This window comes from Sceloporus occidentalis, unplaced genomic scaffold (genome assembly GCF_023333645.1).
Source record: "Sceloporus occidentalis isolate IW3139 unplaced genomic scaffold, rSceOcc1.0.p SCAF_1, whole genome shotgun sequence".
In the NCBI taxonomy this organism is placed as follows: Eukaryota; Metazoa; Chordata; class Lepidosauria; order Squamata; family Phrynosomatidae; genus Sceloporus; species Sceloporus occidentalis.
In genome coordinates, this window is record NW_028316981.1 from 16710414 (window position 1) to 16854592 (window position 144179).

Consider the following 144179-nt stretch of genomic DNA (forward strand, 5'->3'; position numbering starts at 1 on the left):
TTCCTTTGGGCCTAAGGGGAACCTGCCTTTTCAACTTTCGTGCCACCCCCCATGGACCATTCTCTCACGCCTTTTGCAAAGACCTCCCAGAAATATCTGTTGTGAATCCCTCACATCCCTACATGCAAGGCCATGGGTCAAATCTTTCAGGATGGCTGAGCAAGACAGGGCAAGCTGGGGATGAGCTGTGTTTGAGTCACATTGGCTGCTGTGGGGAGAGGAAAGAGGATAAACAGAATTAGAGGGGACTGCCTCTTCTGGCCCCAAAATGTAGCATTTGCATCAGGCAAAAATGTTCAAAATCATATAGCAGAAAGAAAAATAATATGACCACAGGCCTATATTTTATCAAGTTGTTGCAATTGTCAGTTAAAATAGTATTCTATTCTCAAGTAAAGCCAATTGTGTGATACACAGAGATCACAAAGAAGCAGTAGTATATAATAAAATTTTGTTCGCTTGCATGCTTTTAAGCATGTTAAACACGTTGTGTTGTATTGTGGGTTACCATGTATATGGTATAAATTATAATAAAGATACTTTGTTTAATAAGTGAAAAGGGGATCAAAGTGCTATAACTGTTCAGTGAGGATATACTCATTAAGGTTGCTAGGAGCAGGGCTTCCATCCATTTAATGGCTGTGTAAAAAGGAATTTCAGCAGCTGTTGGTTATTGCCTGGTTGTGCATTTTATTTCACCTGGCAACCCTTACACTCATAGAAATCACATCCAGGTGTTGCTGTTTTGGCCATGTAGCAAAGCATAATAACACCCCAAAGCCACGAATCAGTGATACCTTTATTGGACCAACCAAAATGTACATTATATAAGGGTCTTTAAAAACCTTACGGGGGAAGGGTGACAATGTTAGTCACAGGCTGACATTTTGTCTAGAGTTGTGTTGTTGTCAGTTCAGAAGGTATTCTGTTAGCAACACAAAAAAGTATATCAAAAATATATATTTTTGTGTTACTAATGGAATGGTGCTTCCTTGCCTTCCCTTCCCGCATGGAGTGGATAAATGGTTTTTACCTACACATCAAGTTTGCCACTCAGTTTAGTAATTGAAAAATTCCATTTTTGGGTATCATGGTTTGTTAATGGTCAACATTTGTAGATCAGAACTTATCACAAGCTCACAGACAAGCTCAAGATTATTGGATACCAAACTAACTAAAAGGGGATATCCCAGACAAATGATCACACAGTCTTTTAGTTTTCATAGAGCCCTTTTAAGATCCAGGAGTGGTTTATTCATTCCATTTAACAACAATAATAAGGAAATAATAATTTGGCGCCTTATACAATACATTGAATTAGGAAGATTATTTTGAAATACTGGCATATTTTGAGTGGGATACCAGGATGTTTGCAACTTCTGGTTACAGCTCAGCATAGGACCTCTAGCTTAAAAGAACTTTTGTTGTTATGTGCCGTCAAGTCTTTTCTGACTTATGGCGACCCTATCCTGGGGTTGAGAAAGTGTGACTTGCCCATGGTCACCCAGTGGGTTTACATGTCCAAAGTGGGATTTGGCCCCTGGTCTCCAGAGTCTTAGTCCAGCACTCAAACTGCTATGCCATATTGGCTCCTGAAAGATCTTTTAGTACACAGCAATTTCAACATATTACAAAATTGGTTCCTACTCTTAGTGGCCACTTCTGCTATGGCAGGTATAAATGTTGTGCTCAGTCACTTACAATAAAGACATTTCAACATTCAACTTTGAATAAGTCTATTAAACTAAGAAATTACTCAAGCTGTCAGATGGCCAATGTGATTTATGTAACTATATGCCCTTGTCATCTACTGTATGTGGGCCAAAATTGGAGAGAGGTATCGGTAAGAACTAGTGAACACAAGAGTAGAATCCGAAATAAAACTTTGAATTCAACTTTAGGGGAACATTGCATCACCTTGGGTACTATCAGATTATCTTTGTGTGTGTGTGCGTGCGCATGTGTGTCAGACGTAGTGCCACAACACACACAGAGATAATCATTTATGCCTGCTTCATCATGAGGCCTTTTGGATCTGTTTTAAAAAACAACTATGGTTTGAATACAAATGTCCAGTATCAGCATTTCCTATAGAAAAGTCAGTGAGGGGAGTCATTTCACTTTAAGGAGGACTAGCTTTAAAATCTGAAGTATGATTGCCTACATGTGCCTAGAGCCTGAACCCTGATTAGCAATTAGGACAGGAATATAAAACCTTCCTAGTTTTTGTAATGTTACCTGAACTATCTGCAAGTGTTCTACAAGGGAGAAAAACATCAGAGCAATAGCACCTTATTGGTAAGCAAATGGAATTACAGATGTTGATTTGGTCATAGGTATTAGCATGATTTCTTATGATTGTGTGGTGTTATTGTTTAAACAGAATGTTGAATGCTTTTGCCATGAGCTGCGGAAGTCATCCATGAGAATGAAACAGTTCAATAACTACCTTGGGAAGAACTACTTCACCAATGATTTACTACTGTACTCCATTAAGAGAACCAGCATAGCATAGTGGTTTAAGTGTTGGACTGTGACTCTGGAGACCAGGATTCGATTTCTTGCTCAGCCACGAAACAACAACCACAAACATCTACTTGACTAACTGCAATGTTCCACTAGCAAGCTGCTCACCTTGCTGCTTTTGGATGCTTCAGCGTACTGTTTTGGTTTATGTGCTACTTGAAAGACTTTTACAATAGGAGGATTTATTGATTTCCGCTTGATCCATTGTACCACTCCTTGAGTCATTTACCTCTGTGGATGCTTTAACCAATGATTATTGGTTAAAAGACTGTTTACAAGACTTCCACAAACATAGTCACTGATGGAAGGATGGTGCTATAGTTATATACAGACATTGGCACAAGCATTATAGATATAAAAGACATTATGGTTGTCATTCAGTTATAAGGTTGGTTTTTTTTTTGTTTTTTTTTTGCTGTAGTGATAATGTTACACTTATAATGTTAAAAATGTTAGTTGTATTTATATTGTTAAAATGTTATTGTGGGTCATAGGCACACACACATAATAATTGGTCACAAAAATATTTAATGTTCCAATGTAATATTATTTGATTGCTATTCCTGTTACTGAGATTTGCAGTCCCAACAACTTTGCTCATTCCTGGCTTAGAACAGCAGATAACAGTTCTAAGGCTATGAATGGGCCACTGTCTGTTGAGGAATACTGCCTGGTAAAAGCAGGTTCCTTCACTTCGGAGGTAAGAATGAGGCGCCCAGTAATGGTGACATGCTGGGTCCTTCATTCTGTCCTCACAATGAGCAACCAGCAGATATGTTGGGTGGCCTGGTAGGACATACATGCACAAAGCCATCATGGCATGGGAACAGCAGAAAATCAGTTGTAAACTTGCTTTATTCTAGTTCTGGTGCAGCATAGGCCATATGCTATATAGGCAGCTTGCACCAGAATCAAGGGTTTTGGACATGCATCATCCAAACAGGTTGATGCCAGAACTAGTGGAGGGGATGGGTCTTTTGGCCTGTGCAAAGCCCTAGTGAAGGCTAGAGAGGATATATAAAAAAACAGGATTGGGTAGAAATGTTATTTGTTATAGGAATTGAGCTACCCTCTGAAATGGGAGAAAGGACAACAGGCATGCTTTCTGCTTTACAAGGCCTGCTCTTTTTGCACTTGGCCAAATTATCCATTCAATGTTTTATTTAGTATTTGGGGTTAAGAAAAGAGTAGGCAGAACAGTACGTTCTACCCCACTTCGCTACATCCCAGATCCCTGCCTCAGGAGTACATTTATTGGCATCATTGGCACCCTTTCTCCTTACTGACTGCCTGGCTAGCCCCACAGACCAGTCTCCTTCACCTCCCACATGCACATCCCAAATGCGTGACGGTTGTAAATCGCTCACGTCCTAACACATATGGCAATGTGTCAAATCTGTCAGGGTGATTAGGCAGATCTTGAATGTCCTCTCCGGCATAGGCACCCTTAAGGTCATCGGACAGGACAAGGTGGGGATTCGCAGTGTTCGGATCCAGAGTTAATAATAATAATAAATAAAATTTTTATTTATATACCGCCCTTCCAACAGATCAGGGCGGTTTACAGCAGGTTAAAAACAGTACAATAATCAATAAACAATAAAACCATACAGCAATTCCATAAAAAAACAAAGACAAAAAGCCCCGGGTTAGCCGATCCCGTTGCCAGTGCAGAGGAAGGAGGCCTAAAGGACTTTAGTCAGGGAATGCAATCCCAAACAGGAAGGTCTTTAGATCCCGTCTAAATTGGGCCAGGGAGGTAGCTGAGCGGAGCTCTATGGGCAGCGTGTTCCAAAGGGCCGGAGCGGCGATGGAAAATGTCCTCCTAGTAGTGGAGACAAACCTCGCCCCGGGAACCCTAAGTAATTGCTGCCCAGATGTTCTGAGGGTGCGGGGCGGAATGTATGGGGAGAGGCGGTCCTTCAGGTATCCTGGGCCCAAGCCAGAGTTATGTTGGCTGTATTAGTATTTGGGCTTGGTGCTGCCACCAAGCCCTACTTTGGATATTTAATGCTCCTCGGGTTTCGGAGGGTGTCAGACCTCAACATCCTCCCCCTCTCTCTCATGTCTATTGGGAATACAGTACAAACATTTGTTGGGTTCCTGGTAGTCCTGGCCATAGAGGCATGTGACCAGAGCTTCCCTTTCACTCTCCCTTAAGAAATCAATCAGGCAATTAAGAAAAGTGAATGCTTTAATAAATAAATAAATAGGGAAATTACATGGTAAAAAACTGTAATATATAACAAGTCCAATAGTTTAAAAAACAGATTTTTCAATTATCCCCCTCCCCCGGTTGCTAAAAAGGTAAATAAGTAAATAAATAACCACAGGTAAAGCGTTTCTATATATATTTTAAAAATGTCCAACTCCTCCTGTTGCCAACAGTGTCGTCCATTCCCTTTTCCAAAGACTTAGGAACCTAACCCATTAACCTACCTGTCTTCCTATTATCCTTCTCAGGACTTTTCCCTTGCTCAGTCCTAAGCAATTAGTACCTGCTTACACTACAGGTCTTTCTCTCCTAACCCCCACAGAAGCTTCTCTTGGCTCACAGAACCAAATGGGAGTTTCGTCTTTCCATTTCCATACCTCCCACTGGCCAGCATGAACCATCTTCCCTGTGTTAACTCTTCCTAGAACCTAGACTGAGAGCCCTTGCAGGGTCATTACAGGGGTGCTCCCCTTTACAGGGTACCCCAAAACTTGTAGCCAAGCCATAATGATCAAATCTGGCCTCCATTAAATTAATGGAAGGGCAATTGCAGGGGGCATGCCAGGGCATGTGGCAAACCTACACGTGACAGCCTTAAGGACAGACTGCCACGTGGGCTTTTTCTGCCAATGAAAAGTAAGGGAGAAGGGTGTCCTCAGAGAATGGGACTGCTGAATATGCACAGAGGAGGGTTCCTGTGTCAGCATCATGGAAAGTTAGCTGCTCCCCAGTGCAGTTCAGGCACACCCGGATCCTCTTCAGCACTGCACCCCGAGGCAGAGGGTTAAGAAAAGAGTAGGCAGAACAGTACGTTCTACCCCACTTCCCTACATCCCAGATTCCTGCCTCAGGAGTGCATCCATTGGCATCATTGGCACCCTTTCGCCTTACTGATTGCCTGGCTAGCCCCACAGACCAGTCTCCTTCACCTCCCACATGCACATCCCAGAAATGCCTGCCGGTTGTAAATCTCTCACGTCCTAACACATATGGCAATATGTCAAATCTGTCAGGGTGATTAGGCAGATCTTGAATGGCCTCTCCGGCATAGGCACCCTTAAGGTCTTCGGACAGGACGAGCTGGGGATTTGCAGTGTTCGGATCCAGAGTGATGGTGGCTGTTGAGTCAAGAAAGGGAAAAAAAGAAGAATCAGGTGGGGCATTCAGTTTCTCATGTTCACCTTTCTCCAGACCTAAATGCAGCAGAAGATTCATATTCCTTCTAAAACCAGCAGATCTCTCATGGACTCCTTTGGTGATTAGAGGACTACTTGCTAGTTTTCTGATTTTACTACACATTCTTCAACAAAAATAACATTAGAAGCCCCATCCTGAGCTTGTAAAACATTAGGGGGAAAGATGTTGAGGACCTTTAATAGTCACACCAAGTCATTGTACCATTTTGAGCAGAAGTCAAGACAAGATTATATTTTGAAGACAATAATGGAATATATCTCTCTCTCATTGTGTACTATGTTTATTTTTATTTAGTTACTTCGTTAATTGTACTTATATTCTACCTTTCTCTCAAAATGGGATACTTATTTTACAATTAATACCTAAATATTAAATTTTCCTTTTCTCATGATTACTACTTTTTTCAAATTTCTGTATATTTGAAATAGATTGTATAATTCATGCTTTATAAATCTAAATTGATTAAGGAGTAGAGTGTTATGATAGATGGGATGGGGACTAATTTATTTTTGAAAGTTTCATAAAATGTTGCTGGGGGGGGGGGAGCAGAGACTTTTCATAAAAATACCATGCTTTTATTTATTATAAAATGTACATTCTACATTTCAAAGAGCATTAGACGATGCAAAGCCAAAAAGATACCAATAAATCAGTCATTAGGCTGTGTTACATGAGAAAGTAAGGAGGGAAGAAGCTGAGAGGTGATTTTTAAATTGTGAAATCAGATGATTAATTTTAATTGTGGACTGTTTAAAATATGTATGCCTTATTTGCCCTTTTAAACTGTTGCATGTTTTAATTTGTTTTAATTTATGTTCATTGTTGATTTGTTGTTATCTGCCTCAACCGATGGGGAGAGGTGGGTAAGAATTATTTTTAGTATTATTATTATTAAAAGTATTGTTAAAAAACTCATTGTTAAAACAGTTAAATAAAACCCATGGTTAAAACAGTTGAATAAAGTGTTTAAAACATAATTAGTAACAAAAGATAAGAAATACAGCACAGCAAACCATTTCATACACAACTGCTACACAACCGGAATGACAACCTTATTTAACAAGGTAACAAGGAGAAACTTATTCAAAATGGTAAAAAAGTTGATTGAAACAGTGAAGTTTTCTCCATACCTTGGATCAGCCATTGATCAAAACAGGGATTGCAGTCAAGAAATCAGAAGAAGACTAGGAATGGGAAGTGCAGCGATGAAAGAACTGTGACAAGCGCAATGATATTAAACTGAATACCAAAGTGAGAATCACCCAAGCCATGATATTTTCCACCAGCGTGTATGGATATGACAAAGGTACCATGAAGAAAGCAGATAGAAAGAAAATTACACTCTTCCCTCCACATTTGCAGCTTTGATTATTCATGGATTTTATTAATATCTTCTCTCTAGGAATACATTGGTCAATTTACCCAAAAATCACACTGAAGCACCTAGAGATTCCTAGAGATAACACTTCTCTAGACATTTGTAGCTCCTCCAGCACAATTCTATGGTGAATGTCTGGCAGATGTTGACCGCAGAGTTGCACTGGAGGACCTAGAGATTCCCATAAAAACAGTGTTTTTGTTATTTGCAGTTTTTCCACATTCATGGTATCCCTTCACCCCTAACCCCAGCGAATGTGGAAGGATGTGTGTAATTAACTTGAAATATGGTGCTGGAGAAGAGTGCTAAAGATACCATGGATGACCAAAAAGATAGACAAATAGTTCCTAGAGTATATCAAGCTTGAAACCTCCTTGGAAGCCAAGCTGACTAAATTGAGGCCGTCATATTTTGGCCACATCATGAAAAAAGATGACTCATGAGAAAAGACAAGCATGCTAGGAAAGGTGGAGGGCAGTAGAAAGAGAAGGACCGCATACCAGAAGGATAAACTCAGTCAAGGAGGCCACAGGATCTGAGCAGAGCGGTGGAGGATAGCAGGGTTGACATGAGTTGAGGCAGACTCAAGGGCAAGTTAAGAACAAGAAGAAATGTACAGGTGGAGAAAGACAGACATGCTATTTTATACATACAGAGTTTATACACAGATACACATATCTTGTACTCACATTTAAACAAAATACTTCTATTTTATACACACACATAGACATTTTTATATATATAAATATAAATATAAAAGTCATCTTGTAAGCCAAAAATATGGTATTTTATATATTTATCTTTATATTATATATAAATATCTATATCTATATAAAACATATTTTTATAAGTATACTTAGCACTCTGAGGTCATGAGGGAAGAAAGTAGACAAATACTTGATCCAACATTTGACTTCCAAAAATATGTATGTGTTAAGTAAGCTGTCAAATCTACCCCTGAATACCAGTTGCTAGGGAATTTGAATGGGCAGATGTTAGTGGCCACATGTCCTGCTTGTAGATTTCAACTGGTTGGCCAATATGGAAACATAATGTTGGACTACTGGAGACTTTGGTCCAATGCACCAAAGTCTCTTGTTGTGTTCTCAGATGGATTACATCACACATGCCTGTTTTGATTACTATGAAGAATTATACATCTGTCTTCATCCCAAAATGTTCAGCTTAGGCTTACATGTCTAGAGGAGGAAAGGCAGCAGGCAAGATGTAGTTCCCCTCCCAAACTCCCACCATCAGAAGCATTTTCTGCTACTAGGGATCCTGTTGTTACATACCAGGCTTGCAGTGAAGTCAGCAATCACAGGGATGAAGGACTGGGACTGTAGGATTAGCCAAAACGATCAGATAAATCGCTTTCCTTCCCACTCAAACTCCCCTGTTCCCTCTGAGCTTACCTGCAATTCTGGAAGGGAAAAGGATTTTCCCAGCCACATACTATGATGTGTGTGTGTCTGTGTGTATACATGTATATAGATGTGGATCGACACAACTACTTGCATTTTTGTCTCTCCTTGGAGTGAGGGCTTGCACATCAAAATGTTGCCACTGCACTACAGGTGCATGATCATACTATGTTATATGCATAAGCCATAGCAAACTTTGGAGTCACACTTATCCTGCAAAAAACAAACATGTCATTTTCTGACCAAATCTCCCCCCCCCCATCCTACTCCCACCCTTCCTTCAAATTTGGTCTTTTTCATGAGATCCTGCATTTTACCTTTCTTCAGATGGAGTCCAGATATTAGAGTGTCTGAGGAAGAGAAGGGAAAACAGGTAAGAATGTGCCAACATAACAAGTCCTGTTATGAAACAAAGCAATACATCAATGGAAGAGAAGGGGATAATCTTACTGGGTTCATAATGGAACCAGGAAAATGACAGAAAGTGACGATTTATGCTTATTAACTGCCTTCCAATGCCCACATATAGAAAAAACAAATGGAATTTGCAGCTATTTCTCATTACCTTTGAATTTAGTTGTGACGTTTTCCAGAAAGGGAACGAAATCAAATAAGTCCCAGTTCCTCCACTTCAGCTCCACAGGAAAAGTCAAGGGATCTGTAGCAACCTCAGTGTTTTCACACCTGATGGAGAGAAACCAATGTTAATCCTTCAACAATTTTGGGGGAAATCCTCTTCTTCTCCATAGTATATTAAATCAAATAGACACATCTTTTTTAAACATGGTAGGTGCGCTCCAGTTGATTGCTAGTAAATGAATGCTATAGCCTTTGCAGAGAGAAATATTTGGGATGCTATTATTATTATTATTATTATTATTATTATTCACATTTATTTATAGAGTGCTGTAAAGTTTGCACAGCGCTTTACACACTAAGGGTCAAATCAGGGCCAAGCAGCATACAATCTAAGACAACATTACATGATTAAAAGTAATTAAAATGATAGCCATTAGGGCTGAAGGGCGGGATATAAATACCTAAATAAATAAATAAATAAATAAAAATATCTAGATTATATTATTATTATTATTATATCTAAAATAATATTAACTAGTATACAATAAAGACAAAGTAAGCAGCAGATTAGATGGTAGACTCATAACAAGTGAGAATAGTATAAAATAAGGATGGTAAGAATAAGGGATTTTGAAAATAAATGACACAAGAGATGACATTTTGGGGTTGAATCTAATGTCAGGCCTATCTAAAGTAGATCTATTGAAATTATTGGGACATGTTAGTCACAGAGCCAACTTAAATCCCTTTGAGTTCAGTAGTTTCACTCTATTAAGGACTAACATTGGATTCACTTCTTTATTTTTTCAGATTATTCTATTGGGAATGAGAAAATAATTGGTGAAATTAGTTGCGAAAAAAATGTAATGATTACCAATAATTAATTCCATGTATTTCAAGGACTAAAGAACAATGACATTACTTTACAACTGCATCTTAATGGCAGATAATGTCACTGCTTTTGTGGTACAGTTGTAATGTTTAAGTTAATTTTATAGTGATGGAGATGGGGCCACACTAAATGGTGGAGGAAGGATATTACTGTATATAGTTAAAGTGCTAGCTTGTGCTATTTTGTGAGTGTAGATACAAAAATGGGCTAGACAGAAGAATGCCTTTTGCACTATTGGCTAGTATATTCAAATGTCTAGATTAGTTACTTTTATAAAACAAGAAATAAAAGAGTTTCTGTTTTAAAGTTTTAACTATAATTTGGGCCTGTAAACTGCAACCAGCTTTTAAAAAGTAACTTTCTGAGAAGAAAATTCAAGTACATAGTGGGACAAATCCCAATTAGAGATTCGATTGGCACCATTGTTGGTTTCATGAAGGCACCAAGCAAATACTGTACACAGCTATTTATTAAAGCCTTTGCTGTCCATAGGGTTTTAAAACTTGTTTTAATATCTTTCAACTCATTAATATGTTTTTAGTCTACTTAAATTATTTTTATTGTTTAAAATTGTTTTCACCTGTTGGTATTGGTTCAATTTCTATGCCACCCTAAGATCTTTTGATAGAGGGCAAGCTATAAATATTGTAATAAAATTTAAATAATAATATATTTGAGAGCCAGCATGGTGTGCTGATTTGAGTGTTGGACTATGACTGGAGACCAGGGTTCAATTCCCAGCTTGGCCATCAAACCCACCTTGGGCAAGTCACATGCTCTCAGCCTCAAGGAAGGCAATGGCAAATCTCCTCTGAACAAATCTTGCCACAAAAAAACATGATAAGTTTGCCTTAGGGTTGTCGTAAATTGGAGACAACTTGAAGGCACACAACAACAAGAACAAATAATAAATAAGTATCCAAATATTTAGCAGTGAATGATGGGACTCCAGCATAACAGACACTTCCAGACTTTCTCTAAGCATCGTAAAGGAAAAAGTAACCAGGATCCACTTACCTCTGTAAAAGAGTTCCAACATCCTAGGGAGAGGGACAAGAGAGAGGAAAGGAAATTGAGTGCTTGCTACAGTGATCAGAAAATCTTTTTGATGCAATGACAATAGTATGCCAGTTGAGCCACTTTAATGCAACAAAGGACTGAGCAACATCCTTGTGTGCATACCTGACTTCAGAGTCAATGAACCAAAGAACAGAGATTGGAAACATTACACTTTTGGGCAACACCTCCCATAATGCTCTGGCCAGCATGATGAGTGCATGTGGGATTCTCATCCAAAGAAGGAGAGTTTGCAACCACTGCAAAGTAACTCAAAATATTTATTGGGGGGGGGTTTGGTGAGGGGGGTTCCAGCTGAATCAACAGCTGAGGAATCAAATCGCTTTTGCCAGGGAAGGCTGGGGACAGAGTTTGGGAAGCACCCTACAGAGCAAAGGGTCCCCAGTCCATGGCATCGAGTTCTCCAGGTAACCCATAAAATTAATCCCATAGTTCTACAGATATAATGTATTGGAAGAAGTGATTAGTCCGAGGGTAGGGTAAATCTATAGTATTGGGGGAAAGCTAAATTCATCTTATGGGGAAACAAGGGAAGGGGCTGGGAGCATCTTCTGTAAGAATATATATATTCTATATATATGAGAAGCTAATAGAAATATAATTAAGTGTTTCACCTTTAGAAGGACCTCTAATTTAAAAAGACAGAAGTGGTTTTTAAAATACACACCACACATGCACACATCCTGTAAAATACGTTTTTGGACCTCAGGGCTCAGAGCCCCACTGGAAAAGAGGATGAATAGTTAATGAGACTTTGGGATGAAATCACAGTTCACGCTTTGGTTAGTTGCATAGATTTCACTTTTGCTAAAAATCAAGCCAAAGGCATATCCTAAGAAGAGATCTGTAAATATGGTGAGGGGATTTGGAATTTGAGTAGGTGGGAGGTGTAAACGGGGGTGGAGATAATTTATTCATTTTAGGCATTCATAATCTGTTGTATATTTTGATGACTTCAGCCAATAAAGTCACAGGGGTGGAAAAATGCCAACAGAAGTTTGGGTGTGCCTACTTGCCTAGCACACACTTTCTTGTAAGACTGTAATTAAAAAATTGGATGTTGTTGCTTCACTTGTTTTGTCCTGATTAAATTTGATTTGGTACTTTGGTACTTAAGAAACTATATCTCACATTATTCAGCTGTTGAATCTCTTCTGGCAGATCATTCCACAGGCTATGGACTGGAGTAAATGTCTGCCGGGGACTTGAACATACATGGCGGATTCCATGGGTGGTGATCCTGTAGGTAACCTGGACCCAAACCATGATGTAGGGCTTTGGGATAATTGTCCTCCAGAGGACCCGAGCGTCCAGGAAGATTATATTGGAGGAGGCAATCCTACAGGTATGATGTAGTGAGAAGAATCAAGCCTTGATACCCTGGCTTCCACCACAAGCTGAGACCTTTCCCTTTGCTTACATACACAAAAAGTTACATCCAACCTTGGCCCAGAGAGGAGACTGGGCTGCTTTTGCCACACTCTTACTTGCACAAGTTTGCTCTCTGTTTGTTGACTCTTCTTTGCCAGTTCTGAGATGGTGCTGTTGAGAGAGGCACGTTCCTCAGAGAGTTTGCCCAGTTTCGCATCCCTTCTGGTTACAATCTCTTTCTCCACTTCTGCCGCCTGGTCTTGTAGCTGTCTCTCAAGTTTTCGTAGAAAATGGCGTAGATTCTTTAACTGGTCTGCTGTCCTTTGCTTTGCCGTTTTTGTTTGCTGCTACAGTAAGGGAATAGAAAGAGGATTACATCGATCCATGGATTAGATTACCTAGGTTTTTGGGGTCAGGTTTTTTACTAAACTTTCTGCACTTATACATGAATATATACAGTATTCTTCAAACTGGCCTTTGCACCAGAGCATTAGAATATAACAGATATAACCCAGGGTTTTTCAAATTTGATCTGTAACAAGGAAATTTGCAGGCTTTAGCTTGTTCCATGTGCAAAACTAGCATGGTGTAGTGCTCTGGGTATTGGATTAGGATTGTACAGACCAGGGTTTGAATCTTCAACTTGGGCACGTTTCACTCTCTCAGCCTCTGAGGAACCCTGTCTGAACAAATACTGCCAATGCCAGATAGTGTCACCTTAGGGGCAGCCAAAATTTGTAACATAGGGTTGACAATCAGTAAGTGTGACAACCACTATGTTTGTATTTACCAAAATAAACATATTGATTTCAGTTAATTTAGCCAGGTATTCTGTAAAATTAATATATACACTCGTCCCTCCACATTTGCGGCTTTGGCTTTTGCAGATTTGATTAGTCATGATTTTATTCATATGTTCTTTTTACAAATATCTAGATCCTCCAGCACAACTCTATGGTCAACCTTAACCAAAGGTCGCACTGAAGGACCTAGAGATTCCTAGAGGGAACACTCCACTAGGTATTTTTGTAGCTCCTCCAGCGCAATTCTATGGTCAAGTGTTGACCACAGAGTTGCACTGGAGGACCTAGAGATTCCTAGACAGGTGTTCTCTCAGGTAAAAACACAGTGTTTTTGTTATTTGTGCTTTTCCCACATTCATTGGGGTCCTGTGCCCCTAACCCCAGGGAATATGGAGGGAGAGGTGTATTCACAAATTACCAGGATACCCATATTTTTGTTTTTATGGAGGGCTGATATCCAAAATTCAACCTATATGAAAGGAAAAGCTCTCCATCCTTTAGATAGGAGACATGCCTTACACTGAAGGACACCTGTCAGGCCTGTAAGGGACAAGTTTTCTGACTTTAAAATAAAGAACATCCCTTATAATAAGGGGCATCTGGCAATACTACCATTATCACACATGGATTCCACTTTAAGTGCAATGACTGGCTGGATCCTATGAAACCCCATGCTTTGTAGTTTGGAGAGATGCTAGAGACTAAAAAAAATCTAAATGCCCATCCCTAAACTGCAAATCTCAGGATTCCACAGGTTATTGTCATAGCAATTAAAGTGGAATCATAGGATCATAGATTCCGAGAGTTGGAAGGAAGCATAATGACCATTTAATCCAACCCCTTGCCATATAGGAAGACATACAACTAAAGTACATCCAACTTCAATTTAAAGTCCTCCCAAGAAAGAAAATCCACTACCTTTTGAAGCTGTCTGTTCCACAATTAAATAGCAATTGCAGTCAAACAAAACAAAACAGCTCATGATTCAGTGGACCCTCTTTTCCTGTAATTTGAATCCACTGGATCGGGTTCTCTTCTCTGAAGCAGCGAAAAATAAATTTCTCCATCTTCTATATGACATTCCTTCCAAAATTTAAAGGTAACGGCCTATCTTTGAACACTATACTATTTTACCTACCCCTGTTCTATGACTGTACTGCAAATGTGCCACTTCCAAGGGTGACCAGATGCCCTCATTCCCCAGGACATGTCCTACATTTCAACCTTCTATCTAAGAGGAATTCCAAAATCTCTTCCATTTTGAACATGATTAAGAAGCATGAATTTTTATTAATGTTTTTATCTTTTGTTTTGTCCTACATTTTTCTTTAATATCTTATATTTTACAGTTAGGATATCTAGTCACCTTGCATTTCCACCCACCTATATTTATTTTTATACCTCCTGTAATTGAGCACTATTAATTAGCTTATTTAATGTGCTCCCCCCAAAAAACAACTGACAATAAACAGCAAGCTTGTCAAAATATGTGTTCATGTTCTGGAAAAGTAGCACTTACAAGCAACTGTTCGCTCTCATTTAGTGTGCATATTTCAAGTGTCGAGATTTTCTCCCTCTTCTTCATAAGCTCCTCCATGCAGCAAAAGATCTTCTCCTGTAGAAAACACAGAAGTTCACTTGGTGGCACTTTGGGAAGTTTAATGAATATTAGATTAGAATCACTAAGAGGGCAACATGCAGACCATTTGAACAGTACAAATAGTGGAAATTGTAGAACTTTTGGGAGAACAGGAGTGAGTGGGAAGCGAGACAGACCTTTCATTTTGGAGTGTGATAGTCACACACTCTCAGCCTCAGGTGAAGGCAATGGGAAACCCCCTCTGAATAAATTCTGCCAAAGAAACCCTGTGATAGGTTGGTCATAGGGTTGCCATAAATCTGGTACAGTTTGAAGGCACACAACACCATACAAGCAGACTAAACAGATTATTAAATTCTCCTGTACTTGTTATGTTGTGCCAAGGGTTGTTTTTTTTTTTTTTGGGGGGGGGGTTGAAGTATTTGCCCTACTAAGAATCTTGTCTCCCCATTAAATTTCTAGACACTGGCCTGTTATAGACTGCCAAAATAAAGCTACTTCAGGTCTCTTTGGAGGTATGCTGTTTAAATGATGCATGCATCCTAAGAATCCAGAAGCTGCACCAAAGCCGCACTCCAGTGCTTAGGAATCGAGTGTGGCTTTGGCGCGACCTCCGGACTCTTAGGACCCATGCATTATTTAAATAGCATACCTCCAAAGAGACCCGAAGCAGCTTTATTTTGGCAGTCTGTAACAGGCCACTGAAAATAATTCACACCCACAACTTTTTTATTGTGTTTGCATTCCCTTGATAACTTTGCCTGCCCTTTTTCTTCAGATGCCTAAACTATTTCTAGATTTAAATTACTGCAATCCTAGAAATTTGGGGAATGAAGGAAAATTTTAACTGGGGGATGGCGGGTTGCCATAATTGTCCACTAAAACCTGGGACAAAATGTAGGACAAAATCTAGACCAAACTGTAGGACAACTGCAGGACAAATTCAGCCCAAAATGTAGGACATTTAAGAAAATCTTAAACGTCCTACATTTTGGGCTGAGTTTTGTCCTGCAATTGTCCTACAGTTTGGTCTAGATTTTGTCCTACATTTTGTCCCGGGTTTTAGTTGACAATTAAGGCAACCCTTGTCAATTTGCACCTTCCCTTTGAATGGCTCTCTCCCTATTCCATCCGTGTCCTAACAATAATTAAACCTCAGGGCTTCTAGAGAAGGATCAGCCATAAGAAGAGGCCTATGGAAAACTGCCCTATCTTCAGTGCCTAAAGTATTTTAACCTAAAACTACATTATGACCATGGTGTAGTGGTTTGAGCTTTGGACTACTGACTCTGAAGACCAGGATTCGAATTCTGATTTGGTCATGGAAACCCACTGGGTGACCCTGGGAAGTCACACTCTCTCAGCCTCAGAGGATGGCAATGGCAAACACCCTTTTAAGAAACATGCCAAGAAAACCCAGTGATGTTGGTCATGGTAAGTTGAAAAAGACTTGAAGGCACACAACAACAAAACTACATTAAAGAGGCAGCATGGCATAGTGGTTTGAGTGTTGGATTACTCTGGAGACTAGGGTTCGATTCCTTGCTCAGCCATGAAACCCACTGGGTGACCTTGGACAAATCAGCCCCAGAAAAACCCCATGTTAGGTTTGCCTTAGGTTTACCATAAGTTAAGACTTATGACCTGAAGGCACACAACCAGAAAACTACATTTGGTCAACAAGAATTGATACTGCAGGTATACTGGATAACAGCATTTGACTGTATTTCTGCTAAATTAGGGATTTGCACAATTGTGGAAGGCCAGTGGATGACACTGGAAGATCGCACACCCCTATCTCCTCTCTCAAAAATAACAATTTCACATCTCTTTAACTGCTATGGCTCCTTTCTCCAGAACTGTGCATTTTGTAGCTTACCATCCCTCTAGGGCTGAGAAGGCAAGGGGCCTTGTAAAACTACAAATCCCACAGTTCATAAAATGGAAATGCAGCACTTAAAGTAGTGCCAAATTGCCTTATTAATAATGCAGTTTGATGCCACTTTGACTGCCACGGCTCCATCCTATAGAATCTTAGGATTTGTAGCTTTGTGAGGCACCAGCATTCCTTGACAGAGAAGGCTAACATTGTAAAAGTACAAATCCCAGGAGTCATAGGATGGAGCTGCAGCACTTAAAAGAGGTGCCATACTGCCTTACTTATTCCTGTAGATGGCAGAATAATAACACAGTTTGATGCCACTTTAATTAACATGGATCTTGTCCTGGGGTGCATAGCTTTGTGAGACACCAACCCACTTGGGCAGATAAGGCTAAGGGCCTTGTAAAAACTACAGATCCCAGGGTTTCATAGGATGGAGCTACAGCACTTAAGGCCAAGCTGCCTTATTCCTACAGTGTAGATGAACAATAATGCACTTTCACACCACTATCAGCCATGGCTCCATCCTACACAATCCTGGATCTGCAGCTTTGTGGAGGAACAGCAGTTAAAGCAGTGTTAAACTGCCTTATTCCTACAATGTAGATGCATAATATAATAATTATTATTTATTATTTCTTACATGCCTCTCCCCATAGACCCAGATGGGGAACAAAAACAATTATAAAGACATCAGGTAAAACACACATGAATTTAAAAGGACAAAAGATATACACAACCATATTTAAAATTCACAATTTAAGAATCATGTGGACAAGCCTGCTGGAAGAGACTGGCCTTTAATGCTCTTTAAGTTCAGACTGTGTATTCTGCTGTTGAATCTCTTCTGGAAGGTCATTCTACAGTTTAGGGGTGGCTAAAGAAAAAGTCCTCTGGTTAACAGTTCCCAACTTAGTCTTGGCTGACTGGAGAAAATGCCCGCAAGAGGACCTGAATGTATGGGGCAGATTACATGGGAGGAGGAGATCCTATATGTAACCTGGACTCAAACCATGTAGGGCTTTAAAAGTAATAACCAACAATTTGCACCTTACCCAGAAATGCAGTTTGCAATTAGACACCACTTTCACCCCAGGCGTATGAAACACACTGCAGAAATAATCCAGTTTGTGGGCTGCTTAAGTTACCCTAACTCAGTGCTAGGGAATCCTGGGAATTGTAGTTCTGACAGAGGGCTAAATGTCTCCCAAAACTACAATTGCCAAAATTCCCTAGCATTGAGCCAGGGCAGTTAAAGCAGTGTCAAACTGGATTATTTCTGCAGTGTGTTTGGGACCCTTGTGCCCATCCTCCAGAATCCTGGGATGTGTAACTTTGTGGGGCACCAGCACTCCTTGGCAGAGATGGCTAAGGAGCCTCACCTTGGCTTCCTGGGCAGCCTCCTGGAGGGGGATGATCTCATGGCCCCGATGGGCCCTGAGGCAGGCCAGGCAGAGTGGGACTTGGTCCTCTTGGCAGAAGATCTCGAGCAGGGGTTCCCCAGGGTGACTTTGGCACATGGCAGCACTTTCTTCTCCTCCACGCTTCTCCACTGTGGAAGCCTCTTTGGCCAGCCCGGCCAAGTTGCCCAGTTGCCAGTTGGGCTTCTGGTGCCTTCGCCAGACCGTCTGGCGGCACTGTGGGCAGGTGGTGGGTTTCTCTGTGGTGCCAGGGACCCCCCAACACTGTTCCAGGCAGCCCTGGCAGAGGTTGTGCCCACAGTCCAGGGTGACTGGGGCGGTGAAATAGTCCAGGCAGACCGAGCAAGTGGTCTCCCCTTTCAGCTTCTTCTGGGACAACAGGACGAAAGCCATGGGGGACACCTCAAAGCCAAAGGGCAGGAAAAGGTAATAAGAATTAAAAAGAGAGAGAAAGAAGGAAGCAAGAAAGGGGTCAATATTCTCTGGCTCTTTCCCTTTAGCTTTCAGGGAAAGGATTGGCCTCTCAAGAGTATTATGAAGGCCCAAAAAGGACAAGAAGGAAAGGCCCACTGTCTTCTCTAGAGAGAGAGAGAGAAAAAAATAAGTCTGCAAAAGTCTTCAAAAGCTGAGAAATGTCTTGCTCCTCAGATAGGCTCCAAAAGGCTACAGAACTCCTTTATATAGTCTTTATTCCCCTCCTCCCCAAAAATGTATCTAATGGGAGCAATGATAAAGGCCATTGTTAGGCTTAAAAGGTGTAGCAAGATGGGAGTATGATTTATCTTGATCCATAAAAAGGAGAAGTATCCCTTTTTAGACTATGGGGTTCTCTTCCTCTGGGCCTGCATGGTCAATTGGGATGAAGGGATTATCTTCTAGGTTGCTCTAGGCTCCTGTGTCTTCCTCTGAATTGGATTTCAATCCCGACAATAGGAAAAGAGGAAATGTCTTTTCCCCTCTGGAATCACAATAGATATTATTGTGCAAAGGAATATTGTAGCAGCTTTGAGACTAACTGGGGGAAAGAAATGTTTTGCAGAGTTGGTCTGCTTCCTCAGATGCATCTAAGGAAATATTTTAGGAAGTTTCTTGCATCTGAGGAAATATTTATTTATTCTTTATTTATTATATTAATTTGTATCCCACTGTTCTCCCAGAATTGGGACCCAAAGCTGCTTACAGTCTAAAAACAGAGTACAATTAAAAACTGAACAAAAGTGACAATTCAAATGGAATTAAACTATTGCAATATTAAAATTGATAATCTGTTTAAAATAGAATACAATTTAAAAAGATACAAGCATTTAAAAGCATACATATTTAAACCACCCCAGGACGTTCTTTTAAAACTTTCTGTTTTAAACGCCTGTCTAAACAAAAAGACCAAGTATTGGAAAGCGTATGCTACAATTTATTTCTCACAGTCTCAAAGCTGCTGCAATATCTTTTTGCACAACAATATATATTATTATTATTGAGGGAGAAAAGACATTTCCCTTCTTGGCAAGATTTGTTGAGAGGGGTTTTTGCCATTTGCCATCCTCTTGAGGCTGAGAGAGTGTGACTTCCCCAAGATCACCCAGTGGGTTTCCTAGATGAGATTTGAACCCTGGTCTCCAGAGTCATAGTCCAGCACTCAAACCACTATCCCACACTAGCTCACAACATCATACTTCTAGCAGGATATAGACTTGGAAGAAATATTTAAGAAATTCAAGGAAAAGTGCAAGGGCAGGTTTATAGCTGAGTGCTAAGAAAACAAAAGTAATTACCATAGTTGGAAGATTTACATAACTTTAAAGTAGACAATGAAGACATTGAAATAATTAAAGATTTTCCATACTTTGACTAGTTATTAATGAAAATGGGACTTCAGTGAAGAAATCAGAAGAATAGGATGGGGAACTATGAAGGAATTAGACAAGATCCTGAAATGTAAAGCTATATAATTGAATACAGTTAGATCTCCACATTTGTGGTTTTGACTTTTGCAGATTTGATTATTTATGAGTTTGATCAATATATTCTTTCTATGAATCTCTAGGTCCTCCAGCAAAACTCTGCCAGACGTTAACCATAGAGTTGTACCGGAGAACCTAGAAGTGCCTAGAGAAAACACTTGCCCAGGCATTTGTAGGCCCTCCAGCATGATTCTATGATCAATGTCTGGCAGATGTTGACCATAGAATTGCACTGGAGAACCTCAAGATTCCTAGAGAAGGGTTCTCTCAGGCAAAAAGAATAGTGTTTATTTTAATGTGCGCTTTTTCCACACGCACGGGAGTCCTTTGCGTCTAAGACTAGCAAATGTGGAGGGACTACTGTATTAAAGTTTGGATTGTCCGTGCCATCATATTTTTTGGATTGTCCATGCCATCATAAAGCTGGACAATTAATAAAGCTGATGGGAAGAAAAACAATTCATTTAAAATGTGTTGCTGGACAAGAGTACTAAGGATACCATGGACTGCTAAAAAGGCCAATAAATGGTTGCTAGAGCAAAATCAAGCCTGATCCCTCCTTAGAAGCCAAGATGAGACTGTCATATTTAGGCCATATCATTAGAATGCATGATTCACTATAAAAGACAACAATGCTTGGTAAGGTAGAAGGCAGTAGGAAAAGAGGAAGACTATATTGCAGATTGATAGATTCAATCAAGGAAGCCAGGGCCCTGAATCTGCAACACCTCAGCAGAGTTATTGATAACCCTGAGTGACTTGGAAGTGTTGCAATAAGTGAAAGTTGTTTTAACAGTAGATAACAAAACTCAAGGCCCTCAGTACATAGGTTTTGAGTAGGCATTTTTGTTTCCAGAAAGGAATTTTTACATTCTATCACATAACACTGCCTAAGTTTATTTCATGTATATCCTTGATTTACTATTTATTTTAATTTATGCTGTGATCTGAAATCTCCAAGTGGACCATCAGGACAGCTGTCTTCAGAGAAAATAACTTATCCCATTCATTGTCTGTCAGTCAGTCAGTCAGCCAGCCTTGACTATGAACACTCCTAATATGCACAAAGTACCTTCCATATGGTTAGTGTTCCTTACTCCCAAGTAAGTGTGCACAGGATAGATTGCATGCAGCCTTAGCAATCTACAATCATAGAATCATAGAGTTGGAAGAGACCGCAAGGGCCATCCAGTCCAACCCCCTGCCATGCAGGAACCTTCCATCAAAACATACCAACAGATGGCCAACCAGCCTCTGTTTAAAAGATGTCCAAAAAAGGAGACTCCACCACACTCCGAGGAATTGTGTTCTACTGTCGAACAGCCCTTACTGTCAGGAAGTTTCTCCTAATGTTGAGGTGGAATCTCTTGGTCTGTAGCTTCCATCCATTGCTCTGTGTCCTGTTCTCCGGAGCAGCAGAAAACAAGTTTGCTCCCTCCTCAATATGACATCCCTTCAAATATTTAAGGGTTATCATATCACCTCTTAACCTTCTTTTCTCCAGGCTAAACATCCCCAGCTCCCTAAGTCGTTCCTCATAGGGCATGGTTTCCAGACCCTTCGCCATTTTAGTCGCCCTCCTTTGGACATGTTCCAGTTTCACAATGTCTTTTTTGAATTGTGGTGCCCAGAACTGGACACAATATTCTAGGTGGGGGCTTACCAAAGCAGAACAGAGTGGTACTATCACTTCCCTTGATCTAGAGCTTTCTTACTGTAGACTACAGCACTATGTTTTTATTTATCTGCTATGATTCCATCCTAGGAAATAGTAGGATTTAGAGAGGGATACCTAGAATTCTCAAACAGTGAATTCTAATTCTTCCCCAAACTACAAATCCTAGGATTCCATAGTATGCAGCCACAGCAGTTAAAATGGAACCATAGTGCGGTAACTGTGTGGTGTGAATTGCCCCTCCTTGGAGGCTTCAATATGTTGATGTTGTTTTGTGCCCTCAAGTAGGAGACCCTATCAAGGGGTTTTCTTGGCAAGATTTCTTCAGAGGAGGTTTGCCATTTATTTCCCCTGAGGCTGAGAACATGTGATTTGCCCAGGGATTTCATGAACAAGCTTTTGTTGCTAACAACCTGTATGGCTGCATCTGCACTACATAATGCTTTATCAGTCATTTATTTATTTATTTATTTATTTCAAACCCAAGGCTGTTCTCAGATAAAAACATTTTAAAATCTTTCCTAGCTCCATCCTATGGAATACTTTGAATTCTGTTGTAGCACCAGAGCTCTCTGACAGAGAAGGTTAAATAATATAATATATATTTTTTACTCGCTTGTCCCCAAAGTTTGAGGCATGGTATAGCACAGATTAAAAGGCCAAAGACCATATAAATACATCTAGTTAAAACACATAAACATAGGGCACTTTAAAATAAGCCAACATAACATTTAAAATATTCCAGTTTAAAATTCATAGTTTAAAACTGGCAGGGTAAGCTCGCTAGAAGAGATAGGACTTTAATACTGCTTTAAATTCAGACAGTATATTTAGCTGTACAAGCAGCAGGTTGTTCCACAGTCTGGGGGCGGCCGACAAAAATGTCCTCTGGTGACTGTTGCCATTCTAGTCTTGGTTGGCTGAAGTAAATCAGTGGGCCCCAAACTTTGGTCCTCCACATATTCTCAAACTATGGGGGAGATTAACTTCAGTAGTTTCCAAGGTTTGGTCCTCCTGATGTTTTGGATTTCAGATCCCAGAATTCCAGACTGTTCATCAAGCTGGCTGGGGCTTTTGGGAGCTGAACGTCCAAAACATCTGGAGGACCAAACCTTGGAAACTACTGAAGTTAATGTCCCCCAGAGAACCTGAGTGTACACTGTGGATTATATGGGAGGAGGTGATCCTGTAGGTAACCTGGACACAAACTAAGTAGGGTTTTAAAGGTAATAACCAACACTTTGCATTTTGCCCAGAAACTAACTGGCAGCCATTTGTGTGATTTTAATATTGGTGTGATACATGCATGCCTAGATGTACCAGCAATCAACCTGGCTGCCATATTTTAAACTATCTCACAAATTACAACCCCCAGAATTTCATAGCCTTGAGTCACAACAGTTAAAGTGGTGTACAAAAAACAAAACAAAACAAAACTGCAATAATTCTGCAATGCAGTTGCAGCCTATATGGAGTTTATCTCTTCTTTGCTGTTGTTGTATGACTTTTGTGGGGGTTTTGGGCTATGTGGCCATGTTCTGGAAGAGTTTATTCCTGACGTTTCTTCCAGAACATGGCCACATAGCCCCAAAATCCCACAAAAAAAAACAACTATGGAGTGCAGCCGTTAAAGCCTTCAACTTCACATTGCCTTCAGGTCATGACCCTATGTTGAGCCTATCATGGGGTTTTCTTGGCAACTTTCTTCAGAAGGGGTTTACCATTGCTGTCCTCTGAGGATGAGAGAGTATGACTTAACCATGGTCACCCAGTGGGCTTAGAAGGCTGAGCTGGTATTTGAACCCTGGTCTCCAGAGTCCTAGTTCACTGCTCAAACCACTACACCATGCTGGCTCCCTTATCTCTCCTAATGCTTAAGAAATATATGCATGATTTGTATTGGCCCTGTTCTCTGGACTACAGAGAACATACCATTCACATATGCAAAAGGTTATTTACAGTGGCCCCTCCACTGGGATTAGGCTTGAAGGACCCCTGTGAATGTGGAAAAACTACAAATGAAAAAGCGCTATTCTGTTTACCTGAGAGAAAACCACTCTAGGAATTTCTAGGTTCTAAAGTGCAACTCTATAGTCATCATCTGCCAGAAACTGACCATAGGATCATGTTGGAGGACCTGCAAATGCCTAGAGAAGTGTTTTATCTAGAAACCTCTAGGTTCTCCAGCACAAATGGTCAACTTCCAGCAGAGTTGCACTAGAGGATTTAGAGATTCCTAGAGTAAACATATTAAGCAAAACCACAAATAATCAAATATGCTAAAATCAAAGCAGCAAATGTGGAGGGACAACTGTATTTTCCCTTAAGGAACATGGAAGCACACAAGAAGTCAAAAAGAAAGAACCTTGTGGCACTCTAAGGGAAAACAGGAACATCTGAGCTTTAGCAGTCAAGGTCCACAGCCCCACATCATTTGAACTGATTTGCAGCCTACACTTTTTGGGCGTAGCTGTTAATCCCATCTGGAGCAGGCCAGCTGAATTAATAAGATTTACATATGTGGAGAGATCTTATAGCACCTTTGAGACTCATTGAAAGAAAGAAGTTGGCAGCATGAGCTTTCATAGACTATAGTCTACTTCCTCACATGCATTTAGATTTACATATGTTTGATTTACAATTTAACAGGTCTATTCTTCTTTTACTAACACCTGGATTTAGATAGCATAAAGGAATCATGAATGCAGTTGTTGTTGTTGTTGTTGTTAACTGCCCTCCAGACATCACTGACCCATGGCAACCCTATGAATAAGACATCTCCAGGACTCCCTGTCCTCTAATGCCTTTTGTTGTTGTCCAAGTGATTTCCAATTTATGACAATCCTAAGGCTTGCCATAAGCCTTCATGGTATTGCCATGAGCAATCATGGAATCTCCTCCTGGACAGAAGGTTGAAATGGAGGATAGGTCCTGGAAAAGGTTCAACCTGTTCTCTTCGCCTTCCCCTGAGGCTGAGAGAGTGTGATTTGCCCAGTGGGATTCCCAAGTTAGGGCAACCCTAAGGTATCATGGGGTTTTCTTGGGCCAGATTTCTTCAGAGAGGGGTTTGCCATTGCCATCCTCTGAGGCTGAAAGAGTGTGACTTGCCCAAGGTCACCCAGTGGATTTCCATGGCTGAGTTGGGATTTGAACCCTGGTCTCCAGGGTCATAGTCCAACACTCAAACCACTACATCATGCTGGCTCTCTCACACTATCACACTACTAAATCCTTGCATTTTCATAAAGGAATAATGGGAGAAGCCACTGTCAGGACAGATCCAGTGGGTTTCCATGGTTGAGCTGGGATTCGAACCCTGGTCTCCAGGGTCATAGTCCAAGGCTCAAACCACTGGCTGCAAATGCCTATATTCACACAAATAAGACTGACTCAACTTTTCAAATTAATTCATTCATTCATCTTTCAATTGAAAATAGGTACAAGGACAAGGGTGTCCTTTTCCTATATTGCTTTTTGCCATTTAATTAGAGCCTCTCCAGAGACAATAGGTAGGTCAAGGGAACATATTCAATACATTACTACTAATCATACAGACATTGTAATCCATTTATACAGTGGGCTCTTGGTATCTGCTGGGGTTTGGTTCCAGGACCATCCCTGGTTACCATAATCCATGGATGCTCAAGTCCTGTTACATACAATGGTAGAGTAAAATGGTGTCCCTTATATAAAATGGAAAACAAGGTTTGCTATTTGAAATTGATGTATTTTTGAAATATTTTCAAGTCGTGGATAGTTGAATCCGCGGATAAAGAATCTGTGGAGGTGGAGGGCCAACTGTATGCACTTGATACACTTTTGGGCCTGAATAGACAGGCCAAAATAAAGCTGCTTTGGGTCACTTAGGCGGGTTACAAACCGCCATTAGGGACGTCCTGAGGATGTCCCAGTTTGAAAAAGGGGCGTCTCTTCTAGATGCCCCTTACCCTATCATGGACTCAGTCCATACAAAATGGCAGCACCCTGTTCATATGGGCGCCGCCATTTTGACGTAGCGGACACTCTGCATCCGCACATGGCGCACTGGAAGTGATGCCGCGAGTGCGCCCTTTGGCACTCGCGGCGCCTCTTCCCGGGCCTGAGAAGGAGCGCGATTTCCGCGCTCCTTCTCTGCAGCATCTGGGAGCCACGCCGTTTAAAGGCTGTGGTTCCCGGACGCTGCAAGCGGAGGCAGAGCCAGACCGCTGCTTCTCAGCGGTCTGTAACGCGCCCTTGAAGGTATGCTGTTTTAATGACACACACATCTTAAGACCACAGAAGCTGTGCCAAAGCTGCGCTCCAGTCCTTAGGACTGGACTGTGGCTTTGGCACGGCTTTCAGCCTCTTTGGACACATGCGGCATTTAAACAGCACACTTCCAAAGTGGCCCAAAGCAGCTTTATTTTGGCCTGTCTCTTCGGGCCCTTTTATTTCTTAAGAACCCTTTTGAAACTTACATGTGTGTTACGTCCCTTCAAGCTGCCTGCTAACTTGTGGTAAACCCACAAATTTCATAGGGTTTTCTTAGGCAAGGAATACCCAAGAGGTGGTTCTGAAACTTACCAATTCTTAAATCAGTTTTTGAACAACATGGCAATTATTCCAGCATAAAAATGTTTTGTCAAGAATCTTTCATTTGAACACCCCTCTTAGAACAGAATTCAAAATCAAGGATATAATTTTGATATCCCCTCACTGGTTTTAAGTATTGAAAAAGATCTTGGCCAAATCTTGCGAACAACACTCCATGATAAGGTTGCCTTTGGGTTACCATAAATTGGAAACAATTTGAAGGCACACAGCAACAACAAAAACAAAGGCAATTTTATTTTCTTGCTCCAGAATGGCAAGGCTGACTTCTAATATAGGTGTTAGGTGGGGATAAAAAGCCTTTTCTTAATATGTGGAGGGGGGATTAGCAGAGGGCCCCTAAGCATGTACAGAATGCCTCCCATAGAATCATATTCCCCATTAACACTCTTTTTAAAACTTGCAACAAATGACAAGGATTTTGCTCTTCTTAAAACAAACAAACCTTTTAACACTGTAGCTAGTTTCCCAAAAACTCATTGCCCCCAATAGTTTTGTTTTAAATTGTAATCTCAATACAAAGCTTTTAAACAATACTCAAGTTTGCTGGGGATGGTAAATGTGAGGCCCTCTAGATGTTGTTGCATTGCACCTCCCAGCAGCCTTTGCTATTATAGCCAGGGCTAAGGGATGCTGGGAGCTGCAGTTCATCCACATCTGGTGGGCCTCACAGTCCCCACTCATGCTGCAGATTGAATGTGTTGGCCCTGCTTTCTGGACCATTGGAAACACTACCCCACACAGATATAAGATGTTCATTTGGTGAATGATGGGTGAGTGTAGGAAAGAGCCCTATGATGGCAATCTGTTGTTGATGTATGCCTTCAAGTCATTTCCAATTTATGGCAATCCTAACAAAACTTTTCTTGTTGTGTGCCTTCAAGTCATTTCCAACTGTTTCCAGCTTCCAACTATGGCAACCCAAAGGCAACCTATCATGGGGTTTTCTTGGCAAGTCTTTTCAGAGGGGGGGGGGGTGCCACTTCCATCCTCTGAGGCTGAGAGAGTGTGACATGCTCAAGGTTGCCCAGTGGGTTTCCACGGCCGAGACAGTATTTGAATTCTAGTCTCCAGAGTCACAGTCCAATGCTCAAACCACTACACCATGCTGGCTGCAAACCTATTATGAGGTTTTCTTGGCAAGTTTTTTCAAACAGGGTTTGCCATTGCCATCCTCTGAGACTGAGAGGTTGTGACTTGCCCAAGGTCATCCGGTGGGTTTATGTGGATGTATTTCAGAGGAAGGAACTGGCAAAACCACTTTGGGCAAGTCACACTCTCTCAGCTTCAGAGGGTGGCACTGGCAAATCCCCTCTGGAGAAACATAATAGGTTCACCTTAGGGTCACCATAAGTCAAAAATGACTTGGAGGCACACAAAAAACCAGACAGGGTGGTTGAGAACATAGGGTTGCCATATGTGGCAGGTAATAACAAATCCCTATTTTCATGTATGAAATGCTGGAAGGCATGAAGCTGTGTTGATATTGACAAACCAGTTCTGGAAACCAGTTCTAGCAGTTTTCTCTTCCACCAAGAACATGTTTTTCAAATAATGCTAATGGATCCTAACTGACCATTTAAGAACAAGCCTCCTCTAAACACTCTGCATTACAGGCATGTCTCATTTTAAAAAAGCTTCTGAGGAGCCTTTTTACAAGGTCTTCTTAAGCCCAACCAGCCCTCTTTTTTCCTCCTCAGTCTCTGGCGGGGTACAAACCGCCGCTTTGCGGCGGTCTCCCGCCGCCGCCGGTAGGTCCATTGGGGAGCCGGAGCCTTCAGACGGCGCAGCTCCCGCGCAGACCAAAAAAGAAGCTCCAAAATGGAGCTTCTTTTTTCAGTCGCGTTTGTCACGTAGCGAGGCGCCAGGGGCGCACTCACTACGTCATAAAGGCTGAGACACGTCCGGACGCTCAGCGTCCGATACGTAAAGATGGCGGCGCCCATGTGGAAGGGGCACCGCCATCTTGTACGTATAGGATACGTACTAGGGTTAGGGGGGTGCGGAAGCACCGCCCCTTCCTAACCCTAGTACGTATCCTATACGTACTATATGGCGGTTTATATCCCGCCTCTGTCTAGCTGGATGTTTTATTTTCACAGCCTCACCCTTAGAAAGAGGGCAACACAGATTTTTACTGTCAGGTTATAGCAGTCTTAGAGGTGTGTCTATACTGTAGAAATAATACAGTTTGATATCACTTGCCATTGCTCTATCCCACACTGTCACTACTTTAAATGCTGTAGTTCTATCCTATTGATTCCAGAGATTTGTAGTTTTGTGGGGCACCAGCATCCTTTGGTAGAGAAGGCTAAAGACCTTCCAAAACTACAAATACCAAGATTTCATGGGATGAAGCTACAGCACTTAAAATGATGTCAAAGTGCATTATTTCTACAGTGTAGATGCACCCTGAGAACTCTAAATGCCCACCATCACCGCCAAATACAAACCCTAGGATTCCGTAGGATGGAGCTACAGCGCTTAAAGTGGTGCCAAACTGCATTATTTCTACAGTGCAGATGCACCCTCAGGAAAGGTCCACATGCTCTACCTTGGACATTTTTTAGGGGACTTCCATGTCTCTGACAGAAAGCAGTGTCAACCCCCCTCCCCATATTCCTTTTGCTAAAAGGGAAGAAGAGCATCCTGGTTGCAAGGGAGAGCAAGAGCAGGAAAAGTTAGAAGAGGAAAACAAACCCAAGGAACATATTTGCACCAGTCCCCACCTTAGAGCCATGTCAGCCAAGAGAGAAACCAACAAAGCTCTCTGACAGAGAAGGCAAATGCAAACCCAAATTAGGAAGAGAAGCTAATACCCCAGAGGACAGGATCAGAATTCAAAATGAATAGACTAGAAAGCTGAATAGACTAGAAAGCTGGGCCAAAGCTAACAAAATGAAATTCAACAAGGAGAAATGTAAGGTACTGCACTTAGGACAGAAAAATGAAATGCATAGATACAGGATGGAGGATACCTGGCTGAATGAGACTACATGTGAAAGGGATCTGGGAGTTCAAGTAGACCACAAGATGAACATGAGTCAACAATGTAATGCGGCAGCTAAAAAGGCCAATGCAATTTTAGGCTGCATCAATAGAACTATAATGTCTAGATCAAGGGAAGCAATAGTGCTTTGGTCAGGCCTCACCTGGAATACTGTGTCCAGTTCTGGGCACCACAATTCAAAAAGGATATTGAGAAACTGGAGTGTGTCCAAAGAAGGGCAGCTAAAATGGTGAAAGGTCTGGAAACCATGCCCTATGAGGAACGACTTAGGGAGCTGGGGATGTTTAGCCTGGAGAAGAGAAGGTTAAGAGGTGATATGATAGCCCTGTTTAAATATTTGAAGGGATGTCATATTGAGGAGGGAGAAAGCTTGGTTTCTGCTGCTCCAGGGAACAGGGCCCGGAGCAATGGATGCAAGCTCCAGGAAAAGAGATTCCACCTCAACATTAGGAAGAACTTCCTGACAGTGAGGGCTGTTCAACAGTGTAACACGCTCCCTTAGAGGGTAGTGGAGTCTCCCTCCTTGGAGGTCTTTTAAACAGAGGTTGGATGACCATCTGTTGGGTATGCTTTGGTTGAGAGTTCCTGCATGGCAGGGGTTGGACTGGATGGCCCTTGGGGTCTCTTCCAACTCTATGATTCTATGAACACCCCTCTGAACAAATATTGCCAAGAAACCCCCATGATAGGCTCACTATAGATCAAAAACGATTTGAAGGCATACCAGAAGAAGAGCTGGGCAGTGGCAGCACTCTCACTGCAGAATTAATGCCATTTGTCATTGCTTTAACTGCCATGCATCCCAATGCTATGGAATTCTGGGGTTTGTAGTTTTGTGAGATAGCCTTCTGTGTCAGAGAGCTCTGGTACCACAACAAACTACAGATCCCAGGAGACTTGAAGTGATATCAAACTATTTAATTCTGAAGTGTGGCAGCAGCCATTGTAACATCAAAAACAAAACAAAGCAGGAAACCAACCCAACAACAACAGAAACATTATGTTTCAACACATTTTTTAAAATTAAAAACTCACTATGAGCACATGTGAAGTGAAATACGCAGCCAGGTGTGCCTTGTATAAGAAAGCAACATTTTGAACCTTCTAGAAGCATAAAAACATCTACCAAAATGTGTTCAAGCATGATTTCGCCCCCACCAGCCAGGGTGACCAGATGTCCTAACCGTGAAGGTGGACAAGGCACCACAAAATGTAGGATGTTCAAGAAAAGGGTAGGACCTTACAAAATAATAGCTAAAAACACTAATATAAATATAAATTACTTTTGTTATTCTGCACTGAGCTGTATTTTTCTGATGAACTTAAAAGGCCTTCTTGGCTTGCAATATATTTACAGAACTCTGAGCAAGACAAAGGCTTAATATTGTAGTTAACCAGCAGCAAACTCTTGAATGAATCAACAGTTAAGTTACTCCTTTGATTTGTCCATTCGTATTGATTTCAATGTCATATTATATTATAATCATCTCTCGTTTGCAGAATAGTTTTCACTTAAATTAATAATTACCAACTCCTTGACTTTCACTGGCTGTCTGTTGGTTGCAGATATTGAACTCTGTGATTGTACTGCAAGGTTTGCATTCTGTGATGCTAAAGTCTGTTACTTAATTGTTTTATTAAAGTTGATTTGTTGCTATAAATTAAGCGGAGCCAGTTTTCAAATAACATAAGAAAGCCTAAATATTTATTCTTTGTTATAATGTGTGTGAACAAACTTTTGGAAAAAGAAGGGCATTAGTGCTGAGATACATTCTTATATTAATGTTTTCAAGCCAAATACACTGGTTGCATTGATTTTTAAAAAATTATCCCTACTCTCTCTCAAATCCCTGCTCTGCCTACTGGGTGACCTTGGGTAAGTCACACTCTCTTAGCTTCAGAGGAAGGCAATGGCAAACCTTTTCTGCATATATCTTGGCAAGAAACCCCCATGAAAGGTTGATTTGTAGGGTCACCATATGTCAGAAACAACGGAAGGCACACAACAACAAGAAGAGATTATACAATCAGCCTGATATAATCCATTCTGCATAGGTACTAGACTGATAGATGGATTTTATTGTCTGTTGTGATCTATCCAGTCTCAGCCTCTTTTGCTCCAGAGACTGATTAATATCAAATCTGCAAATTCCATCTCAATAGCTTCGCAGGACATTTTTACCTCTGCAAAGAAACAAGTGTTGTGGCATCTTAAAGACTATCTGATCTTATTTAGCATAAGCTTATTTATTTGGTGTAATACAGTGAGTGAACTGGCAGATTATTTCAGTAGGTACAAGCTGGAGGAAGGAGTGTAATGAATAGGTGTGTTTCCCTGGCCAGTGGGGATTCGGAGTCATAGGCGCAGTACAAAACATCAAAAAATGGTGGCCTTCCAGTGCCTGTTTTTCCTCCAAAGGAAAGCCGCAGCTGCCAAATTGCACGACTTCCCTCTGGCGGAAAAAGAACCCGCAAAAAGCGGGTTCATTTAAAGCTGCAGGGGCAGCATAACAAGTGCGCCACTGGCAAACTCATTATGTAAGTGTTGTGCGGATGGTGTGCAGCACTTATGTAACAATGCCTGTGCCCATGTATACAGGGCACCACCATTGTTACGCCGCCATTAATGTTCTAGGGTTAGGGACTGTGCGGTTGCCCCGCAGACCCTAACCTTAGAATCGGCCCTGGAATGCCACTTATTGGCAGTATGTACCGAGCCACAGTCTCCAGAGTCATAGTCCAACACTCAAACCTCTACATCACACTGACTCATCTCCTCTTGACCAAATCTTTTTTATATAGTAATATGATATCAGTGAGAAGAACTAATTATTTAATGTCAATTAAGTGTTGAAACTTGTTCTAAATTTGTCAAGAGGACAACTTAATTACATTTTTAAAAACTATTTAAATTGAAACATGAAGACACACAACACACATTACTGAAACTAGACATTTCTTTGTTTTTATACAATCAGGCAGACCTCTGAAAGTTGTAGAAATACTTGAAAATTCCATGTGAGGGGGAAAAACCAAAAGGAAAATAAAATGTAAAAGAAAGATGTTAAGAATATAATTTCAGAAAAGTTTCTCCTCTGCTTTAGAAAACACCATTTCAAACACACTTCCATTCAAACATCCTAGCCAGAATTGCATCATAAGAAGCAAATAGAATAGAGACTCTATTGAATCAGTGAGAGTTGCCTATGGGTAAACACACCATTTAACAGTTTATTTAGTGTGTCTATTCAAATTGAAATTAACTAATAGGGGAAGCATCTGGAAGGCCATGAGTTTCCTTTCCTAGCCCTGAGTAGGAAGTACTAATCATTCAAGTATAAGAGCCTTCTGCTGTTGTAGCACTTTCTGCTTTGTAAACTATAAACTGTTGGAAGAGTATGGGAGACCCAGTTTAGATCTGTGCCTACTTTGTTGCTAACTGCTGTCAAGTTGATTTCCACTTATAGTGATCCTACAAATGAGAGACCTCTTCCAGGTCACTTTGTGCCCAAACAGACAGGCCAAAATAAAGCTGCTTCGGGCCCAAAGTGTGCTGTTTAAATTTGGAAGTGTTCTGTTTAAATGATGCATGCGTCTTAAGAGGCCCAAAGCTGCGCCAAAGCCACACTCCAGTCCTAAGGACTGGAGCATGGCATTGACAAGCTTCTGGCCTCTTAAGATGTGTGTGTCATTTAAACAGCATATCTTCAAAGTGACCCAAAGCAGCTTTGTTTTGGCCTATGTGTTCGGGCCCTGAGTTATTAACAGGATCCAGCCCTTGCAAACTCAGGGCTGTGGCTTCCTTGACTGAGTCTATTAATCTGGAATGTGGTCTTCCTCTTTTCCTACTGCCTTATGCATTCTTGTTGTTGTGTGCCTTCAAGCCCTTCTCGATTTATGGAGATCCTATCATGGGGTTTTCTTGGCAAGATTTGTTCTGGGGAGGTTTGGCATTGCCTTCACCTGAGTCTGAGTGAGTGTGACTTCCCAAGGTCACACAATAGGTTTCATGGCTGAGTGGGGATTCGAACCCTGGTCTCCAGAGTTGTAGTCCAACACTCAGACCACTATACCACACTGCCTCTTGCCTTATACTTTTACCAAGCATTATGATCTTTTCTAGTGAGTCATGTTTTTCATTATATGACCAAAGGAATGCTGTGGATATAGTATATCTTGATTTCAGTAAGGCCTTTGACAAAGTTCCCCATGATATTCTTGCAAACAAGCTTGTAAAATGTGGGCTAGACAAGGCAACTGTTACATGGATTTGTAATTGGTTGACTGGCCGAACCCAAAGGGTGCTCAACAACGGCTCCTTTTCACCCTGGAGAGAAGTGACCAGTGGGGTCCCACAGGGCTCTGTCCTGGGCCCAGTACTATTCAATATATTTATCAATGACTTGGAAGACAAAATTGGGGGCATACTTATCAAATTTGCAGATGACACCAAATTAGGGGGAGTAGCTAATACCCCAGAGGACAGGATCAAGATTCAAAATGACCTGAACAGACTAGAAAACTGGGCCATAGCTAACAAAATGAAATTCAACACGGAGAAATGTAAACGAAAAGCACAGATATAGGATGGAGGACACCTGGCTGAATGAAACTACGTGTGAAAGGGATCTAGGAGTCCAAGTAGACCATAAGTTGAACATGAGTCAACAATGTGATGCGGCAGCTAACAAGGCCAATGAGATTTTAGGCTGCATCAATAGAAGTATAGTGTCTAGATCAAGGGAAGCAATAGTGCCACTATATTATGCTCTGGTCAGGCCCCACCTGGAATATTGTGTCCAGTTCTGGGCACCACAATTCAAAAAGGACATTGAGAAACTGGAGCGTGTCCAAAGGAGGACGACTAAAATGGAGCTGGGGATGTTTAGCCTGGAGAAGAGAAGATTAAGAGGTGATATGATAGCCCTGTTTAAATATTTGAAGGGATGTCATATTGAGGAGGGAGAAAGCTTGTTTTCTGCTGCTCCAGAGACTAGGACCCGAAGCAATGGATGCAAACTGCAGGAAAAGAGATTCCACCTCAACATTAGGAGGAACTTCCTGACAGTCAGTAAGGGCTGTTCGACAGTGGAACAAACTCCCCCGGAGTGTAGTGGAGTCTCCTTCCTTGGAGGTCTTCAAGCAGAGGCTGGATGGCCATCTGTCGGGGATGCTTTGATTGTGATTTCCTGCATGGCAGAATGGGGTTGGACTGGATGGCCCTTGCGGTCTCTTCCAACTCTATGATTCTATGATTCTATGATCCTCTTGGCTTACAGGGAGAGTTCAAGTTTGATCTGTTCTCTTAACAGCATGGAAGGGTGACCATATCTGGTAGTCCTCATAAGGAATCTATACTCAGGACAAGGGGCAACTGTTAGAACAGAACATGGAAAAACAGGATGGTTTCCAGTTGCCATAAGTTGCAAAGTCTACTTTGCCCAGTGATTCCAGAAGTATCCGAGCAGCACTGCGCAGGCGCAGAAAACCCATTTGTATGATTCGCAGAGACCACGAAGAAGAAAGAAGAAGAACCAGAGTGTCATAGTGGTTTGAGTATTGGACTATGATTCTGGAGACCAGGGTTCAATTCCCAGCTCAGCCATGAAAACCATGGGGTGATCTTGAGCAAGTCACACTCTCTCAGCCTCAGGGGAAGACAATGGCACGGCAAACCTTCTCTGAACAAATCTTGCCAAGAATTTGTCATCGTTCTACCGACTTTATGTGTTTTATTGTAAAAACTCAATAAAAAACAAATTAGAAAAAAAATCATGCCAAGAAAACCCTGTGATAGGGCCACCATAAGTCAGAAATTGAAGGCACAGAAGTAGAGAGGGTGAGAATTGAGCTGGGAAAGATGCACAAGACGGAAACTATTTGTAAGCCACTCTGGCAGAAGAGCAGGGTATAAAAACTCTGAATAAATGAATAAATCACAAGCAACTAGATGAATTTGCTTAGGGGAAAAAGCTGACATGATCAAGGTGAATAAAAAATTCTGTCTGGGCCATATCAAATAGATATGGAAAAGCTTTTCTTCATCACTCACATAATACTAAAACCAGAGTCACCCATTGGATGGTGGACAGTCAGGAGAGAGAAAAGGAATTAAAATTGACCCTCCACATTTGCAGCTTTGACTTTTACAGATTTGTTTATTTGCAGATTTTATTAATATGTTCTCTCTATGAATTTCTATGTCCTCCAGTATGGCTCTGTGACCATGTTTTCCCAGAAGTTGAGCTGGAAGACCTAAAAATTCCTAGAGAGAACCTTTCTCTAGGTATTTATTGGTCCTCTAGCACAATTCAATGATTATGGCAGATGTTGACCATAGAGTTGTGCTGGAGGACATAGAAAATTCCTAGATAGGTGTCCTCTCAGGTTAAAAGATCACGTTTTCTTAATTTGCGCTTTTTCCACTTTCACGGTGGGTCCTGCATCCCTAACCCCAATGAATGTGGAGGGCCCACTTGCATATCACCCTGCTGTGGAATTCAAATGGATAGTTATGGATATCAGGATGGTTTTTTGGAAACCGGAGTTTGAATTCTTGCTGAAACTTTGAAATTCCCAGGTGGCCTTGGCCAAGTCACACTCTCTCAGCCTCAGAGGAAAGCTATGGCAAACCTCTTCTGAACAAATCTTGCTAAGAAAACCCCGTAAATAGGATTGCTTTCAGACTGACATATTGGGAATGTTTCCCTAACACCATAAATTGGAAATGATTTGACGGCATGCAACAACAACAATAGACAAATTGCTGGAGGTTAAGGCTATCAGTGGCTACCAAAAATAGATACTACTAGTCATGATGGATGGCTGTATATTACCTTCAGCAATCAGAGGCAACATGTTTGGGAATGCAAGTCCAAGTCTGTGCTGTTTCTGTTGCATTTGTGTCCTGCTTGTGGTTTTTTCAGAGGCTTCTGACTGGCTCCTGTGGGAAACAAGATGAAGGGTTATATAGTCCTTTCTGCTGATTTGTCTGACTTTGGGTTAGGTTCAGTGAAGCAACTCCCAGAAACACATCTGTTCAGGAAACCTAAGGCAAATAAACATTGTGAAGCCTTTAAGATGTTGCAAGGATTCTTTGTCTTGTCAGTTGCTGACTAAAGTGGCTCCCATCCCCAATCAAGAAATATATTTTATTATTCATTATATTATTTATCAGGGTTGGAAATTTGTATAAAAATCCAAAGGCCAGGGATTTGGGGTGTGTGTGTGTGTTAAACTGTTTTGCTTGTTTGCTTTTAACTAGTTTTTTGCATTAATGTGTAGTAGGGCTATACGAATCTAGGACTAAATCAGAAAATTAAACAGTAAAATGCAGTTCAGATGTTATGGCCAGCAGCTTAAACAATAACTGTTCTTTAAAAAGTACTTTTTAAAAACAAGTTGTTTTGGTTAAGCGTGAATTGGAGGATCTGTTTCTGAATGGCATTTCTTGCACTGTAAAATAGTGACTGAAAACAAGCAACTGACATGGATACTGGTCTAACAACTAACAATAAACTGTTAATGTTAATTTTTTAGAATTCAGCCATTGTTGTCGGAAAATAGTAACAATAGTCATATTATTTATATTTATATATAATCAATTTAGAAAACCAAGAATGTTTTTTAAGCCATTTGGTTTAAACTAGACAAACCTGTTATTTATTAATAAATTATTAATGTAGTGCTAATTGCTATATTGAGCCAGCATGGTGTAATGGTTTGGACATTGGACTATGACTCTGGAGATTAGGGTTCAAGTCAAGCACAAAAACCCACTGGGTGTCCTTGGGCAAGTCACACTCTCTCAGCCTCAGAGAATGGCAATGACAAACCTCCTCTGAAGAATCTTGCCAAGAAACCCCTATGATAGATTTGCATAGGGTCACCATAGGGCAAACATGACTTGGAGGCACAGAACAACAATGGCTTTATTTGGTTTATTTACTTACTTATTGTAATTGCTTCATTGATTTACTATTGTTTTGTTTATTTATTGCATTTACATTGCATATTTCTTTCAGTGACGTCAATACAGCATACAATTCCCTCCTCCACCCCCATTTTATTCTTACAACAATCCTGTATGTATTAATATGTATTTTGTTAATTTATTTTAGTAGAATGTATGCCTTAGGCAGGTTTATTTTATTTTATGTTTAACTGATTGTAAGTGTAGTGCTGACTAAATTTACAGTGCTTTATAAATAATGCTTAATAATAAACCTGTAACGTACATTAAACTCAGCAAAGTCAACCAGTGAGTTAAATTATGATTGCTATTATTGCATTAATTTATATCCCTTCTTTCCCCGTCTGGGTTCAAGGCAGCTTTTGTTGTTGCTGTGTGCTTTCCAACCATTTCTGATTTATGGGGACCCTAAGACAGGTGTTCTGGGGCTGAGAATGTGTGAAAAAGCTAACATCCTACCCAAGTACTATAAAATTAAAGTCAGAATAGAATTTAAAAGAGTTAAAAACATGACAAAAAGAAAACAATAAGCTGTAGAGCACATTCTGCAGGCACATTTATCCTGAGAAATCACCCCTCAGAGGCTGACAACATGAACAAAGTCCCCATTTGCAAATGAAAGGCTAGCCTAACCTCTCTAAAGGAAGGGATTTGCAAATCCTGAGGGCAGCCACCAAGAAGGCCTTCTCCAGTGTTCTCCCTCATGCAAAATAAAAGCTAAAAACACCCTATAAAATGTAAATGTATGCTTCTTAATCATGCTCAAGATGGAGGACTTTTTGAAATTCCTCCAGGACAGAAATGTAGGCTATGTCCTGGGAAAGGAGGACCTCTAGGCCCCTTGGATGTTGAAAGGGCAACCTTGGAAGATCTCAAGATCTTCTCTAAATAGGACCAGAACAAAACAGAACTTTGTAGCCAGCCCTTTGAATTCGGTCTATGAAGATGCTTGCAGCCAGGAGAACTGTTGCAACCAGACCCAGTTAATAAGACTTGATTGCAGCTGCTTGGACCAGTTTCATTTATTATTATTATTATTATTATTATTATTATTATTTATAAAGCACTACATGTAAATTACACGGTATAGCAAATAGCAAGATACAAATAAAAGCCTGCCTAGGGTGCACAATCTAAGAACAAGAGGAAAAATTTAAGACTGGCAACATATCATTAAAATATCAGTAAAACAATGAAAGAATCATACATATAGCCAGCAATGAAAGATCCGAGTATGTTTAACTGCCAGGACTTTATCCTATGGTATTGTGGGAATTTGTAGTTTGGTTTAGTGGTTTGAGCGTTGGAGACCAGGTTTCGAATCCTGGCTCAGCCATGGAAACAAACTGGGTGACCTTGCGGAAAGTCACACTCTCTCAGCCTCCAAGGATGACAATGGCAAACCCTCTGAAGAAACGTGCCGAGAAAACCTCACTATATGGTTGCCTTAGGGTCGCCATAAATTGGAAATGACTTGAAGGCACACAACAACAACAACAACAACAACAACAGGGCATGGCACCCTTTGGTGGAGAAGGTTAAGGACTTTGTACAACTACAACTCCCAGGATTCCATAGTTTGGGGAAGCACCACAGCTCTCTGATAAAGCAAGCTGAATATCTCACGAAACTACAAATCCCAGGCTCCAGTGGGATAGAGTCATGGCAATTAAAGTGGTGTCAAATTGCTTTAATTCTGCAGTGCGGAAAGACCCCTAACATGAATTTTGCTGGCTTAAATGTTACACCAGTATTTGGGTTTTATTTTGTAGTGTGTGCTTTAATTTTTAAAAAATAACTTTATGTTGTTTTTCAACATTTCTATACTGATTATAAACTACATTTTTACCGTGCGTAAATTTCAGTGTTAGATTCTTTTAGAGGCTTCTTTTTGTGAGCCAACTTGGGGAGGAGAGAGGCAGCATATAAATGAAACGAACTCTCAAAACTGAATTTTGAGTCACAGTTTTTTAAAAAAGGAACTTGCCCAAGCCTTTGGGAATTGCAGCAAAAAGTGCTGCAAGGAGGAGACATGCTTTGTGTTGCACCACTAAACCAGTTAATGACCAAATTGGGTGCATCTGCACTGCAGAAATAATGCAGTTTGACACTCCTACTATGGCTCCATCCTACATAATCCTGGGATTTTTAGTTTGTGAGGCACCAGGATTCTTTGACAGAGAAGGCAGAATACCTCGCCAAACTACTAATCTTAGGATTCTGTAGGATAGAGTAATGGTAGTTAATGTGGTGTCAAACCACTTTAACTCTGCTGTGTGGATACAACCCCTAAGCATGGGTTTCGCTCTGGGTGACCAGATGTCATAACCTCAAAAGGAGGACAAGGGACTGTGAAATGTAGGATATTCAAGAAACATGTAGGGCATTCCCAAACAAAGGCTAAAAACACTCACATAAATGTAAATTCACACTTCTTGGTCATGCTCAAAATGGAGGACATTGTGGAATTCCTCCTGGACAAAAGGAACTTAAAATGTAGGGCATGTCCTGGAAAAGGAGGACATGTAGCCACCCTGGTTTTGCTCTGGCTTGAGTGTTACACCGGCGCTTGGGTTCTGTGTGCTTTAATTTTCAAAACCTTTGTATGTATACTGCAATGCCGGACTCCCTCAGACATTTTAGTTTTGGGAGAGGCCAGTATGGCAGATAGTCAGTTGGTCGTTAAATTAATGGCTTAAAATCAAATGTCTCATGGCAAAAGGGTGAGGCCTCAGGCAGCCATATTTTCTGTGGAGTCAGTCCCTTGTAACTCAAAGGGATTTTATTTCTGTTTAGGATCTTACCGAAACCTTAAAGGGACCCAGTGTGGTGTTGTGGTCTGACAGAGTTCGAATTCCTGCTCAGCCATGGAAACCCGCTGGGTGGCCTTGAGCAAGAAGTCACACTCTCTCAGCCTCAGAGGATGGCAACGGCAAACCTCTTCTGAAGAAATCTGGCTCAAGAAAACCCCATGATGCCTTAGGGCTTCCCTAAATTGGGAAACCCACTAGGCAGGTCACACTCTCTCAGCCTCAGGGGAAGGCTGAGGGAACAGCTCGAACCAGGGTGACCAGAGGTCCTCCTTTTGCAGGACCCATCCTCCATTTCAACCTTCTGCCCAGGAGGAGATTCCCAAATATCCTCCTTTTGCAGCATAACTAAGACCACACACACACACACACACACACACACACACTATTAGTTATGCTGCAAAAGGAGGATATTTGGGAATATACATATACATATACATATATATATATATATATATATATATATCCCCTGCCTTTCTGCCAGGGCTGGGACTCAGAGTGGCTTACAACACATTAAAAAAATACATGCTAAGAAGCATAATTTGACATTGATATGAGTGGGTTTTTTTTCTTTTCATAATCTCCTCCATTTTCCATTGCATTAGCCTCCTTTAGGGTTAGGGCATCTGGTCAACCCTGAGTATGACGCCACTTCAATCACCACAGCACCATGCTATGGAATTCTGGGAATTGTCGTGGGTAGCAAATCTGGCCCAGAAAACCCCATTGATCATAAATTGGGAAACCACGTTGGGCAAGTCACAGTTTCTCAGCCTCCAAACCCAACTCAAGCCATGCCTGTGGTGGAAAGCAGGGCACATTACTACTTTTCCTTTGCCAATATTGAAAGAGGGCATCCTCCTGGATGCAAGGGAGGAGTTTTAGGAGAGGAAAAAGGAACCCCAAGGAAGGTGTTTGCACCCTCTTTCCTTCTCCTTGGTGCAGTTTTAAAGGAGTTTATCACACAAAGAAGATTGGGAGTTTATCCCGTGAATATCCTGGAAAAGGCACATAGGCCTGTTACAGACTGCCAAAATAAAGCTGCTTCGGGTCTTTTTGGAGGTATGCTATTTAAATAATGCATGGGTCCTAAGAGTCCAGAGGTCGCGCCAAAGCCACACTCCATTCCTAAGCACTGGAGTGCAGCTTTGGTGCAGCCTCTGGATTCTTAGGACGCATGCATCATTTAAACAGCATACCTCCAAAGAGACCAGAAGCAGCTTTATTTTTGGCAGTCTGTAACAGGCCATAATTACGTGAAACGATTTCACACAACGTCACACAAACCCCACCATTAAAATGGTCACAAAGAAGCATTAACACGCATCTTTTTATACTTCCGGGATTTCAGTGACATTGCATAACTTTATTTGAGCAATTGCATGTGGTAATCATTCACGTAATTACTCACCATTTTTGCTTTATTATTTTAAGCCATGTTTTATGTTGTAAATTGTTTAATTGTATTTTATGGGGGATTCGTGGGTTATGGATTGTTTTAATGTTGTAAGCCACCCCGGTTGCATTGTGCAGGAGGGTGGAATAAAAATAAATTTTATTATTATTATTTGCAGGATCCTTTAAATGCACTTTAATCTCTCTTTAATGCTAAAATTAGCCACAGTGTGATAAACTCCTTAGACTAGAGCCATGGCGGCACAGAGCCCCAGGAAGAGGCTCCAGGAGGAAGCCGCCTGCTCCATCTACAATTACTTTTTCTGGTAACCATCAGTGTCCCTGGGCTTTGGGCATAACTTCTTCCAAGGATGCCTGGAGGGGGGTAACCTAGCTGCCCCAGAGGCCACCTCCTGCCCACAGCGTCGCTAGAAGGTGCCCCGGAAGAGCCTGGAGGCCAACTGCCAACTGTTCAACATGGAGCCCAGCATCGCCCATGAGCTTTGCACCCAGGTAGACAGGCTAGAGGGAGGTTGGAGAGTCTGCCATGAGCACCAGGAGCCCCTCAAGCTCTTCTGTCACCCTTTGCATGGCCTGCAACCGGGCCAAGGAACGCTGGCGCCACCAGGTGGTTCTCCAGGAGGAAGCAACCCAGGAGTGCCAGTTATGCTTGGGCTGATGATGATGATCATTATTTTATTCATTGAAACAGTTGTGCACAAAAAAAGTAAAACTTTCTATTCTAATTATTTTTAGCTCAACAGCTCATCCTGTAGAAGTCGAAGTAAAAGAGGGAGAAAAAAGTCAAGGTCTTCTGTATTTTTGGAGCTATTTTGAACCATTTTTAAACTGAGCTTTGTTCTCTTTTTCAATCATTCCGCTTTTTTTTTCATCCCACAAAACTAACAAGTAATATAATTAGTGCTGTTCCCCCATACAAAGGATATATAGCAACACCCTGCAATGGTAACGAACCACCCTTTAAAAATAAAACATGCAGGGCTGAGCTGTGTTGGCCACTTAACAAAGGCAAACAAAAAATCTACCAGTGATACTTTTATTGGCCAACCGAAATGCACAATATAATTGTTGCAAGCTTTCGAAGCGCCATGGGCTTCTTCATCAGGCGATGTTAGTCAGATGCCTGCATGTTGTTTCATTCCTTAGTAAAGATCCTATGCTGGGGAGGATATATTTTGTACAGGCAGGTCCTCCTCCTGGGCAGTGGACCTCACTGGAATGGAGGCATACTGGATTGCAAAAGAGGGGTCCCTGTTGAGATGCAAATGCACTTTACATTTCCTGGACTTTGAAAATCTCCCTATTGCCCCATGACCAACCTGCGCTGATGTTTTCCGCACTTTTTTGATAAATCAATTCTGTGCAAGTGTGAACCAGATGGGGATCGGAATCGTTTTAAGTCTGCCCTTTGGCCGGCTGAAGTGGGTCCATTTTGAATCGATTCATGCATGAACGTGAACCACAAGTGGATTATTTTACAGGGAAAAATGCAATAGGAGCAAATGTAGTGGGAACCACGCTTTGCTGTGGAATCGATCCATTGATTCGGATTGCACACCGATTTATCTATAAGTGGGAATGAGGCCCCTGGGGAGTCTAGGGTTCAATGCCCACTCGCCCACAGAAACACACTGATTGGCCTTGGTTAACTCACACTCTCTCAAAGGAAGGCAAAGGCAAACCCCCTGTGAACAAACCTCGCTAAGAAAACCCTGTGGTAGGTTTCAGCTTAGGGTCGCCATGAGTTGGAATCCTAAGGCACACAGGACACATTCCAGAAACTAGACATTTGTTTGTATTTGTACAATCCGGTTGACTGTCTCTGACAGAGAAGGCTCAGTGTCTCACCAAACTACAGTTCCCAGGATTCCCTAGCATTGAGCTGGGGCAGTTAAAGCGGTCTCAAAGTGGATTGTTTCTGCAGTTTGGGACCACCTATAAGGGCTGTAACCCCTATCCTACACAATCCTGGGACCTATAGTTTCACAAGGTCCTTAGCCTTCTTGGCCAAAGTGGCCTCACCAAACTACAGAACCCAGGATAATGCAGGATGGGGACCACCATGACAATTATAATTGCCTTAAGCAATGGCTAATCATAACTAACCAAATTAATGTAAATAACTAAACTATTAACTAAACAACTAACCTTAACTAAATAACTAACTATAACTAAATCCCAAGATAATGCAGGATGGGGACCATGACAATTAAAAATTGCCTTGGAAATGATGCAATAACCAGTAATAACTAACAAAACTAGTGTAAATAACTAAACTATTAACTAAATAACTAACTACTGTATAACTAACTAACTAACTAACTAACCCTAACTAAATAAAAACAACTCAAATAATGCAATCCAGTTTGCAATAACTCTTTAATTAAAAAAACTTCCAAGACTTCTTCTCGCCTGAATGGAAAGCTAAGGGAAAGGAGGGGAGGAGGGGGAGCTCTCTCCCTCTCTCTCACCGATGGAACGTTCGGGCAGCTGCTGCTGATTGGCTGCGGCGCAAAGCTCCAGCTGTTGGTCTTGCAGCTGGAGACATAGGCGCTGCTTGGGAAATCGCCTCTAAGTGGCCCAAGCAAGGCTCTGAGTCGCTTTTGCAGCAGGAGGCTAACACCAGAAGGGCCACCCTTGTTTGGATCCCCCCCCCCCCCAATTTGGATTGGGATCCCTCTTGAAGCAGCTGCCTCAGCCGGGTTTGGAAGGTAAAAGTTTGGGACATGGAAACCCACTTGGCTGGATCACACTCTCAATTTCAGAGGGAGGCCTTGAAAACCCACAGGGTTTGCATCTGCACTGAAGAAATAATCTACTTTCGTACCTCTTTAACTGCCACGTGTCAGTACTGTGCACTTCTGGGAATTGTAGTTTGCAGTACCAGAAGACTCAATGTCTCACATTACTGCAATTCCCAGAATACCATACCATTGAGCTGTGGCAGATAGAGTGGTGTGAAACTGGATTTTTTCTGCAGTGCAAAATAAAGTGACTTTATTTTTTTTTAAAAAACACCTTTATTTTTCTTCAAACATATGCATATATTTCCAATAATGTACATTAGAATTTACTTAATTAGTGACTTTAATCAAGTCACACTCTCTCAGCCTCAGAGGGAGGCAAAGGCAAACCCTCTCTGAACACATTTTGCCAAGAAAGGCCTGCAATAGGCTTACTTTGTTGTTGTTATGTGCCTCCAAGCCATTTTTGAATTATGGCGAACCTAAGACAAGGAACAAGAAGGCGAAGCTATCATGGGGTTTTCTTGGCAAGATTTGTTCAGAGGAGGCTTGCCATGGCCTTCCCTGGCTGAGGCTGAGAGAGCGTGACTTGCCCAAGGTGGGCTTCTAGCAGGAATGTTTTGTGTGTGTAAAATTTGTTCAGAAGGGTTTGCCATTGTCTGTCTCTGAGGCTGGCTATCTTGCCCCAGGCCGCCTCCTGGTTTAACAGGGCTGAGCAGGGATTTGAACCCTGGTCTCCCAAGGCTGAATCTGCAGCGCAGAAATAATGCAGTTTGACACCGCTTTCACTGTCATGGCTCCATCCATTTGGGATTTATAGTTTCTTATGGTACCAGGGCGCTCTATCAGAGAAGGCTAAATATTCCACAAAACTACAAATCCCAAAATTCCATAGCATTGAGCCGTGGCAGTTAAAGTGGTGTCAAACTGCATTAATTTTGCAGTGCAGACGCAGCCCTCAAATTAGGACGCCAGGCTGGCTCTTCTGTGGGATGGTTTGGGGATCCCCAAATGTGGTTGGCTTTGGAGGCTCATTTATTTTTACCCTTGTCTTCCCAAGACAGTGACCCTTCCTTGACATTTAAAGCAACAGAGCTTCTTTGTGTTGTTGTTTTTTTGGACTATAATCCCCAGCATGCCCCAGCCAGTATGGCAACCTGCGCTCAGAGCTCACCTGGATGGGTGTGTGTGTGTTTGCTGTGTGCACAGATTTAAAATGAATCTCCATCTCAAGTTTGGCTGCAGACTGACTCCTCTCCTTTTAAATTGACACACCACAATCCAATATCCTATATAGTGTGGGTTTGTGGGAGGATTTAGGAAGGTCTGCACCTCAGTTTTCCACCCCCAGGTCGCTGATGGTGCCTTAGTTTCCCGAATGTGAGTTTATTATTTCCTGTTGTTTACTATTAGACTATGTGCCGTAGGCAGGCTTTTATCTGTATTTTGTTTGTTTATTATGTATAGCGCCGTGTAAAATTATGGTGCTATACAAATAAGCTATAATAATAATAATAATAATAATAATAATAATAATAATAATAATAGTGATATCTTTTGCAGAATCCCACTTTTGGTGACCTGGACGTTTTGAACTTTCAACTCCCATTTTCCTGACGGTCAGCCATTCTGGCTGAAGCTTCTGGGTATGGAGGTCCAAAATTGCTCTGGATCTCAAACTCTGCTCTTCCGGGATTTTTTTAACTGCAACTCCTAGCAGTCCTAGTCAGCTTGGCCAGTGGCCAGGGATTCTGGGAGCTAAAGAACAAAACATCTGGAAGCTCAAAGACTCAGTACCTTTGGACTAAACTTTTGAGAGCCCCTGTTTTAGGTTTTCGTGGGGGAGATATTGGACTGGACTGTTTTCTTCCAAAATTATTGTTTCCAGAGCTTTCCATGAGTAGAAAGTGACTTCTTTCACCAGGTGGGGAGGGATGGTCTGAGAAGCCATGGTTACTTATCTTGCACTTTTATCTTGTACAATATCTTACCTCAGAGTCCTCCTGATGTTTTGTACTGCCTCTCCCATAATCCCTGACCAACATAGATAACAATCCCCCGGAGTCTTGTTCTGGGGATGCCAGGAGACTATGGTTGCCAGGTGTCCCATATTATTAGGGATGTCCCCTACTTGAGGGTTGGAAAGCTTCTCCTTTTAGATAGGTTGAACAAGATGCCAAAAATACCTATATTTTTGGATGTGGGTTCTTCATAGAAACAGAAACATGTGTCACTGATGAATGGGGAGAGTGATGTTAATTTTACAATGAAACACATGGCTAGGTTAACTGAAATCAATCCTTTCATTTAATGCAAAACTATTTAATTGTCCTGATTATCAGCTCTGCATGTCATGCATTTACTTTTATTGTTATTTTGAAGACCTGGCAACACTACAGGAGTTTAAGGTCCAAAACACACTGGAGAAATAATTCAGTTTGAGATCGCTTCAACTGCCCTCGTTCAGTGCTAGGGAATCCTGGGAATTATAGTTTATTGTGGCACCAGAAATCTCTGACAGAGAAGACTAAATGTCTCACCAAACTACAGTTCCCAGAATGACTTAGCATTGAGCCAGGGCAGTTAAGGCGGTCTCAGACTGGATTATTTCTGAAGTGTGTTTCAGACCCAAGTTGGGTCTGTCTGCCATTATGCTTGAAAAAGTAATTTTTGGGGAAGGATGGCTGTGGTAGTTGGGGGATTCTGGGTCTTGTCATCCAAAAATAATTTAACCCAAGCTATGCCTTTGCAATACCCCAATCTCCTTTTTTCACAAACACTGTTTCCTGAATGCAAAGCATGAACTGTGAGAGTGGGTCATACCCAGGGTAACCAGATGCCATAACATGCAAGGAGGGCAAAGCACTACAAAAGGTAGGACATTACAAAATGAAAAATTCCTTCAAGGTCTTTCTTCCAAAGAGGGCAAGGCCTCAGCCTAGACATCCTTGGCTGAAGCTGAGCTAGTCTCATCAAACTAATCTTAACCATTGTTCCTCCATTGCCTTTGTGAACCCTGGTTCTCAAGTTCAGTGGCTGAGGTTTAACTTATCTTTTCTTGGTGCTAATTCCCTTAGCCTCAGTTTAGCCTCTGAATGAGAGACCCAGGCCTTGCAAACTCAGGGCCACGGCTTCCTTGATTGAATCAACCCACTTGTAATGCAGTTTTTCCTCTTTTCCTACTGTTGCACTATATTGCCATTCCTCTTTCAGAGTGGTAAGTCTTCATTGCTACAAGTTAAATCACCTTAATATCACCTTCATTGCTATAACCAGTTGACAAGGTGATCAGTGATCGGGTGGAAGTTGGCATAGGTCTAGATTAGATCAGGTTCCATTCTGATTGATCACATAATCCACTGTAATCCACATTTTAGACAAGGTAAAACCCTGGAGGTTTAACTGGCAATCCTTCTTCTCCCCATTGGGATCACTAGCTTGTGTTTTTCCCTGGACTGACTACTAAGGGGAAAATAGGATTGGGCCATGGAACAAAGGGCACCCATGCCTGACATTCCTGCCAGTCTCAGGATAAACCTGGTCCCTCTCTGTCTCTCTATACCAATACTAGTTAAAGTGGCAGTCCCTTGGCCAAATCTGCTACTTCTGTTTAACTCCCATAAAACAATATAAACAATTGCTGTTTCCTCAGACCAGATAGCCTGGGAAACACTGTTCTATAACACATTAGTTATCATGGAGGTCCTTCAGGACTCCCTGAAACCCTCAGTCTTCTCCTTATTGAAATTCTTACAGGATGACATGGGCGGGGGGCCTTAGGCCACCACAGCCATAAACAGACTACACTTATAACCTCACTGTTGTGACACAGGCAAGGGGCCAGGATGGGATGGCATCCCAGCTCCATGGTCACTCCTCAGGTGACTTATTGCTTGCTTTGCCTACACAACACCATTTCTCTTCTGGGATTTATACATGGTCCTGAGGGTGCTGACTGTCTTAGTTCCTAAGTGAGATTTTCTCTAAACCATTTGCCTGGTTGGGGCCCCTCCTGATTTTGCCCTTTTGGCACATTGGGGCTCTGAGCCTGGGGTCACTAGCAGCTCATTGTGATTAGAACTGACTCCATGGCAATTCAGCCAGACCCAGACACCACCCTTAGGGTGAGCTCTAACCTCCTCAGAGGTCAGAATCAGATCCCCCAGCCTTCTCCTTCATTCTCCCAAACACTGGAAAGAATTTAAAACATACACCATGCTGGAGACCAAGTCACCCATAGAGGACAAACAGCTTTCGTTCCTCTGACACCCCTCTTTGTTTTCTTTTAGCCCTGTTCTATGGGCAAGAAGGCATCAGTCTCCATGCCTAGCAGGTGGGCCAGGCCCGGAGTTACTACCTGCCATAAATCCTTGAGAGGTTACCACCAGAAACCAAGTCACCCATGCCAGAGGCTACAGGTGCATGAGCACCTCTGGCCATCATAGGTCCTATAGCAAAGACCGTCAGGGGGACCACTTACAAGCCACCATACACACTTGTTAGGCATCACTAGCTTGACAGCTTAGCTCAGCTGACGCTGCTGTTGACAGCAGGGTCTTGCAGCAGGTGCTCAAACCTATGTCTCTGTAGGGCCAGCACTGCCCACCTTGTTTAGATTGGCTTTGGTGAATCCCAAACTACAGGATGTGGGGGTCTTATCTACTGGGAAAAGGGACATTACCTGTGATATGTCCATTTCCAGTAGATAAGAGCCCCACATCCTGGCCCACCCTCAGGGGTGGTGGCGTAGGGATGGTTCATATCCACATAGTCCTTCCCTATGGGGAGCAAGCTAGATTGCACACTGCCTGTCTCTGTTGCCGTCCAATTCTCTATAGTTTGATATGCAAATAAATTTTTTGTGTTTTTTCTGGAGCATTCGGCTGTTGTACGACTGGCCTTCTAGGGTTAGCTCCACCACGTGGGGTCACCAGAAGGTCTCTCTCTTTACTTCCTGCCTATTGGAGTGAGTGGGCAGAGCATAACCCAAACTACAGGATGTGGGGCTCTTATCTACTGGAAATGGACATATCACCAATGTCCCTTTTTCCTCTTTTCCTACTGTTGCACTATACGGCCAAGTTATGACAGTCTCAGTTTAGACCTCTTAACTTATAGGGAGAGTTAAGCTTGTTTTACTCCAAAATCCATTCATCTGCAGTGTTGGGGGACCAGGTTCTTTAAAGGTTTTTAAACAGAAACTGGATGGTCATCTCTTGGGAGTGTTTTGATCATGTCTTCCTGCATGGCACAATAGGTTTCTCTGAAGATGCCAGCCACAAATGCTGGTGAAACGCAAGGAATAAACTCTTCTAGAACATGACCACATAGCCCGAAAAACTATAGAATAGGGTAGAATTGGATGACCATTGGGGGCTTTTCCAATTCTAGGATTCTATGATTCTAAGTTAACCCATTTCAAACTAATCAATTCTCTCCCCATCAGCTTTCTTTACTGTCCAGCTTTTACAGCTGTACATAGAAATCTGAAATGCTGAGGCTTGGTTTTGACCATGTGACCCATTTGTGGCTTTGACTTTTGCAGATTTGATTATTTGCAGATTTTATCAATATGTTCTCTCTAGGAGTATCTAGGTCCTCCAGCGCAATTCTACGGTCAACTTTAACCAAAGGTCTCACTGAAGGACCTAGAGAGAACACTCCACTAGGTATTTGTAGCTCTTCCAGCGCAATTCTATGGTCAATATCTGGTAGATGTTGACCATAGAGTTGCATTGGAGGACCTAGAGATTGCTAGAGAGGTGTTCTCTCAGGTGAAAACATAGTGTTTTTGTTATTTGCGGTTTTCCCACATACACGAGGATCCTGTGCCCCTAACCCCAGCAAATGTGGAGGGACAAATGTATATTTTTGGTTAATATAGATAAAGACTCTATCTCGTCTTTTACTAGGCTAATAACACATGTGTGGAAAGGATTGGCTGGTTTCATGTGTCTCGTGCTTGGCTGTGTACGATCTGTTGGAATTTACCAATATCCGAACCTGTGGTTCTCAAACATTGATCCTCCAGGTGTTTTGGACTTCAGCTCCCAGAAGTCCTAGCCAGTTTGGCCAACAGTTAGGAATCCTGGGAGCTGAAGGCCAAAACGTCTGGAGGACCAAAGTTTGGAAATCACTGCTGTAATAGATTATGGGGCCCAGATGCAGAAAGCAGTTGAGAACAGTTCAATACTAGATTGTTCAGACTTTTGTTGTGTTGACACCACTTTAAGTGCTCTTGCTCCATCCTATGGAGTCTTTGGGTTTAAAATTTTACAAGGTGCCCATCTTTGTTACTAAGCCAAAGAGCCAGTTTTGTCCAAAGATGACTCCGATGGTCATGTGGCCAGCATGACTGCACCAAACGCTATTACCTTCCCACTGAAGTGGTACCTTGTTATCTACTTGCATTTGCATGCTTTCAAACTGCTAGCTTGGCAGAAGCTGGGACTAGTGACAGAAGCTGACGTCATCATGCAGTGCTCAGGCCTTGAACTTCCAACCTTCCGATCTTACGATAGTCAGAATTGGCGCCTTGAGCACTAAGGCACCGCACCCTTAGAAAGTTAGAAATATATAGTGGAATCCCCTTTCTGCATCTGGGTATGAGTTCAGCTCCCACAATCCCCAGCCAACAGGGCATGTTGGCTGAGGATGATGGAAATAATATTGTAAAACATCTGGAGGGCACTGTTGGTGGATGAAATTTTATGTGAATACCATATAGTGTGCCGTAGTGGTTTGAGTGCTGGAAGGCAATGGCAAACCTCCGCTGAACAGATCTTGCTAAGACAAGCCTTAGGGTAGCCATATGTCAGAAACAACTTGAAGACACACAAGATCAACACACCATACAATGTCATTGATTTTGTCAGTGGTTCTCCATGCATTTGTAACATTTATATCCTTCCTTTCTTCCACTAACTTGAAGATGATTTACACTGCATGGCTTGCCACTCGTCAGTGTAGCCATACACGCCACCAACAAGGCTGTAAGGTAGGCCAGGCTGAGAAAGGCCAACTGGCTCTTGCTCACCCCATGAATTTCATGGTTCAGTGGGGGCTTGAACTCCAGTTATTACACCATGCTGCCTCCCCATTACAAAATGACATTTATTTATTTATTTCATTTCATTTCATTTGTATGCTGTCTTTCTCCCAAAAGGGACCCAAGACGGTTTCATACCAAAACTGGATATAATATAACATGTTTATCTGTATGTTGGGACCATAGTTGGGAAGTCTTATTATCTTAAATTCCAACTCCCAGAATCCCCAGCCATCATGGCTTTCTGGGAGGAGGATTACAATAAAATAAAGCTCTTGTCACTAGGTACGCCTTTCAAAACGTGAACTACCATTCACTCCGATCTGAAATCCTGTTCTAGTTTCTCTGCAAGGTGGTGACTCCTCCTGAAGAAGGACATTTTCCTCTCCCTGAAGGAACAAAGCCAAAACCATGTCTGCAGAGAACTCCAGGAAGAGATTTCGCCAGGAAGCAACTTGCCCCATCTGCCTCGGTTACTTCAAGGGCCCTGTGATGCTCGAATGTGGGCACAACTTCTGTGAAATCTGCATCCGTCAATGCTGGCAGAAGCCTGATGCACCAACCCAGTGCCCACAGTGCCGTGAGCATGTGGAGAAACAATTCAAGCCCAACCAGTGCCTCATTAACCTGGTTGAAATTCTCAACAACTGGGATATGGAGAGTGAGGCATGCAGCCAGGCCTCCGAATGCCAGAAGCACCAGCAGCCCCTGTCGCTGTTCTGCAAAGAAGATCAAGCCCTGCTCTGTGGGGAGTGTGAGGGCTCCCAGGAGCACCTGGGTCACAACATGGCCCCCATGAAGGAAGCCGCCCAGGAGTACAAGGTGAAGGCTTTGCTACTGAGGCTTATGCCCCAAAATGTTGACTATTAAAAGTCCAAGCACCCCGCCCCCTGCCAATGCTCTGGCTCCATCCTATGGAATCCTGGTGTTTGTAGTTTTACAAGGCCCTTAGCCTTCTGCCAAAGAGTGCTAATGCCTCACAAAACGACAAGTCCCAGAATTGTGTAGGATAGAGCCATGGCAGCTAAAGTGGTGTCAAAATGCATTATTTTTACAGTATTGAGGCAGCGTTGGAAAGGTAGAAATATATATTGGAACCATCTTCCCTCATCCAGATACAATTTCAGCTCCTACAATCCCCAGCAAAGAGGACATGTTGGTTGTGGATGATTGAAATAATATTGCAGAACATCTGGTGGGATGAAATTTGGATAGATGAAATCCACACTCCTGACTTGCAAAAGCATTTTGTAGCACCTTTGAGACAAGCAGAAAGAAAGAAGCTGGTAGCATGATCCTTCGTAGACTTGAGCCTGCTTTCCTCAGATGCATGCATTGATACCTGCATCCACAATGTAGATATAGAAGGCCAACTGTAATCTGAAAATTTAGGGGGAATTCAAATTGGGAAAAGCCGCTAAACATGCAGAATCAATGGATCTCACACTTTGGTCCTCCAGATGTTTTGCATTTCAAGTCCCAGAGGCTCCAGCCAGAAGGGAAGGAATAATGAATTCTGGGAATTGAAGTATATAACATCTGGAAGGTCAAAGATTGAGAACCATTGCATTGCATCACATTGGCTCTGAACAGAAGTGTCAAGAAAGTATTCAGTCCTATTGTGCTGCTACATTTGAAGAGACAGTGTTGCATAGTGGTTTGAACATTGGACTATGACTCTGGAGACCAGGATTCATGTCCTGGCTTGGCCATGATAACCTACTGGGTAACCATGGGCAAGTCACAGTCTCTCAGCCTCAGAGGATGCCAATGGCAAATCCCCTCTGAACGAATCATGCCAAGAAAACCTCATGATAGGCCTTAGAGTCACCATACATCGGAAACCACTTAAAGGCTTACAGCAACAAAATGGAAATATTCCATAGTCCTAAATGAATAAATAATTCACAATTCAAAACACTTCTGGTCCCATAAGGTAGGCTCAACCTGTAATAAACCACTATGTTTAATATACTGTATGCCCTTGCTGTAACAAGGCCCTAAATAAAATTATTTTTATTTTTTATTTTCAGGATCAGATGAGTAACTATCTAGAGATTTTAAGGAAGGCAAAAGTAAGCACGCTGGATTATAGAGGTAGCATAGAAAGTGACGGAAAAGACTTAACTGTAAGTATCACAGGCCATGTACAGACTGGCCTGAAAGGCCGGCACGGGGACAGAGTCGGGGTATAGCGTCCTCACGATGCATGACCGACTCTGCGGCTTCATGGTGCACCTCGACCCATATGGATGCAATGCCAAAGAAGCACAATGTAGCCGTGCTGCGGCGGCTATGGTGCCTTTTCGAGTGTGCAAGAAGGACCTGCTTTTTGTGGCTCCTTTTTGCACCCTTGAAAGGCCGGATTGGGGCTGCGGCGTGAGATTGTCGCAGCCTCAATCCGGCTAGGAAAAGGGCAGCTGCAGGCCACCCCTTTGGGGCATTCTGTCGAGCCCTGCAGTTCAGTAGTATAGGTTCTGTGTCTATGCTTTGTAATACTGGATGATGGGATGTACAACACAACTAGTGAAAGATTGTTTAGTGTTCCTGGCTCCAGACAATGAACAGATGGAAGGGGAAGAATTGGGGACTTCCAGTTGCGAAGGTTGTTCCTATGGGAAGCTTAGTACAGAGGAAGAAGGGAGAGATGAGTCCTGGGGACGCAGAATGTTTTGATTTGCAAAAGAATGGGGTACAAACCCACAAAACCGTTTATATTCCTATGTGCTTTTAATGTGCTGTATAACTGAAAATGCTTCAGTCTTGACAACACTGTTATGCTATGATCAATTCAATTTTTCAAAGTAAAGCTTTCTATCTCAGATGAGGCTTGTACAGTATTTCTGAACTTCAATACATGACACAGGAGTCATTAGGATTTGCATAGTGAAATTAGGATTTGCAAGTGAAATCTGAAAGAAAAAAAATAAACCTGCAATGCAGAACAGTCGCAGGGGAGGGCGGGCAGGGTGGGTACAACCCCATTTTATGATGCTCTGAAGCCCTGGCAGCCAGATGCTATCACTTATGTGAAACGAAATCTTCCATTACAGTGACTTCTGCTTGCAGATTTGGTCCTTTGGGGGAGCAATTGTTATTGGAAAACTATCATTGCCTAGAGCAGTGCTTCTCAGACTGATATGGAGAAGCTATAATTATAATTTTTTGCAATGTGCCTGGGGACCGGCACCATATTTGTTGCTATTGGCTACAGTTGTTCCCTCCACCGCCACCCTTTCCTGGAAACTCACCAGTATCCACAGCTAGTGGCTCAGGGATCAACACTAGTTCATACAATCAGAGTTGGAAGAGACACTACAGCCATCCAGCTCAATCCCTCCTGCCATGCAGGAAGACACAATATAAGCATCCCCAAAAGATGGTCATCCAGCCTCTGTTTAAAGGCCTTCAAAGAAGGAGACCCCACCACTCTGAGGGAGTGTGTTTCACTGTCAGCTTTTACCATCAGGAAGTTCTTCCTAATGATGCCATGATTTGATCAAAGAAAGCCCAACTTCAAGCTCACTGTGGCCCAGCCAGTTGCTGTGGTTGATCTACCGGGCTGCCAAGTAAGGATCTGGCCCCCAACAAGAATGGACCAGCTGAAATTAGAAACACACAACACAAGTTTCCAAGTTTTTATTCAGAACTGTGCTTGTACTGAATATAAAATATATATTTTGTTAAGGATGGTATTAAAATCCAATTCTATTCTGTCTTTAATATGTAATTAGTAGTTCTTTGGTAAATTAGAGACTACATTGACTGATAATTGATAGGAATTATTATTATTATTATTATCATCATCATCATCTGATTTTACCATGGATATTTAAAATAATCAACAAATAATGATAGTACAGAGAAAGACAAAACATGGGCAACGTAGTCCCCCATGTCTCTTTCCAGACTGCTGGGCCTTTTTATTAAACTAAATTTTCAAGCCATGACATTTCAGGATGCCTGTTTCTTTGGAAAAAAATGATCCTCCTAAAGAAAATCCAGTCAAGGGCCCTCCACAGCGTGGATGCTGACTTTTCTTGCTGAATACTCTTTTCCTTGCTGAAAATGGGCATCCTTTCTGTGAAGTTTTAGATGTAGCCAGCATCTGGTCCTTTTTGAGGGCTGTGACTCCCAGAATCCATTACCAGCATGGCTATGTAGAGGATTGTGGGGGCTGCAGTCCCAAAAAAGGAATTCGGGTGTGTCTTTCCTGTCTCATTCTTGTATCTACCTTTTTTATATCGCAGAGGCAGTGACTGCATCTGTAACCTCAATGTGTTATTGGAATCTTTTCTTCTGCCTTTTGTTGCTCGGTGCAGGAAAGAACAAAAGTCCAGAGGCGAAAGGTTACTGCTCACTTCCGTCAACTGCGCCAGTATCTGGAAGATCAGGAGGAGCATCTGCTGGCCCAGATTGAAGAAGTGGAAACGGAGATTACTCGGATAATGGATGAGCATCTGGTCAGAATTTCCAACAAGCTCTTCTCTTTTGAAAGGCTCATCCAGGAGCTGGAGGAGAAGTACCGGCAGCCAGCAAGTTTGCTACTACGGGTGAGAATCCTGGGGGTTCTGGATGTTGCACCCCAAGGTAGAAACTTTCCAAGTTCTAAATTACAAACTAGAGGATACTTAGTAACTTACTGAAAGAAGTGGAGTTGTTCTTCATTTTATTTTCTAATAGCTTTTCTTCTAATGGCCTTTGATTTATTTTATTTATTAAAATATTTCTTCTTGTGTACTTTCAAGTACAGTAATAGTGACCCTAAGGCGAACGTATCACACAGTTTTCTTGGCAAGATTTGTTCAGAGAAGGTTTGCCATTGACTTCTCCTGAGGCTGAATGCATATGACTTGCCTAAGGTCACCAGTGGGTTCCCATGGCCAAGCAAGGATTCGAATCTTGATCTCCAGTCATGGTCCAACTTCAAATCACTATGCCACGCTAGATAGATTGGCGATGGGACCCAAGTCTAAACATGACATTCATTTATTTTTTTGCATATACCTTATAAACAGTCCCAAAAAACACAGTACAGTCGGCTCTCCATATTTTCAGCTTTGACTTTTGTGGCTGATTATTCACAGATGTGATCAATATATTCTTTCTAGTTTCTCCAATATGACTTTATGGTTAACATCAGCCAGAAGGCATGCTGGAGAATGTAGAGCAGTGGTCCCCAAACTATTTAAGAGATTTTTGGACTTCAGCTCCCAGGATCCCAGACTATTGGCCAACATGGCTAATGCTACTGGGAGCTGAAGTCCAAAATCTCTTAAAGGGCACAGTGTAGGAACCACTGACATAGAGGTTCGTAAAGAGAGCACTTCCCAAGGCATTTGTAAGCCCTCCAACTCAATTCTGTGGTCAACTTATAGCAGGTGTTGACCATAGAGTTGTTCTGGAGGACCTAGAGATTCCTAGAGAGGAGTTCCCTCAGGTAAAAACATAGTTTTTTTTGTTATTTGCTGTTTTCCTACTATCATGGGGGTCCTGTTCTCCTAACTCCAGCGAATGTGGAGTGCCCACTGAATTAGTATAGTAATATATGTTCATATTATAAGGGCTATAAACATAGCCACACTGGCTTTCTAAGATATCCTGAGGCTCATAGTTTGGGGAGGCATTAGATCTCTCTGGTTGAGAATTTTAAACACCCTTCCCCAAACTGCACATCCTAGGATTCCATGGGATGGAACTAGTGGGCTTGCAACACTGTCGTTACATAGGGGCCTGACAGACTGCCCTGAAGGGGCAGCGGGATGCCACCCCTTTCCTAGCTGGTTCGGGACCATGGCAACTTCATGCCGAGGCCCTGATCCGGCCTTTCGAGGGCACAAAAAGAAATTGTAAAAAGCAGCTCCTTTTTGCGCCCTCAAAAGGGCATCATAGCTGCAGCAGGTATATGGCACTCCGATGCTGCGTCATATGGAGCATCATGGAGCAGTGCATGGCATCATGGCGCCCTGGGGTGGGGTCAACATATGTGTCATCTGGACGCGACACCCCACCCTTGCCCCTAGGCCAGCCTTTCAGACTGGTCTGTACAGGGCCATAGTGTCAAAGGGGCCCCTGAACTTCTTCTGTGCTTATAGTCACTGTAATTGGTTCCTGCTAACTGGCTTGTGGGGTGAAGAAGGGAGGGAACCCCAATTATTTTCTAGTCCCTCCAAAGATCTACTGACATTGTCTGACCCACCAACTTGGTGGTGGGCATGTCATAACAAATTAAATCAGATCTGTTTTGGGAGTCTATGCTTTCTGAGACTTAACTTACTCCAGTTGACTACTTAAACAAAATCTTTCTGGGAGTCTTCATGGCATGATCAATGGCAAAGCGCTGAGTTCTCTCTTTTTTCCCCTCTCCCTTTTTCCTGTAGGATATTGAAAGTACCTTGGTAAAGTAAGTGGATCCCCATCATCTTCATGTTTCATGAGGTTGTGAATGATATTGTTAGCAACGAACCTGTGTGGCAATGCTGGTGTGGTAAATTCAAAGGCATGCTCGCTTTTAACCCAAGAAGAGAGAATTTAAACACACAAATCTTTCAAGTTCAACAATCTGTAAAAATAAAGCTAAATGTTACACAAATGGCTAGATGGGTTTATACCAAATTTAAAAGGTATGTCTGAGATGGCTCTACTTAAAATATAGGCTGTGCTGTATATGCAAAATCCACTTTTGGGGAGTCACTATTGGGGCGCATCCCACTGCTTTCTTTGGAAGTGTCTGGATGGATTGGGCCAAACTGGAAGGATATATTTGGAATGGTATGACTGAAATAAGAGCTAAACAGCATACATGAAATCCACTGCACAGGGTCCCTGGTAGGGTAACCCCAAAAATTAACCAAAGTCAAGTTGGGCAATGTTGCTAGTGTTTTAACAAAAATATGTTAATATATATGTTAGGTAGGAACCTGTTGTAAGCATTCTGCTCTGGGGATTGTGGGATGGACAAGTTAACTTTTCTTTCTTCTTCTCTCCTCCCCCCACTCAAGATATAAGGAGAGACTGAAGTTTGAGACTCCAGAGGTTTTTCCTCCCGAGCTGAAATTAAAGACCTGGGAATTTGTTGATCTCAACTGCTCTATTCAGGCAGTTATGAAGCTATTCATAGGTAATGAAGGATGGCTACATGACCTTTGTTTTGGTTATGTTACTTTGGGGACCCTTTTGCACTATAAGTTATAGTGGTAAGATTTCACTTGAAATGCCATGGCTTTATCCTATGGGATCTTGGGATTTGTAGTTTGGTGAAGCACTAAATCTCTTTGGCTGAAAATTCTAAATAACCCTCCTTTCCCTAAAATCCAGGGTTTCATAGGGTGGATTCATGGAATCATAGTGCTATAATTGTATAGTGTGAAATGGCCCCGGGTTCAGGTTTGGGACTAACCGAGCTCAGAACCTTTTGTAAATTCAAGCAAGGACAAGAAAATTGAGACCTTAACTGTAAATTGGGAAGGCAATGTTTAATTCCTCACAGATGATTGAAAGCTTTGCTCACCATCTCTATACTAGAATTACTTTGAAATAATTTATTTGCATTACCACTCACTTATTTCTACCTTTTGCTATTTCAAAGGCCATCCACAACTGATGAAATTTCCAAAGGGAGATGTGATGTGGGTGTGTATGAAGTAGAGAGAAATGGAGAGACATGACTGAACCTTGAATCCCTAGATGCTGTCAAAGCATCAACTACCAGTCCTTGGAAGCATGGCCAGTAGCTAGGAACTGAGAATCAAAGTTTAAGAACCATTGCTTTAAATCATGTATTCCCTCCAGATGAACTTCAAGTCCCTAGTCAGTACTTCCAGAGTTGAGAAAAACTGGGAGTTGGAGCTGAACAACAGCTCAGTATCTTTAAGAAACCCCCATCCATGAGCTCCCTTCTCTTCCTGACCATGCAGCCTCACCCTTTCTTTCCTTAATTTTACTGAAATTGTTCTTTCATAATATGTGTCCAAGAATCCAGTTATATCTCTCTTCTGCATAATAAGTCCCATATGATTCCACCTCCACCCCGGGTCTCTACTATTTCCATCATGCTGACCAATTCTTCCCTATTGCTTGAAATCAGGCCTAAAGCAGTTAAATCCCCTTATTGCTTATTCTGCCGTCTGAAAAATTAAGTTATCAAAATAAGGAATCTTTTGATAACTTAATATTTTACTTGAAAGTAGATGCAACAGTGACATCAAATTCTCAGTAGACTCTTTTATGAGCAAGCTCAGAGTGTGTTCAAGATGGCAAAAGTTACTAATGAGGAAGAACACACAAGCTAGGAGAGGCAGCAGAAGTTTGTTTTTGCCTGAGTTTCCTGGGAAGGATAAGATTCCCCTCTACTTTCCCCTGTTAAGTTAATTGAGTAGAAACTACTTTTGTACTTTGAATTCAGTTTTGCATCAGTTGATGTAAGCTGTAAGGGGGAAAGTGAAAGGAGGAGAGAGGAATTGTGCATTTTAATAGGAAGCTGAAAAAGTGGGGTGACGTTGTGTGCCTTCAAGTTGTTTCTGAAAAGTGAGCCTATCATGAGGTTTTCTTGGCAAGATTTGTTCAGAGGAGGTCTTCCCTTGAGGCTGAGAGCAGAGGGTTTTATGGTCAAGGTGGGAATCAAAACCTGGTCTCCAGATTCATAGTCCAACACTCAAACCACTACACCATGCTGGTTCTCAGGGTGACATAACTGACCATTAATTAGGACTAGCTGCCATATTGGGATGATTTGGGTGGTATATCAAATTAGTTAAAAACCTCATGGTGTGATGTTTAACCTCTGTTCCCTTTCCATCCTCAGATAATCTACAAGCTGGACTTCCTTTGCAGAAAGGTAAGCTGAAGGATCTGAGGGAGAACCAAATATATGGGAAGGGTTTTTTTTGGGGGGTGGGGGGTTGGCGGCAGGTTGGCTGTTTGTTTTTCATTGGAGAACTCCAGTCCTGCACTGCAGATTCTGTGACTCAGTGAGTTGACTTTGAGTTGGAGGAATGTTAATGAGGAACCAATTCTCTGCCAGTGTCCATACATTCTTTTCTTAGTCTTCCGTATAAGACTTGTGACATAAGAACTGTGCTGATGGATCAAATGAGGTCTAGTCCATTCTGTCTCCTGCTTTCTCTTCAGACCAGATGAGGTTACTTTAAAAAAAGTAATTAATTATAAGACATGACTTTTAACATCAATTCAACTTTCACCAGTCTGCTTTCTGCCAGTTGTTTGTTGACAAGATCTGGAGATTTCTAAAATAAAGTTGCATCTACTTGTGATGTTGAGTTGGCTTAATAAAGAGTTGTCCTAATATGGAGTTTCCAGAACTTGGACAGGTTAGCGTTTGGAGTGCAAGTCCCAAAACTTACAGGCCAGCATAACATTTGGGAGTGGTAGTGCAAAGCAGAGCACAGGTTTAGTATCCCTCATCTGGAATTCTCAGATACTCTAAAAGCCAAAATGGTCCACATGCTTGGCTTTCTGATGGTTCAATGTACACAAACTTTGTTTTATGCACAAAAATATTTAAAATAGCCTTCAGGCTATGATTATAGGTTTATATGAAAAAATAAATCCACTTCATGTTTAGACTTGGGTCCCATCTACAATATATCTCATGATGGACATGCACATTTTCCAAAATCCAAAAAATCCAAAATCCAGAGCACTTTTGGTCCAAGAATTTCAGATAAGGGAGACTCAACTTGTATATACACTCCGGGAGTTTTACTACAGCACTGTACAACCAACCAGAAAAAGTACTGAAGGCTCTTTGAAATAAACATCAGAGATAAAGAATATCTCTAGATGCATCCAAATTGACAAGTATATTTGCTGCTTTCACGTTTGTTTCCATCTAAAGCACACAAAAGTCATAATCTAGTGATTTTTGGCACAGATTTTTTCCCGTCTGGAGGCAGTAAAGGACTAATTCGCAAAATACTGACAGGTAAATTAAAAATTTGCTTTCCTAGCACTCTTTAGACTCCTTAAGAAGTAAAGCCAGAGATTGGAAGTAATGCTTATTTGTAAAGAATCGATTTGGTAACTAGTTGCCTTTTGCAGTAGAGAGCTGGAATAGTGTTATTTTTCTACTTTTAACGGTCAGGGCTATAATTCACTACTTTCCAGAGTAATGAAATTGGGTTCCTGTCTCTTATTAGTATGCAAAGGGATCTTGTAGCACCTTTGAGACTAATTGAAAGAAAGAACAAAGAGTTGGTAGCATGAGTTTCCATAGACGTGAGCCTTGACTTGAGGTCACAGGGAGAACAAGAAGGAATGGAGGAAAAGATATACTGAAAATCTGAATGATCTGCTGGAAATTTTTAACAATTTAGCTTGCCTTTTCTGCCTTCTACCATAAAAATTGACCGCTGCCCTGCTAGAAAGAGAGAATTGCTTGGAGTAAATGGGTGTGGGTAATAGGACTGCCTTGTCAAGCTGGTTGCTCCAAACAAAGGCACAGGATGCACACGGCCTGGCTGTGAAAAAGAAAGCAGAGGATTGTTAGCTGCATACCTGAGGTATGAGATTAGATCATGTTTTTCCAAGAAAAAGTAATGGAGAAAAGGATTGACTGAATAACAGTGCCTTTGACTTATCCAAAGCATCTCTGCATGCCATGTGGTCTGCTATGCTGCACCTGTGTGGATGAGTGGGGTATGGAATCTTCATAAGGTTGTCCACTCAGGATTAAGGTGATTTGGAGATGTAAAACTCTGATCTTAGATGTGTTCAAGTTTTAACAGACTGGGCAAGACTTTTTAACATACAGCTCCCAGAATCCAAAAATCAGCATGGCAACGGCTGGCTGCATTTTTGCAGTTGTAGTCCAAAAAAATTAAATTTGCCAAGCTCAGTTGTTTTTGCTTTTTAAACTAGGTTACAGTTATAGGATAATAGCCCCCACCCCCCTATTTTTGGTGTTAAGTTCAGATTCAGGGGGAAATCTTGAAGAAAGAGGGGAGTGTCCTAACCTTGAGTGCAGTATATAGACATAATCCAAGTTCTAACTAGAATCCGTTGGAGCTTTGGTTAAATTGACAATTCAGTAAATTCCACTGGTTGAAATGTTTTACTCTGGTTGGGATTAACAACTGGATTTAAAGCATAGAAATTCTGCTGGTTTCTGAGGAAATGGGATTGTTGAGAGGCTTTTTTTAAACTTCAGGATTGAAATAATTCTTCCAAACGATCCCCTCTGGTTTTCTCTTTCCTCTACAGTAAATCTAACTCTTGAGGTGAGTGCTGCCAATCCCATCCTTACTGTGTCTGAGGATCAGAAAAGCGTGAGACGAACAGAAACACTTCCAGACCTGCCCACCAACCAACAGAAATTCAATCCCAGTTCTATAGCGTTTGGATGCCCGGCACTAACAACAGGAAGACATTTTTGGGAAGTCATGTTGGAAAACGCAGAACATTGGGCTGTGGGGGTTGTCAAAGAATCTGCAATGGGAGACCTTTCAGAGTTTATTATGAGAAGAGGTTGTTTTAAAACTGATTATAAGAAAGGCATCTGGGCTCTGAAAAGCCCCACTAGGAGCTGCTTGTCTCGCCCAAGCAGTCGTCTTCTAAGTCTGCAGAATCTTAAGAGAGTCCGAGTGATTCTGAATTACACAGGGCAGCGAGTGTCCTTTTTTAATATTGACAATGGTCATACAATCCTCGCTTCCACAGATATTCCCTTGTCAGGTGAACCTATTATCCCCTTCTTTTGGCTGGAGGCAGGGGCCTGTCTGACTCTCTTGTAGTGCGGGAGCCTAGTAGTATATCTCCCTCTCTCTCACTCACTTCTGGCTACCAAAATATTGCACCAGGGCAAAGGTTTTTTGAATTACATGAGGCTGCAGAAACTGGAAAAAATAGATCTCTTGACTGCAGCTCCCAGAATCCCCTAGCAGCATGACAGGAGTTTTAGTTCTGAAAAAGTCATTTCAAAGCTCTGCCTTGGGTGGGGGTCATTCACATTACCTCTACAGACCAATGTTTGGTAAAGCACCACCACTCTTTGGCAGAGAAAGCTAAAGTCTGCAAAACGTGCCAACAAATGGCCCTGTGTGGATTGTACTGATTTGTTTAAGATTGTGTTCTGTAAATAATAAAAACATTAAGAGTTTCTGTATGATCATAATAACCGCCATCATCTGATCATGACTGTCTTCATCATCACTGTGCAGTCTTCATTGAATAAAGTACAAGAGGACAAACATCTGCCATAATTAAGAATTGCGCAGCCTTCCAGATATTGCTGAATTGCAACGCCTAGCTAGCATAGCTACTGGCGAGGAATGCTAGGAGTTGCAGTTCAATGATATCTTGGAATGCTACAGTTTCCACCGCTGCCACACAGACGGAATATCGTTTTGATGGACAAACTTTTTTTTCCCCTTCAGCTCTCCCCAAGTAAACCCCAATAAGAATTATTTGTGTATGGCTTTAGCATACAGGATTTTCTGTCCTTTGTATATGCCAGAAAATCCCTCCTATCTCAGAAGAAGCTTGAAATTTGATTTGGGATACCTTGAATTTAAAAGCACTCTGTCCTGGCCACTTTAAAACAAAGATGACAACATTACAGTTTCAGTTAGTCAGTCTACAAAATGATCTATTGGAATTAGCTAATTTTTAAAGAGTATCACTAATTTCCATTTAAGAATTTAGAATTTAGAATAAGTTTTGAATAATTTCATATGTGTACTTGTATTGAACTTCTTGTTTTGTATTCTGACTGATAAAGATGTGGATCTAATGTGTTTTTTATTTCTCTTGTTTCACTTTTTTTAAAAATAATGTCTTGGGGGGGGGGTCCCTCCCAAATATTTATTTTTAAAAAAATTATTTCAAAGACTAGTTGTACCCGGCCATGCATTGCTGTGGCTCAGCCTGGTTAAATGGAAAATAAAGGAAAAAAAGAAAAGAAACGTTTCTGAAATACTGAATTTCACAGTGCTTGTGGGTATACAGTATTTTTTGTTGTTCCATTGTCTGTGTAGATACAGAGATTGTCTGGTTTGCCAACTGTAGAACACGCAACATATAATTGTCCATGTGAGAAGCAATCCATGTCTAGATCAGCTCCTGCTGCTGGCTCCCATCCGCCAAGGTATTTAAAGACATGCGTGTATTCGAATGGAACGTTGTGTCAAAATTTCAAAGCAATTGGTGAAGAACTTTTGGAGATTTAAGATTTTGAACAAACGAACATTTACATTTTTATTTATAAATTTAGATCATGCCTTTCTGCCACAATAAGATTCAAATGGCATATACACTTGTCCCTCCATATTTGCTGGGGTTAGGGGCACAAGACCCCTGTAAATGTGGAAAAACCACAAATAACAAAAACACCCATGTTTTTATATTTATATAGCAATCTGTAAAATCAGTATGCAAAGAGATCTTTTAGCACCTTTAAGAGCCCGTACAGACAGGCCAAAATAAAGCTGTTTCGGGTCACTTTGGAGGTACGCTGTTTCAGTGATGCATGTGTCCTAAGAGGCCAGAAGCTGCGCCAAAGCTACACTCCAGTCCTAAGGACTGGACCACAGATTTGACACCTCTTTAGGAATATCTAGGTCCTCTGGTGCAACTCTGTGGTCAACATTTGACACACTGACCATAGAACTGCATTGGAGGAGCTACAAATACCTAGTAGAGTATTCTCTCTAGGAATCTTTAGGTCTTTCAGGGCAACTTTTAGGTAAAGTTGACCATAGAGTTGCACTGGAAGGCTTAGATATTCCTAGAGAGAACATATTAATCAAATTTGTGAATAATCAAATCCACAAATATGGAGAGATGAGTGTATATGTCTGTCTCTGGCTTTCCACTCTACCAAATGCAACTGAGGATCTTTAGTCTGAAAGATCATACTGCCAACATCTTTCAGTGAGTCTTAGGGCCCATACAGACAGGCCAAAATAAAGCAAGAGGCCAAAAGTTGTGCCAAACCTGTGGTCCAGTCTAGTTCTTCAAGATAGGATGCTGCGTAGAAAGTATGGAAACTACTTTTCATAAGTACATATGGATGAATGTTTGTTTATTTTGTTTGTATCAGTCTTTCGGGTTAAGAGACCACTGATACCTATTTGCTGCAGCAAATAAAACTAGAATCATAGAATTGAAGAGTTGGAAGAGACTGCAAGGGCCATCCAGTCCAACCCCCTGCCATGCAGGAAATCCAAATCAAAACACCCCCGACAGGTGGCAATCCAGCCTCTGCTTAAAGACCTCCAAGGAAGGAGACTCCACTACACTCCAAGGGAGTTTGTTCCACCGTCGAACAGCCCTTACTGTCAGGAAGTTCCTCCTAATGTTGAGGTGCAATCTCTTTTCCTGTAGTTTGCGTCCATTGTTCTGCATTCTAGTCTCTGGAGCAGCAGAAAACAAGCTTGCTCCCTCCTCAACATGACATCCCTTCAAATAAACAGGGCTATCATATCACCTCTTAACCTTCTCTTCTCCAGGCTAAACATCCCCAGTTCCCTAAGTCATTCCTCATACATAGGGCATGGTTTCCAGACCTTTTGCCATTTTAGTCGCTCCTTTGGACACGCTTCAGTTTCTCAACATCCTTTTTAAATTGTGGTGCCCAGAACTGGACACTATTCCAGGTGGGGCCTGACCAGAGCAGAATATAGTGGCACTATTACTTCTCTTGATCTAGGCACTATACTTTTATTGATGCAGCCTAAAATCGCATTGGCCTTGTTAGCTGCCACATTGCACTGTTGACTCATGTTCAACTTATGGTTTACTTGGACTCCCAGATCCCTTTCACACGTAGTTTCATTCAGCCAGGTGTCCCCCATCCTATATCTGTGCATTTCATTTTTCTGCCCTAAGTGCAGTACCTTACATTTTTCTGTGCTGAATTTCATTTTGTTAGCTTTGGCCCAGTTTTCTAGTCTGTCCAGGTCATTTTGAATCTTGATCCTGTCCTCTGGGGTATTAGCTACTCCTAATTTAGTGTCAACTACAAATTCTCCCCCCCCCCCCCGCCCCCGGTGTGGACATTGGCTTAATCACACTGGGGCAACGAACTCATATTTTTATGAATATCAGCAGTGTATAAAAATACATAAATAACTTGGGGTGCCACCACAGAAAAGACTGTCTCCCAGTCGGCCCTATAACAGACCTCTGTTCATACACAGGCATATATAGGGAGGGTGCTCCCTCAAGTATTGTGGGCCCAAGCTGTTTGGTATTTTAAATGTTATCAACAGCACCATGGATTCAGGCTGGAAAGGTTTTTGCTTTTTATGGGTTCTTCTGTGCTGGAGGTATATAAGTGAGGCAGTCATTTTGTAGAATCACAGAGTTGGAAGAGACCCCAAGAGCCATCCAGTGCCACCCACTTCTGCCATGCGTTTGTGTGAAAGCACTCTCAACAGATGGCCATCCGGCCTCTGTTTAAAGACCTCCAAAGAAAGAGACTTCACTATACAGCTCTTACTGTCAGGAAGTTCCTCCTAATGTTTAGTTAGAATTTCTTTTCCTGTAGTTTGCATCCATTGTTCTCTGGAGCAGCAGAAAACAATCTTGCTCCATCCTCAATGTGACATCCACTGCAATACCTAAATAGGGCTATCATGTCACCCCTTGACCAGGCTAAACATATCCACAGTCTGTCTTCATAAGGCATGGTTTCTAGACCCTTCACCATTTTGGTGGTCCTCTGGACACATTCCAGCTTCTCAACATCTGGGAAAGGCCTAGTGAAGCTCTTGAGCAAGCTAGGGCTGGCAAGGGGATGGTCAAATACCTTGACCCTAGCTTTAGTAAGGGGATGGTCAAAACCCTGACCCTACCCTTAGCAGTCCCACCTCAGCCATCTAAACCCACTGGGTGACCTTGGGTGAATCACACACTCAGCTTCAGAGAATGGCAATGGCAAACCCTCTCTGATCCAATCTTGCTAAGAAAACCCCATGATAGGTGCTCCTATGGGTCGCCATAAGTCAGAAACGATTTGAAGGCACACAACAACAAACCCATAGTAGATCTTGATCTACTTTCTGCTGCCTGCAAATGAGGATGGGATAAACCTTTGCATGGTGAAACACTAACACCTGGCAATTCCCAAAAGAAATGCATTTATCAGATGTAACTAAGCTTGAAATCCACTGGCCAGGATGGGCTGCATCCACATGGCTGAAACAATGCAGTCTGACACCGTTTCAACTGTCATGGTTCAATGCTATGAAATTCCTGGTAATTGTAGTTTTGTAAGAATATTTAGCTTTCTCTGTCAGAAAACTCTGGTGGCAGAACAAACTACAATTCCCAGAATTCCATTGCATTGAGCCATGGCAGCAGATCCAGATTTAAACCTCTATAGTGGGGAGCTCAGTAGTGGAAGCCGAAGAAGGGGTAGGAAAAGGCAAGGAAGCCCAAAGACCCACTGGCTCCTAAGACAGGGCTTTTGAGGGTCCAGAGATCTTGATGGCAAAATAATAAACATCTTTGAGCTGTAGATCCAATTACTTTTATGCAAGGGTTCCCTTGGACCACAATGGTATGTCAAGGCTCCCTCCAGGGTAAAAAGTACGCAAAGGGATCTTGTAGCACCTTTAAGACTGAGAGAAGTTGGAAGCATGAGCTTTTGTACAGTTGAGCCTCCTTCCTCAGATGCCTGTTTGGAATGTAAAGCCCAAGTACAGACCTATATAGCCAGGGTCATCAGATGCCCTCCTTTTCCATGGTGGCATGCCCTACATTTTAACCTTCTCTCCAGGAGGAATTCCAAAGTGTCCTCCATTTTGAGCATGACTAAGAGGCATGAATAAGAGCCCAGGTGGCGCAGTGGTTAAATGCCTGTACTGCAGCCACTCAGTTGCAAACTAGTTTGCGGGTTCAATACCAGCCAAGGGCTCAACCTCGACTCAGGCTTGCATCCTTCCATAGGTGGCTAAAATGAGTCCCAAGCTTGTTGGAGGCAATTAGCTTACACTTTGTAAACCACTTAGGGAGTGCTAAAGTGCACTGATAAGCAGTAAAGAAATGTACTTGCTATTGCTATGAATTTATATTTGTAGAACTATTTTTAGCTTTTATTTCAGAGAATCATAGAGTTGGAAGATATCCCAAGGGCCATGCAGTCCAACCCCCTGCCATGCAGGAACTCTCAATCAAAGCACCCCTGACAGATGGCAATCCAGCCTCTGCTTAAAGACCTCTAAGGAAAGAGACTCCACTACACTCCAAGAGAGTTTGTTCTACTGTCAAACAGCCCTTACTGTCAGGAAGTTCCTCCTAATGTTGAGGTGGAATCTCTTTTCCTATAGCTTGCATCCATTGTTCTGGGTCCTGTTCTCTGGAGCAGCAGAAAACAAGCTTGCTCCCTCCGCAATATATCATCCCTTCAAATATTTGAATTGTGGTGCCCAGAACTGGACACAGGTGAGGCCTAACCAAGGCAGAATACAGTGGCATTATTACTTCCCTTGATCTAGACACTATACTTCTATGGATGCAGCCTAAAATTGCATTGGCCTTTTTAACTGTCGCATCACACTGTTGACTCATGTTCAACTTGTGGTCTACTTGGACTCCCAGATCTCTTTCACGTGTAGTTTCGTTCAGCCAGGTGTCCCCATCCTATATCTATGCATTTCATTTTTCCGCCCTAAATTACATTTACATTTCTCCGTGTTGAATTTCATTTTGTTAGCTTTGGTCCAGCTTTCTAGCCTATTCAGGTATTTTGAATTTTGATCCTGTCCTCTGGGGTAAAGGTCAGGTATTAGTATCACAGAGCTAGAAGGTATCTCAAGAACCATCCAGTCCAACCTCCTGCCATGCATGAAGACACCATCAAAGCACGCCAGACAGATGGCCATCCAGCCTCTGTTTAAAAACCTCCAAAGGAGACTCCATCACATTCTGAGACACCGTATTATGGAAACTGTTGTTCAAAATATCAAAGCAACCAAAGGCTCCCTACCCCTATTCTGGTCAGGTTTGCATTCCAATGGTGCAATTACGGGTCATCAGGGAATGTCAGGACCCAAACTATGTATGACCTTGCCGGCATGCTTAGTCAGGTTGCTTTTATTCTGGAGAAGTTCCATCTGTGGGCTCCTGCACTAGAATCTGCGCTAGATTGGGGAGTTATAGAGACTTCCCAATTAACACTGGAGTACATCACACGGAGCTTTTGGGTGGTTTTGTAGCTCAGTTCCAGCTCACTTCTGAAGTGATTGCACCTCCAATGATGCGGTTTCACCTCATAAAGGGACTGTTTTATCAGACACCATTGATTTCTATTGGAGCCCCTTGAGAATTGCTTCAGCAGTGTTTCTGAAGTCACCTCTCATTTTGGTTAAAACGGAAAAAAAGTGGCTTCAGAGAATTCGCTTCCAGGCTTCCTTCGACTGCACTGCGATTTGGTCTGGTGTGGAAAAGCACTCCGATGCCACCCCCCTTTGACCCTGCATCCTGCTCCGTCATTCCCTTCCTCCTCCTTCATGCCATCTCCTCCTCTCTGCCAACCAGCTGATCCCATCATCCCCTGCATCCCCTGCGTCCTCCTAGACCCCAATCTGCTCCACTCCTTCAGCCTCCCACCAATCCCATCATCGCCTGCCTTCTCCTAGACCCCATCTGCTCCTCTCCTTCACCCTGACACCTAACCCATCATCCCCTGACTGCTCCTGCAACCCCATCTCATCCCCTCTGCCACCTAACCCATTATTCCTGCTGTTCCTGCATCCTGATCCTGGCCCCAGGGACCCCCAGCGACCTTTCCCATCATCCCTTGACTGCTCCTGCATCCTGATCCTGGCCCCAGCGACCCCCAGCCACCTATCCCATCATCCCCTGACTGCTCCTGCATCCTGATCCTGGCCTCAGCAACCCCCAGCCACATATCCCATCATCCCCTGACTGCTCCTGCATCCTGATCCTGGCCCCAGCAACCCCCAGCCACATATCCCATCATCCCCTGACTGCTCCTGCATCCTGATCCTGGCCCCAGCAACCCCCAGCCACCTATCCCATCATCCCCTGACTGCTCCTGCATCCTGATCCTGATCCCAGCGACCCCCAGCCACCTATTCCATCATCCCTGCTGCTCCTGCATCCTGATCCTGGCCCTAGGAACCCCAAGCGACATATCCCATCATCCCCTGACTGCTCCTGCATCCTGATCCTGGCCCCAAGGACCCCAAGCGACCTATCCCATCATCCCCTGACTGCTCCTGCATCCTGATCCCGGCCCCAGCAACCCCCAGCCACCTATCCCATCATCCCCTGACTGCTCCTGCATCCTGATCCTGGCCCCAGGGACCCCCAGCCACCTATCCCATCATCCCCTGACTGCTCCTGCATCCTGATCCTGGCCCCAGGGACCCCAAGCGACCTATCCCATCATCCCCTGACTGCTCCTGCATCCTGATCCTGGCCCCAGCAACCCCCAGCCACCTATCCCATCATCCCCTGACTGCTCCTGCATCCTGATCCTGGCCCCAGCGACCCCCAGTCACCTATCCCATCATCCCCTGACTGCTCCTGCATCCTGATCCTGGTCCCAGGGACCCCAAGCGACCTATCCCATCATTCCCTGACTGCTCCTCCATCCTGATCCTGGCCCCAGCAACCCCCAGCCACCTATCCCATCATCCCCTGACTGCTCCTGCATCCTGATCCTGGCCCCAGCGACCCTCAGCCACCTATCCCATCATCCCCTGACTGCTCCTGCATCCTGATCCTAGCCCCAGCAACCCCCAGTCACCTATCCCATCATCCCCTGACTGCGCTGGCATCCTGATTCTGGCCCCAGCGACCCCCAGCCACCTATCCCATCATCCCCTGAGTGCTCCTAGACCCCGATGAAGGATGACAGCTAAGGAGGGGGCAGGGAAGGAGGACAGTGTCCAGAGCCCCACTGAGCATGTGCAAGGGGGCCGATTTGAATCGTTGACCCCTCAAAGTATGCTCTGGTGTGGTAATACAATGTGCACTCACTCCCCTTTGCTTGAGTCCACATCACGTGACTTGCTTGGAATCGAACTGACTTCGCTTACCACTCACTTCGGAAGGACAACAGAAAGGCAACCAGGTGTGGAAAAACATGACGTTTTAACCTCAATCTGAATTGCTAGAGAGGAGTGACTCTGGATCTGGTGTGGAAAAACATCACACTTTGCATTGCTAAAACAGGAGTGACTGCGGATCTGAGCTGCAACCCCCTCCAAGTGTGATAAGGTCCACTGCCACCACTACTCTGGCTGCATTGTTTGTTATAAACATAATTTTTGAGGGTGGAGGGGGTAGACGTTTTAAGCAGAAATTTCAACATGGGTCAAAACTGCTTTCAGTACTAAAGGAGCAGCTGCCTTCAGCATGCTTATGAGTAATATCTAGTTCAGTTTCAAACCTTTTTTTGCCATATAAATATATATAAAATACTTATATCCCATAGTTTCTTGTGGGCTTTTCGGGCTATGTGGCCATGTTCTAGAAGTGTTTATTCTGATGTTTTGCCAGCATCTGTGGCTGGCATCTTCAGAGAATGCTTGCCTGGAAATAAGTTCGTAGTTGGAAATTATGTTTTCCAAGCCCTGCACTGAACAGAAAAAAGCCAAACTTTCCCCAACTCTCATTTTCTCAAACACAGCTTTTAGGAACACAAGGCTTTTATAACACAACCCACTACAAAAGCTTTGCTGAGGTACTTTAGCACCAAGTGGAAAGGGATTAATATAGTTCAATATGTGATTTTACAATATTGTGGGTGTCAAAATATAAAATAATAATAATAATAATAATAATAATAATAATAATAATAATAAATATAATAGGATTTATTTATATATTGCCCAATCATTGGGAATCCGAGCGGTTTACAACAGAGGGGATAATAGATGGTTCCCTGCCCTCAGGCTTACAATCTAAAAGACACGACACAAAAGGAGAAGGGAATGGTGAGGGAGGGAGGGGATCAGGTCCAGCAGTTCTTCTCTCCCTCTGAGGCCTGGACCAAGGCAGATGGACCGGAGGGAGGGCTTGTCTTCTTCCAGGCAGACAGTTGGAGCTAGCCTGCCTCTCTCTCCTTCAAGATGGAGGATGAAGGGAGGGCTTGTATTCTTCCAGGCAGATAGTTGGAGCTAGCCTGTCTCTCTCTCCCTCAAGATGGAGGATGAAGGGGGGGCTTGTCTTCTTCCAGGCAGACAGTTCGAGCTAGCTGCCTCTCTCTCCTTCAAGATGGAGGATGAAGGGAGGGCTTGTCTTCTTCCAGGCAGACAGTTGGAGCTAGCCTGCCTCTCTCTCCTTCAAGATGGAGGCTGAAGGGAGGGCTTGTCTTCTTCCAGGCAGACAGTTGGAGCTAGCCTGTCTCTCTCTCCCTCAAGATGGAGGATGAAGGGAGGGCTTGTCTTCTTCCAGGCAGACAGTTGGAGCTAGCCTGTCTCTCTCTCCCTCAAGATGGAGGCTGAAGGGAGGGCTTGTCTTCTTCCAGGCAGATAGTTGGAGCTAGCCTGTCTCTCTCTCCCTCAAGATGGAGGCTGAAGGGAGGGCTTGTCTTCTTCCAGGCAGATAGTTGGAGCTAGCCTGTCTCTCTCTCCCTCAAGATGGAGGATGAAGGGAGGGCTTGTCTTCTTCCAGGCAGATAGTTGGAGCTAGCCTGTCTCTCTCTCCCTCAAGATGGAGGATGAAGGGAGGGCTTGTCTTCTTCCAGGCAGACAGTTGGAGCTAGCCTGCCTCTCTCTCCCTTAAGATGGAGGATGAAGGGATGGCCAGTTAGTGGAGAAGAGTCTGTTGGTTCCAGAGTAAATATCTTGATGGTACACAAAGCAATGCCTTTCTTCCTGGGAGAGATGGATTGATAGGTGATAGAGAATTGGAGTAGCAAGTTTAAGGAACTCTTTGTTAAGATAGAAAGAGCTCAGATTGGGGGCTGGACAAGGGGGAGGCTTTGGAAGAGAATCTGGGCACAAACCAGATTTGATACTGACTTGTCTGCAAGCGAGCCTCTGCAATTCAAATAAACTGTCAGTCAATTTCACTGCGATGTTTTCCTGAGTTTTCAAATCTTGGTTCGTTGGCCCTGACAAAGTGTCAAATCTCCCACCAAAACCTTGTACGATGCAACCGCATTCGGCCTGAGGAAAAAAGGACCTGGAGGAGCCCTCCCAGGACAAGCAAAGTGGAGGCCAGGTGGCCACAGCCCAAGAAGGGCAGGAGAACTTTGGCCTGGGAGCTGAAGTGAGAACACACCAATGTGCCAAGGAAGACACAGGGTGCAGCGGGTAGTTTGAGGTGGAAGCCCCATTGGCAGCGCGGGGGCATGGAGCAGAATGGTTCACACACGATGAGCACTGGGAGGACTGGTCCATGGATTACAAAGGGGATGAAGAAATGTCAGAGGGGCTGGGGAAAGAAGCCCTGGAGAACCAGCTAAGCAGAGTGTAGGAGAACAGGTGGATCCAGATGCCAATGACCAGCACAAGGTGGGATCACCAGAGGGGAATCAAGTGCTGTGGCACACAGTGGCTGAAGAGGTGGCGACCTAGCTCGCCAGAACCATGGTGGGACCTTCGGCCCCAGGAGCAGAGCGAGCGCGAGGCGGACAGGAGGCCCTCAGAAGGAGCACTATAGCAGAAGCAGAAGAACGCTCAACACCAGCCCGACCCACACGACTGAAGAGTGGTCCTTGGTGGAGCGCAAGGAACGACTCCCTGGCTGTCGGCCACAGCCCTCGCCAATCACACCCAGAAGCTGGCCGCCAGACAACTGGGCGTGTGGTTCAACAGGAGGGTAAGTCAGCTGTCCTAGGAATAGGTGGCAGTGCACATGTGTGAGTGGAGTCCTCGATTCCCGAGCAAGGCTGCAAAAGTGAGGTCCCTGGTCTCCCACCTGGAAGATGAAGCAGCAGACTGGTTCATACAACTTTTTGATGTGGGAGCTGCAGAATTGGAGAGTTTTTCTGAATTCATGGTCACACTGCAGGCCCGGTTCGAGGACTGCTTCCGGGTGGGGAATACTCAAACCAAGTTAATGATGCTGATGCAGGGAGACTGCTCCATGACAGAATATGCAACTGAATTCTGGAGGTTGGCTGTGCAAGTCCCAGATTGGCCCGAGGCGACCAAAGTACAGCATTTAAAGGTGGGATTGTGCTCAGACCTGCTGAAGTGGGCTCAGAGGACAGACAACCCGCAGACCCGATCGGCAGGGGAAGCTGAAGTTGCAAAGGGGGAGATCCACTTAATGTTGCAATGGAAACCAGGAGGGGGCAAGGGAGCAAACTCAAACCCAAGCCACTCCCGGAGAAAGGAAAAGGGAACTAAGGTTCATGAAACAGAGTGTGAGAGGCGGAAAAGGCTTGGACTCTGCCTTGCCTGCAGGCAGAAGGGACACCTAATTGCTGAATGTTCTGGTTTGAAAGGATCATCCAAAGCACAGCTTGGCGAAGGGAGCACCAGGAAGGGAATAGGCGGCTGGGCCCTCAAGGTGGCAAACCAAAACAATGTGTAACCTGAGGTAATGCCAGACATGACTGAGTTGGAGGACAACACTGAGCCTGCGGAAAATTTCAACGGCAGGTCTCAGGCGGCGGTGGGAGGTCGGCCATAAATCCACAGTGCCATACTTCAAGGGTGAGTGGAGGGCTCCCCTTATACACCTTGGAGGTTAAGGTGGAAGACCAGAAAAGGGGACGGAGCATGAACCTGGTGGTGGCTATAGACTTGTGGTGCACTTGGTGCCTCATGAACGAAAAAATAGTGTGGGAGATGGGGCTGGACACCAAAAAGTTGGGCCATCCCATCACCTTTGAAAAGATGGATGGTTCTTCTATGGGGGAAAAACCACTAGTGAAAAAACAGAGACAGTTTGGCTTGGGGTGGCGGAGCACTGGGAGAAAATCAAGTTTGTCATTGGGTCCACTTCGCACTACCAGTTGATCCTGGGAATACACTGGTAACACTTTCACAATCCCAGGATCTGGTGGGGGTCAAAAGAACTTGGTTTTGATGACCCAGGATGTAGGACCCACACCAGAGACACTAATCTGAATATAGGCTTTGAGCCAATCCTTCACGCTGCAGGAGCGGATCAAGAGCGCCACCCCAGAGGATCAGCTGAGCTACCCCTCAGTATATCATGACTTGACAGAGGTTTTTGAGGAAAAGTAGTATGACCAATCTCCACCCTACCGGGAGACAGACTATGACATCAAACTGGTGCCCGGAGCGGAGCCCTACAAGTCCAAAATCTACTCTATGACCCTGCTAGAGACAAGGACTTTGAAGGATTCCATAGAAAAGAATTTAGCTAAAGGCTTCATCCGCCCCTCGATCTCTACCTTCAAGGCCCCAGTATTCTTCTGAGAGAAGAAGGAAGGGTCCCTACTGGTCACTGAATCAACTATATTGGGAAAGCAATGTGTCAGGTCTTGGTACGGAAGGAATAGGCACATTGTATACCCTACCAATGACAATGGCATTTCTCGAAACTGAGGGAGCAACTTGAAATGCATCTCGATTTAGAATGAAATGAGAGATGGTTATGAAACGCACAAAGGTAGACTTAGGCATAGAGACAAAAACCATATCCTCAAATAAGAGTGAGTGTATGCCAGGGTGATCATGTCTGGGAAGCAAACAAGTGATCACTGGTAGTGGTTTGAGGGATGAATTGTAGGAGCCGTAATAGGCCTCGAAAACGAGATTTGGCAAAGCGCTCGCAGGTAATGGCTATGGTCCCAAATCAGGGAGGCATGAACCAGTGGTTCACCTCGATATCTAGGCTCCAAAGTGACAGAGCGCCCACTGGTACAGAGGGAGCAACTGTGGCCTCGAACCTGAACCAGCATGAGCCACACTGGCTCTTGAAAACAGTCAGTTGAAGCCACGAAATCAACCAGGTGGCGGTGAAGAGCATGCAACAGCCATCAGAAACTGAAAGGCCAGCTGCATTAGAATCCTTTTGTGTAGCTAAAAATGATAGCGATATTGGGGTCTTAATATTTTTTCTCCCAAAGGAGTGTCAGGGTGGAATGCAGCAAGACTATGATGACAACTTGGCTACCACTTGATACTCGGGGAAGGTGCCATGTAGGACTGCCTGTAGGCCAATCAGGGAAAACCTAGAGAGACATGAGTCGACAAGCATCGAAGGAGGGATGAGAGGCTGCAAGCCAATCGGTATAACTATGGAACGTCATGGACGGATGAATATCTAAATCGAGCACCTATCCAATTGGTATGACCCAGGAGAGTCAGGGACCAATGTAGGGTCGAAGTCAGGCTGCCATCCAATAAGTATGAATCCAGAGACTGAGGGACCGATGAGGCTAAATGTCACGCTGCAAGCCAATCCGTATGACTTTGGAAAGTAAGGGACTAAGGAGGAACGACGTAGGGCTGCCAGCTAATCGGTTTGACTCCAGAGAGTCAGGGAACGATCGGGGTTGAAGTTGGGCTGCAAACCAATCGTTATGACTCTGGAATGTCATAGTCGAATTAATATCGAATTCAAGCAACAATTCACTTGGTATGACGCCAGAGAGTCAGGGACCGACGAGGGTCAAGGTCAGGATGTCATCCACTTGGTAAGACTCCAGAGAGTCAGGGACCGATGAGGCTGAATGTCAGGCGGCAAGCCAATCGTCATGACTCTGGAACATCACAAATATTGAAATCGGGCACCTATCCAATTGGTTTGACCCAGGACAGTCATGGAACGATGAGGTTCAAAGTCAGGGGGCCATGGAATCGGTAAGACTCCAGAGAGTCAAGGACGGATGAGGGTGAATGTCAGGCTGCTAGCCAAACGGTACGACTATGGAACGTCATGGACGGATGAATATCGAAATCTGGCACCTAACCAATTGGTATGACCCAGGAGAGTCATGGAACGACAAGGTTTGAAGTCAGGCTGCCATCCAGTCCGTAAGACTACACAGAGTCTGGGACGGATGAGTTTGAATGTCAGGCTGCAAGCCAGTCGGTACGACTATGGAACGTCTTGGAGATATGAAAATCGAAATCAGGCACCTATCCAATTGTTATGACCCAGGAGAGTCATGGAACGACGAGGTTTGAAGTCAGGCTGCCGTGCAATTGGTAAGACTCCAGAGAGTCAGGGACCGATGAGGGTGAATGTCAGGCTGCAAGCCAATCGGTACGACTCTGGAACGTAATGAACGGACGAATATCGAAATAGGGAACCTAACCAATTGGTATGACCCAGGAGAGTCATGGAACGACGAGGTTTGAAGTCAGGCTGCCATGTAATCCGTAAGACTTCACAGAGTCTGGGACGGATGAGGGTGAATGTCAGGCTCCAAGCCAATCGGTACGACTATGGAAAGTCATGGAGGTATGAAAATCGAAATCGGGCACCTATCCAATTGTTATGACCCAGGAGAGTCATGGAACGACAAGGTTCAAAGTCAGGCGGCCATGGAATCGGTAAGACTCCAGAGAGTCAGGGACCGATGAGGGTGAATGTCAGGCTGCAAGCCAATCGGTACGACTCCGGAACGAAATGAATGGACGAATATCGAAATCGGGCATCAATCCAATAGTTATGATGGAGGAGAGTCATGGAACGACGAGGTTTGAAGTCAGGCTGCCATCAAGTCCGTAAGAATACAGAGCTTCTGGGACGGATGAGGGTGAATGTCAGGCTGCAAGCCAATCGGTACGACGCTGGAACGTAATGAACGGACGAATATCGAAATCGGGTACCTAACCAATTGGTATGACCCAGGAGAGTCATGAAACGACGAGGTTCAAAGTCAGGCTGCCATGCGATCGGTAAGACTCCAGAGAGTCAACGACCGATGAGAGTAAATGTCGGGCTGCAAGCCAATCGGTACGACAATGAAACGTAATGAATGGACGAATATCGAAATCTGGCAACTAACCAATTGGTATGACCCAGGAGAGTCATGGAACGACGAGGTTTGAAGTCAGGCTGCCATCCAGTCCGTAAGACTACACAGAGTCTGGGACGGATGAGTTTGAATGTCAGGCTGCAAGCCAATCGGTACGACTATGGAACGTCTTGGAGATATGAAAATCGAAATCAGGCACCTATCCAATTGTTATGACGCAGGAGAGTCATGGAACGACGAGGTTCAAAGTCAGGCTGCCGTGCAATCGGTAAGACTCCAGAGAGTCAGGGACCGATGAGAGTAAATGTCGGGCTGCAAGCCAATCGGTAGGACTATGGAACGTCATGGATGGACGAATATCGAAATCGGGCACCTATCCAATTGGTATGACCCAGGAGAGTCATGGAACGAGGAGGTTCAAAGTCAGGCTGCCATGCAATCGGTAAGACTCCAGAGAGTCAGGGACCGATGAGAGTAAATGTCGGGCTGCAAGCCAATCGGTACGACAATGGAACGTAATGAACGGACGAATATCGAAATCTGGCACCTAACCAATTGGTATGACCCAGGAGAGTCATGGAACGACGAGGTTTGAAGTCAGGCTGCCATCCAGTCCGTAAGACTACACAGAGTCTGGGACGGATGAGTTTGAATGTCAGGCTGCAAGCCAATCGGTACGACTATGGAACGTCTTGGAGATATGAAAATTGAAATTAGGCACGTATCCAATTGTTATGACCCAGGAGAGTCATGGAACGACGAAGTTCAAAGTCAGGCCGCCATGGAATCGGTAAGACTCCAGAGAGTCAGGGACGCACGAGGGTGAATGTCGGGCTGCAAGCCAATCGGTACGACTCTGGAACGTAATGAACGGACGAATATCGAAATCGGGCACCTAACCAATTGGTATGACCCAGGAGAGTCATGGAATGACGAGGTTTGAAGTCAGGCTGCCATCCAATTCGTAAGACTACACAGAGTCTGGGACAGATGAGGGTGAATGTCAGGCTCCAAGCCAATCGGTACGACTATGGAACGTCATGGAGGTATGAAAATCGAAATCAGGCACCTATCCAATTATTATGACCCAGGAGAGTCATGGAACGACGAAGTTCAAAGTCAGGCCGCCATGGAATCGGTAAGACTCCAGAGAGTCAGGGACCGATGAGGGTGAATGTCAGGCTGCAAGCCAATCGGTACGACTCTGGAACATAATGAACGGACGAATATCGAAATAGGGAACCTAACCAATTGGTATGACCCAGGAGAGTCATGGAACGACGAGGTTTGAAGTCAGGCTGCCATGTAATCCGTAAGACTTCACAGAGTCTGGGACGGATGAGGGTGAATGTCAGGCTCCAAGCCAATCGGTACGACTATGGAAAGTCATGGAGGTATGAAAATCGAAATCAGGCACCTATCCAATTGTTATGACCCAGGAGAGTCATGGAACGACAAGGTTCAAAGTCAGGCGGCCATGGAATCGGTAAGACTCCAGAGAGTCAGGGACCGATGAGGGTGAATGTCAGGCTGCAAGCCAATCGGTACGACTCCGGAACGAAATGAATGGACGAATATCGAAATCGGGCATCAATCCAATAGTTATGATGGAGGAGAGTCATGGAACGACGAGGTTTGAAGTCAGGCTGCCATGAAGTCCGTAAGAATACAGAGCTTCTGGGACGGATGAGGGTGAATGTCAGGCTGTAAGCCAATCGGTACGACGCTGGAACGTAATGAACGGACGAATATCGAAATCGGGTACCTAACCAATTGGTATGACCCAGGAGAGTCATGAAACGACGAAGTTCAAAGTCAGGCTGCCATGCGATCGGTAAGACTCCAGAGAGTCAACGACCGATGAGAGTAAATGTCGGGCTGCAAGCCAATCGGTACGACAATGAAACGTAATGAATGGACGAATATCGAAATCTGGCAACTAACCAATTGGTATGACCCAGGAGAGTCATGGAACGACGAGGTTTGAAGTCAGGCTGCCATCCAGTCCGTAAGACTACACAGAGTCTGGGACGGATGAGTTTGAATGTTAGGCTGCAAACCAATCGGTACGACTATGGAACGTCTTAGAGATATGACAATGGAAATCAGGCACCTATCCAATTGTTATGACCCAGGAGAGTCATGGAACGACGAGGTTCAAAGTCAGGGGGCCATGGAATCGGGAAGACTCCAGAGAGTCAAGTACGGATGAGGGTGAATGTCAGGCTGCTAGCCAAACGGTACGACTATGGAACGTCATGGACGGATGAATATCGAAATCTGGCACCTAACCAATTGGTATGACCCAGGAGAGTCATGGAACGACAAGGTTTGAAGTCAGGCTGCCATCCAGTCCGTAAGACTACACAGAGTCTGGAACGGATGAGTTTGAATGTCAGGCTGCAAGCCAGTCGGTACGACTATGGAACGTCTTGGAGATATGAAAATCGAAATCAGGCACCTATCCAATTGTTATGACCCAGGAGAGTCATGGAACGACGAGGTTTGAAGTCAGGCTGCCGTGCAATTGGTAAGACTCCAGAGAGTCAGGGACTGATGAGAGTAAATGTCGGGCTGCAAGCCAATCGGTACGACTATGGAACGACATGGACGGACGAATATCGAAATTGGGCACCTATCCAATTGGTATGACCCAGGAGAGTCATGGAACAACGAAGTTCAAAGTCAGGCCGCCATGGAATCGGTAAGACTCCAGAGAGTCAGGAACCGATGAGGGTGAATGTCAGGCTGCAAGCCAATCGGTACGATTCTGGAACGTAATGAACGGACGAATATCGAAATAGGCCACCTAACCAATTGGTATGACCCAGGAGAGTCATGGAACGACGAGGTTTGAAGTCAGGCTGCCATCCAATCTGTAAGACTACACAGAGTTTGGGACGGATGAGTTTGAATGTCAGGCTGCAAGCCAATCGGTACGACTATGGAACGTCTTGGAGATATGAAAATCGAAATCAGGCACCTATCCAATTGTTATGACCCAGGAGAGTCATGGAACGACGAGGTTTGAAGTCAGGCTGCCGTGCAATTGGTAAGACTCCAGAGAGTCAGGGACCGACGAGGGTGAATGTCAGGCTGCAAGCCAATCGGTACGACTCTGGAACGTAATGAACGGACGAATATCGAAATCGGGCACCTAACCAATTGGTATGACCCAGGAGAGTCATGGAATGACGAGGTTTGAAGTCAGGCTGCCATCCAATTCGTAAGACTACACAGAGTCTGGGACAGATGAGGGTGAATGTCAGGCTCCAAGCCAATCGGTACGACTATGGAACGTCATGGAGGTATGAAAATCGAAATCAGGCACCTATCCAATTATTATGACCCAGGAGAGTCATGGAACGACGAAGTTCAAAGTCAGGCCGCCATGGAATCGGTAAGACTCCAGAGAGTCAGGGACCGATGAGGGTGAATGTCAGGCTGCAAGCCAATCGGTACGACTCTGGAACGTAATGAACGGACGAATATCGAAATACGGAACCTAACCAATTGGTATGACCCAGGAGAGTCATGGAACGACGAGGTTTGAAGTCAGGCTGCCATGTAATCCGTAAGACTTCACAGAGTCTGGGACGGATGAGGGTGAATGTCAGGCTCCAAGCCAATCGGTACGACTATGGAAAGTCATGGAGGTATGAAAATCGAAATCAGGCACCTATCCAATTGTTATGACCCAGGAGAGTCATGGAACGACGAAGTTCAAAGTCAGGCGGCCATGGAATCGGTAAGACTCCAGAGAGTCAGGGACCGATGAGGGTGAATGTCAGGCTGCAAGCCAATCGGTACGACTCCGGAACGAAATGAATGGACGAATATCGAAATCGGGCATCAATCCAATAGTTATGATGGAGGAGAGTCATGGAACAACGAGGTTTGAAGTCAGGCTGCCATCAAGTCCGTAAGAATACAGAGCTTCTGGGACGGATGAGGGTGAATGTCAGGCTGCAAGCCAATCGGTACGACGCTGGAACGTAATGAACGGACGAATATCGAAATCGGGTACCTAACCAATTGGTATGACCCAGGAGAGTCATGAAACGACGAAGTTCAAAGTCAGGCTGCCATGCGATCGGTAAGACTCCAGAGAGTCAACGACCGATGAGAGTAAATGTCGGGCTGCAAGCCAATCGGTACGACAATGAAACGTAATGAATGGACGAATATCGAAATCTGGCAACTAACCAATTGGTATGACCCAGGAGAGTCATGGAACGACGAGGTTTGAAGTCAGGCTGCCATCCAGTCTGTAAGACTACACAGAGTCTGGGACGGACGAGTTTGAATGTCAGGCTGCAAGCCAATCGGTACGACTATGGAACGTCTTGGAGATATGAAAATCGAAATCAGGCACCTATCCAATTGTTATGACGCAGGAGAGTCATGGAACGACGAGGTTCAAAGTCAGGCTGCCGTGCAATCGGTAAGACTCCAGAGAGTCAGGGACCGATGAGAGTAAATGTCGGGCTGCAAGCCAATCGGTAGGACTATGGAACGTCATGGATGGACGAATATCGAAATCGGGCACCTATCCAATTGGTATGACCCAGGAGAGTCATGGAACAACAAAGTTCAAAGTCAGGCCGCCATGGAATCGGTAAGACTCCAGAGAGTCAGGGACCGATGAGGGTGAATGTCAGGCTGCAAGCCAATCGGTACGACTCTGGAACGTAATGAACGGACGGATATCGAAATCGGGCACCTAACCAATTGGTATGACCCAGGAGAGTCATGGAACGATGAGGTTTGAAGTCAGGCTGCCATCCAATCTGTAAGACTACACAGAGTCTGGGACGGATCAGTTTGAATGTTAGGCTGCAAACCAATCGGTACGACTATGGAACGTCTTAGAGATATGACAATGGAAATCAGGCACCTATTCAATTGTTATGACCCAGGAGAGTCATGGAACGACGAGGTTCAAAGTCAGGGGGCCATGGAATCGGGAAGACTCCAGAGAGTCAAGTACGGATGAGGGTGAATGTCAGGCTGCTAGCCAAACGGTACGACTATGGAACGTCATGGACGGATGAATATCGAAATCTGGCACCTAACCAATTGGTATGACCCAGGAGAGTCATGGAACGACAAGGTTTGAAGTCAGGCTGCCATCCAGTCCGTAAGACTACACAGAGTCTGGAACGGATGAGTTTGAATGTCAGGCTGCAAGCCAGTCGGTACGACTATGGAACGTCTTGGAGATATGAAAATCGAAATCAGGCACCTATCCAATTGTTATGACCCAGGAGAGTCATGGAACGACGAGGTTTGAAGTCAGGCTGCCGTGCAATTGGTAAGACTCCAGAGAGTCAGGGACTGATGAGAGTAAATGTCGGGCTGCAAGCCAATCGGTACGACTATGGAACGACATGGACGGACGAATATCGAAATCGGGCACCTATCCAATTGGTATGACCCAGGAGAGTCATGGAACAACGAAGTTCAAAGTCAGGCCGCCATGGAATCGGTAAGACTCCAGAGAGTCAGGAACCGATGAGGGTGAATGTCAGGCTGCAAGCCAATCGGTACGATTCTGGAACGTAATGAACGGACGAATATCGAAATAGGCCACCTAACCAATTGGTATGACCCAGGAGAGTCATGGAACGACGAGGTTTGAAGTCAGCCTGCCATCCAATCTGTAAGACTACACAGAGTTTGGGACGGATGAGTTTGAATGTCAGGCTGCAAGCCAATCGGTACGACTATGGAACGTCTTGGAGATATGAAAATCGAAATCAGGCACCTATCCAATTGTTATGACCCAGGAGAGTCATGGAATGACGAGGTTTGAAGTCAGGCTGCCGTGCAATTGGTAAGACTCCAGAGAGTCAGGGACCGACGAGGGTGAATGTCAGGCTGCAAGCCAATCGGTACGACTCTGGAACGTAATGAACGGACAATTATCGAAATCGGGCACCTAACCAATTGGTATGACCCAGGAGAGTCATGGAATGACGAGGTTTGAAGTCAGGCTGCCATCCAATTCGTAAGACTACACAGAGTCTGGGATGGATGAGGGTGAATGTCACGCTCCAAGCCAATCGGTACGACTATGGAACGTCATGGAGGTATGAAAATCGAAATCAGGCACCTATCCAATTATTATGACCCAGGAGAGTCATGGAACAAGGAGGTTCAAAGTCAGGCTGCCATGGAATCGGTAAGACTCCAGAGAGTCAGGGACCGATGAGAGTAAATGTCGGGCTGCAAGCCAATCGGTACGACAATGGAACGTAATGAACGGACGAATATCGAAATCTGGCACCTAACCAATTGGTATGACCCAGGAGAGTCATGGAACGACGAGGTTTGAAGTCAGGCTGCCATCCAATTCGTAAGACTACACAGAGTCTGGGACGGATGAGTTTGAATGTCAGGCTGCAAGCCAATCGGTACGACTATGGAACGTCTTGGAGATATGAAAATTGAAATTAGGCACGTATCCAATTGTTATGACCCAGGAGAGTCATGGAACGACGAAGTTCAAAGTCAGGCCGCCATGGAATCGGTAAGACTCCAGAGAGTCAGGGACCGACGAGGGTGAATGTCAGGCTGCAAGCCAATCGGTACGACTCTGGAACGTAATGAACGGACGAATATCGAAATCGGGCACCTAACCAATTGGTATGACCCAGGAGAGTCATGGAATGACGAGGTTTGAAGTCAGGCTGCCATCCAATTCGTAAGACTACACAGAGTATGGGACAGATGAGGGTGAATGTCAGGCTCCAAGCCAATCGGTACGACTATGGAACGTCATGGAGGTATGAAAATCGAAATCAGGCACCTATCCAATTATTATGACCCAGGAGAGTCATGGAACGACGAAGTTCAAAGTCAGGCCGCCATGGAATCGGTAAGACTCCAGAGAGTCAGGGACCGATGAGGGTGAATGTCAGGCTGCAAGCCAATCGGTACGACTCTGGAACGTAATGAACGGACGAATATCGAAATAGGGCACCTAACCAATTGGTATGACCCAGGAGAGTCATGGAACGACGAGGTTTGAAGTCAGGCTGCCATCCAATCCGTAAGACTACACAGAGTCTGGGACGGATGAGGGTGAATGTCAGGCTCCAAGCTAATCGGTACGACTGTGGAACGTCATGGAGGTATGAAAATCGAAATCAGGCACCTATCCAATTATTATGACCCAGGAGAGTCATGGAACGACGAAGTTCAAAGTCAGGCCGCCATGGAATCGGTAAGACTCCAGAGAGTCAGGGACCGATGAGGGTGAATGTCAGGCTGCAAGCCAATCGGTACGACTCTGGAACGTAATGAACGGACGAATATCGAAATAGGGCACCTAACCAATTGGTATGACCCAGGAGAGTCATGGAACGACGAGGTTTGAAGTCAGGCTGCCATCCAATCCGTAAGACTACACAGAGTCTGGGACGGATGAGGGTGAATGTCACGCTCCAAGCTAATCGGTACGACTGTGGAACGTCATGGAGGTATGAAAATCGAAATCGGGCACCTAACCAATTGGTATGACCCAGGAGAGTCATGGAACGAGGAGGTTCAAAGTCAGGCCGCCATGGAATCGGTAAGACTCCAGAGAGTCAGGGACCGACGAGGGTGAATGTCAGGCTGCAAGCCAATCGGTACGACTCTGGAACGTAATGAACGGACGAATATCGAAATCGGGCACCTAACCAATTGGTATGACCCAGGAGAGTCATGGAATGACGAGGTTTGAAGTCAGGCTGCCATCCAATTCGAAAGACTACACAGAGTCTGGGACAGATGAGGGTGAATGTCAGGCTCCAAGCCAATCGGTACGACTATGGAACGTCATGGAGGTATGAAAATCGAAATCAGGCACCTATCCAATTATTATGACCCAGGAGAGTCATGGAACGACGAAGTTCAAAGTCAGGCCGCCATGGAATCGGTAAGACTCCAGAGAGTCAGGGACCGATGAGGTTGAATGTCAGGCTGCAAGCCAATCGGTACGACTCTGGAACGTAATGAACGGACGAATATCGAAATAGGGCACCTAACCAATTGGTATGACCCAGGAGAGTCATGGAACGACGAGGTTTGAAGTCAGGCTGCCATCCAATCCGTAAGACTACACAGAGTCTGGGACGGATGAGGGTGAATGTCAGGCTCCAAGCTAATCGGTACGACTGTGGAACGTCATGGAGGTATGAAAATCGAAATCAGGCACCTATCCAATTATTATGACCCAGGAGAGTCATGGAACGACGAAGTTCAAAGTCAGGCCGCCATGGAATCGGTAAGACTCCAGAGAGTCAGGGACCGATGAGGGTGAATGTCAGGCTGCAAGCCAATCGGTACGACTCTGGAACGTAATGAACGGACGAATATCGAAATAGGGCACCTAACCAATTGGTATGACCCAGGAGAGTCATGGAACGACGAGGTTTGAAGTCAGGCTGCCATCCAATCCGTAAGACTACACAGAGTCTGGGACGGATGAGGGTGAATGTCACGCTCCAAGCTAATCGGTACGACTGTGGAACGTCATGGAGGTATGAAAATCGAAATCGGGCACCTAACCAATTGGTATGACCCAGGAGAGTCATGGAACGAGGAGGTTCAAAGTCAGGCCGCCATGGAATCGGTAAGACTCCAGAGAGTCAGGGACCGACGAGGGTGAATGTCAGGCTGCAAGCCAATCGGTACGACTCTGGAACGTAATGAACGGACGAATATCGAAATCGGGCACCTAACCAATTGGTATGACCCAGGAGAGTCATGGAATGACGAGGTTTGAAGTCAGGCTGCCATGTAATCCGTAAGACTTCACAGAGTCTGGGACGGATGAGGGTGAATGTCAGGCTCCAAGCCAATCGGTACGACTATGGAAAGTCATGGAGGTATGAAAATCGAAATCAGGCACCTATCCAATTGTTATGACCCAGGAGAGTCATGGAACGACGAAGTTCAAAGTCAGGCGGCCATGGAATCGGTAAGACTCCAGAGAGTCAGGGACCGATGAGGGTGAATGTCAGGCTGCAAGCCAATCGGTACGACTCCGGAACGAAATGAATGGACGAATATCGAAATCGGGCATCAATCCAATAGTTATGATGGAGGAGAGTCATGGAACGACGAGGTTTGAAGTCAGGCTGCCATCAAGTCCGTAAGAATACAGAGCTTCTGGGACGGTTGAGGGTGAATGTCAGGCTGCAAGCCAATCGGTACGACGCTGGAACGTAATGAACAGACGAATATCGAAATCGGGTACCTAACCAATTGGTATGACCCAGGAGAGTCATGAAACGACGAAGTTCAAAGTCAGGCTGCCATGCGATCGGTAAGACTCCAGAGAGTCAACGACCGATGAGAGTAAATGTCGGGCTGCAAGCCAATCGGTACGACAATGAAACGTAATGAATGGACGAATATCGAAATCTGGCAACTAACCAATTGGTATGACCCAGGAGAGTCATGGAACGACGAGGTTTGAAGTCAGGCTGCCATCCAGTCTGTAAGACTACACAGAGTCTGGGACGGACGAGTTTGAATGTCAGGCTGCAAGCCAATCGGTACGACTATGGAACGTCTTGGAGATATGAAAATCGAAATCAGGCACCTATCCAATTGTTATGACGCAGGAGAGTCATGGAACGACGAGGTTCAAAGTCAGGCTGCCGTGCAATCGGTAAGACTCCAGAGAGTCAGGGACCGATGAGAGTAAATGTCGGGCTGCAAGCCAATCGGTAGGACTATGGAACGTCATGGATGGACGAATATCGAAATCGGGCACCTATCCAATTGGTATGACCCAGGAGAGTCATGGAACAACAAAGTTCAAAGTCAGGCCGCCATGGAATCGGTAAGACTCCAGAGAGTCAGGGACCGATGAGGGTGAATGTCAGGCTGCAAGCCAATCGGTACGACTCTGGAACGTAATGAACGGACGGATATCGAAATCGGGCACCTAACCAATTGGTATGACCCAGGAGAGTCATGGAACGATGAGGTTTGAAGTCAGGCTGCCATCCAATCTGTAAGACTACACAGAGTCTGGGACGGATCAGTTTGAATGTTAGGCTGCAAACCAATCGGTACGACTATGGAACGTCTTAGAGATATGACAATGGAAATCAGGCACCTATCCAATTGTTATGACCCAGGAGAGTCATGGAACGACGAGGTTCAAAGTCAGGGGGCCATGGAATCGGGAAGACTCCAGAGAGTCAAGTACGGATGAGGGTGAATGTCAGGCTGCTAGCCAAACGGTACGACTATGGAACGTCATGGACGGATGAATATCGAAATCTGGCACCTAACCAATTGGTATGACCCAGGAGAGTCATGGAACGACAAGGTTTGAAGTCAGGCTGCCATCCAGTCCGTAAGACTACACAGAGTCTGGAACGGATGAGTTTGAATGTCAGGCTGCAAGCCAGTCGGTACGACTATGGAACGTCTTGGAGATATGAAAATCGAAATCAGGCACCTATCCAATTGTTATGACCCAGGAGAGTCATGGAACGACGAGGTTTGAAGTCAGGCTGCCGTGCAATTGGTAAGACTCCAGAGAGTCAGGGACTGATGAGAGTAAATGTCGGGCTGCAAGCCAATCGGTACGACTATGGAACGACATGGACGGACGAATATCGAAATCGGGCACCTATCCAATTGGTATGACCCAGGAGAGTCATGGAACAACGAAGTTCAAAGTCAGGCCGCCATGGAATCGGTAAGACTCCAGAGAGTCAGGAACCGATGAGGGTGAATGTCAGGCTGCAAGCCAATCGGTACGATTCTGGAACGTAATGAACGGACGAATATCGAAATAGGCCACCTAACCAATTGGTATGACCCAGGAGAGTCATGGAACGACGAGGTTTGAAGTCAGCCTGCCATCCAATCTGTAAGACTACACAGAGTTTGGGACGGATGAGTTTGAATGTCAGGCTGCAAGCCAATCGGTACGACTATGGAACGTCTTGGAGATATGAAAATCGAAATCAGGCACCTATCCAATTGTTATGACCCAGGAGAGTCATGGAACGACGAGGTTTGAAGTCAGGCTGCCGTGCAATTGGTAAGACTCCAGAGAGTCAGGGACCGACAAGGGTGAATGTCAGGCTGCAAGCCAATCGGTACGACTCTGGAACGTAATGAACGGACGATTATCGAAATCGGGCACCTAACCAATTGGTATGACCCAGGAGAGTCATGGAATGACGAGGTTTGAAGTCAGGCTGCCATCCAATTCGTAAGACTACACAGAGTCTGGGATGGATGAGGGTGAATGTCACGCTCCAAGCCAATCGGTACGACTATGGAACGTCATGGAGGTATGAAAATCGAAATCAGGCACCTATCCAATTATTATGACCCAGGAGAGTCATGGAACAAGGAGGTTCAAAGTCAGGCTGCCATGGAATCGGTAAGACTCCAGAGAGTCAGGGACCGATGAGAGTAAATGTCGGGCTGCAAGCCAATCGGTACGACAATGGAACGTAATGAACGGACGAATATCGAAATCTGGCACCTAACCAATTGGTATGACCCAGGAGAGTCATGGAACGACGAGGTTTGAAGTCAGGCTGCCATCCAATTCGTAAGACTACACAGAGTCTGGGACGGATGAGTTTGAATGTCAGGCTGCAAGCCAATCGGTACGACTATGGAACGTCTTGGAGATATGAAAATTGAAATTAGGCACGTATCCAATTGTTATGACCCAGGAGAGTCATGGAACGACGAAGTTCAAAGTCAGGCCGCCATGGAATCGGTAAGACTCCAGAGAGTCAGGGACCGACGAGGGTGAATGTCAGGCTGCAAGCCAATCGGTACGACTCTGGAACGTAATGAACGGACGAATATCGAAATCGGGCACCTAACCAATTGGTATGACCCAGGAGAGTCATGGAACGACGAGGTTTGAAGTCAGGCTGCCATCCAATCCGTAAGACTACACAGAGTCTGGGACGGATGAGGGTGAATGTCAGGCTCCAAGCTAATCGGTACGACTGTGGAACGTCATGGAGGTATGAAAATCGAAATCAGGCACCTATCCAATTATTATGACCCAGGAGAGTCATGGAACGACGAAGTTCAAAGTCAGGCCGCCATGGAATCGGTAAGACTCCAGAGAGTCAGGGACCGATGAGGGTGAATGTCAGGCTGCAAGCCAATCGGTACGACTCTGGAACGTAATGAACGGACGAATATCGAAATAGGGCACCTAACCAATTGGTATGACCCAGGAGAGTCATGGAACGACGAGGTTTGAAGTCAGGCTGCCATCCAATCCGTAAGACTACACAGAGTCTGGGACGGATGAGGGTGAATGTCACGCTCCAAGCTAATCGGTACGACTGTGGAACGTCATGGAGGTATGAAAATCGAAATCGGGCACCTAACCAATTGGTATGACCCAGGAGAGTCATGGAACGAGGAGGTTCAAAGTCAGGCCGCCATGGAATCGGTAAGACTCCAGAGAGTCAGGGACCGACGAGGGTGAATGTCAGGCTGCAAGCCAATCGGTACGACTCTGGAACGTAATGAACGGACGAATATCGAAATCGGGCACCTAACCAATTGGTATGACCCAGGAGAGTCATGGAATGACGAGGTTTGAAGTCAGGCTGCCATCCAATTCGAAAGACTACACAGAGTCTGGGACAGATGAGGGTGAATGTCAGGCTCCAAGCCAATCGGTACGACTATGGAACGTCATGGAGGTATGAAAATCGAAATCAGGCACCTATCCAATTATTATGACCCAGGAGAGTCATGGAACGACGAAGTTCAAAGTCAGGCCGCCATGGAATCGGTAAGACTCCAGAGAGTCAGGGACCGATGAGGTTGAATGTCAGGCTGCAAGCCAATCGGTACGACTCTGGAACGTAATGAACGGACGAATATCGAAATAGGGCACCTAACCAATTGGTATGACCCAGGAGAGTCATGGAACGACGAGGTTTGAAGTCAGGCTGCCATCCAATCCGTAAGACTACACAGAGTCTGGGACGGATGAGGGTGAATGTCAGGCTCCAAGCTAATCGGTACGACTGTGGAACGTCATGGAGGTATGAAAATCGAAATCGGGCACCTATCCAATTGTTATGACCCAGGAGAGTCATGGAACGACGAGGTTTGAAGTCAGGCTGCCGTGCAATTGGTAAGACTCCAGAGAGTCAGGGACCGATGAGAGTAAATGTCGGGCTGCAAGCCAATCGGTACGACTATGGAACGTCATGGACGGACGAATATTGAAATCGGGCACCTATCCAATTGGTATGACCCAGGAGAGTCATGGAACAACGAAATTCAAAGTCAGGCCGCCATAGAATCGGTAAGACTCCAGAGAGTCAAGAACCGATGAGGGTGAATGTCAGGCTGCAAGCCAATCGGTACGATTCTGGAACGTAATGAACGGACGAATATCGAAATAGGCCACCTAACCAATTGGTATGACCCAGGAGAGTCATGGAACGACGAGGTTTGAAGTCAGGCTGGCATCCAGTCCGTAAGACTACACAGAGTCTGGGACGGATGAGTTTGAATGTCAGGCTGCAAGCCAATCGGTACGACTATGGAACGTCTTCGAGATATGAAAATTGAAATTAGGCACGTATCCAATTGTTATGACCCAGGAGAGTCATGGAACGACGAAGTTCAAAGTCAGGCCGCCATGGAGTCGGTAAGACTCCAGAGAGTCAGGGACCGACGAGGGTGAATGTCAGGCTGCAAGCCAATCGGTACGACTCTGGAACGTAATGAACGGACAAATATCGAAATCGGGCACCTAACCAATTGGTATGACCCAGGAGAGTCATGGAATGACGAGGTTTGAAGTCAGGCTGCCATCCAATTGGTAAGACTACACAGAGTCTGGGACAGATGAGGGTGAATGTCAGGCTCCAAGCCAATCGGTACGACTATGGAACGTCATGGAGGTATGAAAATCGAAATCAGGCACCTATCCAATTATTATGACCCAGGAGAGTCATGGAACGAGGAGGTTCAAAGTCAGGCTGCCATGCAATCGGTAAGACTCCAGAGAGTCAGGGACCGATGAGAGTAAATGTCGGGCTGCAAGCCAATCGGTACGACAATGGAACGTAATGAACGGACGAATATCGAAATCTGGCACCTAACCAATTGGTATGACCCAGGAGAGTCATGGAACGACGAGGTTTGAAGTCAGGCTGCCATCCAGTCCGTAAGACTAAACAGAGTCTGGGACGGATGAGTTTGAATGTCAGGCTGCAAGCCAATCGGTACGACTATGGAACGTCTTGGAGATATGAAAATTGAAATTAGGCACGTATCCAATTGTTATGACCCAGGAGAGTCATGGAACGACGAAGTTCAAAGTCAGGCCGCCATGGAATCGGTAAGACTCCAGAGAGTCAGGGACCCACGAGGGTGAATGTCGGGCTGCAAGCCAATCGGTACGACTCTGGAACGTAATGAACGGACGAATATCGAAATCGGGCACCTAACCAATTGGTATGACCCAGGAGAGTCATGGAATGACGAGGTTTGAAGTCAGGCTGCCATCCAATTCGTAAGACTACACAGAGTCTGGGACAGATGAGGGTGAATGTCAGGCTCCAAGCCAATCGGTACGACTATGAAACGTCATGGAGGTATGAAAATCGAAATCAGGCACCTATCCAATTATTATGACCCAGGAGAGTCATGGAACGACGAAGTTCAAAGTCAGGCCGCCATGGAATCGGTAAGACTCCAGAGAGTCAGGGACCGATGAGGGTGAATGTCAGGCTGCAAGCCAATCGGTACGACTCTGGAACGTAATGAACGGACGAATATCGAAATAGGGAACCTAACCAATTGGTATGACCCAGGAGAGTCATGGAACGACGAGGTTTGAAGTCAGGCTGCCATGTAATCCGTAAGACTTCACAGAGTCTGGGACGGATGAGGGTGAATGTCAGGCTCCAAGCCAATTGGTACGACTATGGAAAGTCATGGAGGTATGAAAATCGAAATCAGGCACCTATCCAATTGTTATGACCCAGGAGAGTCATGGAACGACAAGGTTCAAAGTCAGGCGGCCATGGAATCGGTAAGACTCCAGAGAGACAGGGACCGATGAGGGTGAATGTCAGGCTGCAAGCCAATCGGTACGACTCCGGAACGAAATGAATGGACGAATATCGAAATCGGGCATCAATCCAATAGTTATGATGGAGGAGAGTCATGGAACGACGAGGTTTGAAGTCAGGCTGCCATCAAGTCCGTAAGAATACAGAGCTTCTGGGACGGATGAGGGTGAATGTCAGGCTACAAGCCAATCGGTACGACGCTGGAACGTAATGAACGGACGAGTATCGAAATCGGGTACCTAACCAATTGGTATGACCCAGGAGAGTCATGAAACGACGAGGTTCAAAGTCAGGCTGCCATGCGATCGGTAAGACTCCAGAGAGTCAACGACCGATGAGAGTAAATGTCGGGCTGCAAGCCAATCGGTACGACAATGAAACGTAATGAATGGACGAATATCGAAATCTGGCAAGTAACCAATTGGTATGACCCAGGAGAGTCATGGAACGACGAGGTTTGAAGTCAGGCTGCCATCCAGTCCGTAAGACTACACAGAGTCTGGGACGGATGAGTTTGAATGTCAGGCTGCAAGCCAATCGGTACGACTATGGAACGTCTTGGAGATATGAAAATCGAAATCAGGCACCTATCCAATTGTTATGACGCAGGAGAGTCATGGAACCACGAGGTTCAAAGTCAGGCTGCCGTGCAATCGGTAAGACTCCAGAGAGTCAGGGACCGATGAGAGTAAATGTCGGGCTGCAAGCCAATCGGTAGGACTATGGAACGTCATGGATGGACGAATATCGAAATCGGGCACCTATCCAATTGGTATGACCCAGGAGAGTCATGGAACAACAAAGTTCAAAGTCAGGCCGCCATGGAATCGGTAAGACTCCAGAGAGTCAGGGACCGATGAGGGTGAATGTCAGGCTGCAAGCCAATCGGTACGACTCTGGAACGTAATGAACGGACGGATATCGAAATCGGGCACCTAACCAATTGGTATGACCCAGGAGAGTCATGGAACGATGAGGTTTGAAGTCAGGCTGCCATCCAATCTGTAAGACTACACAGAGTCTGGGACGGATCAGTTTGAATGTCAGGCTGCAAACCAATCGGTACGACTATGGAACGTCTTAGAGATATGACAATGGAAATCAGGCACCTATCCAATTGTTATGACCCAGGAGAGTCATGGAACGACGAGGTTCAAAGTCAGGGGGCCATGGAATCGGTAAGACTCCAGAGAGTCAAGTACGGATGAGGGTGAATGTCAGGATGCTAGCCAAACGGTACGACTATGGAACGTCATGGACGGACGAATATCGAAATCTGGCACCTAACCAATTGGTATGACCCAGGAGAGTCATGGAACGACAAGGTTTGAAGTCAGGCTGCCATCCAGTCCGTAAGACTACACAGAGTCTGGAACGGATGAGTTTGAATGTCAGGCTGCAAGCCAGTCGGTACGACTATGGAACGTCTTGGAGATATGAAAATCGAAATCAGGCACCTATCCAATTGTTATGACCCAGGAGAGTCATGGAACGACGAGGTTTGAAGTCAGGCTGCCGTGCAATTGGTAAGACTCCAGAGAGTCAGGGACTGATGAGAGTAAATGTCGGGCTGCAAGCCAATCGGTACGACTATGGAACGACATGGACGGACGAATATCGAAATCGGGCACCTATCCAATTGGTATGACCCAGGAGAGTCATGGAACAACGAAGTTCAAAGTCAGGCCGCCATGGAATCGGTAAGACTCCAGAGAGTCAGGGACCGACGAGGGTGAATGTCAGGCTGCAAGCCAATCGGTACGACTATGGAACGTCTTGGAGATATGAAAATTGAAATTAGGCACGTATGCAATTGTTATGACCCAGGAGAGTCATGGAACGACGAAGTTCAAAGTCAGGCCGCCATGGAATCGGTAAGACTCCAGAGAGTCAGGGACCGACGAGGGTGAATGTCAGGCTGCAAGCCAATCGGTACGACTCTGGAACGTAATGAACGGACAAATATCGAAATCGGGCACCTAACCAATTGGTATGACCCAGGAGAGTCATGGAATGACGAGGTTTGAAGTCAGGCTGCCATCCAATTGGTAAGACTACACAGAGTCTGGGACAGATGAGGGTGAATGTCAGGCTCCAAGCCAATCGGTACGACTATGGAACGTCATGGAGGTATGAAAATCGAAATCAGGCACCTATCCAATTATTATGACCCAGGAGAGTCATGGAACGAGGAGGTTCAAAGTCAGGCTGCCATGCAATCGGTAAGACTCCAGAGAGTCAGGGACCGATGAGAGTAAATGTCGGGCTGCAAGCCAATCGGTACGACAATGAAACGTAATGAATGGACGAATATCGAAATCTGGCAACTAACCAATTGGTATGACCCAGGAGAGTCATGGAACGACGAGGTTTGAAGTCAGGCTGCCATCCAGTCCGTAAGACTACACAGAGTCTGGGACGGATGAGTTTGAATGTTAGGCTGCAAACCAATCGGTACGACTATGGAACGTCTTAGAGATATGACAATGGAAATCAGGCACCTATCCAATTGTTATGACCCAGGAGAGTCATGGAACGACGAGGTTCAAAGTCAGGGGGCCATGGAATCGGGAAGACTCCAGAGAGTCAAGTACGGATGAGGGTGAATGTCAGGCTGCTAGCCAAACGGTACGACTATGGAACGTCATGGACGGATGAATATCGAAATCTGGCACCTAACCAATTGGTATGACCCAGGAGAGTCATGGAACGACAAGGTTTGAAGTCAGGCTGCCATCCAGTCCGTAAGACTACACAGAGTCTGGAACGGATGAGTTTGAATGTCAGGCTGCAAGCCAGTCGGTACGACTATGGAACGTCTTGGAGATATGAAAATCGAAATCAGGCACCTATCCAATTGTTATGACCCAGGAGAGTCATGGAACGACGAGGTTTGAAGTCAGGCTGCCGTGCAATTGGTAAGACTCCAGAGAGTCAGGGACTGATGAGAGTAAATGTCGGGCTGCAAGCCAATCGGTACGACTATGGAACGACATGGACGGACGAATATCGAAATTGGGCACCTATCCAATTGGTATGACCCAGGAGAGTCATGGAACAACGAAGTTCAAAGTCAGGCCGCCATGGAATCGGTAAGACTCCAGAGAGTCAGGAACCGATGAGGGTGAATGTCAGGCTGCAAGCCAATCGGTACGATTCTGGAACGTAATGAACGGACGAATATCGAAATAGGCCACCTAACCAATTGGTATGACCCAGGAGAGTCATGGAACGACGAGGTTTGAAGTCAGGCTGCCATCCAATCTGTAAGACTACACAGAGTTTGGGACGGATGAGTTTGAATGTCAGGCTGCAAGCCAATCGGTACGACTATGGAACGTCTTGGAGATATGAAAATCGAAATCAGGCACCTATCCAATTGTTATGACCCAGGAGAGTCATGGAACGACGAGGTTTGAAGTCAGGCTGCCGTGCAATTGGTAAGACTCCAGAGAGTCAGGGACCGACGAGGGTGAATGTCAGGCTGCAAGCCAATCGGTACGACTCTGGAACGTAATGAACGGACGAATATCGAAATCGGGCACCTAACCAATTGGTATGACCCAGGAGAGTCATGGAATGACGAGGTTTGAAGTCAGGCTGCCATCCAATTCGTAAGACTACACAGAGTCTGGGACAGATGAGGGTGAATGTCAGGCTCCAAGCCAATCGGTACGACTATGGAACGTCATGGAGGTATGAAAATCGAAATCAGGCACCTATCCAATTATTATGACCCAGGAGAGTCATGGAACGACGAAGTTCAAAGTCAGGCCGCCATGGAATCGGTAAGACTCCAGAGAGTCAGGGACCGATGAGGGTGAATGTCAGGCTGCAAGCCAATCGGTACGACTCTGGAACGTAATGAACGGACGAATATCGAAATACGGAACCTAACCAATTGGTATGACCCAGGAGAGTCATGGAACGACGAGGTTTGAAGTCAGGCTGCCATGTAATCCGTAAGACTTCACAGAGTCTGGGACGGATGAGGGTGAATGTCAGGCTCCAAGCCAATCGGTACGACTATGGAAAGTCATGGAGGTATGAAAATCGAAATGAGGCACCTATCCAATTGTTATGACCCAGGAGAGTCATGGAACGACGAAGTTCAAAGTCAGGCGGCCATGGAATCGGTAAGACTCCAGAGAGTCAGGGACCGATGAGGGTGAATGTCAGGCTGCAAGCCAATCGGTACGACTCCGGAACGAAATGAATGGACGAATATCGAAATCGGGCATCAATCCAATAGTTATGATGGAGGAGAGTCATGGAACGACGAGGTTTGAAGTCAGGCTGCCATCAAGTCCGTAAGAATACAGAGCTTCTGGGACGGATGAGGGTGAATGTCAGGCTGCAAGCCAATCGGTACGACGCTGGAACGTAATGAACGGACGAATATCGAAATCGGGTACCTAACCAATTGGTATGACCCAGGAGAGTCATGAAACGACGAAGTTCAAAGTCAGGCTGCCATGCGATCGGTAAGACTCCAGAGAGTCAACGACCGATGAGAGTAAATGTCGGGCTGCAAGCCAATCGGTACGACAATGAAACGTAATGAATGGACGAATATCGAAATCTGGCAACTAACCAATTGGTATGACCCAGGAGAGTCATGGAACGACGAGGTTTGAAGTCAGGCTGCCATCCAGTCTGTAAGACTACACAGAGTCTGGGACGGACGAGTTTGAATGTCAGGCTGCAAGCCAATCGGTACGACTATGGAACGTCTTGGAGATATGAAAATCGAAATCAGGCACCTATCCAATTGTTATGACGCAGGAGAGTCATGGAACGACGAGGTTCAAAGTCAGGCTGCCGTGCAATCGGTAAGACTCCAGAGAGTCAGGGACCGATGAGAGTAAATGTCGGGCTGCAAGCCAATCGGTAGGACTATGGAACGTCATGGATGGACGAATATCGAAATCGGGCACCTATCCAATTGGTATGACCCAGGAGAGTCATGGAACAACAAAGTTCAAAGTCAGGCCGCCATGGAATCGGTAAGACTCCAGAGAGTCAGGGACCGATGAGGGTGAATGTCAGGCTTCAAGCCAATCGGTACGACTCTGGAATGTAATGAACGGACGGATATCGAAATCGGGCACCTAACCAATTGGTATGACCCAGGAGAGTCATGGAACGATGAGGTTTGAAGTCAGGCTGCCATCCAATCTGTAAGACTACACAGAGTCTGGGACGGATCAGTTTGAATGTTAGGCTGCAAACCAATCGGTACGACTATGGAACGTCTTAGAGATATGACAATGGAAATCAGGCACCTATCCAATTGTTATGACCCAGGAGAGTCATGGAACGACGAGGTTCAAAGTCAGGGGGCCATGGAATCGGGAAGACTCCAGAGAGTCAAGTACGGATGAGGGTGAATGTCAGGCTGCTAGCCAAACGGTATGACTATGGAACGTCATGGACGGATGAATATCGAAATCTGGCACCTAACCAATTGGTATGACCCAGGAGAGTCATGGAACGACAAGGTTTGAAGTCAGGCTGCCATCCAGTCCGTAAGACTACACAGAGTCTGGAACGGATGAGTTTGAATGTCAGGCTGCAAGCCAGTCGGTACGACTATGGAACGTCTTGGAGATATGAAAATCGAAATCAGGCACCTATCCAATTGTTATGACCCAGGAGAGTCATGGAACGACGAGGTTTGAAGTCAGGCTGCCGTGCAATTGGTAAGACTCCAGAGAGTCAGGGACTGATGAGAGTAAATGTCGGGCTGCAAGCCAATCGGTACGACTATGGAACGACATGGACGGACGAATATCGAAATCGGGCACCTATCCAATTGGTATGACCCAGGAGAGTCATGGAACAACGAAGTTCAAAGTCAGGCCGCCATGGAATCGGTAAGACTCCAGAGAGTCAGGAACCGATGAGGGTGAATGTCAGGCTGCAAGCCAATCGGTACGATTCTGGAACGTAATGAACGGACGAATATCGAAATAGGCCACCTAACCAATTGGTATGACCCAGGAGAGTCATGGAACGACGAGGTTTGAAGTCAGCCTGCCATCCAATCTGTAAGACTACACAGAGTTTGGGACGGATGAGTTTGAATGTCAGGCTGCAAGCCAATCGGTACGACTATGGAACGTCTTGGAGATATGAAAATCGAAATCAGGCACCTATCCAATTGTTATGACCCAGGAGAGTCATGGAACGACGAGGTTTGAAGTCAGGCTGCCGTGCAATTGGTAAGACTCCAGAGAGTCAGGGACCGACGAGGGTGAATGTCAGGCTGCAAGCCAATCGGTACGACTCTGGAACGTAATGAACGGACGATTATCGAAATCGGGCACCTAACCAATTGGTATGACCCAGGAGAGTCATGGAATGACGAGGTTTGAAGTCAGGCTGCCATCCAATTCGTAAGACTACACAGAGTCTGGGATGGATGAGGGTGAATGTCACGCTCCAAGCCAATCGGTACGACTATGGAACGTCATGGAGGTATGAAAATCGAAATCAGGCACCTATCCAATTATTATGACCCAGGAGAGTCATGGAACAAGGAGGTTCAAAGTCAGGCTGCCATGGAATCGGTAAGACTCCAGAGAGTCAGGGACCGATGAGAGTAAATGTCGGGCTGCAAGCCAATCGGTACGACAATGGAACGTAATGAACGGACGAATATCGAAATCTGGCACCTAACCAATTGGTATGACCCAGGAGAGTCATGGAACGACGAGGTTTGAAGTCAGGCTGCCATCCAATTCGTAAGACTACACAGAGTCTGGGACGGATGAGTTTGAATGTCAGGCTGCAAGCCAATCGGTACGACTATGGAACGTCTTGGAGATATGAAAATTGAAATTAGGCACGTATCCAATTGTTATGACCCAGGAGAGTCATGGAACGACGAAGTTCAAAGTCAGGCCGCCATGGAATCGGTAAGACTCCAGAGAGTCAGGGACCGACGAGGGTGAATGTCAGGCTGCAAGCCAATCGGTACGACTCTGGAACGTAATGAACGGACGAATATCGAAATCGGGCACCTAACCAATTGGTATGACCCAGGAGAGTCATGGAATGACGAGGTTTGAAGTCAGGCTGCCATCCAATTCGTAAGACTACACAGAGTCTGGGACAGATGAGGGTGAATGTCAGGCTCCAAGCCAATCGGTACGACTATGGAACGTCATGGAGGTATGAAAATCGAAATCAGGCACCTATCCAATTATTATGACCCAGGAGAGTCATGGAACGACGAAGTTCAAAGTCAGGCCGCCATGGAATCGGTAAGACTCCAGAGAGTCAGGGACCGATGAGGGTGAATGTCAGGCTGCAAGCCAATCGGTACGACTCTGGAACGTAATGAACGGACGAATATCGAAATAGGGCACCTAACCAATTGGTATGACCCAGGAGAGTCATGGAACGACGAGGTTTGAAGTCAGGCTGCCATCCAATCCGTAAGACTACACAGAGTCTGGGACGGATGAGGGTGAATGTCAGGCTCCAAGCTAATCGGTACGACTGTGGAACGTCATGGAGGTATGAAAATCGAAATCGGGCACCTAACCAATTGGTATGACCCAGGAGAGTCATGGAACGAGGAGGTTCAAAGTCAGGCCGCCATGGAATCGGTAAGACTCCAGAGAGTCAGGGACCGACGAGGGTGAATGTCAGGCTGCAAGCCAATCGGTACGACTCTGGAACGTAATGAACGGACGAATATCGAAATCGGGCACCTAACCAATTGGTATGACCCAGGAGAGTCATGGAATGACGAGGTTTGAAGTCAGGCTGCCATCCAATTCGAAAGACTACACAGAGTCTGGGACAGATGAGGGTGAATGTCAGGCTCCAAGCCAATCGGTACGACTATGGAACGTCATGGAGGTATGAAAATCGAAATCAGGCACCTATCCAATTATTATGACCCAGGAGAGTCATGGAACGACGAAGTTCAAAGTCAGGCCGCCATGGAATCGGTAAGACTCCAGAGAGTCAGGGACCGATGAGGTTGAATGTCAGGCTGCAAGCCAATCGGTACGACTCTGGAACGTAATGAACGGACGAATATCGAAATAGGGCACCTAACCAATTGGTATGACCCAGGAGAGTCATGGAACGACGAGGTTTGAAGTCAGGCTGCCATCCAATCCGTAAGACTACACAGAGTCTGGGACGGATGAGGGTGAATGTCAGGCTCCAAGCTAATCGGTACGACTGTGGAACGTCATGGAGGTATGAAAATCGAAATCGGGCACCTATCCAATTGTTATGACCCAGGAGAGTCATGGAACGACGAGGTTTGAAGTCAGGCTGCCGTGCAATTGGTAAGACTCCAGAGAGTCAGGGACCGATGAGAGTAAATGTCGGGCTGCAAGCCAATCGGTACGACTATGGAACGTCATGGACGGACGAATATCGAAATCGGGCACCTATCCAATTGGTATGACCCAGGAGAGTCATGGAACAACGAAATTCAAAGTCAGGCCGCCATAGAATCGGTAAGACTCCAGAGAGTCAAGAACCGATGAGGGTGAATGTCAGGCTGCAAGCCAATCGGTACGATTCTGGAACGTAATGAACGGACGAATATCGAAATAGGCCACCTAACCAATTGGTATGACCCAGGAGAGTCATGGAACGACGAGGTTTGAAGTCAGGCTGCCATCCAATCTGTAAGACTACACAGAGTTTGGGATGGATGAGTTTGAATGTCAGGCTGCAAGCCAATCGGTACGACTATGGAACGTCTTGGAGATATGAAAATTGAAATTAGGCACGTATCCAATTGTTATGACCCAGGAGAGTCATGGAACGACGAAGTTCAAAGTCAGGCCGCCATGGAATCGGTAAGACTCCAGAGAGTCAGGGACCGACGAGGGTGAATGTCAGGCTGCAAGCCAATCGGTACGACTCTGGAACGTAATGAACGGACGAATATCGAAATCGGGCACCTAACCAATTGGTATGACCCAGGAGAGTCATGGAATGACGAGGTTTGAAGTCAGGCTGCCATCCAATTCGTAAGACTACACAGATTCTGGGACAGATGAGGGTCAATGTCAGGCTCCAAGCCAATCGGTACGACTATGGAACGTCATGGAGGTATGAAAATCGAAATCAGGCACCTATCCAATTATTATGACCCAGGAGAGTCATGGAACGACGAAGTTCAAAGTCAGGCCGCCATGGAATCGGTAAGACTCCAGAGAGTCAGGGACCGATGAGGGTGAATGTCAGGCTGCAAGCCAATCGGTACGACTCTGGAACGTAATGAACGGACGAATATCGAAATAGGGCACCTAACCAATTGGTATGACCCAGGAGAGTCATGGAACGACGAGGTTTGAAGTCAGGCTGCCATCCAATCCGTAAGACTACACAGAGTCTGGGACGGATGAGGGTGAATGTCAGGCTCCAAGCTAATCGGTACGACTGTGGAACGTCATGGAGGTATGAAAATCGAAATCGGGCACCTAACCAATTGGTATGACCCAGGAGAGTCATGGAACGAGGAGGTTCAAAGTCAGGCCGCCATGGAATCGGTAAGACTCCAGAGAGTCAGGGACCGACGAGGGTGAATGTCAGGCTGCAAGCCAATCGGTACGACTCTGGAACGTAATGAACGGACGAATATCGAAATCGGGCACCTAACCAATTGGTATGACCCAGGAGAGTCATGGAATGACGAGGTTTGAAGTCAGGCTGCCATCCAATTCGAAAGACTACACAGAGTCTGGGACAGATGAGGGTGAATGTCAGGCTCCAAGCCAATCGGTACGACTATGGAACGTCATGGAGGTATGAAAATCGAAATCAGGCACCTATCCAATTATTATGACCCAGGAGAGTCATGGAACGACGAAGTTCAAAGTCAGGCCGCCATGGAATCGGTAAGACTCCAGAGAGTCAGGGACCGATGAGGTTGAATGTCAGGCTGCAAGCCAATCGGTACGACTCTGGAACGTAATGAACGGACGAATATCGAAATAGGGCACCTAACCAATTGGTATGACCCAGGAGAGTCATGGAACGACGAGGTTTGAAGTCAGGCTGCCATCCAATCCGTAAGACTACACAGAGTCTGGGACGGATGAGGGTGAATGTCAGGCTCCAAGCTAATCGGTACGACTGTGGAACGTCATGGAGGTATGAAAATCGAAATCGGGCACCTATCCAATTGTTATGACCCAGGAGAGTCATGGAACGACGAGGTTTGAAGTCAGGCTGCCGTGCAATTGGTAAGACTCCAGAGAGTCAGGGACCGATGAGAGTAAATGTCGGGCTGCAAGCCAATCGGTACGACTATGGAACGTCATGGACGGACGAATATTGAAATCGGGCACCTATCCAATTGGTATGACCCAGGAGAGTCATGGAACAACGAAATTCAAAGTCAGGCCGCCATAGAATCGGTAAGACTCCAGAGAGTCAAGAACCGATGAGGGTGAATGTCAGGCTGCAAGCCAATCGGTACGATTCTGGAACGTAATGAACGGACGAATATCGAAATAGGCCACCTAACCAATTGGTATGACCCAGGAGAGTCATGGAACGACGAGGTTTGAAGTCAGGCTGGCATCCAGTCCGTAAGACTACACAGAGTCTGGGACGGATGAGTTTGAATGTCAGGCTGCAAGCCAATCGGTACGACTATGGAACGTCTTGGAGATATGAAAATTGAAATTAGGCACGTATCCAATTGTTATGACCCAGGAGAGTCATGGAACGACGAAGTTCAAAGTCAGGCCGCCATGGAGTCGGTAAGACTCCAGAGAGTCAGGGACCGACGAGGGTGAATGTCAGGCTGCAAGCCAATCGGTACGACTCTGGAACGTAATGAACGGACAAATATCGAAATCGGGCACCTAACCAATTGGTATGACCCAGGAGAGTCATGGAATGACGAGGTTTCAAGTCAGGCTGCCATCCAATTGGTAAGACTACACAGAGTCTGGGACAGATGAGGGTGAATGTCAGGCTCCAAGCCAATCGGTACGACTATGGAACGTCATGGAGGTATGAAAATCGAAATCAGGCACCTATCCAATTATTCTGACCCAGGAGAGTCATGGAACGAGGAGGTTCAAAGTCAGGCTGCCATGCAATCGGTAAGACTCCAGAGAGTCAGGGACCGATGAGAGTAAATGTCGGGCTGCAAGCCAATCGGTACGACAATGGAACGTAATGAACGGACGAATATCGAAATCTGGCACCTAACCAATTGGTATGACCCAGGAGAGTCATGGAACGACGAGGTTTGAAGTCAGGCTGCCATCCAGTCCGTAAGACTACACAGAGTCTGGGACGGATGAGTTTGAATGTCAGGCTGCAAGCCAATCGGTACGACTATGGAACGTCTTGGAGATATGAAAATTGAAATTAGGCACGTATCCAATTGTTATGACCCAGGAGAGTCATGGAACGACGAAGTTCAAAGTCAGGCCGCCATGGAATCGGTAAGACTCCAGAGAGTCAGGGACCCACGAGGGTGAATGTCGGGCTGCAAGCCAATCGGTACGACTCTGGAACGTAATGAACGGACGAATATCGAAATCGGGCACCTAACCAATTGGTATGACCCAGGAGAGTCATGGAATGACGAGGTTTGAAGTCAGGCTGCCATCCAATTCGTAAGACTACACAGAGTCTGGGACAGATGAGGGTGAATGTCAGGCTCCAAGCCAATCGGTACGACTATGAAACGTCATGGAGGTATGAAAATCGAAATCAGGCACCTATCCAATTATTATGACCCAGGAGAGTCATGGAACGACGAAGTTCAAAGTCAGGCCGCCATGGAATCGGTAAGACTCCAGAGAGTCAGGGACCGATGAGGGTGAATGTCAGGCTGCAAGCCAATCGGTACGACTCTGGAACGTAATGAACGGACGAATATCGAAATAGGGAACCTAACCAATTGGTATGACCCAGGAGAGTCATGGAACGACGAGGTTTGAAGTCAGGCTGCCATGTAATCCGTAAGACTTCACAGAGTCTGGGACGGATGAGGGTGAATGTCAGGCTCCAAGCCAATTGGTACGACTATGGAAAGTCATGGAGGTATGAAAATCGAAATCAGGCACCTATCCAATTGTTATGACCCAGGAGAGTCATGGAACGACAAGGTTCAAAGTCAGGCTGCCATGGAATCGGTAAGACTCCAGAGAGTCAGGGACCGATGAGGGTGAATGTCAGGCTGCAAGCCAATCGGTACGACTCCGGAACGAAATGAATGGACGAATATCGAAATCGGGCATCAATCCAATAGTTATGATGGAGGAGAGTCATGGAACGACGAGGTTTGAAGTCAGGCTGCCATCAAGTCCGTAAGAATACAGAGCTTCTGGGACGGATGAGGGTGAATGTCAGGCTACAAGCCAATCGGTACGACGCTGGAACGTAATGAACGGACGAGTATCGAAATCGGGTACCTAACCAATTGGTATGACCCAGGAGAGTCATGAAACGACGAGGTTCAAAGTCAGGCTGCCATGCGATCGGTAAGACTCCAGAGAGTCAACGACCGATGAGAGTAAATGTCGGGCTGCAAGCCAATCGGTACGACAATGAAACGTAATGAATGGACGAATATCGAAATCTGGCAAGTAACCAATTGGTATGACCCAGGAGAGTCATGGAACGACGAGGTTTGAAGTCAGGCTGCCATCCAGTCCGTAAGACTACACAGAGTCTGGGACGGATGAGTTTGAATGTCAGGCTGCAAGCCAATCGGTACGACTATGGAACGTCTTGGAGATATGAAAATCGAAATCAGGCACCTATCCAATTGTTATGACGCAGGAGAGTCATGGAACCACGAGGTTCAAAGTCAGGCTGCCGTGCAATCGGTAAGACTCCAGAGAGTCAGGGACCGATGAGAGTAAATGTCGGGCTGCAAGCCAATCGGTAGGACTATGGAACGTCATGGATGGACGAATATCGAAATCGGGCACCTATCCAATTGGTATGACCCAGGAGAGTCATGGAACAACAAAGTTCAAAGTCAGGCCGCCATGGAATCGGTAAGACTCCAGAGAGTCAGGGACCGATGAGGGTGAATGTCAGGCTGCAAGCCAATCGGTACGACTCTGGAACGTAATGAACGGACGGATATCGAAATCGGGCACCTAACCAATTGGTATGACCCAGGAGAGTCATGGAACGATGAGGTTTGAAGTCAGGCTGCCATCCAATCTGTAAGACTACACAGAGTCTGGGACGGATCAGTTTGAATGTCAGGCTGCAAACCAATCGGTACGACTATGGAACGTCTTAGAGATATGACAATGGAAATCAGGCACCTATCCAATTGTTATGACCCAGGAGAGTCATGGAACGACGAGGTTCAAAGTCAGGGGGCCATGGAATCGGTAAGACTCCAGAGAGTCAAGTACGGATGAGGGTGAATGTCAGGATGCTAGCCAAACGGTACGACTATGGAACGTCATGGACGGACGAATATCGAAATCTGGCACCTAACCAATTGGTATGACCCAGGAGAGTCATGGAACGACAAGGTTTGAAGTCAGGCTGCCATCCAGTCCGTAAGACTACACAGAGTCTGGAACGGATGAGTTTGAATGTCAGGCTGGAAGCCAGTCGGTACGACTATGGAACGTCTTGGAGATATGAAAATCGAAATCAGGCACCTATCCAATTGTTATGACCCAGGAGAGTCATGGAACGACGAGGTTTGAAGTCAGGCTGCCGTGCAATTGGTAAGACTCCAGAGAGTCAGGGACTGATGAGAGTAAATGTCGGGCTGCAAGCCAATCGGTACGACTATGGAACGACATGGACGGACGAATATCGAAATCGGGCACCTATCCAATTGGTATGACCCAGGAGAGTCATGGAACAACGAAGTTCAAAGTCAGGCCGCCATGGAATCGGTAAGACTCCAGAGAGTCAGGGACCGACGAGGGTGAATGTCAGGCTGCAAGCCAATCGGTACGACTATGGAACGTCTTGGAGATATGAAAATTGAAATTAGGCACGTATGCAATTGTTATGACCCAGGAGAGTCATGGAACGACGAAGTTCAAAGTCAGGCCGCCATGGAATCGGTAAGACTCCAGAGAGTCAGGGACCGACGAGGGTGAATGTCAGGCTGCAAGCCAATCGGTACGACTCTGGAACGTAATGAACGGACAAATATCGAAATCGGGCACCTAACCAATTGGTATGACCCAGGAGAGTCATGGAATGACGAGGTTTGAAGTCAGGCTGCCATCCAATTGGTAAGACTACACAGAGTCTGGGACAGATGAGGGTGAATGTCAGGCTCCAAGCCAATCGGTACGACTATGGAACGTCATAGAGGTATGAAAATCGAAATCAGGCACCTATCCAATTATTATGACCCAGGAGAGTCATGGAACGAGGAGGTTCAAAGTCAGGCTGCCATGCAATCGGTAAGACTCCAGAGAGTCAGGGACCGATGAGAGTAAATGTCGGGCTGCAAGCCAATCGGTACGACAATGGAACGTAATGAACGGACGAATATCGAAATCTGGCACCTAACCAATTGGTATGACCCAGGAGAGTCATGGAACGACGAGGTTTGAAGTCAGGCTGCCATCCAGTCCGTAAGACTACACAGAGTCTGGGACGGATGAGTTTGAATGTCAGGCTGCAAGCCAATCGGTACGACTATGGAACGTCTTGGAGATATGAAAATTGAAATTAGGCACGTATCCAATTATTATGACCCAGGAGAGTCATGGAACGACGAAGTTCAAAGTCAGGCCGCCATGGAATCGGTAAGACTCCAGAGAGTCAGGGACCGATGAGGGTGAATGTCGGGCTGCAAGCCAATCGGTACGACTCTGGAACGTAATGAACGGACGAATATCGAAATAGGGAACCTAACCAATTGGTATGACCCAGGAGAGTCATGGAACGACGAGGTTTGAAGTCAGGCTGCCATGTAATCCGTAAGACTTCACAGAGTCTGGGACGGATGAGGGTGAATGTCAGGCTCCAAGCCAATTGGTACGACTATGGAAAGTCATGGAGGTATGAAAATCGAAATCAGGCACCTATCCAATTGTTATGACCCAGGAGAGTCATGGAACGACAAGGTTCAAAGTCAGGCGGCCATGGAATCGGTAAGACTCCAGAGAGTCAGGGACCGATGAGGGTGAATGTCAGGCTGCAAGCCAATCGGTACGACTCCGGAACGAAATGAATGGACGAATATCGAAATCGGGCATCAATCCAATAGTTATGATGGAGGAGAGTCATGGAACGACGAGGTTTGAAGTCAGGCTGCCATCAAGTCCGTAAGAATACAGAGCTTCTGGGACGGATGAGGGTGAATGTCAGGCTACAAGCCAATCGGTACGACGCTGGAACGTAATGAACGGACGAGTATCGAAATCGGGTACCTAACCAATTGGTATGACCCAGGAGAGTCATGAAACGACGAGGTTCAAAGTCAGGCTGCCATGCGATCGGTAAGACTCCAGAGAGTCAACGACCGATGAGAGTAAATGTCGGGCTGCAAGCCAATCGGTACGACAATGAAACGTAATGAATGGACGAATATCGAAATCTGGCAAGTAACCAATTGGTATGACCCAGGAGAGTCATGGAACGACGAGGTTTGAAGTCAGGCTGCCATCCAGTCCGTAAGACTACACAGAGTCTGGGACGGATGAGTTTGAATGTCAGGCTGCAAGCCAATCGGTACGACTATGGAACGTCTTGGAGATATGAAAATCGAAATCAGGCACCTATCCAATTGTTATGACGCAGGAGAGTCATGGAACGACGAGGTTCAAAGTCAGGCTGCCGTGCAATCGGTAAGACTCCAGAGAGTCAGGGACCGATGAGAGTAAATGTCGGGCTGCAAGCCAATCGGTAGGACTATGGAACGTCATGGATGGACGAATATCGAAATCGGGCACCTATCCAATTGGTATGACCCAGGAGAGTCATGGAACAACAAAGTTCAAAGTCAGGCCGCCATGGAATCGGTAAGACTCCAGAGAGTCAGGGACCGATGAGGGTGAATGTCAGGCTGCAAGCCAATCGGTACGACTCTGGAACGTAATGAACGGACGGATATCGAAATCGGGCACCTAACCAATTGGTATGACCCAGGAGAGTCATGGAACGATGAGGTTTGAAGTCAGGCTGCCATCCAATCTGTAAGACTACACAGAGTCTGGGACGGATCAGTTTGAATGTCAGGCTGCAAACCAATCGGTACGACTATGGAACGTCTTAGAGATATGACAATGGAAATCAGGCACCTATCCAATTGTTATGACCCAGGAGAGTCATGGAACGACGAGGTTCAAAGTCAGGGGGCCATGGAATCGGTAAGACTCCAGAGAGTCAAGTACGGATGAGGGTGAATGTCAGGATGCTAGCCAAACGGTACGACTATGGAACGTCATGGACGGACGAATATCGAAATCTGGCACCTAACCAATTGGTATGACCCAGGAGAGTCATGGAACGACAAGGTTTGAAGTCAGGCTGCCATCCAGTCCGTAAGACTACACAGAGTCTGGAACGGATGAGTTTGAATGTCAGGCTGCAAGCCAGTCGGTACGACTATGGAACGTCTTGGAGATATGAAAATCGAAATCAGGCACCTATCCAATTGTTATGACCCAGGAGAGTCATGGAACGACGAGGTTTGAAGTCAGGCTGCCGTGCAATTGGTAAGACTCCAGAGAGTCAGGGACTGATGAGAGTAAATGTCGGGCTGCAAGCCAATCGGTACGACTATGGAACGACATGGACGGACGAATATCGAAATCGGGCACCTATCCAATTGGTATGACCCAGGAGAGTCATGGAACAACGAAGTTCAAAGTCAGGCCGCCATGGAATCGGTAAGACTCCAGAGAGTCAGGGACCGACGAGGGTGAATGTCAGGCTGCAAGCCAATCGGTACGACTCTGGAACGTAATGAACGGACGAATATCGAAATCGGGCACCTAACCAATTGGTATGACCCAGGAGAGTCATGGAATGACGAGGTTTGAAGTCAGGCTGCCATCCAATTCGTAAGACTACACAGAGTCTGGGACAGATGAGGGTGAATGTCAGGCTCCAAGCCAATCGGTACGACTATGGAACGTCATGGAGGTATGAAAATCGAAATCAGGCACCTATCCAATTATTATGACCCAGGAGAGTCATGGAACGACGAAGTTCAAAGTCAGGCCGCCATGGAATCGGTAAGACTCCAGAGAGTCAGGGACCGATGAGGGTGAATGTCAGGCTGCAAGCCAATCGGTACGACTCTGGAACGTAATGAACGGACGAATATCGAAATAGGGCACCTAACCAATTGGTATGACCCAGGAGAGTCATGGAACGACGAGGTTTGAAGTCAGGCTGCCATCCAATCCGTAAGACTACACAGAGTCTGGGACGGATGAGGGTGAATGTCAGGCTCCAAGCTAATCGGTACGACTGTGGAACGTCATGGAGGTATGAAAATCGAAATCGGGCACCTAACCAATTGGTATGACCCAGGAGAGTCATGGAACGAGGAGGTTCAAAGTCAGGCCGCCATGGAATCGGTAAGACTCCAGAGAGTCAGGGACCGACGAGGGTGAATGTCAGGCTGCAAGCCAATCGGTACGACTCTGGAACGTAATGAACGGACGAATATCGAAATCGGGCACCTAACCAATTGGTATGACCCAGGAGAGTCATGGAATGACGAGGTTTGAAGTCAGGCTGCCATCCAATTCGAAAGACTACACAGAGTCTGGGACAGATGAGGGTGAATGTCAGGCTCCAAGCCAATCGGTACGACTATGGAACGTCATGGAGGTATGAAAATCGAAATCAGGCACCTATCCAATTATTATGACCCAGGAGAGTCATGGAACGACGAAGTTCAAAGTCAGGCCGCCATGGAATCGGTAAGACTCCAGAGAGTCAGGGACCGATGAGGTTGAATGTCAGGCTGCAAGCCAATCGGTACGACTCTGGAACGTAATGAACGGACGAATATCGAAATAGGGCACCTAACCAATTGGTATGACCCAGGAGAGTCATGGAACGACGAGGTTTGAAGTCAGGCTGCCATCCAATCCGTAAGACTACACAGAGTCTGGGACGGATGAGTTTGAATGTCAGGCTGCAAGCCAATCGGTACGACTATGGAACGTCTTGGAGATATGAAAGTCGAAATCAGGCACCTATCCAATTGTTATGACCCAGGAGAGTCATGGAACGACGAGGTTTGAAGTCAGGCTGCCGTGCAATTGGTAAGACTCCAGAGAGTCAGGGACCGACGAGGGTGAATGTCAGGCTGCAAGCCAATCGGTACGACTCTGGAACGTAATGAACGGACGAATATCGAAATCGGGCACCTAACCAATTGGTATGACCCAGGAGAGTCATGGAACGACGAGCTTTGAAGTCAGGCTGCCATCCAATTCGTAAGACTACACAGAGTCTGGGACGGATGAGGGTGAATGTCAGGCTCCAAGCCAATCGGTACGACTATGGAACGTCATGGAGGTATGAAAATCGAAATTGGGCACCTAACCAATTGTTCTCACCTAGGAGAGTCATGGAACGAGGAGGTTCAAAGTCAGGCTGCCATGCAATCGGTAAGACTCCAGAGAGTCAGGGACCGATGAGAGTAAATGTCAGGCTGCAAGCCAATCGGTACGACTCTGGAACGTAATGAACGGACGAATATCGAAATCGGGCACCTAACCAATTGGTATGACCCAGGAGAGTCATGGAACGACGAGGTTTGAAGTCATGCTGCCATCCAATTCGTAAGACTACACAGAGTCTGGGACGGATGAGGGTGAATGTCAGGCTCCAAGCCAATCGGTACGACTATGGAACATCATGGAGGTATGAAAATCGAAATCAGGCACCTATCCAATTGTTATGACCCAGGAGAGTCATGGAACGACGAGGTTTGAAGTCAGGCCGCCATGGAATCGGTAAGACTCCAGAGAGTCAGGGACCGACGAGGGTGAATGTCAGGCTGCAAGCCAATCGGTACGACTCTGGAACGTAATGAACGGACGAATATCGAAATAGGGCACCTAACCAATTGGTATGACCCAGGAGAGTCATGGAACGACGAGGTTTGAAGTCAGGCTGCCATCCAATCCGTAAGACTACACAGAGTCTGGGATGGATGAGGGTGAATGGCAGGCTCCAAGCCAATCGGTACGACTCTGGAACGTAATGAACGGACGAATATCGAAATCGGGCACCTAACCAATTGGTATGACCCAGGGGAGTCATGGAACGAGGAGGTTCATAGTCAGGCTGCCGTGCAATCGGTAAGACTCCAGAGAGTCAGGGACCGATGAGAGTAAATGTCGGGCTGCAAGCCAATCGGTACGACAATGGAACGTAATGAAAGGACGAATATCGAAATCAGGCACCTATCCAATTGTTATGACCCAGGAGAGTCATGGAACGACGAGGTTTGAAGTCAGGCTGCCGTGCAATTGGTAAGACTCCAGAGAGTCAGGGACCGATGAGAGTAAATGTCGGGCTGCAAGCCAATCGGTACGACTATGGAACGTCATGGACGGACGAATATCGAAACCGGGCACCTATCCAATTGGTATGACCCAGGAGAGTCATGGAACAACGAAGATCAAAGTCAGGCCGCCATGGAATCGGTAAGACTCCAGAGAGTCAGGGACCGACGAGGGTGAATGTCAGGCTGCAAGCCAATCGGTACGACTCTGGAACGTAATGAACAGACGAATATCGAAATATGGCACCTAACCAATTGGTATGACCCAGGAGAGTCATGGAACGACGAGGTTTGAAGTCAGGCTGCCATCCAAGCCGTAAGACTACACAGAGTCTGGGACGGATGAGGGTGAATGGCACGCTCCAAGCCAATCGGTACGACTCTGGAACGTAATGAACGGACGAATATCGAAATCGGGCACCTAACCAATTGGTATGACCCAGGAGAGTCATGGAACGAGGAGGTTCAAAGTCAGGCTGCCATGCAATCGGTAAGACTCCAGAGAGTCAGGGACCGATGAGAGTAAATATCGGGCTGCAAGCCAATCGGTACGACAATGGAACTTAATGAACGGACGAATATCGAAATCTGGCACCTAACCAATTGGTATGACCCAGGAGAGTCATGGAACGACGAGGTTTGAAGTCAGGCTGCCATCCAGTCCGTAAGACTACACAGAGTCTGGGACGGATGAGTTTGAATGTCAGGCTGCAAGCCAATCGGTACGACTATGGAACGTCTTGGAGATATGAAAATCGAAATCAGGCACCTATCCAATTGTTATGACCCAGGAGAGTCATGGAACGACGAGGTTTGAAGTCAGGCTGCCGTGCAATTGGTAAGACTCCAGAGAGTCAGGGACCGACGAGGGTGAATGTCAGGCTGCAAGCCAATCGGTACGACTCTGGAACGTAATGAACGGACGAATATCGAAATCGGGCACCTAACCAATTGGTATGACCCAGGAGAGTCATGGAACGACGAGGTTTGAAGTCAGGCTGCCATCCAATTCGTAAGACTACACAGAGTCTGGGAGGGATGAGGGTGAATGTCAGGCTCCAAGCCACTCGGTACGACTATGGAACGTCATGGAGGTATGAAAATCGAAATCAGGCGCCTATCCAATTGTTATGACCCAGGAGAGTCATGGAACGACGAAGTTCAAAGTCAGGCCGCCATGGAATCGGTAAGACTCCAGAGAGTCAGGGACGGATGAGGGTGAATGTCAGGCTGCAAGCCAATCGGTACGACTCTGGAACGTAATGAACGGACGAATATCGAAATAGGGCACCTAACCAATTGGTATGACCCAGGAGAGTCATGGAACGACGAGGTTTGAAGTCAGGCTGCCATCCAATCCGTAAGACTACACAGAGTCTGGGACGGATGAGGGTGAATGTCAGGCTCCAAGCCAATCGGTACGACTATGGAACGTCAAGGAGGTATGAAAATCGAAATTGGGCACCTAACCAATTGTTCTGACCTAGGAGAGTCATGGAACGAGGAGGTTCAAAGTCAGGCTGCCATGCAATCGGTAAGACTCCAGAGAGTCAGGGACCGATGAGAGTAAATGTCAGGCTGCAAGCCAATCGGTACGACTCTGGAACGTAATGAACGGACGAATATCGAAATCGGGCACCTAACCAATTGGTATGACCCAGGAGAGTCATGGAACGACGAGGTTTGAAGTCATGCTGCCATCCAATTCGTAAGACTACACAGAGTCTGGGACGGATGAGGGTGAATGTCAGGCTCCAAGCCAATCGGTACGACTCTGGAACGTAATGAACGGACGAATATCGAAATAGGGCACCTAACCAATTGGTATGACCCAGGAGAGTCATGGAACGACGAGGTTTGAAGTCAGGCTGCCATCCAATCCGTAAGACTACACAGAGTCTGGGACGGATGAGGGTGAATGTCAGGCTCCAAGCCAATCGGTACGACTATGGAACGTCATGGAGGTGTGAAAATCGAAATCGGGCACCTAACCAATTGGTATGACCCAGGAGAGTCATGGAACGAGGAGGTTCAAAGTCAGGCTGCCATGCAATCGGTAAGACTCCAGAGAGTCAGGGACCGATGAGAGTAAATGTCGGGCTGCAAGCCAATCGGTACGACAATGGAACTTAATGAACGGACGAATATCGAAATCTGGCACCTAACCAATTGGTATGACCCAGGAGAGTCATGGAACGACGAGGTTTGAAGTCAGGCTGCCATCCAGTACGTAAGACTACACAGAGTCTGGGACGGATGAGTTTGCATGTCAGGCTGCAAGCCAATCGGTACGACTATGGAACGTCTTGGAGATATGAAAATCGAAATCAGGCACCTATCCAATTGTTATGACCCAGGAGAGTCATGGAACGACGAGGTTTGAAGTCAGGCTGCCGTGCAATTGATAAGACTCCAGAGAGTCAGGGACCGACGAGGGTGAATGTCAGGCTGCAAGCCAATCGGTACGACTCTGGAACGTAATGAACGGACGAATATCGAAATCGGGCACCTAACCAATTGGTATGACCCAGGAGAGTCATGGAACGATGAGGTTTGAAGTCAGGCTGCCATCCAATTCGTAAGACTACACAGAGTCTGGGACGGATGAGGGTGAATGTCAGGCTCCAAGCCAATTGGTACGACTATGGAACGTCATGGAGGTATGAAAATCGAAATCAGGCACCTATCCAATTGTTATGACCCAGGAGAGTCATGGAACGACGAAGTTCAAAGTCAGGCCGCCATGGAATCGGTAAGACTCCAGAGAGTCAGGGACCGATGAGGGTGAATGTCAGGCTGCAAGCCAATCGGTACGACTCTGGAACGTAATGGACGGACGAATATCGAAATAGGGCACCTAACCAATTGGTATGACCCAGGAGAGTCATGGAACGACGAGGTTTGAAGTCAGGCTGCCATCCAATCCGTAAGACTACACAGAGTCTGGGACGGATGAGGGTGAATGGCAGGCTCGAAGCCAATCGGTACGACTCTGGAACGTAATGAACGGACGAATATCGAAATCGGGCACCTAACCAATTGGTATGACCCAGGAGAGTCATGGAACGAGGAGGTTCAAAGTCAGGCTGCCATGCAATCGGTAAGACTCCAGAGAGTCAGGGACCGATGAGAGTAAATATCGGGCTACAATCCAATCGGTACGACAATGGAACTTAATGAACGGACGAATATCGAAATCTGGCACCTAACCAATTGGTATGACCCAGGAGAGTCATGGAACAACGAGGTTTGAACTCAGGCTGCCATCCAGTCCGTAAGACTACACAGAGTCTGGGACGGATGAGTTTGAATGTCAGGCTGCAAGCCAATCGGTACGACTATGGAACGTCTTGGAGATATGAAAATCGAAATCAGGCACCTATCCAATTGTTATGACCCAGGAGAGTCATGGAACGACGAGGTTTGAAGTCAGGCTGCCGTGCAATTGGTAAGACTCCAGAGAGTCAGGGACCGACGAGGGTGAATGTCAGGCTGCAAGCCAATCGGTACGACTCTGGAACGTAATGAACGGACGAATATCGAAATCGGGCACCTAACCAATTGGTATGACCCAGGAGAGTCATGGAACGACGAGGTTTGAAGTCAGGCTGCCATCCAATTCGTAAGACTACACAGAGTCTGGGACGGATGAGGGTGAATGTCAGGCTCCAAGCCACTCGGTACGACTATGGAACGTCATGGAGGTATGAAAATCGAAATCAGGCGCCTATCCAATTGTTATGACCCAGGAGAGTCATGGAACGACGAAGTTCAAAGTCAGGCCGCCATGGAATCGGTAAGACTCCAGAGAGTCAGGGACCGATGAGGGTGAATGTCAGGCAGCAAGCCAATCGGTACGACTCTGGAACGTAATGAATGGACGAATATCGAAATAGGGCACCTAACCAATTGGTATGACCCAGGAGAGTCATGGAACGACGAGGTTTGAAGTCAGGCTGCCATCCAATCCGTAAGACTACACAGAGTCTGGGACGGATGAGGGTGAATGTCAGGCTCCAAGCCAATCGGTACGACTATGGAACGTCATGGAGGTATGAAAATCGAAATTGGGCACCTAACCAATTGTTCTCACCTAGGAGAGTCATGGAACGAGGAGGTTCAAAGTCAGGCTGCCATGCAATCGGTAAAACTCCAGAGAGTCAGGGACCGATGAGAGTAAATGTCAGGCTGCAAGCCAATCGGTACGACTCTGGAACGTAATGAACGGACGAATATCGAAATCGGGCACCTAACCAATTGGTATGACCCAGGAGAGTCATGGAACGACGAGGTTTGAAGTCAGGCTGCCATCCAATTCGTAAGACTACACAGAGTCTGGGACGGATGAGGGTGAATGTCAGGCTCCAAGCCACTCGGTACGACTATGGAACGTCATGGAGGTATGAAAATCGAAATCAGGCACCTATCCAATTGTTATGACCCAGGAGAGTCATGGAACGACGAAGTTCAAAGTCAGGCCGCCATGGAATCGGTAAGACTCCAGAGAGTCAGGGACCGATGAGGGTGAATGTCAGGCTGCAAGCCAATCGGTACGACTCTGGAACGTAATGAACGGACGAATATCGAAATAGGGCACCTAACCAATTGGTATGACCCAGGAGAGTCATGGAATGACGAGGTTTCAAGTCAGGCTGCCATCCAATCCGTAAGACTACACAGAGTCTGGGACGGATGAGGGTGAATGTCAGGCTCCAAGCCAATCGGTATGACTATGGAACGTCATGGAGGTATGAAAATCGAAATTGGGCACCTAACCAATTGTTCTCACCTAGGAGAGTCATGGAACGAGGAGGTTCAAAGTCAGGCTGCCATGCAATCGGTAAGACTCCAGAGAGTCAGGGACCGATGAGAGTATATGTCAGGCTGCAAGCCAATCGGTACGACTCTGGAACGTAATGAACGGACGAATATCGAAATCGGGCACCTAACCAATTGGTATGACCCAGGAGAGTCATGGAACGACGAGGTTTGAAGTCATGCTGCCATCCAATTCGTAAGACTACACAGAGTCTGGGACGGATGAGGGTGAATGTCAGGCTCCAAGCCAATCGGTACGACTATGGAACATCATGGAGGTATGAAAATCGAAATCAGGCACCTATCCAATTGTTATGACCCAGGAGAGTCATGGAACGACGAGGTTTGAAGTCAGGCCGCCATGGAATCGGTAAGACTCCAGAGAGTCAGGGACCGACGAGGGTGAATGTCAGGCTGCAAGCCAATCGGTACGACTCTGGAACGTAATGAACGGACGAATATCGAAATAGGGAACCTAACCAATTGGTATGACCCAGGAGAGTCATGGAACGACGAGGTTTGAAGTCAGGCTGCCATCCAATCCGTAAGACTACACAGAGTCTGGGACGGATGAGGGTGAATGGCAGGCTCCAAGCCAATCGGTACGACTCTGGAACGTAATGAACGGACGAATATCGAAATCAGGCACCTAACCAATTGGTATGACCCAGGGGAGTCATGGAACGAGGAGGTTCATAGTCAGGCTGCCGTGCAATCGGTAAGACTCCAGAGAGTCAGGGACCGATGAGAGTAAATGTCGGGCTGCAAGCCAATCGGTACGACAATGGAACGTAATGAAAGGACGAATATCGAAATCAGGCACCTATCCAATTGTTATGACCCAGGAGAGTCATGGAACGACGAGGTTTGAAGTCAGGCTGCCGTGCAATTGGTAAGACTCCAGAGAGTCAGGGACCGATGAGAGTAAATGTCGGGCTGCAAGCCAATCGGTACGACTATGCAACGTCATGGACGGACGAATATCGAAACCGGGCACCTATCCAATTGGTATGACCCAGGAGAGTCATGGAACAACGAAGATCAAAGTCAGGCCGCCATGGAATCGGTAAGACTCCAGAGAGTCTGGGACCGATGAGGGTGAATGTCAGGCTGCAAGCCAATCGGTACGACTCTGGAACGTAATGAACGGACGAATATCGAAATAGGGCACCTAACCAATTGGTATGACCCAGGAGAGTCATGGAACGACGAGGTTTGAAGTCAGGCTGCCATCCAATCCGTAAGACTACACAGAGTCTGGAACGGATGAGGGTGAATGTCAGGCTCCAAGCCAATCGGTACGACTATGGAACATCATGTAGGTATGAAAATCGAAATCGGGCACCTAACCAATTGGTATGCCCCAGGAGAGTCATGGAACGAGGAGGTTCAAAGTCAGGCTGCCATGCAATCGGTAAGACTCCAGAGAGTCAGGGACCGACGAGAGTAAATGTCGGGCTGCAAGCCAATCGGTACGACAATGGAACGTAATGAACGGACGAATATCGAAATCTGGCACCTAACCAATTGGTATCACCCAGGAGAGTCATGGAACGACGAGGTTTGAAGTCAGGCTGCCATCCAATCCGTAAGACTACACAGAGTCTGGGACGGATGAGGGTGAATGGCAGGCTCCAAGCCAATCGGTACGACTCTGGAACGTAATGAACGGACGAATATCGAAATCGGGCACCTAACCAATTGGTATGACCCAGGGGAGTCATGGAACGAGGAGATTCATAGTCAGGCTGCCGTGCAATCGGTAAGACTCCAGAGAGTCAGGGACCGATGAGAGTAAATGTCGGGCTGCAAGCCAATCGGTACGACAATGGAACGTAATGAAAGGACGAATATCGAAATCAGGCACCTATCCAATTGTTATGACCCAGGAGAGTCATGGAACGACGAGGTTTGAAGTCAGGCTGCCGTGCAATTGGTAAGACTCCAGAGAGTCAGGGACCGATGAGAGTAAATGTCGGGCTCCAAGCCAATCGGTACGACTATGGAACGTCATGGACGGACGAATATCGAAACCGGGCACCTATCCAATTGGTATGACCCAGGAGAGTCATGGAACAACGAAGATCAAAGTCAGGCCGCCATGGAATCGGTAAGACTCCAGAGAGTCTGGGACCGATGAGGGTGAATGTCAGGCTGCAAGCCAATCGGTACGACTCTGGAACGTAATGAACGGACGAATATCGAAATCTGGCACCTAACCAATTGGTATGACCCAGGAGAGTCATGGAACGACGAGGTTTGAAGTCAGGCTGCCATCCAATCCGTAAGACTACACAGAGTCTGGGACGGATGAGGGTGAATGTCAGGCTCCAAGCCAATCGGTACGACTATGGAACATCATGGAGGTATGAAAATCGAAATCGGGCACCTAACCAATTGGTATGCCCCAGGAGAGTCATGGAACGAGGAGGTTCAAAGTCAGGCTGCCATGCAATCGGTAAGACTCCAGAGAGTCAGGGACCGACGAGAGTAAATGTCGGGCTGCAAGCCAATCGGTACGACAATGGAACGTAATGAACGGACGAATATCGAAATCTGGCACCTAATCAATTGGTATCACCCAGGAGAGTCATGGAACGACGAGGTTTGAAGTCAGGCTGCCATCCAATCCGTAAGACTACACAGAGTCTGGGACGGATGAGGGTGAATGTCAGGCTCCAAGCCAATCGGTACGACTATGGAACATCATGGAGGTATGAAAATCGAAATCGGGCACCTAACCAATTGGTATGACCAGGGAGAGTCATGGAACGAGGAGGTTCAAAGTCAGGCTGCCATGCAATCGGTAAGACTCCAGAGAGTCAGGGACCGATGAGAGTAAATGTCGGGCTGCAAGCCAATCGGTACGACAATGGAACTTAATGAACGGACGAATATCGAAATCTGGCACCTAACCAATTGGTATGACCCAGGAGAGTCATGGAACGACGAGGTTTGAAGTCAGGCTGCCATCCAGTCCGTAAGACTACACAGAGTCTGGGACGGATGAGTTTGCATGTCAGGCTGCAAGCCAATTGGTACGACTATGGAACGTCTTGGAGATATGAAAATCGAAATCAGGCACCTATCCAATTGTTATGACCCAGGAGAGTCATGGAACGACGAGGTTTGAAGTCAGGCTGCCGTACAATTGGTAAGACTCCAGAGAGTCAGGGACCGACGAGGGTGAATGTCAGGCTGCAAGCCAATCGGTACGACTATGGAACGTCTTGGAGATATGAAAATCGAAATCAGGCACCTATCCAATTGTTATGACCCAGGAGAGTCATGGAACGACGAGGTTTGAAGTAAGGCTGCCGTGCAATTGGTAAGACTCCAGAGAGTCAGGGACCGACGAGGGTGAATGTCAGGCTGCAAGCCAATCGGTACGACTCTGGAACGTAATGAACGGACGGATATCGAAATCGGGCACCTATCCAATTGTTATGACCCAGGAGAGTCATGGAACGACGAGGTTTGAAGTCAGGCTGCCATCCAATTCATAAGACTACACAGAGTCTGGGACGGATGAGGGTGAATGTCAGGCTCCAAGCCAATCGGTACGACTATGGAACGTCATGGAGGTATGAAAATCGAAATCAGGCACCTATCCAATTGTTATGACCCAGGAGAGTCATGGAACGACGAAGTTCAAAGTCAGGCCGCCATGGAATCGGTAAGACTCCAGAGAGTCAGGGACGGATGAGGGTGAATGTCAGGCTGCAAGCCAATCGGTACGACTCTGGAACGTAATGAACGGACGAATATCGAAATAGGGCACCTAACCAATTGGTATGACCCAGGAGAGTCATGGAACGACGAGGTTTGAAGTCAGGCTGCCATCCAATCCGTAAGACTACACAGAGTCTGGGACGGATGAGGGTGAATGGCACGCTCCAAGCCAATCGGTACGACTCTGGAACGTAATGAACGGACGAATATCGAAATCGGGCACCTAACCAATTGGTATGACCCAGGAGAGTCATGGAACGAGGAGGTTCAAAGTCAGGCTGCCATGCAATCGGTAAGACTCCAGAGAGTCAGGGACCGATGAGAGTAAATATCGGGCTGCAAGCCAATCGGTACGACAATGGAACTTAATGAACGGACGAATATCGAAATCTGGCACCTAACCAATTGGTATGACCCAGGAGAGTCATGGAACGACGAGGTTTGAAGTCAGGCTGCCATCCAGTCCGTAAGACTACACAGAGTCTGGGACGGATGAGTTTGAATGTCAGGCTGCAAGCCAATCGGTACGACTATGGAACGTCTTGGAGATATGAAAATCGAAATCAGGCACCTATCCAATTGTTATGACCCAGGAGAGTCATGGAACGACGAGGTTTGAAGTCAGGCTGCCGTGCAATTGGTAAGACTCCAGAGAGTCAGGGACCGACGAGGGTGAATGTCAGGCTGCAAGCCAATCGGTACGACTCTGGAACGTAATGAACGGACGAATATCGAAATAGGGCACCTAACCAATTGGTATGACCCAGGAGAGTCATGGAATGACGAGGTTTCAAGTCAGGCTGCCATCCAATCCGTAAGACTACACAGAGTCTGGGACGGATGAGGGTGAATGTCAGGCTCCAAGCCAATCGGTATGACTATGGAACGTCATGGAGGTATGAAAATCGAAATTGGGCACCTAACCAATTGTTCTCACCTAGGAGAGTCATGGAACGAGGAGGTTCAAAGTCAGGCTGCCATGCAATCGGTAAGACTCCAGAGAGTCAGGGACCGATGAGAGTATATGTCAGGCTGCAAGCCAATCGGTACGACTCTGGAACGTAATGAACGGACGAATATCGAAATCGGGCACCTAACCAATTGGTATGACCCAGGAGAGTCATGGAACGACGAGGTTTGAAGTCATGCTGCCATCCAATTCGTAAGACTACACAGAGTCTGGGACGGATGAGGGTGAATGTCAGGCTCCAAGCCAATCGGTACGACTATGGAACATCATGGAGGTATGAAAATCGAAATCAGGCACCTATCCAATTGTTATGACCCAGGAGAGTCATGGAACGACGAGGTTTGAAGTCAGGCCGCCATGGAATCGGTAAGACTCCAGAGAGTCAGGGACCGACGAGGGTGAATGTCAGGCTGCAAGCCAATCGGTACGACTCTGGAACGTAATGAACGGACGAATATCGAAATAGGGAACCTAACCAATTGGTATGACCCAGGAGAGTCATGGAACGACGAGGTTTGAAGTCAGGCTGCCATCCAATCCGTAAGACTACACAGAGTCTGGGACGGATGAGGGTGAATGGCAGGCTCCAAGCCAATCGGTACGACTCTGGAACGTAATGAACGGACGAATATCGAAATCGGGCACCTAACCAATTGGTATGACCCAGGGGAGTCATGGAACGAGGAGGTTCATAGTCAGGCTGCCGTGCAATCGGTAAGACTCCAGAGAGTCAGGGACCGATGAGAGTAAATGTCGGGCTGCAAGCCAATCGGTACGACAATGGAACGTAATGAAAGGACGAATATCGAAATCAGGCACCTATCCAATTGTTATGACCCAGGAGAGTCATGGAACGACGAGGTTTGAAGTCAGGCTGCCGTGCAATTGGTAAGACTCCAGAGAGTCAGGGACCGATGAGAGTAAATGTCGGGCTGCAAGCCAATCGGTACGACTATGCAACGTCATGGACGGACGAATATCGAAACCGGGCACCTATCCAATTGGTATGACCCAGGAGAGTCATGGAACAACGAAGATCAAAGTCAGGCCGCCATGGAATCGGTAAGACTCCAGAGAGTCTGGGACCGATGAGGGTGAATGTCAGGCTGCAAGCCAATCGGTACGACTCTGGAACGTAATGAACGGACGAATATCGAAATAGGGCACCTAACCAATTGGTATGACCCAGGAGAGTCATGGAACGACGAGGTTTGAAGTCAGGCTGCCATCCAATCCGTAAGACTACACAGAGTCTGGAACGGATGAGGGTGAATGTCAGGCTCCAAGCCAATCGGTACGACTATGGAACATCATGTAGGTATGAAAATCGAAATCGGGCACCTAACCAATTGGTATGCCCCAGGAGAGTCATGGAACGAGGAGGTTCAAAGTCAGGCTGCCATGCAATCGGTAAGACTCCAGAGAGTCAGGGACCGACGAGAGTAAATGTCGGGCTGCAAGCCAATCGGTACGACAATGGAACGTAATGAACGGACGAATATCGAAATCTGGCACCTAACCAATTGGTATCACCCAGGAGAGTCATGGAACGACGAGGTTTGAAGTCAGGCTGCCATCCAATCCGTAAGACTACACAGAGTCTGGGACGGATGAGGGTGAATGGCAGGCTCCAAGCCAATCGGTACGACTCTGGAACGTAATGAACGGACGAATATCGAAATCGGGCACCTAACCAATTGGTATGACCCAGGGGAGTCATGGAACGAGGAGATTCATAGTCAGGCTGCCGTGCAATCGGTAAGACTCCAGAGAGTCAGGGACCGATGAGAGTAAATGTCGGGCTGCAAGCCAATCGGTACGACAATGGAACGTAATGAAAGGACGAATATCGAAATCAGGCACCTATCCAATTGTTATGACCCAGGAGAGTCATGGAACGACGAGGTTTGAAGTCAGGCTGCCGTGCAATTGGTAAGACTCCAGAGAGTCAGGGACCGATGAGAGTAAATGTCGGGCTCCAAGCCAATCGGTACGACTATGGAACGTCATGGACGGACGAATATCGAAACCGGGCACCTATCCAATTGGTATGACCCAGGAGAGTCATGGAACAACGAAGATCAAAGTCAGGCCGCCATGGAATCGGTAAGACTCCAGAGAGTCTGGGACCGATGAGGGTGAATGTCAGGCTGCAAGCCAATCGGTACGACTCTGGAACGTAATGAACGGACGAATATCGAAATCTGGCACCTAACCAATTGGTATGACCCAGGAGAGTCATGGAACGACGAGGTTTGAAGTCAGGCTGCCATCCAATCCGTAAGACTACACAGAGTCTGGGACGGATGAGGGTGAATGTCAGGCTCCAAGCCAATCGGTACGACTATGGAACATCATGGAGGTATGAAAATCGAAATCGGGCACCTAACCAATTGGTATGCCCCAGGAGAGTCATGGAACGAGGAGGTTCAAAGTCAGGCTGCCATGCAATCGGTAAGACTCCAGAGAGTCAGGGACCGACGAGAGTAAATGTCGGGCTGCAAGCCAATCGGTACGACAATGGAACGTAATGAACGGACGAATATCGAAATCTGGCACCTAACCAATTGGTATCACCCAGGAGAGTCATGGAACGACGAGGTTTGAAGTCAGGCTGCCATCCAATCCGTAAGACTACACAGAGTCTGGGACGGATGAGGGTGAATGTCAGGCTCCAAGCCAATCGGTACGACTATGGAACATCATGGAGGTATGAAAATCGAAATCGGGCACCTAACCAATTGGTATGACCAGGGAGAGTCATGGAACGAGGAGGTTCAAAGTCAGGCTGCCATGCAATCGGTAAGACTCCAGAGAGTCAGGGACCGATGAGAGTAAATGTCGGGCTGCAAGCCAATCGGTACGACAATGGAACTTAATGAACGGACGAATATCGAAATCTGGCACCTAACCAATTGGTATGACCCAGGAGAGTCATGGAACGACGAGGTTTGAAGTCAGGCTGCCATCCAGTCCGTAAGAGTACACAGAGTCTGGGACGGATGAGTTTGCATGTCAGGCTGCAAGCCAATTGGTACGACTATGGAACGTCTTGGAGATATGAAAATCGAAATCAGGCACCTATCCAATTGTTATGACCCAGGAGAGTCATGGAACGACGAGGTTTGAAGTCAGGCTGCCGTACAATTGGTAAGACTCCAGAGAGTCAGGGACCGACGAGGGTGAATGTCAGGCTGCAAGCCAATCGGTACGACTATGGAACGTCTTGGAGATATGAAAATCGAAATCAGGCACCTATCCAATTGTTATGACCCAGGAGAGTCATGGAACGACGAGGTTTGAAGTAAGGCTGCCGTGCAATTGGTAAGACTCCAGAGAGTCAGGGACCGACGAGGGTGAATGTCAGGCTGCAAGCCAATCGGTACGACTCTGGAACGTAATGAACGGACGGATATCGAAATCGGGCACCTATCCAATTGTTATGACCCAGGAGAGTCATGGAACGACGAGGTTTGAAGTCAGGCTGCCATCCAATTCATAAGACTACACAGAGTCTGGGACGGATGAGGGTGAATGTCAGGCTCCAAGCCAATCGGTACGACTATGGAACGTCATGGAGGTATGAAAATCGAAATCAGGCACCTATCCAATTGTTATGACCCAGGAGAGTCATGGAACGACGAAGTTCAAAGTCAGGCCGCCATGGAATCGGTAAGACTCCAGAGAGTCAGGGACGGATGAGGGTGAATGTCAGGCTGCAAGCCAATCGGTACGACTCTGGAACGTAATGAACGGACGAATATCGAAATAGGGCACCTAACCAATTGGTATGACCCAGGAGAGTCATGGAACGACGAGGTTTGAAGTCAGGCTGCCATCCAATCCGTAAGACTACACAGAGTCTGGGACGGATGAGGGTGAATGGCACGCTCCAAGCCAATCGGTACGACTCTGGAACGTAATGAACGGACGAATATCGAAATCGGGCACCTAACCAATTGGTATGACCCAGGAGAGTCATGGAACGAGGAGGTTCAAAGTCAGGCTGCCATGCAATCGGTAAGACTCCAGAGAGTCAGGGACCGATGAGAGTAAATATCGGGCTGCAAGCCAATCGGTACGACAATGGAACTTAATGAACGGACGAATATCGAAATCTGGCACCTAACCAATTGGTATGACCCAGGAGAGTCATGGAACGACGAGGTTTGAAGTCAGGCTGCCATCCAGTCCGTAAGACTACACAGAGTCTGGGACGGATGAGTTTGAATGTCAGGCTGCAAGCCAATCGGTACGACTATGGAACGTCTTGGAGATATGAAAATCGAAATCAGGCACCTATCCAATTGTTATGACCCAGGAGAGTCATGGAACGACGAGGTTTGAAGTCAGGCTGCCGTGCAATTGGTAAGACTCCAGAGAGTCAGGGACCGACGAGGGTGAATGTCAGGCTGCAAGCCAATCGGTACGACTCTGGAACGTAATGAACGGACGAATATCGAAATCGGGCACCTAACCAATTGGTATGACCCAGGAGAGTCATGGAACGACGAGGTTTGAAGTCAGGCTGCCATCCAATTCGTAAGACTACACAGAGTCTGGGACGGATGAGGGTGAATTTCAGGCTCCAAGCCACTCGGTACGACTATGGAACGTCATGGAGGTATGAAAATCGAAATCAGGCGCCTATCCAATTGTTATGACCCAGGAGAGTCATGGAACGACGAAGTTCAAAGTCAGGCCGCCATGGAATCGGTAAGACTCCAGAGAGTCAGGGACCGATGAGGGTGAATGTCAGGCTGCAAGCCAATCGGTACGACTCTGGAACGTAATGAACGGACGAATATCGAAATAGGGCACCTAACCAATTGGTATGACCCAGGAGAGTCATGGAACGACGAGGTTTGAAGTCAGGCTGCCATCCAATCCGTAAGACTACACAGAGTCTGGGACGGATGAGGGTGAATGTCAGGCTCCAAGCCAATCGGTACGACTATGGAACGTCATGGAGGTATGAAAATCGAAATTGGGCACCTAACCAATTGTTCTCACCTAGGAGAGTCATGGAACGAGGAGGTTCAAAGTCAGGCTGCCATGCAATCGGTAAGACTCCAGAGAGTCAGGGACCGATGAGAGTAAATGTCAGGCTGCAAGCCAATCGGTACGACTCTGGAACGTAATGAACGGACGAATATCGAAATAGGGCACCTAACCAATTGGTATGACCCAGGAGAGTCATGGAACGACGAGGTTTGAAGTCAGGCTGCCATCCAATCCGTAAGACTACACAGAGTCTGGGACGGATGAGGGTGAATGGCAGGCTCCAAGCCAATCGGTACGACTCTGGAACGTAATGAACGGACGAATATCGAAATCGGGCACCTAACCAATTGGTATGACCCAGGGGAGTCATGGAACGAGGAGATTCATAGTCAGGCTGCCGTGCAATCGGTAAGACTCCAGAGAGTCAGGGACCGATGAGAGTAAATGTCGGGCTGCAAGCCAATCGGTACGACAATGGAACGTAATGAAAGGACGAATATCGAAATCAGGCACCTATCCAATTGTTATGACCCAGGAGAGTCATGGAACGACGAGGTTTGAAGTCAGGCTGCCGTGCAATTGGTAAGACTCCAGAGAGTCAGGGACCGATGAGAGTAAATGTCGGGCTCCAAGCCAATCGGTACGACTATGGAACGTCATGGACGGACGAATATCGAAACCGGGCACCTATCCAATTGGTATGACCCAGGAGAGTCATGGAACAACGAAGATCAAAGTCAGGCCGCCATGGAATCGGTAAGACTCCAGAGAGTCTGGGACCGATGAGGGTGAATGTCAGGCTGCAAGCCAATCGGTACGACTCTGGAACGTAATGAACGGACGAATATCGAAATAGGGCACCTAACCAATTGGTATGACCCAGGAGAGTCATGGAACGACGAGGTTTGAAGTCAGGCTGCCATCCAATCCGTAAGACTACACAGAGTCTGGGACGGATGAGGGTGAATGTCAGGCTCCAAGCCAATCGGTACGACTATGGAACATCATGGAGGTATGAAAATCGAAATCGGGCACCTAACCAATTGGTATGCCCCAGGAGAGTCATGGAACGAGGAGGTTCAAAGTCAGGCTGCCATGCAATCGGTAAGACTCCAGAGAGTCAGGGACCGACGAGAGTAAATGTCGGGCTGCAAGCCAATCGGTACGACAATGGAACGTAATGAACGGACGAATATCGAAATCTGGCACCTAACCAATTGGTATCACCCAGGAGAGTCATGGAACGACGAGGTTTGAAGTCAGGCTGCCATCCAATCCGTAAGACTACACAGAGTCTGGGACGGATGAGGGTGAATGTCAGGCTCCAAGCCAATCGGTACGACTATGGAACATCATGGAGGTATGAAAATCGAAATCGGGCACCTAACCAATTGGTATGACCAGGGAGAGTCATGGAACGAGGAGGTTCAAAGTCAGGCTGCCATGCAATCGGTAAGACTCCAGAGAGTCAGGGACCGATGAGAGTAAATGTCGGGCTGCAAGCCAATCGGTACGACAATGGAACTTAATGAACGGACGAATATCGAAATCTGGCACCTAACCAATTGGTATGACCCAGGAGAGTCATGGAACGACGAGGTTTGAAGTCAGGCTGCCATCCAGTCCGTAAGACTACACAGAGTCTGGGACGGATGAGTTTGCATGTCAGGCTGCAAGCCAATTGGTACGACTATGGAACGTCTTGGAGATATGAAAATCGAAATCAGGCACCTATCCAATTGTTATGACCCAGGAGAGTCATGGAACGACGAGGTTTGAAGTCAGGCTGCCGTACAATTGGTAAGACTCCAGAGAGTCAGGGACCGACGAGGGTGAATGTCAGGCTGCAAGCCAATCGGTACGACTATGGAACGTCTTGGAGATATGAAAATCGAAATCAGGCACCTATCCAATTGTTATGACCCAGGAGAGTCATGGAACGACGAGGTTTGAAGTCAGGCTGCCGTGCAATTGGTAAGACTCCAGAGAGTCAGGGACCGACGAGGGTGAATGTCAGGCTGCAAGCCAATCGGTACGACTCTGGAACGTAATGAACGGACGGATATCGAAATCGGGCACCTATCCAATTGTTATGACCCAGGAGAGTCATGGAACGACGAGGTTTGAAGTCAGGCTGCCATCCAATTCGTAAGACTACACAGAGTCTGGGACGGATGAGGGTGAATGTCAGGCTCCAAGCCAATCGGTACGACTATGGAACGTCATGGAGGTATGAAAATCGAAATCAGGCACCTATCCAATTGTTATGACCCAGGAGAGTCATGGAACGACGAAGTTCAAAGTCAGGCCGCCATGGAATCGGTAAGACTCCAGAGAGTCAGGGACGGATGAGGGTGAATGTCAGGCTGCAAGCCAATCGGTACGACTCTGGAACGTAATGAACGGACGAATATCGAAATAGGGCACCTAACCAATTGGTATGACCCAGGAGAGTCATGGAACGACGAGGTTTGAAGTCAGGCTGCCATCCAATCCGTAAGACTACACAGAGTCTGGGACGGATGAGGGTGAATGTCAGGCTCCAAGCCAATCGGTACGACTATGGAACGTCATGGAGGTATGAAAATCGAAATTCGGCACCTAACCAATTGTTCTGACCTAGGAGAGTCATGGAACGAGGAGGTTCAAAGTCAGGCTGCCATGCAATCGGTAAGACTCCAGAGAGTCAGGGACCGATGAGAGTAAATGTCAGGCTGCAAGCCAATCGGTACGACTCTGGAACGTAATGAACGGACGAATATCGAAATCGGGCACCTAACCAATTGGTATGACCCAGGAGAGTCATGGAACGACGAGGTTTGAAGTCATGCTGCCATCCAATTCGTAAGACTACACAGAGTCTGGGACGGATGAGGGTGAATGTCAGGCTCAAAGCCAATCGGTACGACTCTGGAACGTAATGAACGGACGAATATCGAAATAGGGCACCTAACCAATTGGTATGACCCAGGAGAGTCATGGAACGACGAGGTTTGAAGTCAGGCTGCCATCCAATCCGTAAGACTACACAGAGTCTGGGACGGATGAGGGTGAATGTCAGGCTCCAAGCCAATCGGTACGACTATGGAACGTCATGGAGGTGTGAAAATCAAAATCGGGCACCTAACCAATTGGTATGACCCAGGAGAGTCATGGAATGAGGAGGTTCAAAGTCAGGCTGCCATGCAATCGGTAAGACTCCAGAGAGTCAGGGACCGATGAGAGTAAATGTCGGGCTGCAAGCCAATCGGTACGACAATGGAACTTAATGAACGGACGAATATCGAAATCTGGCACCTAACCAATTGGTATGACCCAGGAGAGTCATGGAACGACGAGGTTTGAAGTCAGGCTGCCATCCAGTACGTGAGACTACACAGAGTCTGGGACGGATTAGTTTGCATGTCAGGCTGCCAGCCAATCGGTACGACTATGGAACGTCTTGGAGATATGAAAATCGAAATCAGGCACCTATCCAATTGTTATGACCCAGGAGAGTCATGGAACGACGAGGTTTGAAGTCAGGCTGCCGTGCAATTGATAAGACTCCAGAGAGTCAGGGACCGACGAGGGTGAATGTCAGGCTGCAAGCCAATCGGTACGACTCTGGAACGTAATGAACGGACGAATATCGAAATCGGGCACCTAACCAATTGGTATGATCCAGGAGAGTCATGGAACGATGAGGTTTGAAGTCAGGCTGCCATCCAATTCGTAAGACTACACAGAGTCTGGGACGGATGAGGGTGAATGTCAGGCTCCAAGCCAATCGGTACGACTATGGAACGTCATGGAGGTATGAAAATCGAAATCAGGCACCTATCCAATTGTTATGACCCAGGAGAGTCATGGAACGACGAAGTTCAAAGTCAGGCCGCCATGGAATCGGTAAGACTCCAGAGAGTCAGGGACCGATGAGGGTGAATGTCAGGCTGCAAGCCCATCGGTACGACTCTGGAACGTAATGAACGGACGAATATCGAAATAGGGCACCTAACCAATTGGTATGACCCAGGAGAGTCATGGAACGACGAGGTTTGAAGTCAGGCTGCCATCCAATCCGTAAGACTACACAGAGTCTGGGACGGATGAGGGTGAATGGCAGGCTCCAAGCCAATCGGTACGACTCTGGAACGTAATGAACGGACGAATATCGAAATCGGGCACCTAACCAATTGGTATGACCCAGGAGAGTCATGGAACGAGGAGGTTCAAAGTCAGGCTGCCATGCAATCGGTAAGACTCCAGAGAGTCAGGGACCGATGAGAGTAAATATCGGGCTACAATCCAATCGGTACGACAATGGAACTTAATGAACGGACGAATATTGAAATCTGGCACCTAACCAATTGGTATGACCCAGGAGAGTCATGGAACGACGCGGTTTGAAGTCAGGCTGCCATCCAGTCCGTAAGACTACACAGAGTCTGGGACGGATGAGTTTGAATGTCAGGCTGCAAGCCAATCGGTACGACTATGGAACGTCTTGGAGATATGAAAATCGAAATCAGGCACCTATCCAATTGTTATGACCCAGGAGAGTCATGGAACGACGAGGTTTGAAGGTAGGCTGCCGTGCAATTGGTAAGACTCCAGAGAGTCAGGGACCGACGAGGGTGAATGTCAGGCTGCAAGCCAATCGGTACGACTCTGGAACGTAATGAACGGACGAATATCGAAATCGGGCACCTAACCAATTGGTATGACCCAGGAGAGACATGGAACGACGAGGTTTGAAGTCAGGCTGCCATCCAATTCGTAAGACTACACAGAGTCTGGGACGGATGAGGGTGAATGTCAGGCTCCAAGCCACTCGGTACGACTATGAAACGTCATGGAGGTATGAAAATCAAAATCAGGCGCCTATCCAATTGTTATGACCCAGGAGAGTCATGGAACGACGAAGTTCAAAGTCAGGCCGCCATGGAATCTGTAAGACTCCAGAGAGTCAGGGACCGATGAGGGTGAATGTCAGGCAGCAAGCCAATCGGTACGACTCTGGAACGTAATGAACGGACGAATATCGAAATAGGGCACCTAACCAATTGGTATGACCCAGGAGAGTCATGGAACGACGAGGTTTGAAGTCAGGCTGCCATCCAATCCGTAAGACTACACAGAGTCTGGGACGGATGAGGGTGAATGTCAGGCTCCAAGCCAATCGGTACGACTATGGAACGTCATGGAGGTATGAAAATCGAAATTGGGCACCTAACCAATTGTTCTCACCTAGGAGAGTCATGGAACGAGGAGGTTCAAAGTCAGGCTGCCATGCAATCGGTAAGACTCCAGAGAGTCAGGGACCGATGAGAGTAAATGTCAGGCTGCAAGCCAATCGGTACGACTCTGGAACGTAATGAACGGACGAATATCGAAATCGGGCACCTAACCAATTGGTATGACCCAGGAGAGTCATGGAACGACGAGGTTTGAAGTCAGGCTGCCATCCAATTCGTAAGACTACACAGAGTCTGGGACGGATGAGGGTGAATGTCAGGCTCCAAGCCACTCGGTACGACTATGGAACGTCATGGAGGTATGAAAATCGAAATCAGGCACCTATCCAATTGTTATGACCCAGGAGAGTCATGGAACGACGAAGTTCAAAGTCAGGCCGCCATGGAATCGGTAAGACTCCAGAGAGTCAGGGACCGATGAGGGTGAATGTCAGGCTGCAAGCCAATCGGTACGACTCTGGAACGTAATGAACGGACGAATATCGAAATAGGGCACCTAACCAATTGGTATGACCCAGGAGAGTCATGGAACGACGAGGTTTGAAGTCAGGCTGCCATCCAATCCGTAAGACTACACAGAGTCTGGGACGGATGAGGGTGAATGTCAGGCTCCAAGCCAATCGGTACGACTATGGAACGTCATGGAGGTATGAAAATCGAAATTGGGCACCTAACCAATTGTTCTCACCTAGGAGAGTCATGGAACGAGGAGGTTCAAAGTCAGGCTGCCATGCAATCGGTAAGACTCCAGAGAGTCAGGGACCGATGAGAGTAAATGTCAGGCTGCAAGCCAATCGGTACGACTCTGGAACGTAATGAACGGACGAATATCGAAATCGGGCACCTAACCAATTGGTATGACCCAGGAGAGTCATGGAACGACGAGGTTTGAAGTCATGCTGCCATCCAATTCGTAAGACTACACAGAGTCTGGGACGGATGAGGGTGAATGTCAGGCTCCAAGCCATTCGGTACGACTATGGAACATCATGGAGGTATGAAAATCGAAATCAGGCACCTATCCAATTGTTATGACCCAGGAGAGTCATGGAACGAGGAGGTTCATAGTCAGGCTGCCGTGCAATCGGTAAGACTCCAGAGAGTCAGGGACCGATGATTGTAAATGTCGGGCTGCAAGCCAATCGGTACGACAATGGAACGTAATGAAAGGACGAATATCGAAATCAGGCACCTATCCAAATGTTATGACCCAGGAGAGTCATGGAACGACGAGGTTTGAAGTCAGGCTGCCGTGCAATTGGTAAGACTCCAGAGAGTCAGGGACCGATGAGAGTAAATGTCGGGCTGCAAGCCAATCGGTACGACTATGGAACGTCATGGACGGACGAATATCGAAACCGGGCACCTATCCAATTGGTATGACCCAGGAGAGTCATGGAACAACGAAGATCAAAGTCAGGCCGCCATGGAATCGGTAAGACTCCAGAGAGTCTGGGACCGATGAGGGTGAATGTCAGGCTGCAAGCCAATCGGTACGACTCTGGAACGTAATGAACGGACGAATATCGAAATCTGGCACCTAACCAATTGGTATGACCCAGGAGAGTCATGGAACGACGAGGTTTGAAGTCAGGCTGCCATCCAATCCGTAAGACTACACAGAGTCTGGGACGGATGAGGGTGAATGTCAGGCTCCAAGCCAATCGGTACGACTATGGAACATCATGTAGGTATGAAAATCGAAATCGGGCACCTAACCAATTGGTATGCCCCAGGAGAGTCATGGAACGAGGAGGTTCAAAGTCAGGCTGCCATGCAATCGGTAAGACTCCAGAGAGTCAGGGACCGACGAGAGTAAATGTCGGGCTGCAAGCCAATCGGTACGACAATGGAACGTAATGAACGGACGAATATCGAAATCTGGCACCTAACCAATTGGTATCACCCAGGACAGTCATGGAACGACGAGGTTTGAAGTCAGGCTGCCATCCAATCCGTAAGACTACACAGAGTCTGGGACGGATGAGGGTGAATGTCAGGCTCCAAGCCAATCGGTACGACTATGGAACATCATGGAGGTATGAAAATCGAAATCGGGCACCTAACCAATTGGTATGACCCAGGAGAGTCATGGAACGAGGAGGTTCAAAGTCAGGCTGCCATGCAATCGGTAAGACTCCAGAGAGTCAGGGACCGATGAGAGTAAATGTCGGGCTGCAAGCCATTCGGTACGACAATGGAACTTAATGAACGGACGAATATCGAAATCTGGCACCTAACCAATTGGTATGACCCAGGAGAGTCATGGAACGACGAGGTTTGAAGTCAGGCTGCCATCCAGTCCGTAAGACTACACAGAGTCTGGGACGGATGAGTTTGCATGTCAGGCTGCAAGCCAATTGGTACGACTATGGAACGTCTTGGAGATATGAAAATCGAAATCAGGCACCTATCCAATTGTTATGACCCAGGAGAGTCATGGAACGACGAGGTTTGAAGTCAGGCTGCCGTGCAATTGGTAAGACTCCAGAGAGTCAGGGACCGACGAGGGTGAATGTCAGGCTGCAAGCCAATCGGTACGACTATGGAACGTCTTGGAGATATGAAAATCGAAATCAGGCACCTATCCAATTGTTATGACCCAGGAGAGTCATGGAACGACGAGGTTTGAAGTCAGGCTGCCGTGCAATTGGTAAGACTCCAGAGAGTCAGGGACCGACGAGGGTGAATGTCAGGCTGCAAGCCAATCGGTACGACTCTGGAACGTAATGAACGGACGAATATCGAAATCGGGCACCTATCCAATTGTTATGACCCACGAGAGTCATGGAACGACGAGGTTTGAAGTCAGGCTGCCATCCAATTCGTAAGACTACACAGAGTCTGGGACGGATGAGGGTGAATGTCAGGCTCCAAGCCAATCGGTACGACTATGGAACGTCATGCAGGTATGAAAATCGAAATCAGGCACCTATCCAATTGTTATGACCCAGGAGAGTCATGGAACGACGAAGTTCAAAGTCAGGCCGCCATGGAATCGGTAAGACTCCAGAGAGTCAGGGACGGATGAGGGTGAATGTCAGGCTGCAAGCCAATCGGTACGACTCTGGAACGTAATGAACGGACGAATATCGAAATCGGGCACCTAACCAATTGGTATGACCCAGGAGAGTCATGGAACGACGAGGTTTGAAGTCAGGCTGCCATCCAATCCGTAAGACTACACAGAGTCTGGGACGGATGAGGGTGAATGTCAGGCTCCAAGCCAATCGGTACGACTATGGAACGTCATGGAGGTATGAAAATCGAAATTGGGCGCCTAACCAATTGTTCTCACCTAGGAGAGTCATGGAACGAGGAGGTTCAAAGTCAGGCTGCCATGCAATCGGTAAGACTCCAGAGAGTCAGGGACCGATGAGAGTAAATGTCAGGCTGCAAGCCAATCGGTACGACTCTGGAACGTAATGAACGGACGAATATCGAAATCGGGCACCTAACCAATTGGTATGACCCAGGAGAGTCATGGAACGACGAGGTTTGAAGTCATGGTGCCATCCAATTCATAAGACTACACAGAGTCTGGGACGGATGAGGGTGAATGTCAGGCTCCAAGCCAATCGGTACGACTATGGAACATCATGGAGGTATGAAAATCGAAATCAGGCACCTATCCAATTGTTATGACCCAGGAGAGTCATGGAACGACGAGGTTTGAAGTCAGGCTGCCGTGCAATAGGTAAGACTCCAGAGAGTCAGGGACCGATGAGAGTAAATGTCGGGCTGCAAGCCAAACGGTACGACTATGGAACGTCATGGACGGACGAATATCGAAACCGGGCACCTATCCAATTGGTATGACCCAGGAGAGTCATGGAACAACGAAGATCAAAGTCAGGCCGCCATGGAATCGGTAAGACTCCAGAGAGTCTGGGACCGATGAGGGTGAATGTCAGGCTGCAAGCCAATCGGTACGACTCTGGAACGTAATGAACGGACGAATATCGAAATAGGGCACCTAACCAATTGGTATGACCCAGGAGAGTCATGGAACGACGAGGTTTGAAGTCAGGTTGCCATCCAATCCGTAAGACTACACAGAGTCTGGGACGGATGAGGGTGAATGTCAGGCTCCAAGCCAATCGGTACGACTATGGAACATCATGGAGGTATGAAAATCGAAATCGGGCACCTAACCAATTGGTATGCCCCAGGAGAGACATGGAACGAGGAGGTTCAAAGTCAGGATGCCATGCAATCGGTAAGACTCCAGAGAGTCAGGGACCGACGAGAGTAAATGTCGGGCTGCAAGCCAATCGGTACGACAATGGAACGTAATGAACGGACGAATATCGAAATCTGGCACCTAACCAATTGGTATGACCCAGGAGAGTCATGGAACGACGAGGTTTGAAGTCAGGCTGCCATCCAATCCGTAAGACTACACAGAGTCTGGGACGGATGAGGGTGAATGTCAGGCTCCAAGCCAATCGGTACGACTATGGAACATCATGGAGGTATGAAAATCGAAATCGGGCACCTAACCAATTGGTATGACCCAGGAGAGTCATGGAACGAGGAGGTTCAAAGTCAGGCTGCCATGCAATCGGTAAGACTCCAGAGAGTCAGGGACCGATGAGAGTAAATGTCGGGCTGCAAGCCATTCGGTACGACAATGGAACTTAATGAACGGACGAATATCGAAATCTGGCACCTAACCAATTGGTATGACCCAGGAGAGTCATGGAACGACGAGGTTTGAAGTCAGGCTGCCATCCAGTCCGTAAGACTACACAGAGTCTGGGACGGATGAGTTTGCATGTCAGGCTGCAAGCCAATTGGTACGACTATGGAACGTCTTGGAGATATGAAAATCGAAATCAGGCACCTATCCAATTGTTATGACCCAGGAGAGTCATGGAACGACGAGGTTTGAAGTCAGGCTGCCGTGCAATTGGTAAGACTCCAGAGAGTCAGGGACCGACGAGGGTGAATGTCAGGCTGCAAGCCAATCGGTACGACTATGGAACGTCTTGGAGATATGAAAATCGAAATCAGGCACCTATCCAATTGTTATGACCCAGGAGAGTCATGGAACGACGAGGTTTGAAGTCAGGCTGCCGTGCAATTGGTAAGACTCCAGAGAGTCAGGGACCGACGAGGGTGAATGTCAGGCTGCAAGCCAATCGGTACGACTCTGGAACGTAATGAACGGACGAATATCGAAATCGGGCACCTATCCAATTGTTATGACCCACGAGAGTCATGGAACGACGAGGTTTGAAGTCAGGCTGCCATCCAATTCGTAAGACTACACAGAGTCTGGGACGGATGAGGGTGAATGTCAGGCTCCAAGCCAATCGGTACGACTATGGAACGTCATGCAGGTATGAAAATCGAAATCAGGCACCTATCCAATTGTTATGACCCAGGAGAGTCATGGAACGACGAAGTTCAAAGTCAGGCCGCCATGGAATCGGTAAGACTCCAGAGAGTCAGGGACGGATGAGGGTGAATGTCAGGCTGCAAGCCAATCGGTACGACTCTGGAACGTAATGAACGGACGAATATCGAAATCGGGCACCTAACCAATTGGTATGACCCAGGAGAGTCATGGAACGACGAGGTTTGAAGTCAGGCTGCCATCCAATCCGTAAGACTACACAGAGTCTGGGACGGATGAGGGTGAATGTCAGGCTCCAAGCCAATCGGTACGACTATGGAACGTCATGGAGGTATGAAAATCGAAATTGGGCGCCTAACCAATTGTTCTCACCTAGGAGAGTCATGGAACGAGGAGGTTCAAAGTCAGGCTGCCATGCAATCGGTAAGACTCCAGAGAGTCAGGGACCGATGAGAGTAAATGTCAGGCTGCAAGCCAATCGGTACGACTCTGGAACGTAATGAACGGACGAATATCGAAATCGGGCACCTAACCAATTGGTATGACCCAGGAGAGTCATGGAACGACGAGGTTTGAAGTCATGGTGCCATCCAATTCATAAGACTACACAGAGTCTGGGACGGATGAGGGTGAATGTCAGGCTCCAAGCCAATCGGTACGACTATGGAACATCATGGAGGTATGAAAATCGAAATCAGGCACCTATCCAATTGTTATGACCCAGGAGAGTCATGGAACGACGAGGTTTGAAGTCAGGCTGCCGTGCAATAGGTAAGACTCCAGAGAGTCAGGGACCGATGAGAGTAAATGTCGGGCTGCAAGCCAATCGGTACGACTATGGAACGTCATGGACGGACGAATATCGAAACCGGGCACCTATCCAATTGGTATGACCCAGGAGAGTCATGGAACAACGAAGATCAAAGTCAGGCCGCCATGGAATCGGTAAGACTCCAGAGAGTCTGGGACCGATGAGGGTGAATGTCAGGCTGCAAGCCAATCGGTACGACTCTGGAACGTAATGAACGGACGAATATCGAAATAGGGCACCTAACCAATTGGTATGACCCAGGAGAGTCATGGAACGACGAGGTTTGAAGTCAGGTTGCCATCCAATCCGTAAGACTACACAGAGTCTGGGACGGATGAGGGTGAATGTCAGGCTCCAAGCCAATCGGTACGACTATGGAACATCATGGAGGTATGAAAATCGAAATCGGGCACCTAACCAATTGGTATGCCCCAGGAGAGACATGGAACGAGGAGGTTCAAAGTCAGGATGCCATGCAATCGGTAAGACTCCAGAGAGTCAGGGACCGACGAGAGTAAATGTCGGGCTGCAAGCCAATCGGTACGACAATGGAACGTAATGAACGGACGAATATCGAAATCTGGCACCTAACCAATTGGTATGACCCAGGAGAGTCATGGAACGACGAGGTTTGAAGTCAGGCTGCCATCCAATCCGTAAGACTACACAGAGTCTGGGACGGATGAGTTTGCATGTCAGGCTGCAAGCCAATTGGTACGACTATGGAACGTCTTGGAGATATGAAAATCGAAATCAGGCACCTATCCAATTGTTATGACCCAGGAGAGTCATGGAACGACGAGGTTTGAAGTCAGGCTGCCGTGCAATTGGTAAGACTCCAGAGAGTCAGGGACCGACGAGGGTGAATGTCAGGCTGCAAGCCAATCGGTACAACTATGGAACGTCTTGGAGATATGAAAATCGAAATCAGGCACCTATCCAATTGTTATGACCCAGGAGAGTCATGGAACGACGAGGTTTGAAGTCAGGCTGCCGTGCAATTGGTAAGACTCCAGAGAGTCAGGGACCGACGAGGGTGAATGTCAGGCTGCAAGCCAATCGGTACGACTCTGGAACGTAATGAACGGACGAATATCGAAATCGGGCACCTATCCAATTGTTATGACCCAGGAGAGTCATGGAACGACGAGGTTTGAAGTCAGGCTGCCATCCAATTCGTAAGATTACACAGAGTCTAGGACGGATGAGGGTGAATGTCAGGCTGCAAGCCAATCGGTACGACTATGGAACGTCATGGAGGTATGAAAATCGAAATTGGGCGCCTATCCAATTGTTCTCACCTAGGAGAGTCATGGAACGAGGAGGTTCAAAGTCAGGCTGCCATGCAATCGGTAAGACTCCAGAGAGTCAGGGACCGATGAGAGTAAATGTCAGGCTGCAAGCCAATCGGTACGACTCTGGAACGTAATGAACGGACGAATATCGAAATCGGGCACCTAACCAATTGGTATGACCCAGGAGAGTCATGGAACGACGAGGTTTGAAGTCATGCTGCCATCCAATTCATAAGACTACACAGAGTCTGGGACGGATGAGGGTGAATGTCAGGCTCCAAGCCAATCGGTACGACTATGGAACATCATGGAGGTATGAAAATCGAAATCAGGCACCTATCCAATTGTTATGACCCAGGAGAGTCATGGAACGACGAGGTTTGAAGTCAGGCTGCCATCCAATCCGTAAGACTACACAGAGTCTGGGACGGATGAGGGTGAATGTCAGGCTCCAAGCCAATCGGTACGACTATGGAACATCATGGAGGTATGAAAATCGAAATCGGGCACCTAACCAATTGGTATGCCCCAGGAGAGTCATGGAACGAGGAGGTTCAAAGTCAGGCTGCCATGCAATCGGTAAGACTCCAGAGAGTCAGGGACCGACGAGAGTAAATGTCGGGCTGCAAGCCAATCGGTACGACAATGGAACGTAATGAACGGACGAATATCGAAATCTGGCACCTAACCAATTGGTATCACCCAGGAGAGTCATGGAACGACGAGGTTTGAAGTCAGGCTGCCATCCAATCCGTAAGACTACACAGAGTCTGGGACGGATGAGGGTGAATGTCAGGCTCCAAGCCAATCGGTATGACTATGGAACATCATGGAGGTATGAAAATCGAAATCGGGCACCTAACCAATTGGTATGACCCAGGAGAGTCATGGAACGATGAGGTTCAAAGTCAGGCTGCCATGCAATCGGTAAGACTCCAGAGATTCAGGGACCGATGAGAGTAAATGTCGGGCTGCAAGCCAATCGGTACGACAATGGAACTTAATGAACGGACGAATATCGAAATCTGGCACCTAACCAATTGGTATGACCCAGGAGAGTCATGGAACGACGAGGTTTGAAGTCAGGCTGCCATCCAGTCCGTAAGACTACACAGAGTCTGGGACGGATGAGTTTGCATGTCAGGCTGCAAGCCAATTGGTACGACTATGGAACGTCTTGGAGATATGAAAATCGAAATCAGGCACCTATCCAATTGTTATGACCCAGGAGAGTCATGGAACGACTAGGTTTGAAGTCAGGCTGCCGTGCAATTGGTAAGACTCCAGAGAGTCAGGGACCGACGAGGGTGAATGTCAGGCTGCAAGCCAATCGGTACGACTATGGAACGTCTTGGAGATATGAAAATCGAAATCAGGCACCTATCCAATTGTTATGACCCAGGAGAGTCATGGAACGACGAGGTTTGAAGTCAGGCTGCCCTGCAATTGGTAAGACTCCAGAGAGTCAGGGACCGACGAGGGTGAATGTCAGGCTGCAAGCCAATCGGTACGACTCTGGAACGTAATGAACGGACGAATATCGAAATCGGGCACCTATCCAATTGTTATGACCCAGGAGAGTCATGGAACGACGAGGTTTGAAGTCAGGCTGCCATCCAATTCGTAAGACTACACAGAGTCTGGGACGGATGAGGGTGAATGTCAGGCTCCAAGCCAATCGGTACGACTATGGAATGTCATGGAGGTATGAAAATCGAAATCAGGCACCTATCCAATTGTTATGACCCAGGAGAGTCATGGAACGACGAAGTTCAAAGTCAGGCCGCCATGGAATCGGTAAGACTCCAGAGAGTCAGGGACGGATGAGGGTGAATGTCAGGCTGCAAGCCAATCGGTACGACTCTGGAACGTAATGAACGGACAAATATCGAAATAGGGCACCTAACCAATTGGTATGACCCAGGAGAGTCATGGAACGACGAGGTTTGAAGTCAGGCTGCCATCCAATCCGTAAGACTACACAGAGTCTGGGACGGATGAGGGTGAATGTCAGGCTCCAAGCCAATCGGTACGACTATGGAACGTCATGGAGGTATGAAAATCGAAATTGGGCGCCTAACCAATTGTTCTCACCTAGGAGAGTCATGGAACGAGGAGGTTCAAAGTCAGGCTGCCATGCAATCGGTAAGACTCCAGAGAGTCAGGGACCGATGAGAGTAAATGTCAGGCTGCAAGCCAATCGGTACGACTCTGGAACGTAATGAACGGACAAATATCGAAATCGGGCACCAAACCAATTGGTATGACCCAGGAGAGTCATGGAACGACGAGGTTTGAAGTCATGCTGCCATCCAATTCATAAGACTACACAGAGTCTGGGACGGATGAGGGTGAATGTCAGGCTCCAAGCCAATCGGTACGACTAGGGAACATCATGGAGGTATGAAAATCGAAATCAGGCACCTATCCAATTGTTATGACCCAGGAGAGTCATGGAACGACGAGGTTTGAAGTCAGGCCGCCATGGAATCGGTAAGACTCCAGAGAGTCAGGGACCGACGAGGGTGAATGTCAGGCTGCAAGCCAATCGGTACGACTCTGGAACGTAATGAACGGACGAATATCGAAATAGGGCACCTAACCAATTGGTATGACCCAGGAGAGTCATGGAACGACGAGGTTTGAAGTCAGGCTGCCATCCAATCCGTAAGACTACACAGAGTCTGGGACGGATGAGGGTGAATGGCAGGCTCCAAGCCAATCGGTACGACTGTGGAACGTAATGAACGGACGAATATCGAAATCGGGCACCTAACCAATTGGTATGACCCAGGGGAGTCATGGAACGAGGAGGTTCATAGTCAGGCTGCCGTGCAATCGGTAAGACTCCAGAGAGTCAGGGACCGATGAGAGTAAATGTCGGGCTGCAAGCCAATCGGTACGACAATGGAACGTAATGAAAGGACGAATATCGAAATCAGGCACCTATCCAATTGTTATGACCCAGGAGAGTCATGGAACAACGAGGTTTGAAGTCAGGCTGCCGTGCAATTGGTAAGACTCCAGAGAGTCAGGGACCGATGAGAGTAAATGTCGGGCTGCAAGCCAATCGGTACGACTATGGAACGTCATGGACGGACGAATATCGAAACCGGGCACCTATCCAATTGGTATGACCCAGGAGAGTCATGGAACAACGAAGATCAAAGTCAGGCCGCCATGGAATCGGTAAGACTCCAGAGAGTCAGGGACCGATGAGGGTGAATGTCAGGCTGCAAGCCAATCGGTACGACTCTGGAACGTAATAAACGGACGAATATCGAAATAGGGCACCTAACCAATTGGTATGACCCAGGAGAGTCATGGAACGACGAGGTTTGAAGTCAGGCTGCCATCCAATTCGTAAGACTACACAGAGTCTGGGACGGATGAGGGTGAATGTCAGGCTCCAAGCCAATCGGTACGACTATGGAACGTCATGGAGGTATGAAAATCGAAATCAGGCACCTATCCAATTGTTATGACCCAGGAGAGTCATGGAACGACGAAGTTCAAAGTCAGGCCGCCATGGAATCGGTAAGACTCTAGAGAGTCAGGGACCGACGAGGGTGAATGTCAGGCTGCAAGCCAATCGGTACGACTCTGGAACGTAATGAACGGACGAATATCGAAATAGGGCACCTAACCAATTGGTATGACCCAGGAGAGTCATGGAACGACGAGGTTTGAAGTCAGGCTGCCATCCAATCCGTAAGACTACACAGAGTCTGGGACGGATGAGGGTGAATGTCAGGCTCCAAGCCAATCGGTACGACTATGGAACGTCATGGAGGTGTGAAAATCGAAATCGGGCACCTAACCAATTGGTATGACCCAGGAGAGTCATGGAACGAGGAGGTTCAAAGTCAGGCTGCCATGCAATCGGTAAGACTCCAGAGAGTCAGGGACCGATGAGAGTAAATGTCGGGCTGCAAG

At 46.0% G+C, this 144179-nt stretch overlaps 2 protein-coding genes and 1 long non-coding RNA gene across 5 annotated transcripts; 1 reads left to right on the forward strand and 2 right to left on the reverse strand.

Annotated features, from left to right (window-relative positions):
• Positions 1-8808: 8808 nt before the first annotated feature.
• On the reverse strand, positions 8809-9420 carry LOC149320960 (uncharacterized). The gene is made up of 3 exons (XR_016274391.1): positions 9306-9420; positions 9058-9090; positions 8809-8953 (listed from the first exon to the last, which is right to left on the reverse strand). It is a non-coding gene; the product is annotated as an uncharacterized LOC149320960 (long non-coding RNA).
• A 1804-nt stretch (positions 9421-11224) lies between these two features.
• LOC149320961 (zinc finger protein RFP-like) lies at positions 11225-18758 on the reverse strand. Its single transcript, XM_089538810.1, has 4 exons — positions 18327-18758; positions 14982-15077; positions 12776-13006; positions 11225-11251 (listed from the first exon to the last, which is right to left on the reverse strand). The coding sequence occupies exons 1-4, from the start codon at positions 18756-18758 to the stop codon at positions 11225-11227; spliced, it is 786 nt and encodes a 261-aa protein (XP_089394936.1).
• A 28555-nt stretch (positions 18759-47313) lies between these two features.
• Positions 47314-64390, forward strand: LOC149320962 (zinc finger protein RFP-like). 3 transcript variants are annotated; one of them, XM_089488925.1, is made up of 8 exons: positions 47314-47417; positions 51877-52413; positions 53625-53720; positions 55914-56144; positions 57972-57994; positions 58593-58711; positions 60395-60427; positions 62812-64390. In XM_089488925.1, exons 2-8 carry the CDS (start codon positions 52003-52005, stop codon positions 63339-63341), a joined length of 1443 nt encoding a protein of 480 aa, XP_089345051.1. In that variant the 5' UTR covers positions 47314-47417; positions 51877-52002; the 3' UTR covers positions 63342-64390. The 3 variants fall into 3 exon arrangements, with proteins under 3 accessions (XP_089345051.1, XP_089345060.1, XP_089345069.1); XM_089488934.1 differs by having other exon boundaries at positions 51932-52413; XM_089488943.1 differs by lacking the exons at positions 47314-47417; positions 58593-58711 and having other exon boundaries at positions 51826-52413; positions 62812-62842.
• The last annotated feature ends 79789 nt before the right edge of the window (positions 64391-144179 follow it).

Coding starts and splice junctions, on each gene's coding strand:
- LOC149320962 (XM_089488925.1), top strand. CDS start 52,003: ATGTCTGCAGAGAACTCCAGGAAGAGATTTCGCCAGGAAGCAACTTGC. Junction 58,712..60,394: donor AGTTATGAAGCTATTCATAG/GTAATGAAGGAT, acceptor TTCCATCCTCAG/ATAATCTACAAGCTGGACTT. Junction 60,428..62,811: donor TGGACTTCCTTTGCAGAAAG/GTAAGCTGAAGG, acceptor TTTCCTCTACAG/TAAATCTAACTCTTGAGGTG.
- LOC149320961 (XM_089538810.1), bottom strand. CDS start 18,758: ATGGCTTTCGTCCTGTTGTCCCAGAAGAAGCTGAAAGGGGAGACCACT. Junction 15,078..18,326: donor AGGCTGCCCAGGAAGCCAAG/GTGAGGCTCCTT, acceptor TGTTTTCTACAG/GAGAAGATCTTTTGCTGCAT. Junction 11,252..12,775: donor CAGAGAGCAAACTTGTGCAA/GTAAGAGTGTGG, acceptor CCCTCTCCCTAG/GATGTTGGAACTCTTTTACA.